Genomic DNA, 113,819 nt, shown 5'->3' with positions numbered 1-113,819 from the left:
ATCCCCTGATCAATTTTGGATATGGTGCCATCCGAGAAAATACCTCGTTGCCATGGAAACGAGGCATCATCCGTATTGCTATTTAAGTGAAATGAACATTACTTTATAAAAGGATATTTTCGAGACAAGTGAACTGATGTGTATATAAGAAGTGAAGAAAATGATCAGAAGTGCATTTTGACAATTTCCCTTGATAACAGAATACCTGGTTACCATGTAAACGAGGTATCATTATCGACCAAACGCGATTATTTGTCGCACAACCTGTATTTTCTGTTATTGTCATGAATCACAAATTAATTAAGCTACATTCACTTTCAAAATGTAATTCCGTTTGTGCTCAATCAACTGCCATCGCCAATGGTATACTTTTAAACTCATAGCCACGTAAAGCTGGTGAAAATATAAAATATATATATCGTAACTGACGGATCACTGTTATCTTGGAGCTATCATATCGTCATCATATATTTTAATAAAAATAAATTCATTCTCTTAACTCTGGCATTAGTATCTCAGTCAGATAAAAACGGAAAACTTGCATTACATTTCAGCTCAAACTCGACTGGAATCGTTGATTATTCTAATCTATATCTAACGTCGCCTTATGTAACTGCTACAAAAAGAAAGAAATAGAAAAACGATTGAAATAATTATAATTTCCAAAAATATATTGCACAAAGACTCCCCAATAACTAGTGGAGACAATTTTACTATTTAGATATATACTCCAGCACTTTTGGATGCAAGCATGAAACTTGGCACATATGTACAGTAGCATCTCCCGATCAATTTTGCAATGTCAGTCGTTATCTTTGCAATTCCCATCACGAAAACATAGTGGTGTACATGCTAAATCAGCACGGAAACATTTGCATCGAGCAGCACAACCTTTCTTGCAGCCACAATGAATCAGCTCTGTGCAAATTTTTGCTGCTTCGGGGATAGTCATCCATCTTGGTAAAAATTTGTCTCCTACTTTTTCCCATCCCCATCTCTGTGCATCAGGTAAATTTGTAAAACCTCTGTTGCTTTGCTCCAAATAAACACACCTTGGAAGATTGTCATGGCAATAAGAGGGCTTGGACAACGTGGGAAAATCTTCCAGACCTGACCAAGACGATGTTAAGCCTACTGAAGCTAGAGGGGACAAGCGAAGTGCCTGCACAATGCATTCGAATGATTGAAAGATTCATCGTTCTGCTCTACGATTGGACAAGTATGTTGTCAAAAGTATGTACAGTTGAACTTACCAATTACCCAGATGTTGGATAGATGTTGAAATACGGTTGAATCCTAATTGATGTCTAGAATCGGCAACATTTCGGCGTCTATCTATCGACATGTGCCAGCTAGGTAAGCCAAAAAATAATTCAGACTCTTTGGATATTGAACAAACTTCAGAAGCAGAAGCTTTCCTCCCAAATATTTATTTTATTTCCCTTCAGGTTATTGAGCTACGACATCGTCTGTTTACAAAGAAAGAGAAAATTGCCAGAGGACATCCCCCCTACATCAAATTCTCTGCTACAACACATACGTAGAGCAATCTTCCAAGGTGTGTTTATTTGGAGCAAAGCAACAGAGGTTTCACAAAATTTACCTGATGCACAGAGATGGGGATGGGAAAAAGTAGGAGACAAATTTTTACCAAGATGGATGACTATACCCGAAGCAGCAAAAATTTGCACAGAGCTGATTCATTGTGGCTGCAAGAGAGGTTGTGCTGCTCGATGCAAATGTTTCCGTGCTGATTTAGCATGTACACCATTATGTTTCTGTGATGGGGATTGCGGAAATAACGACTGACATTGCAAAATAATTGGGGGATGCTACTGTACATGTATGCCAAGTTTCATGCTTGCATCCAAAAGTGCAAGAGTATATATCTAAATAGTAAAATTGCCCCCACTAGTTATTGGGGAGTCTTTGTGGAATATATTTTTGAAAAACATAATTATTCCGATCGTTTTTTTATTTATTTCGTTTTGTAGCACTTACATAAGGCAAAGTTGGATATAGATTAGAATATTCAACGAGTCCAGCCGAGTTTGAGCTGAAATGTAATGCAAGTTTTCCGTTTTTATCTGACTGCGATACTAATGCCAGAGTTAAGAGAAAGAGAATGAATTTATCTTTATTAAAATATATGATGACGACATGATAGCTCCAAGATAACAATAATCCGTCAGCTATGAGATATATATTTTATATTTTCACCAGCTTTACGTGGCTATGAGTTTAAAAGTATACAATTGGCGATGTCAGTTGATTGAGCACAAAAGGAATTACATTTTGAAAGTGAATGTAGCTTAATTAATTTGGGATTCATGACAATAACAGAAAATACAGGTTGTGCGACAAATAATCGCGTTTGGTCGATAATGATACCTCGTTTACATGGTAACCAGGTATTCTGTTATCAAGGGAAATTGTCAAAATGCACTTCTGATCATTTTCTTCACTTCTTATATACACATCAGTTCACTTGTCTTGCTTTATTTGTGATCCATGACAATAACAGAAATACAGGTTGTGCGACTTATGATTGTGTTTGGTCGATAACGATACCTCGTTTCCATGGTAACAGATATTCTGTAATCAAGGGAAATTGTCAAAATGAACTTCTGATCATATTCTTCACTTCTTATATACACATCGGTTTACTTATCTTGAAAATATCCTTTCCTAAAGTAATGTTCATTTCCCTTTAATAGCAATACGGATGATACCTCGTTTCCATGTCAACGAGGTATTTTCATGGATGGCACCATACCCAAAATTAATCAGAATATGCTACTGTACATGTGTGCCAAATTTTCATGCTTGCTTCCAACAGTGCACAATTCCATCATTTTTGAGGTCTTATCCGTTGGACTAAACAGGTTTCCTTTTGCAAGTACATAAGCCTAGGAGGGCCGTATAATGTTTTGGATGTACACGAGAACTAGATTCTAATTTGCTGTTTATTTTTTACCGCATACATTGCTGATTGGGAAACAAAATTTTGTTGACCCAAATTAACGACCTTAGAAATCTGAAATAACAATGGCACAGACTTTTATGTGTTTGAAAGACGATAAATTAATATGATTCTCTAAGATTGGGTTTCCCCCAAACTCGGAAAATATTTTCTAGCCTTATAAACGTTCTCAGTAGTTCGTATGCATGCAAATCCGTGTTTATTGGTCGAGTCGAGGACCAGAACTCGCCTCAATACAAGCGCTGTGTGCTTAACGATCAAAACTACATTATACGAACCAAGGATTATAGAACTTGAAAAAAATTGTAGCAAAAAGTTTTCATTGATGCAAACTAATGTTAAATATCTATGACCCACAGTCTTCTTTTTCACGGTAATAAAAATTTTGATCCATTCACTAGAAAAGGTTCGCCATCCCTGGCCTAGAGAATATATTCAAACTTACCCACTGTATAGCTGAACTGGCACATTTAGGGATTGGGATTTGTAACGAATTTGATGAGGCATAAGCCGGCTCATTGTCTGGTGCCAATGCTACAATCCGACTGTGTGGTTGAAGCGAAGTTTTGCTGCAAGTTTAGTAATATCAAATAAAAACGTGAATTGCTTTCTAGCTACGATTACCCTTACAAATGCATATTATAAACTTTTTATTAGTGGCATGTGTAATAATTTATTAGCTTATCAGTTTTTAATATACAGTCCGAATCTGCGTCTTTCCGACCATGATATGTAATCGATGGATATTTGGTAATTACTGTCTCGTCGGCGCCATGGCCTTGTCAGTGTGACCTTTCCATATATGTCACGATATATTTCGTCATTTTTGCCCCGCAGAGATGATTAGTCGTTATTCCAACCGATGTGACCTCAAATTGCTTTGCGGGTGTGTTGTTTATTTATATCCCTTCGTTGTTCAGAAGCTATTCAACTTTGTTTGAAACATAAAGATAATGAGAATTATTTAATTACCCATTGTTTTGGCATATTACCCGCAAGCGAGTTACCATCACGCTGTGCCTTTGTTATGGAAGGTTAATTTGACCAAAAAGTCGTCTCTATGGCTACGAGCTTGCCTTGATATGGGCACTTGCATTTTTGCGAGTGTGCAACAAATCGTAGTATTCATTTACGACATGTGTTATCTAATGTTAGGTTTGTTCGAAATGCACTAACTGTAGAATATTTTACTATGCATTAGCAGCTTTGCTTAGAGTACATTACAAATTGCCGTTTATAGGGATTTTCAGTAGCGGATCTTATGAGTGCATTCCGTGGATTTTTGTACCGGCAAACTGTCTCGACGATAGATTTGTAGTGCGGTCGTTAACTAGTGGTTGAGAAGCGAAGCAATAATAATAACGAGTAACATCGAGTATTCAATATAAGCAAACGTTACTTATTCGAGGATATCAAGGAGATGCTCTCCCGATCGCAATCTTGTTTAAACAAGATGTCTGAAGTAAACATTTTACACGCGTATTCCCACAATCAAATAGTAATATGTGTTAGTTGATCGCCAAGATTTGAGAGTCGAGATGTATTTATCATGGTAACATGTTCGGCTAAGCTTATAAAAGGACCTGTACGATTATGTTCAATGATAAATGATTACAGGCAGATAATAGACTGAGTTCTCTCACGGAGGGAACGCGCCAAAACTCGAGAGCTTCCATTCATTCAACTTCTATGCTCACGGGAGCGTAAAGCGTTGGTGAATGAATGCGGCGTTTTGCTCAATGGCGTTTCATATTGGGTTGTCAGGGACGTAGCGTCGGGTTCTTGGTGACTCCAATGCCTCGCAAGGATAATATCAGGGGTAGAGATTTATTACCTATCCGAGGCGTATTATGATATCGAGCATTGTGGTTAGTATAGTATATTTCATGCGCGGTATAGTAATATGAATATTTGCTCTAGCTGTATAGTATACCGGTTTGCGCCTTGTCTTGTATTGCAGAACCAGAAAGACGTATGCTCGATTAGGATGGTCTACAAATTTGGCAGGGTGAGGGATTATAATACACATAAAAATAAATTCATTACTTTCTTTCAAGAGGTCCCGCGGCAGGTTAGGTTGACTTGGGTTGCATGACATACAAAACAATTTTTTTCGTTAAATTCTCTGTTTGAATATTCAATTTTACACATTCCAGTTTGAATTGATTTGGCCGTTGGTGTTTTGAGAAGTTTTACAGAGGAAAAGTTAGTAACTGCTATAGTTAAAGGTAAATAAATAGTTGGCATATTAAAACCATATGTTTATTCAATGCCTCAAACCATTTGTCGTTTTCAGGTTTAGATTTTGTAAGATATATTTTCATGTTAATTTGAATGCACCAGTTGCCTGTTGGCTCACGTGATCGCATTGAGTGCAATAATATTGTGGAAATTTTCATGAGGAATTGTTACTTATGAGCAAGGAAGGAAGGGATAAGAAAGATTTGAAAGAAAAAGATATACCGCTGGAACAAGTCATACAGGTAACTAACGGTTGGATCGGAAAACTGGATGTTGAAGTTCAAATAAGAGATACTGCGCTGTCACAGTTTAAGTTCTGCTACGATAAAACTGTAGATTTTGATGTTTTGTATTGTTGGTTGTCAATTTCGTCGTACCTATTTATAATTGTTTTAATATGTTAGTCGGTATGTATATTATTAGAATCATCAATATTCACCTTGTTAAATCACTCGTAACTCCGCCTTTTCAATAGGAACAATAAACCCCAAACATAAATTACAATGCTTCAAATTTGAAACAATTACTTGCAAAGTATTAGGTTACTGTCAAGGGTTGTGATGCCTTCCTTGAGTTGGGAGGGTTTATCTGCAAGTAAGTAAAAAAGTAAACCAAAATGTCTTCACCATCCAAAATGTTGAAATATATTTCGTATAACCTTGGGACCCGGTTTCTGCTTATTATGGGTATTTTTTACAGCTGTTCGACAAAGACGAATTTTAATTGGCATCGTTTTGCCGCTGTTGCCGGCAACGCGTCTCTTTTGTCTTTTGTTTCCTTTCATTGTTAGTCGCTTCTCCCACTCTGGAATCGTTTGACTAATCGTACCGGTTGTTTCTCTGCTTTTTAAAAAATTCAAATCTCAACAGTCGGTGCCCAAGTCAACATCGCCGTTACTCTAAGTCAACATACGAGCAAGTAATTTCTTGCCCGGAATTTGCCAATTTCCAATCCGCCATGTTCTTACTGTCGGTCTCGTGTTTGTTTTTATATCAAACGGCAGCGCGTTGGTGGCATTTTGTGTCCGATTTGCGCTTGGTGAATACTCGATAAATATATATTTGGAATATAGAAATGCTTCCCCGTTGCCAAGCCCGATTTCTTCGGTACTGGGTATTTTCATATTACTACCAAAATATTGGTCATGTTTATTCAGCGGCATTATTCGAAAATATAAATACTTTGGCAACAAACACGTCCCATAAGTTTTGTTTATCTTATGTTGTGTCCTTAGTTTTGGTGCCTATAGCTAAGCAAACAAACTTGAAGTACAATGAGGATATATCGCAATTTAAATCATAACAAATGTCAGAGTATAATAAATAGGAATGCCAAGGACTTTTTGAAGCTCAGACATAACCTTGCTTACGTTACAATATGTTGCAATGGCAATTTCCGACTATCTGTGCCAAGCATAATATTCATAATATATGGATTCATGTATATTTATTACATTCGATTACCACTTTAGACACTTATCATCATCGTCAAAATCGTCGTAATAACACTTGACTTGACGCGTTATCAGTTTATCACATTACCAAATATATAAGAAATTTATCCCGATTCCGAGCCGTAATTATAATTACACAATAAACGTATGGCGTGGAAACTTTTTAAATTTCATGTTTAGATTGCGAAATCGTAATTTTCATTTATGCAAACCACATATTAAGTATTATTTTCTTTTACTTATAGCCTACTTTTGGGACACAGTATTATACATAAACGATACTTCAACCATTATGAGCAAAATTTTTTTATAAAAAGCATACCGAGGCTGTTGAGATATCTGATTCACAAACTGTAACAAATCCCTTTTGCCGACTAGTCTTTTTTCACGTTGAGTCATAAGTTTTTACCTTTCTCTATTTAGTGTGTTTATTACGAAATAACAATAATCTACGTTATGCGTTCAATGTGGGTCTTCATTGGAGTTATCATTGATCAAATACAATTTATTAGTAAATTAGGTTTTAAACATTAAAGTAATTGGCAAAGATAAGTTTGGTTTATCATGTCATAAATCTATCGACGTACATACGCTATTGTGTTTGTTTTCGGACAATAAATTTCAATGACCATTTAACTTATTTTTTATGACTAATGAATAATAGATGGGCGTCACTTTTAAATATAAAAATGTATTTACACGAGCAACGGCCTGCTTTTCACTGTTTCAAATTGACGTGTCACAACTGGACGATGCTTTATTGACTTTATTTTTCATTGCATCGAGTATTTTTTTTAAAAGTTAACTGACTTTTGGAGCAGTGGAGTGCAACAGTGTACTTCATTGTGCTCTCATGTTCGGCCGTGGGCATGATGTATCTTGATATTTGACGTCATGTGCAAGCTTGCTGAATCCTAATAAAAAGCTTACGAATTTTTGAAATGAATTTTTGTAATTCCGAAGCCAAATTTTTTTTACCAAGATGAAAAACTTCATTCAACCGACTTTGATGCATTTCAATGGTCTTCATCTTATTTATTCCTAATGAGATATTCCGCTTGTTTTTTAACGATCCAGTTAAAAACTCCATACAGTTTGTGAGATAATCATTCTCTTTTTGCGTTATCATTTTCGTACTTGTATTTCTTGTATATGTAAGAAATTCGTGACATGATTCATAGGCATAAATAGTTCCCCAAAATCGTATCCCACCCCTATATTTTTGTTGACAAAGCAAAAACTTGACCTGTTGTCACTTAAAACACAACTGCTTACGACTTGCAGTTTGAATCTGTGCATACTTGACTTACAAGGCTACCTAAATGTTCTGATCATTTAATTCTATTTTTAAAATTAAATACTTTCATGTGCTTCATAGACGCTTGAAGAAAAAGTACTCACTGGTGACCGAGAGGGAGGACTACCATCTGTGGGGGCGCGAGTGCGCGAGATTATAACTGAAAATTTACAAGAACCAGATCGAAGTGATCGACAACGATCAGAAGAAGACGCCATGGCGAAATCTTTACAGGTAAACGTAACAAATAAGTAACTCATCTTAGTTGTGCCATCGCCGATATATTCATGGATTCGTAAAATGATCTAATGTTGTGTCATTTAACACAGTTATTTTGTTGGTATTGTGAACACGTTACAACTTATTATATCGAAATATGCTAGGTTAGGTCAAATAAGGAACGTTTACTGGAACTATACACATATTTACACTTCATACGCTGTTCAGTCGGAAACCAATAATTGAATTTCCCGCTCCAGCTTGGCTTCTCGCTAGGCGGTGCTAGAAGTACATTTCAGAGTTCGACGTCGAAAACCACGTAGAGCCTTTGAATGACAAACCGATGTCACCAAGTTTATTCATAATTGTTTGCTTTTCCCCAAATAAGTTGAACCACGTAGTGATATGGAGTGTCTTGATTATTGTAAATATATCAATCTGATTCAACTATATAAACTCGTATATTTGATTAATCATAATGAAAAGACGTGCGTTATGCGTTATGGGGTATTCATTTCAATAAATGTTATTTTGATTACTTTTACATTGCTGGCTGTTGTTAAATATACTTAATATTCTCATCAAATAATTAGACATCTGTAAATATTCCCAATCGAATGATATTTCGTTGAATATTAGAAAGTATTAAAAATTAGATATAAGAAATAGTAGCTCGCAAACACTTCATCGCATGTGACACGCGGCAATACGATAGTTATACGGTACCAAACGGAAAAGGTTCTGATCTCCCTAGAACGTAAATCCCACTTACATACGAGTCAAAAACACAGGTAGCCTATGTATTTCACTCGGAAATGTATTTGTGAAAACCCTTGCCTGAATACTTATAATTATATGATAATGATAATTATATATGACTGAAGTATATCTTGCTACTATTTTGGATCAAGAATAAATCACAGACCATATGTAAGCCAAGGAATGATAAAAAGATTACCAAGGCTATATCATTTATGGATACCTCACCCCCAACAGCGCACCATACCTACACATACGGCTTAAAACCAATGAAAAATAATTTACAGCTTGTGCTATATGGATATTCAGAAATACAATATTTAACATTTTAGGAGGAGAATCGGATGTTGCAATCTGAATTAAACAGAGTAGAAGATTCATTGTCCCAAGCAAGAGCAGAAAGAGATGAAATTGCTATAAAATACAATGCAGTCAGTGAACGTGTAAGTTCTTTTTGGCCATTTTTAGCGTCAAATTGCCAGATATTTCGGCGCTCCAAAAGTATGTGTACCAATATGGAGGTAACTAATTTTGTTCACCTACTTTACATCAAGTTGTGTAAATGGACGAAGCCTATGGGCAAGGAGTATATTCACTTGGATAACATAAACAGTCCCCGAACTCGTAATAGAACTATTATGGCCCAAAAATTATTAAAAAGAAATATGGCCCAACCCTAACCTGGTACACATACCAGAGTACCGATATTTCTTTATTTCCAATAAAGGTGATGGTGCTTAATGAAACTTCAAATTGAAATTTTCTGTGAAATTGTCTACTTCTACACAGAAAATACCTATATTTAATTTGGTCACTAAGATTTTAATCCAAGGAGAAATGCATAACATGATTGGATAATTCCTAATAGAACACCACCTATTTATCATAAGGTTCTGAAGCTACTTATATTATCTGTTTATGAAATTGATTTAGAATCATGGTTTTGTTAGCTTATTTCAAACTGAAATCCAATCCGAGTTCGACCTAAAATATTCTGTTCAACTTACACATGTGCCCTATATTATTGAACTTTTTTAAGTATGGATATCTCTGTTTGGTGTTCAATAGTAACTTAGTACTTGATTCATCTAATTGACTGGTTACATTATCTTGTTTAGGTGTCGCTATATTGCTAAACCTATAATATTCGGACTTGATTAAAGCGACAATCAGAGTTACCGGCATATTACACGTTCGAAAGTCTTAATAATATACCTTATAATAGGTTTCTATAAAGACGAGTGAAACCGCAAATTTACTCAGAAAACATTATCGGGATATTCGTGCTATAGAACAATATTGAATACATTGTATTATTGTTGCTAGAATATCATAAGGAATTGTCTCCACTGTAAACGCTTCAGCGATTATTGTAGTTGAGATATAGGTAGGTGAACAGTGTTTACAGTAGCTCGTTAAAGGTGATTTCTACCAACGGCAAAGTCAAATAAATATGTTGAGCTTGCCAGAACGCCATCTGTTATCTGAAAGGATATGTCTGTTGTCTTATTAGTTAGCTATGGTAAATTCCGGTTTCGACCAGTCTCTATGACCCTATGATGTATGGAGTGATAAATTTGCTTCAGACGTTATGAAAACTAAAAGTATTCTACTCCGTATAGCGCTTTACGAATATTTGAGAATAAGGTATTGAAAATCCAAGGAGTCATCTTTGGAACCTATGATTGACCTCTAAATTTATTTTCCCAAATTTCTAGGCATCTTTGCGACTGACATGTCACGACATGAGTATGCAAAAATCATCGCCTTGACTCTTTTGTGTGACATCTACTAAAAACATGACTCTGCCGAGAAAACCGCACGGTATAATAAACCACAGGGATTGTAATGAATGTGCGTTATCCTTGTCAAATTTATTGCTTAACATCTGGAAATAATTCCCGCAATTGATCTGATATGATCATAATATATATATATCGTATATATATGATCGTAATATATATCATTTGGCAACTATCTCTCCAACTAAAGATGCTATAACATAGCCAGGCCACGGCGAGTACATTGTTAAATTGGAATGATATAGTTTTAAAATCATTATTTCGAAAATGGCTGTGAAGTTTTTCCTCTAGATTTTAGGCTAAAGATGCTATAACATAGCCAGGCCACAGCGAGTACATTGTTAAATAGGAATGATATAGTTTTAAAATCATTATTTCGAAAATGGCTGTGAAGTTTTTCCTCTAGATTTTAGGCAAAATTTCAGTTTTATTCTTATCATGATTTCCATTGTTAGACCTTCCTTTGTGTATTGTGAAAACATCTATTGAGGCAGGAAAATCCATATCTTAGCACAATGCGAGTAACGGACGTTGCCGCAAATATTGACACTAGATAACATACGTCGTCGCCTTGTTTCGTGTGATTTATACCTTTAAACCATCAGTAGAATCACAGTGAAGGTTCTTTTGAAACATTCATTATGACACGTATTCTGCGTTTTTTCCTGAATCTGCAGGGTTGACTTCCTAATTTGAAAAAAAAAGAATACTTGTAATTCAATCGACAAGGCAACAACAAATACTACATAAATTAATAATAAATTAAGTAATAAACTTAACGATTGCTAAATATTTGAACAAATAAATTAGGCCTGTGAAATCGATATTGTCGATATCAAGTTTGAATTTAGCATCTTCGGTTAGTTTTAGGTCAAAATACCGAAATCATAGCGCATGGGCCATACCGTTTCAATAATAAAGTATATTTGCCTCTTCGAATGGTCAATAAATCTTTGACTGAAACCAAGTAGAAAACTATTCTATTTGAGTAGTTATCGTTTAGGCTTCATGTGTTAATTTGATCCTTAGTGCAATAAAAAAATTGTAGAATAGGTATGAGAACTGCATAGGTGCTAGGGCTACCTTTGCCGATGATTTGGTTGTGGCAGTATAAAACGGAAAAAGTAAAATTGGAACTTATATTTCGAATCTTTGCAAAATTTAACAGAGAAAAGGTTTTTCAAGTTTACCAAATGTTAATATTGCCTGAGAGTTGGCTTCAAACCCGTTCGTATTTAACAAAAACAACAACATATAAATCGTCTATTAAATATTTCTATATGATAATCCGCAGAAGATGTTGTACCCAGACATACACACCTTGTCTTACACCACATGCTGCCATAATGTTGCCAATGTTTGGGGCCTATCTAATGCACTCACAGTGATTAGATACTGACATTGACATATCTATTTAACTCATTTCGTGCTATTCAACAGTATTCTTCACGTTTACTAGGGTAGGTGAGATTATTTTATTTTTTAATTAAAAAAGAATGTGAAGTTTACTGGATATGTTCGTTGTCGGCTTACTTCTCATTTCAAAAATTATGACAAAGACACCCGTGTGGAAAGAGGTTAGAATATTAAATATGATATTAATATGCAAAAAACGTAGAAAAAAATTATATGAAACGACATTGCCGTACACCAAATCATATGAAAGCCTTCCAGCATTACACATGTCAAATGTGTGGGAGGTTTCCATGTGATATGTGATATTTTCAATTTAACTATGATATCATTCTAAACCTATTATTTTGCACATACTTGCTACTTTGATACAATTGCTTTTTAAAATTCTCGTGATAAATTTTTAAAACGTTATAGTACAAGATGTCTGATTCTGATAATAATTAATTATGTGAATTAATGCCGTCATCATTATAGTCATAATTACTGACCATTTTCAAAAGTGTGCGATAGTAGCTAATATCATAGAATGTGAAGTAGTGACGCGCAAACAGCCACTTGACCACCGACCCGGACCAAATCAGCTGGATGTTACCGCGTCAGTGCCGACGTTACTTCTCGATATTTTTGTTAGAGTAGTTTAATTCAGGACTTGGTGGTGACAAGAGCTGTGTAATAGTGTAGCGATTGAAATTTTATCCGGTTTCATGGTTGCCATTATCGCATTTGCGGAATCGCAAAAATAGCGCAATCGCTAAATTTGAGTGTTCACACAAATTGAATAGTTGGGTTTTTTAACAAATATTGAATTTAAGGATTGAAGCTTTTTCGGCCCTCCAGAAGTGTGTGTACCAATATGGAGATAACTAATTTTGTTCGCCTACGGTACATCAAGTTGTGTGTAGGGACTAAAACCTATGGGCGGCGGGTATATTCACTTGGCTTACACAAAAAGTCCTGGAACTGATAGAACTAAAATGACAAAAATCGGAATGAAATTATGGCCTCTCCCTAAACGGGAGTGCCGTTGTTTTAACCTCTTTTTATTACCTGGTGCTATCGATTGGGTTTCTGTGGGACTAATTATTTTTTCTTCCTCTATGCTTCATGTATGTATGAGAAAGTCAAACGAAGCGTTACAGAAATATATCTGTGCTATGCTAGTGTGCAACAAGACTCTTGCCAAATTTGGCCATCAAAATCTATCGTATACTGTAAAGTTTTGGACAAAAATGCAAACTTGGAAAAATTACGAGGAATATGTAAAAAATTTTGGTAATTCTTATGCTAATAGCTCGTCGGTGCCACTGATATCACTTATATTAAAGAATATGATCAAAGGTTTTCGTTTCCTTTAACTTAAATGTAACAAAAACATACTCACGCGTACGTGTGGCATTGTTAAGCCCACATAATTCATTTTATATTAATTATTTCTTCTTAATTTCAAAGAAGCGAGCGTGGTCGAGTTTTGATACCTTACTTGGCATAAGTATTTTGTTAAGGTGCGTATTACCAACTCAAGCCTCAAATTGGTATTTTTCCAAATTCAATTGAAAACTCAACAATAATATATAAGGAGTAAGGTACCGTGAATAAATATCAGTTAGCACTTTTAAAAAATAAGAAAACGTCCTTTTGAATTGAATGTAATTACTAGATTCCTTGTTGGGCTCTAATGTATTATAGGCGTTAAATTACTTACTTCATAATGTCTTTCATGTTGTTGCTTTTTAACAGCATTTTAAGATGTAGTTTTCTTTTTCGCATATCCATTGTGTAAAATTGTTTGGTACGAATTCGTCGACAATACATTCCGACGGACGCAGTTTAGTTATCGTCTTTTGTTAAAAAGCCTTTGTATTATATATTGCTAAAGTTAATTTGTGTTTTGCTTTTTGTGTTTTTTTTTCGTCGGTGGTTAGTTCAATAGGCATCCAGGTAGGATCGTAGCTTTCAAAATAAGCATCGGTCTTTCGTCGTCAAATATCTGTCGACAAATCTTGTGTAGGTGTCATGGTGTAGAATGATACAAAGATAACATAGAAGAAGTCGGTTAGTGGGACCGTTTGTAGCTTTATTATCCACTTCGAACTAGGCTGGTCTGAAGGTTTGGCAAGGTCAAGACGCACTGCTATAATAATTCGTTTGTGGAATTTACAGCCTGGTGCAAAAATATCATAAATGAAATGACTGCATTTTTAGTACATTCTGGAAACGGAACATTCATATGACGGTCATAAATGTGAAAAGTACAGTTGAAGGCTAGTTAGGTTGTACGTATGCAAGTTATGTCTATTTAAGAAAGCTATTTGTTGGTTATGCTAATAAAGTATAAACGAGCGTAGGCATAGCCTGTTTAGTGGTATTTTGCTCCATACAAATATTGATTGATTTGGAAGTCATTGGAAGCTTCAGTAATGCCTTACCACGAAATATTGGAGTCCTGTGATGCCTGAGTCTAAATTACCTCTCATAAATCCATCATTGGAGCAAATCCACGCTCAATATGAGTTTGAAGGCGACTAATTACTCAGTTTATTGCTCAGCAACTGAAACAACACATTATAATTCATCGAAACTAGGAATACTTTGTACAAAAAATTCACATTAAAGTTAGAATCAATGAACGAAAAATACTTTGAAGTACGTTTTTTTTATTTAATATTAATACATACTATTCTCCTAATTCACCGTGTTAAATTATTTTGGTATAAAAGTTGTTTGGAATAAGTCTGACAATATAGAACGTAGTTTGGATAGGAATATACTGGCGAGTGATGGATTCGGATGACGAAACGCCTCAGAGGGAGCCGGTACGAGTTAGGGTGGAAAAAGTGAGTAACAGGCTGTTGCTATACCATGTGACAAATTTCTTAACATGGAGAATTTTTAAAATTGAATCTTGAAAACAATCGGGTGGATAAGATCGATATAATATTTGTCGTTAACGAGAGATATTTCACGAGATTAGTGACCCATGGACGTTTAATTGCATGCCCGGATGTAAAAATTTGATTATTTTCCTCTCTTTAAATATATGAGTAGCCATTGCATTTAGACTTTTTATTAGAAGAAAGAACTATCAAATTCCTGAGTTTTTCAAGGTTACAATTATAGCTCACTGTAGTGAGTATTTAACTACAAAATGCCACGGCATAGTATTCAGATTATTTGGAAACGCGTAAACTTTGGTGGGAGATTAAATAACAACCAAACATATTACACAAATATTTACTTCCTCGTTAGTTACTAGTTGTTTCATGTAATATTCAGTACTGGTAAAATGTTTATTGCTTGTTTTACAGCACGCATCTTCGTGACATGTTAATTTGTTTGTCTTTTTTAGCCCTGTAAAAACTAATGAGGCTAAAAAATTTTTTTAACTTACTGTACGTATTTGTAAACTCACAACTGGCATTAATGAAGCAATCATTTAAAGACTATAAATGTAACATTTATTATTTCAATTTACGTACTAACAAAGGTGGAATTTCTGATTCTTGCCAATAAATATCAACATGTCTTTGTTTGCGTATAACGCTTGCAAACAAACTTTATTTGTTGATATGATATGTTCTCTTCTGTGATGAAATTGTTTCCGTCAACTAGAAATACTTCGAGAGATCGCAACAGCTCTATAAACTTCCATGACCACTCCAAGAGCCACGCAGTCCGACTCTTTACTTTTAATTATTACGTCTACCGGTTTTTAGATTATGATGATTTACAAAAATTCAACAATCAATTCTGATGTCCAGGGTTGTATCATACTACAGTCCAATTTGATTCGATCGTAATAAATGATATCAAAACCCGAAACATTATTTCATTGAATTATTCGAACACGAATCAATGTATAATCGTCATAGTCCTTGCCTAAATTATAGAATCTACGGGTGAGTCATTTAAATGGAGAATATATCCATCCCTCTTGGTGTTAGGTTATGTTTAATATTGACGATATTAAAAGCAACATCACAGTCTGCGTTTGACCATCTTATATAAGATTTTCACGTATCGCCTTTTAGCTAGACAATGCAGTGAGAGGATGATGATAAAGTTGTAATGTAATACATTTTATTTACAGTTGGAGCAAGCTCTGAAATTGGAAAGTGGGGAGAGAGAAAGAGAAGCGGTGGAAAACAAATCTCTGGCACTTCAGGTACTTTATAAATCTAAGTTTATTTCGATATTTTTCAAAGTTCGGTATCAAATATTCAATCTCAATTAGTATGAACTACATAGAGCAACGCAAGATTGTTTTTCAATATGTGAACAAATACGTGCTAGGAAAATATCGTTAGTGAAAAATGAAATGTTACGCATATCAAATATATATTAGTAAATTACATTTACATCCCAAACCTCTTTCGCTCAATTTCTTTGAGTTAAAGTTAATTTATTGTTTGAATCCAAAAATTCACTACAAGTTTTGGTTGAAATTATCGCTCATTAGATAAAAGCAACCTAATAAATACGTATTAGACATCTAACCTGATCCGCAATCGCAATTAATCTCTCTTCATTTATGTAGAATGCTGAACTCCGTCGCAAGTTGGATGAAGAACAAGCCTCCTATAAAAGGAAACTGCAAGCTTATCAGGAAGGACAGCAACGGCAAGCTCAGCTCGTACAGAAACTACAGAGCAAGGTAACCTTTCAATACACATTTATCTTATTCTTCTCCATTCGAAATCTGGAATTGAATAAATCGGCCATCTGCAGTCATAGTGACTACATTTACAATGGATAAAATGTGGCAAAATTATTTTGAAACATACATGTGTAAGAGGATTATGAAAATGAAATTGAAATTTCAAAACGAAAAGTGATCAAGTATGAGTGTATGAATCCATACGTCGTAACTAATTTATTGGATAATTCTTCAGATTGAAGGCTACAGTTTAAACGTAGAATATTTTTCTATTTCTTTTCATTCGAATGGTCTAATATTGGCGTTTTCTGCATTAAATACGTAAGTCATTTGCAATGTGCAAAAAAAAATTCACTCTTAGCCGTCGGAAATGGTTTTTCTTTCAAATCTATTCATATAGGTATGACAATAGATAGTCAGATATAGCAAAAACTTGTTATTATTTTCTTTGAAATATATTATTTTGTATACACTTTTATGGCATTTAAACCTCCACAAGTTGAATGCACTCTGTACAAGGTAACCATGATAAACATATAGTATATCGACCCTCCTCAACTGGAATCTTGCATGACCCAATCATGGCCAATTATCACAAATCAAACACCAAACTATTTCTTCATCATTATCTGATCCGTGACGCAATCGAAGATTAACTAGTAACCCATAGCAACCACAAGACACTTTGTTTTTCTCTATAGCGATACATTTCTCGCTATTGTTTACTGCCACCGAGTTAGCGTCTGTTCAACAATAGAAGTTTTTGTATTATGTGTAAATCAATTTTGTTCGAAGTTTTGTTTGAATGACCTTCCTAGCTTATAGTATCTGACTGATATGGTCGCTTGTAATAGCATAACTAGAGTAGACAACGACGCGATAAAATTAAAAAAGTAATATTAATATTGGATACAACATTTCTTAACATTATTATTTATGACATTATGTTAATTTAATATAGATCATTTTATTGTGATAGGCACGTCTACGTGTTCCGAAAATTGATTATAGAAACGAATTCGTTATCGTTATTGGATTATATTGAAAAACAAGGAACTTGCAAATAATTCTGAAGCTTTCAACAAATCACATATTTTCCCTCCTCAAAAGCAAATAGATGGTTACGCAAAGACATGGTTATAGCTGAAGTGTAACTCACGCAAAATACAATTAAGTTAATTAAAATGCGTTACGAAAGCAATATGTTACGTTAAAAATCATGATACGCTGGTACTACTCAGTTATTCTAATTCAATGCGCACCGAATGAATTATAACTTTTGCAAACAAGTAAACTGGCTGTGGCTGGTGTACTATACAGTCCGCTAATTGTATTAAAGCAACTGGAGTGAAAATGGACTATAAAGAAATAAGTACCAAGTAATGCCGAGATCATGAAATTTTGCTATCGTACAGCTTTCACCTTCCATATAATTCTCAAAATAAAAATCGAAGATTTCCTTTTTTCTGATCACCCGAGCGGTGTTTCGAATCGGAATAAAATTTGTTCTGACACTTTTTCATTTTGTTAGAATTGAACTTTTTGAAAAACTATGAGCATTGATTTTATTTAACATTTAAGAATCAGTACATTAAAGTATGTTCATTAAAAGTTTGACTTGAGATTAAAAAATGTTAGAACTATATAAAATATCAAAAACGATTAGAGATTCGTGCTAAACTATCATCCTACTGGTATTTAATTGTTCCGATATTTATTTAGGATTTTCAAGAATTTCATTTCGAAAGTAACAATGTACATTATATTAACGGGGTTTAACGGGGGCTTAAATCAACGTGAAATACGTGACACCGGCATGTTTACTTACTTTAGTCTTGCTCACAATACACAACATTTACAATGAATAGGCTACCTCTTGATTCGCTAAATAATAATGCGGTTATCTTCGGCCATTCACGAATCTTTAGTAACCGAGATCAAATAGTAACAATATAAAAAGCAAGGACGCGCAAAGGCAAAATTTGTTCGAGCGGGGTCGCCGCAATTCAATGGCAATACGAAGAACAATAGCGCGGCGTTATTCCAAAGATTTCGATAGAGGGATATAAATAATAAGCCGATTGCTCGACAATGAGTTTTCAATACTCTTTGGTCAGGAATACGATACGACAAATTGATTTGTTCTTTTTAGAGAGGCATTTATTATAGTATCAGACAAGCGTAGGGGGCGCATCGATGCGGTTTAGTATATACCAAAAGAGTCTTCTGCACCGGTACGAGTGTCGGCGCTATGCCTTTCATAGGATGTGTATTTATGTGCAAAATAAATTAACTCAAATCTGGTATTCAATACGCGTTATTTAAAATCGTGACGCCAATTTGAATTTTTTCGTTTAATAATGGTGAAGGATACAGAGAATTGAATTGAGCAAACATTTAGAAAGTAGTCTATTGGGTTACCCATTTAGATTCATGACTCATTGTAATGTGAGATGTAGCGAAACAATAGGTGAAAAAGTGTGCAGTCTTAAGGTGAATTTAGCACTTGGTATGACCTTGCTATCAAGGATAGTTTCCAAATAGAGGTTTTTTGAAAATGAATATATAAATTTGTATATATAAATCAAATGAATATATGAATAAAAATAAAACTAACATAACATGAATTTTGAGTAATAATCTAACATTTTATAGTGTTAATTTCGATATTCCTTGAAAGTTCGTTTTCTAAATGGAATTTTACTGGTTATGAAAAACAATAAGTGGTCGGATTGTCTCGTCATAGCAAACTTTATAATAGGGGATTCGAAGTTAGTGTTCATAGCGATCTCGTCAATAGATTTTTATCATGAAGAATGTGCTCAAATGTGATTTTTGAAGTTGAAGCAAGTCCTTGAATTTCAGTCTTAGCTTGTGATATTACTTTCAAATGCCTTTGACCTGATTTGAAAAATGGCTATCATTATTAGATAATGTTCAATAAAAGTAGTTATGCTGTAATGATCAACAAAAAAGACGAAAAACTGAATACAACTTTGTTTTATAAATTGTGGCAGCGTTTGTTTTAGATCTAAATGTAGGTATACAAATTTGTTTTCTGGGGCTGTGGCTGTTAATTTATTCAAAATGGATATACAGGACGAAGTATTGTATCTACAAGAGCAGGTAACCAAGTTGTAAAGACATTAATAACGCTCGTGGTAAACAGGTCAGGGTTTTCATTGAAATCTTGAACAAATCATTGAAATTTTCTCTTAGGTCAGAATAAAAGATGGGAGAATTATTATTACTAGTAGTTTAGAAATCAATGTAATAATATTACGTTTCATCAGCTCCAAATAGATATGTTACGGTAAAAATAGCTTTCATAAAGCATGTTAAGAATTGCACGTGGGCAATCAAGTCTAGAGTATTTATATATATTGATTTCAATACACTAATAAAACGATGCAATAGTGAAACGGCGGGTGGGATCGGTACTTGAAAACAATTATATCAGTAGCAATTGATATATAAAAATTTTTGCTGGATACCTATGTATCATGTGTTATTGATTGTGTCGATAAATAAGAGATTGAGAACAATGATCGTTTGGGATTACCTACTTTTGGGGATTTCTGTGCTGATAGTTATTAATTTGTGACGATAAGACAATTAAAAAAATCGATATTAATAAACGTTGCATTGGTTGAATTTCGGCTACAAATTAGCGATACCTTGTCATTAACCTAATATATCATGACCGTGGAAAAATTTAAGGGTTAAGCCAAGGATGCTGATTTAGTGCCTTACTGTTCGCATTTTTTGTCATCATAATACAAACAATGGAAATAGTCTAATTCAACATTTTTTAGTCTTTTTCTTTTTTTTGACCTTGACCAAATCTTTCAGTAAGTTCGACATCAAATCACATTTTATATATTTTGAAACATATTTGTGCATCTTTGTCATGTAAAACTGTGCCATTGCAAAAATCATTTTCACGTTTAAAACCACGACATGAAACAACGGCACCAAGTAAAGTATTTATTAAGTTTCGTGTGAAAAGATATATAAAGAGAACAAAGCCTATATGATGATAATTTCGATTAAATTTCAGATATACTTTTTCATATTCTCCATATGTAGTCTCATTGCATCTCTCACTTTTGCTTGGAATTATAAATCAACTCTGACTAAAGCGTATTGAATTGATTATTTGAATTTGATCGCAAAGTCTTATAAAAATGCAACTCATTTTCTTATTATTCGCTTACAGGTGTTGCAATACAAAAAGAAATGTGGAGAATTGGAAACCGAACTTCGAACTATGAAGGAGGATGCGAACGAGTCAAGATTGGTGGTCAGTATTTTCTCATAAAAAACTGTGAATATTTTAGATTTCAAAAAGTATGAATTGTAACATGCCGATTTATAAGTTATAATTATCGTATTGGTAATATATCGCAAGAATTCATTTTCTGAAAGTTGCTAAAAATTGCTCCATCCATTTTTTTGAAATTGAATAATCTTTATAAAAGATGTCTGATACTGCTGATCAGTTACATTCGAGACTAGAATCGACTGAAGCAAGGTTGAGAAGAACTGAAGAAGATCACAGCACCACGCTAGAAGATGCTCTCATGGAACTTGAAAAAGAAAAACAGAGGTGTGTGTTGATGTCCAATAAAATTTTAGTTGAATTTACTAACTTTATTTTTAGGTGTATAATTTCACGATAAAATCGTAATTATGGCTCTTAAGGTTTTTGGCACACAGCATACGAAGATACATCAACATAATACGCATTGAATTTTATTACGGCTTATTTGATATTAACTTTTCTAACTAGTTTCAATTATGACGTCATACTATGTTCATCATTTATGACAACCAGTATTCCATACCCTGTTTTCCAAAGTCCCTTTCCAAATGAAAAATTTATATTCTTATGGATATAATTTGCCATTTACCGCACAGCATTGTATTCACTCGGTATTAAAGTCTAATATATAATCCAGGCTGATGTATTGTCAGGTGTATCGAGATATAATAATCATATATAGCAAATCGTCAATTTTGTTGAGTAATAAAAGTATGCGTGGCGCCTCGTCACCAAGCGCAACCAAGCGCAATTGCAATCGACCAATCAGAAACGCTCGTTTAGCGTCCCCAGTTATATATTACATTCGATATATTATTTATATTATACTTATTCTCTGCTAATACCGGCTATTCACAAATTCGTGTTATCTTAACGCTTTTCATAAAAGGGGGTTTTTGTTGTGAAATATTCTATACCAGACTTGGCCCAAAGATAGATGATTCACAGTGACATGAATTATCTTCGTTCCATGGGTGTTGGGACCCTGGATTGTAAAATGCGGTCGAACGTTATAAATCAATATATCAATTGCTTGAATACATACAAGTGTCATGGTAAATACTTAAACTGAAATTGTATATCTCGTTCGTTATTACTTGTTATATAGTTTTCGCACTTGACGACGATTAAAGTACTACTGCTATTGTGGTTGACCGCAAATGTCATCAAGTAGCCAAATGCATTCTATTCGTTACCAGCGATAATTTGATATTCAGATATTTCCAAGAATTTTGATTCAAGTGAAATAATATGATTAATCCATTAACATATGATTTTTAAGATATATGACAACCTGAATTAATGCTTTATTTTATATAATAATTAGTCGACTTGGCAGAGAAACTTAGCGATTTAAAATTTTCAGATTTGAAGAATGAAAATTACGAATAAAATCAGAATCAAAATTTTCGGGGTGCAGATTATCCAAATTTGCAGTATTGGACAAAAATCTGATTTTTTACAACGAAATAAAATTTTTGTTATAATTTAATAACTACCCATAATTGCAATTCCCGCCCTCAATTCCCAATACTGTATTGGGTATCGAAATAAATCGTTACAGCCTTTGGAATACTTAAACTATCTCTTCGCTCTCAGCAAGTCCACTGCATTGTTACATTTAGCGTTTCCCACACGTATTATAGAGATCCTGTTAAGTTAGATCAATATTATTGAATACAAACTAGATAATATGAACATTAATCCACGGCTTGTCGTGATTGTCATCGGTAAATATATCGGATTTGTAGAAACGAAACTATGAATAAAGAGTACAGCATTACTTATGAAATAGACCATTACCAGAGTGTAAAATGCGAGTAGTACTGTTGCAGTTTTTATTTAATAATAACTGCTAAAGTAGGATCGAAATTTTAATTCAAACCCATATATTGCCATGAATAAATGAATATAGTCAAAATACATTGAGATTTAGTTTTTTGGGCGCAAAGATTTTCCTATAGAATGAAAGATTTGAAATTAAAAAATACGTTAACTTCTCTCTCTTGCTGTCTTTCAAATAAATTGATTATATCAACTATAATATTATAGTTAACAAACACTTGATGGTGAATTTTTCCAAGTTAGCAAAATAATAACATTTTATTTAGCATAATAATGAAATTTTGATATTTTCATGTTATTAAAAAAATGATAATTTTATTACACCCGACTACAGTGAGGTGACAAATCCAATATCAGGTTCAAGTTCTGACCATCTGCTTATAATTGGAAGATTATTTTTTTCAATTAAGTTCTATTTTATTTACTATTTTCAAAAACAGATGCCAGAGTTTAGCTGAAGTCAATTCAATGCTCCGTGAACAACTGGAACAGGCGAACGAAGCTAATGCAACTCTGAGTGAAGACGTCAAGAAAGTAACGGAAGATTGGGAGAAGTCACGTGATGAATTCTCAAAGAGGGAATCCGACTGGAAAGAAGAACAGGAGGTTGTCACTCGATTTTTGCTTGTGTTCCTTTTTAGTGAACGACCTATTTGAATTATGCTATGGATATAGGTTTTGGGTTAAAATCTGTGATGAGATTTAATATTTTAGGAGCGGGTTCTCTTTCACGTCAAATTCACTATCAACAGGTTCCCTCACTCCTAAAAACCCTGTCAAACTAAAAAAAAACTAGAACAGGTTCGCTAATTATCACCGCATTACAAGAACGATTCGCGCAAACCCCTGAATGCTACCCATACCACATAGCCTACTGATTACGGTGAAAAGAATGGTTGGCACAATGAATTTTTCCAAAAATGACCTATCTGAATTGATTTGATTTTATTCCAGCAATTCAGCACTTACTTCGGAGATGAGCACAGCCGCTTGTTGGCGCTGTGGCGCGCAGTTGTTTCTATCCGTCGCGGCTTCACGGAATTGAAAACGACAACCCAACGTGACCTAACCAATGCTATGACCGATGTGCAGGTATTTCATTAGGAATAATTTTTGGATTACATATTTAATATTATTAGCAATAGGAATGTGTATCTACTATCTATAGAACTAAACTAAATTTTGTCAACGACATTTTCCAAACTTTTTCCCAATCTTTCATGAAATTGATCACTCGAGCTAATGACATCTATGTCGCAAGGATAAACCTATATGCAATTCTTGGCACGTAAATAGTCTTTTACTAGCACTACCCTTTTGTGGTAACTTGCACCAAACAATTTACAACCGTATACTATAGATATTGAAGTAATAATGAATGCTATATTGATATTTATTTGCATAACCTATAAAATATTATACTCGAATAATTCGCAGCGCGGAGCTCGTCAGTTACATGCAGCCTGTTTGAACTTGAATGCAAATCAACGAGTACAAGACACTTCGGCAAAAGTATCATTGGAAAAAGAAAAAGGAGAACGCGGAGATTTGGAAGATCAACTTCGTTCCAAGGTTTGGCGAATAATAAATTAAATTTAGATTTTGTACAGAAATTCGTCATATAAGAACAAATACGTTACATTATATTATGTGCACCAAGACGGCGCACAATCTGAACCCTCATCTGGTACACATACTATGTTCAGGTTGTGCGCCATCTTGGTGCACATACTTCGGGAGCACCAAATCATCTTGTTTGAATTCAGGTGTTTTCAACCACTGGTCGTTTTTGAATCGCATAATTTATTTTGTGTTTAGACAACAGACATTATTGCGTGATTTTGAAGGTCCCCCGGTCAGCAATTTTATTTTAATATCCACGCGCATGCAAACTGAATAGGATAAAAACCTCCATATCTAAACGGCAATTATTTCAATTGTTATCATAGGTGAAAGAAATGCTTCAAATGCAATCCGATTTCGAAGACGAAAAAGCGAGATTGAACTCGAGAATCAACGAATTGGCGGTTGGACTTGATAGATCGAAATTGAAGGTAGCAGACAGAGATCGCGCAATAGAGGAATTGGAGTCACCAAGAAAACAAATGGTAGGTTTTTAAAAACAATGACGCCATACTCGATAGCGTCATATTCGATGACGTCACGAAGGATTTGGGTAATTATCCTGTATTCGATCAAATTATATGTATGGTTTTTTCATATACGTAGTTTATTTATTTTGTCTTATTTGTAGGAAAGCACTCGCTTAGATGGAGCACCGTCAGCCGAAGAGGAGATTGCCCGACTCCACGCAGAGAAATTGGCAGTTGAGCAGAGTTTGAGAGATATTGCTCAAACTGTAATTGCTGATGCTGATTTAGCTGTGGCATTGAGTGACAGTCCTCGTGTTGGAGCGGCATTGGATGAATTGTCCGAATCAATGATGGACCTTGGACTTCAGTCTCCAAGGTAATAAGACGCTGTTAGAAAGAAAGTTCGGTTGTTTTATTTTAAAATTTGATGCATTTTAGTGTTTAATTGACTAATTGTTGCTCGAATATATTACCCAAATCAGGTTAATTTATCTAATTAAAGAATTTTAAAGTCTCTTTATAACACCCTCTATATCAAAGTTCTACCGCTATTTGACTCGTCTCCCTTGTCCAGCTTTAATCCGGGCAGAGTACTTCTGTTCTTTGAACCACTTGGCATACTTGATCTCATCAAATACTGCTTTGTCCTATTACCGCTCAGTGTTAGTGGCTCCTTTAAAAATGAATGAATATTATCAAACGGAATTTCCAGCAATCATACACTAATACCAATGGAATTTTTTCCGATTGGGTTTGTCTATTGTTATCCTAACTAGTTAGTCTCCACCTCAGTATCCTTTCCATGAATTTTTCAGTCAGCAGCGCCCCCGGCTTCACTTTGAGTAGGAAAATCTGCCAAAATGAAACCGAGTGTAATAAAAAGCGTTGTCCCGATTCCAAAAAAGTTTTAACACCAACTTGATCAATTTAGTCTTTCGCAAAAATGACGTTTTGCATATTGACCGTAGCCGTGAAAAACTTCTCTTTGGCGCAGGACTAACATTTGAATTGAATTTTTATTTTGAAGTAGTAAATACTATCAAATAAGCCGATTAGTAGTAATATCGTGAAATTGTCGTTATTTACATGAGAGTTTATCCCTCTACACTTTGGAATATACAGTATAGTAATTCTATCTATTCATTTTGCAATGAGCAATACAAGCTATATTTTCCATTATTTCACAAAATTCTGACCGCAATGCGCATATTTTTTAGTCGAGTACGAACTGTTGATGTATCACACTTAACATTCCATGTTCAAGTCACTGTTTGACAATACCATTGACGTCACTGGAATTCGCGTTCGCGCTTTTATCTTTATCCATTTTACACTCGCGGGCCACGAAAACCGCTTCGGATTTTTTCCAACACTTCATCGTCGTGTCAACAACCCTTACAAAGGTTAGTTTTAGATACTTGTGGACAATCGATAACGTTAAATACCAATGTCACAAAGATTGTTAGATTCAGAGCAATAGACGATCACAAAGTATACTTTTGCGCTAGAAGTATTGCAAGGTGTCAGCAGAAGAATATGATTTTTTTATGAAGACAGCATGTATCTTTTTCTAATTACGAATGCTTATGCGAAGCAAATGAATTTTGTGCAGCAACAGATGTTATATAAGTTATTATTAAGACAGTAAGCAATTTGCTATGAGAATCTTACGAAGTTTACAGTTATACACGTTTAGCAAATGTAGAATGGTTCAATGAAAGATGCCATTTCTCATTGAAAGTGACTTGAAATAATTAATCACCTCTGAATATTAGAGATATTTGCATTTCACTCTCGTTTTCATCAGATTATGACGTAACATAGTATTCTTTATAAAAAAAAATGGCGGAAAGATCTACCTCATCAAATATAATAGTCGGGAGATGTACAACTTCAAGCCCTCATTATATTAACTTAAATGGGAATCAACATAATCACACAACTCCTACACGTAATGGGCATAGGATACGATTAACTTCATATGAAAATGAAGAATCTGTTCTCAGCAGTCCTGAAAATTCTCCAGAGACAGGAGAATCGAAAATACGGTTCGATAGAGAAGGAAGAAAGTGTAAAAAAATTTTGTCGGATATCATAGAACATGACGAAGATAAAAATAATGAAAATTTGTTGTTCGGAGACGATTGTTTTAAAATTGATCCAACGTCAACTTTTTTGACAACATTTGTAAGGGTTAGCCCGCTGTCAGCTAAAGGGTGGGTTTCCCCGAACACGATTTTTGAGTTATTTTTACTGTGTTTTTTATCTTCGGAGTTGGCCATCATGCTAACTTATCAAAAATGTTGGTTTAGTGGGGGTGCTGAATTCCAGTAATTGAACTTTAAAAGTAGTTGAGCTTTTTATATACATGGTTAGTCGGAGTAGCATGTACCCAACTACTGCTTCAATCCCCCTGTATTTGTGTTATTAGAACCCTTTGGATTTACTGTAGTAAGAAACTTGGTCAAGCGTTTATTTTGAGTTGTGGACGAAAGTCTTGCATCAAACTTTCACAAATTTAATTCTTTAGCATTTGGAATGATCATTGTTGTAAACTACTCATCTGAGGAAGTCCGACTTAAAGTCAGACGGAACTTTATTAAATGGAATTAAGTTTTAATCAATACTTTTATATTAGCAATATAATAGTATGTCTATTTCTATCACTGATATTTGTATATATATTTAGTAAAACACCCTAGTTTCTTTAATATTATTAAACAAAATTCATTTTTCTGTTATTTTACAGTCGTGGACTTTCTCCTCACCGTTCCCCATCTCCCGGTCGAAGATCCCCACGTCGTAACAGATCTCCTGCAGTGCGTGGTGTGTCTCCTTCATTTGCCGATTCCACTTACAACGCTGTACAGGCAGCATTACAGAAACGTCAACTTCAAGTACAGGTTTGTATTTTAAGCGAAATAATGAATGAAGTTCTTTACAACGGGCCCAATACAATGACAAAAAAGTGCTCCATGATTACAGATTGTCTGATTTTATCTGCATAACCGTGAACCTGTATCAAAGCTATTCCAGTTATTCGAATAGAAGCAAACCACAAATTATGCGAATTATTTAAATAAAAGTGAAACACAAACTATTTGCAAAAACCGGGGCAAAAATTCATTCTGGATACCATACAAGAAATTGGTTTAGCCTTTTAGTATTGTGTATTTTTCTCGGTATCCTCGGGAAAGTCAGAGGTATTCAAATATTTGAAATAGAAGCGAATAATGAATCCCTTTACGCAGAAAATCAACCAATATCGATTACACATTCGATTACATTCTCCAGTCCAGGTAGCTCCATCCAAAATCTTAGGTATGATGTCAAAATATTTTAATTTAAAAGCTTCAATTCAAAGAATTTAAAGAAGAGTATGCAGTGTCCTATTGAATCCCCAATAAAATGATTTTACTTATTTATTTCAAAATTTTATCATCTTCAATCACAGGAACTTCGTGCCAAACTCGATGCCGCTCGTGATGCAGCATCGTCAGTCAAAAAACAACTTTCTGACAGTGAAGTCAGCAGACGATCCATTGAAAACGAACTGTTGGCATTGAAGGAAGATCTGGATTCCACTAAACGAGCTAAGGATGATGCCCAGAGGGATGCTTACAGATACAAGTCCAGTGCTGAAGTTGTTGGAAGGTTTGTGAACGATTTTTTCCAAATTGATAGAAAAAGAAGAATACTGTAATTTTCTAGTATTTATTCATGGAGCATCGTAATTCATTTATAGAGCAGCTTTTAACAGGAGTAATTGAAGTAGCCAGACAATAGGGTGGGCATCTCAGAATATTGAACCCAAAAGATCAAATCCCAAAGTATCCCAGAATAGAATATGGTTCGGTATTCTGGCTTGAATTCAACTATTCTATCATAGTAATTTATTCTGATTGCTCGTTCCTACCGCTATTTCTAATAAGAAAACAGAATTTGTAAGGAAGCATTTTTCCATTCAATCTCAAGAAGGTTTTATACAAGCCACTAGATTGTATATATATAAAGACCGTGGAATGAAGTTTGTAAGGGTGAATGTTCAACCCCGAGATATTCAAGCTGAGATGCCAATACATTTACGCTTTTTATGATTATGCCACCGTGCCCATATACGGTATTATAACATTATTTCAAAATTTATGTCATGTCTTCTTTCAAACTCAGCGAAAAACAAGAACTTCGTCGAGTACGTCAAGAACTTCAAGCAAGGATCGATGCATTACAAAGCGAAAAGGAAAAGCTACAAGCTGCTAATGCAGAATTGCAAAGACAGAGAGATAACATCGAAGACGAAAAAGACGATTTAGTGAAGGATTTGATGAGAAGAGAAAAAGATTTGTCAAGAGGGTGAGTCATTATATTCCTCATTTGAAAATATTTTAAAGCCGAAGCAAGATGACCTATAGATAATTTTCTAGAATAGTTTTCCTAGCAATGGTCGAAATAAGGTCCCATAAAAACTTTTTTGAGGATTTCAATACTCATAATTTAGTTTATTGTGTATGGCTACTTTGAGACACCCTTATGGGCACCACTTTCTTTATACCTTTATACCCTCATCCAGGAATATATTTAAAGTTTTTTTTTTCAGTATTACTTTGCGCTATATTTAAAAAAAAAAAATTTTAGCGACAAATTAAAGCTTATTGTCTTTATTTTTTCCAGTCATAAGATGGTTGAAGCAATGGACGGAAAACAATCTTCACTTCGTGAGGAACTAGTTTCTGTTAAAGAGAAGTTAAACAGAGCTTTACTCGACAAAGAAGTTATGGAAGCAGAAAAGACTGAAGTATCAGAAGCATTAACAAAGGTAAGAATATTGCTTTTTCAATAGTTTTTAACTATTTAATATGATAACAGTTTTTTCCAATTGAAATATTCAGCTGGAAATTCATATAAATAAATTTTTTTTGTTTTCTGAATAAGGCAATTTTTAGTAATTTGGTAAATTGTAATTCACTTTTTCGAGACGCGAAAAAAATCCGACAAATATGACAACGGTAATTCTTAGCAATCTGCTTGTGTTGCTCCACGAAAGGTATAAGTTGGAATCATAATATAAGTAATATAAATTCAATATTATTTTGAGAACGTTCTAAACCCGAACAACTTGAAACGACCTGAATATATATAAGAATATCATTTGTGGTTGGAGTTAGGCGATGATAATGCCAAATTGATTATTCGTATGCAAGTACTGTTTGTGCAATGCAATGCAATGTATTTTCATTGTTTCATAAATAACTATATGAGCCTGTCGTAAAGGGTATATTATCATTTTAACATGTTTTTAGAGAACCTTGAACACTTTTATTTTCCATTCACAGGTTGAATCGGCTAACGCTGAAATCGAACTTGCTTTGAATAAACTGAAAGCAGAAGAAGCATCTTTACGTGATCAATTGGCAAAAATGCAAGCTTTGAATGAAGGTTTAGCTCAAGATAAAGTTGATTTGCATAAAGTTATCGCACAGGTAATGTATTATAATCAGGGATGGTCAAATAAAATTATTTCCTGTAGTTATTTTTGCTTTCAAAGGACGAAAAATGATTGAACATTCCCCACAATAAAAACATTGCAGAAGTTAAGATGTGCTTTGTGAATATTCACATATCGGAGTACTTATGTCATGAAAGATTCGCATTAAAATACCGACAAAACATAGACAAAATTTATCCCCGGCTTACGTGTAACAAAGAATAGCATATCTATGGTCCTCTATACTCTATAATATCACTGTAAAAAATTATAAAAAAAATTAACTGAACTTTTGTAGTAGTGGTATTATTTATATATTCGTCATACTCGACCAATTTGAGCTATTTATGAAATTGCTTCAGGAATAGTGATCGATATATATTCTGAATTGGAATTACCTCTCCCGTAGAAAAATAATGAACTGTTTACAGTTACACCCACTCTAATATTGTTCTAATTATCATACTGTAATCTATGTTGACCCACGAGCCACGACTTCTTATGCCATTTAGCTTGTCCTACAAATTGCAATACTACAAGGCTACAAAATTCTCTTATAAAATTTTAGATGGAAGAGAAGCATGCAGCTCTTGGTGCTGAAAAGAATGATTTGGCACAAGAGAAAGACTGCATTCGTGCTGAACTTATCAAGACCGAGCAAGAGAAAATGGATCTTCATAACGAGAAACAAGGATTGGATCAGAGTTTACATCTGACACAACAAAGCAGGGAACAATTGGAACAAGATTTGATGATGTTGCATAGAGAAAAAGCTGAACTGACAGATAGCTTGGCCCAGGTAGAGTTGATAGAATTGTCCATTTTTGTATTTGAGAAAAAACTAAGATCAGAAACATATGCCATTTTGTTAATATCGATAATTGTATCGATATCGATATTGGCGACTGAACTTTATTTTGCCGCGGAAGAATTGACAAAAAATGATTACAGTATATCTATACTCTGAAGTTGAAAATTTAAAATCGAGTCAATTTTGTCTGATCACACGTTCAAAAAATTTATTCAAACTAACGAGACTACTCTCTGTTTATCCAACACAGACTTCTAGACAACGTAAAGCACTTGACGAAGAATTGCAGAGAGCAAATGAAGATTTATTACGTCAAAGTGATTCTATCAACAAATTATCTCGCGAAAAAGAAGAATTAACAAAAGAAAAGGCGAACTTGGTTGTTCAACTCACAGCTTGTGAAAGAGAAAACAGAACGCAGTCAGAAGAAATTGCAGCATTGAGGTATTTTAAAAATTATTTTGCTATTTTGTGCTCTGTAATAAAATTGCAATGCTACCGGCATATCTCAGCAATATGATTTTATTTGAAAGTGTCCTTCCATAGATTTCGAATTTGTATTTTTCTGACTTATCTATAACCAGAATATTTATAAATAGTCCCAGCTGTTTACGGGAATCAATTGACTTTTTGTGGACGACTCAATTTTTTTCTCTCACAATGACGTCACAATGTCTATAAGTTGGTACGACTATGAATTTTGAACATTGGTGCGCGCGTAAGCCTATTTTTCTGTCCCATTGTGAATCATATTTTTAATTGCACTAGTTACATTTCTAAACTTTGGAACAAAATATAATATTATTTTTTTGCACACCAGAATTTAACTCGCTAATATACCAATTCGGCAGTAATCTTAATTTAACAAAAGGGACTTTTTTCGAACCAATTTATGTAATTGTAATAACCTTCATCGACTTTTCAGATCCGACAAGGAGGCTCTTGAGACCAATTTATTCGACTGTCAATCGACCGGAGGAGCACTCGATGCTAAGAAAGAACAGCTCGAAACAGAAGTCCAAAATATTCAGTTGAAGAACGAGGGACTCCAAAGTAAATAAATGACTAAGATAATTCCCAGTGTGAGAAACAATGTTTACTGTTAACAAATCACAATAATTCCAGTGACTATTTGAGGTGTTCAAATAACTTATCTGAAATGTTTATATTCTCTTTTTTTCTTGTTATACTATCCCTTGCTATACTATGTTCTATATCTTATTCTCTACATATTTCTGGTGAATTTATTTATTTTTATGACATAAAGTTTCCATTTTTAGTTGAAATCGGGCGTCTTCGTCAAGAAATGGAAGCTGAAGTCTCCAAATTGGAGAGAGACAAGCAATTACTTAACCAGAAAATGATTCAGCATGAGAGAGAATCTCAAGTTGCACTCAAAACTGAGCAACAATCTCACGAAGAGGATATTGAAAAGAGTACTCGTGAGAGGGTAATATAATTTTCTGACGGAGCTTTTATCAGAGATATTTACCAGACACCATACCATATTTTGACCGATACCGATTATCCGATACTTGAGATTTGAGATTGACCAAAATCGATGATTTAATCTTCATTCTAGATTAATTATGACGTATAAATATTAACGACGTCTTTTTATATCAGTCAAATATCAAAGACAACAACACTTCACCAATATTTAAAATTAAAATATAATTCGAGATCATATTGACATTGGAAGTTCAATCAGTTGCTCTTATTACGTTCCTGAATATTTGTATATTACTTCCAAAAATTCCCGGTATGAACAGGTATCTAACAAGCACTAATCAAATTTTTAGTACCGAGAGCTGTGTAGTTTATTATAGCATAGCAACTTACAGTACTTTGGAGCGGCATAGGTTCCGGTACGTAGTCTTCAATGAAAGATTTCAACGATTTGGAATTAACATACAAACTGAATTGCGCTTGCTTATTTTTCATTTTTTCTTAGTTTATTTAAAATAATATATTTTATGTAGGATACTCTGCGTTTGGAATTACAAGCCGAGAAAGAAGAAGCTCTTCATCAATCTAACCTTGAGAAAGAAGAAATGATCGCTAAATACGAAGCAGAAAAGCAAGAATTAAACGAAGATATTGAAGCTATCAACCAGGTAAATTTTTCTAATCTTTCCGCTTTCAGTTGTAACAAGACTCATGACAAGGACCTTTCGATGCGCAGTAAGGTGATAAGATTATAGAATCGCCCTAACTTTTAACAATAGTTTGCAATAACCTTCTTTCAATTCAGTTGAGGTAATGGTACAAAGATTTATATTGCAATATTTTTGTCAACACTATTAAAAATATGGCATGGTATGCAAAAGTATGGTCAAAACCTACCACAATCTTACTAAAACGTGCCAAAACAAAATTTCGAGGAAAATCGAAAAACTTTATTTGATATTTATTCACTATATCTGGAATATTAGATAAACGCAAACAAACGACTCGCCGTACAACCTGACTCATTTTAAATTTTTTTTAGCGATTTTTGGTTTTAGCGATTTCAGAAATTTTTTAAAAGTAAATGCATGGTTACGACAACTAACTTAAGTGAAATGTTTTAATGTTTTCATTTAGCAATATCGAATTTGACATAAAATCCCAATAAATTCGAAACGACAATACATTTTTGAACTCTTTAAATAAAAAATTTGAAGATGGTCCCTTAGCAAAAAACTTCACAAAATTTCAAAATGAATATTTGTGGTCCTTCTTTGTATATTTAAGTTCAAACGGGGTTTTTCCCACACGGTATATTCTATTATTATAAACATATTCGCGACGGCTGCCTTTATTTTTGTTATGTGTAACCTGATCCACACAGACGATGTCGATATTGTTATCATTATGAAAAATATTTTTATTGGTGGCTGGCGCTCTATTGTTATCATGTACCCAGTGTCCTTGAGATATACGTCAGTTTGTCAGTAAGTACGCCGACCAGATGTTGCCGTTATCTAGCTTAGCAAGCTGTATTAGAGTTATGGAAACAGCAGTGTCGACTTCTCAGCAAAAATAGTGACGTCGTCGAAGTTGTAGTACAACAAAGGGTAGACTTAGATTCGAACACTCAGGCTTTACTCGTATTATATATTTATCTATATAGCGATTATTGCAGTGCCTACATAAGTACAGCTTCTTTTCCCATTGCCTTATTGTTAATGGATCCGTATATATAGATTGTAGAAAACTGTAGCAAAAATCTTTAAAATATTGGGTCTTTAAAACGGATAGCGTTACACTTCCACTAAATTATATTTTTCAAATTATTTTCAAAACTTCCAAATTTTTTTTGGCATATAACGATTAGTACAGCGATTAATTGAGTTGGAGTGACTTTATACAGGATAGGTATCGTCTGTCCTTGTAATATCACTTGTGGCGAATTGTCATATTTTATATTTAGCTTGCAACGGCACATTAGCTGTATGTATTGAGATAGAATAGGGACCCAATCTAGATAGATAATCATGGATACGCAAGTTATGTTTCGTGCATCACGTTATAACAACTGGATGAAAGATAGGTTTAGTTTGGCGAGGTTAGCTGAAGTAAGTATAACATAATAGTTGAGGATGGGGAATATTTAGACTTAATTAACACTTTTTTACGTTTTCACTCCGAATAAGGCTCTGCTTAGGTATCTAGTGATATGTGCGTAGCTATTCAATTCCAAAGCTGTAATTATTGAGCCATTGAACGCCTAAACCTATATATATCAAGGCTTGTTCATAACATAATGTTGTTGTATAACATAATAGTTGAGGATGGGGAATATTTAGACTTAATTAACACTTTGTTACGTTTTCACTCCGAATAAGGCTCTGCTTAGGTATCTAGTGATATGTGCGTAGCTATTCAATTCCAAAGCTGTAATTATTGAGCCATTGAACGCCTAAACCTATATATATCAAGGCTTGTTCAAATATATATGAATATTTAGATATTCGCGAAATCAGGACAAAATTGTTATTTCAGACCAAAAACAAATTTTTTAAAAAGTGAAATTACAAAATTCTAAATTCCTTTTTTTTTAAATACAGTTTTCTGTATAAAACACTAAATTCGAATTTCTTTTCAAATTCGAAGTTGATGTCGTTCTACGGACTCGGTTCCTGAAGAACCTATGTTATCCTCGCAATAGAATTCAAGTTTATAATATCCCCGATTGGGGACAATATTGCAATATTAATCAGCAATATTAAATATCACCATATTTACTTCGATCTTTTCACAAAACAGGAACACAATGAAGCACTCATCATGGCCGAAGCCGAAAAACAACAAGTTCTCTGCATGAAAGAAACAGAAAAGAATGCTTTACAAGAAAAATTGAATCAAACTCTGAGAGATTTGAGAGAACAAGAATCGGAATCAGAAAAACTGAGGAGAGATGCTTTGTCAAAACAGGAACAAGATCGGGTAAGTCCATCATTATAATTTTGTACCTGCCGTTTCCCATTTTGTATGTTAAACCACGTTACCTATAATTAGGGCTAGGCATTTTCGAATACCTTGTGATTTCAGAATCGAATCGAATAATTTTTTCGAATCGAATCGCGAATACTTGAAAATATATAATTGTAAGCGACTTTATTACAGTAATTGGTCCTCTCAACAAATGAATTACTGAAGACAGAATAAATCACTCAGATAGATTACTGAGCGTTCACACAGAATAACTCACTACAGGAAATAGTCATATGTTAGAATTTCGTTGAAAAAATACGACTCCAATGAAAAAAAAACTTGGGGAATTCACCTCGACCATTAGCGGAAAGATAAAAACAAGATTCGAATATTCGATTCGAAATGCCCAGCCCTACCTATAATTTATAAATGAGTTGTTCGCTATATACATGATTTCAGAGGCGAAGATTCTTTTCCATGTTTGTAACATTTTGTCAAATCTATAATTTCTCGAGTCGAAATTTTCAAATGTAAAAAATAAATTTCAATGTTCTGTTTCGGGATCCGGAGTTTTCGTAAACCCGGAGTCGTTGGTTGAAACCGGGTACGGTTTTATGAATCGCTCGGAGTCGGAGTCAGATTGGACTCCATAGCCTTCTCACCAATAAACGCCATCTGCTAAACCTCCTAAAGTATCATCCATCACTTGAGTGCAAATGCAATATTACGTTAAATAAAAGATATTTTTAAAATGAGTTGTTGAGTAAACTCGAATTTTGATGTACTTTTTGCTAGAATACTGGTATATTATTTATTTTCATTTCATTTAATAAACGTATAATTTCCAGGCCACACTCAACCACAAATCTCAAGAATTGAAAGATTTCCGAACTCAATTTGAACTGAAGACAGAAGCTCATGAACGTGAAGTCAAACAACTCAACGAAAACATCAAACAACTGCAGAAAATGAGAGAATCCGCTCTCAAAGAGGTTTGTGGAAGTTAGAAGAACTATTTCAATACTAGTTGATATTAATATAAGATATTTTATGATAATATTTACTATGCCTCTATAATAAAAATATAGATAATACTATATTGCTAAAATTTTCTCGATGCGCTCAAAATCTGTTCCAAGTTGTCGTCTACACGTTTAGAGGTAAACTACATATAATTACCACTCAATTTCTTTCTTTCTCACACAGGTTGAGGAGTTGAAACTTCAATTACGAATGGTTGAAGATGCAAGGGATGGAGTGAGAAGAGATTTGATTGAAGCACAAAGAAAGGTTAAATATATTATTGATTACCTTACGCCTGTCATTCGTCTGTAAAAAAATACAAATTTGTAAAACTCCACATATTTCTACTCAAGGTGAGGGAGACAGAGGAAGCACGTGATTCTCAAAGAAAAGAAAACTTGGAGTTGAAGAGAAATGTGAATGACGAAGTACATGAGAAGGATGCGGTGCAAAAAACTAACATGGAATTGAGAAATAAGGTCAAGAAAGCTGAGCAAGAGAGAATTGCACTCAAGGTGAGTAGATGTTATATCTATCGTCTACTCAAACAATAAGAATACATATTTATGTGTTCCAGCAACCAACTTCTCAAATCTTAATTTTGTACTATGATATTATAGAGAGCCAACGAAGAGAAAGACCAGAAGATTTCAGTAATGGAAGAAAGCAGATCTGGAGTACAAAAAGAAAATGGCGATTTGAGAGCCAGTCTTCGTGAAGTCGAGAGAAGTCGCTTGGAAGCAAGGAGAGAATTACAAGAACTTCGCAGACAAGTAAGTCCAAACATAGCAGATTAAACATCCACAAATCGTACGACATTTGGGCTGTGCCGTGGTAACATCAAATATTTTACTACTAAAGGTTAAAATGCTTGACGGTGAAAACAACAAGAAATCGAAAGAACTTGAAGACTTGCAAGCCCGCGTATCACGTGACGAGGAAAGAGAAGAAGAATCGAGGAAGGAATCGTTTGGATTGAAACAGAAGATTGTCGCTACCGAGGCGAGCAAAGAACAAGCTCTCAAAGAGGTAACATAATCCAGACATTTTTATGAATATTTTGGAGTTCGGTCATCGGAAATCTCATTGGCTTAGGATTTGATTAACTGATTAACTTTATGCTTATAACTATGTTATACCTTAGTCACATTCTCCCTCTTATGCAGTTAATGGGGAATACCGTTACTCGTTTAGAATAAACTGTAATATGTTTTTGTCATAGTCCTGTCAATACGCCGAAGGAAATATGTAATATTTTGTTAAAAGTAACAAATTTACCACAAGCAGAAACATTTTAGCTGCGAAATTCAATCCAAATTTACTATTTTAGAATTCGCTTCTCACTCGCAAATTGGCTGAAATGGATGAAGAATGTAGACTCCGTGAACGCGATTACCTTGCACAACTTGCTGAAGGTCATCAACTAGAGAAGAGATTGAAAGACGATGCCAGAAATCTTGTGATCAAGTTGGACGGTACCGAGGAAGAGTTGGCTGAAAACAAACTAAAATTGTCAGCCGCGGAAGGCAGGATAACTGGGCTCGAAAACGAAATCGTCAAATTAGAAGGTAAATTTGGATCTTAATTATTACGTCATCATAACGATGTCAAATCTGATACGTGACGTTATCATTTTTTTTTCAGGTGCCAAACGAGACGTTGAATTTAAACTTGGAAGCCTACACAGTGCACTGAGAAGAACTTTAGGAATTTCTAGGTTGGGCAGAACCATGAGCCCGATGAGAGGAAGCCGATCCATCAGTCCTTCACCTAGAAGGTAGATATAGTAAAACAAAATAGATAAATCAATCCTTTTTTGTTTTACACGTTTTTTGTACTACTAATAGTTTTGCTAACTTCACGTATTTAGGATTACTTTTAAAAAGAAGAAGATTGAAATGGATTGTATGCGTTTAAATTCAGTGTTCCCACCTTGCGAATAAATATAATTTCCACGCGTTTTGTACAAAATTATTTTGTCGTCGTTTGCAGACGCTCAAGATCACCAGGCAAAGGATATGATAATACATATACCACAACAACTGACGGAAGAGGAACACCGATACCAGATACTGGATCACCTGACCGTAGCAGAAGCATGTCACCAGGATTGGCTAGATCCGGATCTCCATTGTAAGTCACATAGTATAATCTTTTTTCTTATATTGCAGGGGAATTTGCATATCCTATACTTTTTAATCAGGAGTTGGGGTTACGCGAGACTAACTGCGATATTCAAACTCCATGGTATTGGGATGGGGGATCCGTATGCGTATAATGCAACGACGTTGTAGCGAAGACGACTATATGACTATATATATTTTGTATTTTGTGGCAGTAAATTTTACCAAAATAAAACTAATATTTATAGACGAACGGAACAACTTGTCCAAGATATCGACCCAGAAGTAGTCCGAGCATCTTTGAGAGATTTCTTGCAAGAATTGAAAGACACTCAACGCGAGAAAGATGACGCGAAGATAGAAGGATCAAACCTGACCAGACAAGTAAGAATTTTTATCTTCCAATTTGTGCTGTTTTATTATATATATATGTATAGTTTATGCTCAACAAAACGACAATGTCAATGGTAGGGTCGTTTTCTGTTAAACATGGTCAAACACAATGCGTCACGTCTCATTCAGAGTGTAATAAATTTGAGAAGCCATGCCACAGAGTGATTCATATCTTTTCATAAAACAAACTATAGCGTTCGAATGAAATTTGACTGCGACTCCGAGTAAAGTCCTGATAACGTAAGCTATAATCAACTTGGTTCTAATTCAATTCTTCATTTATCATATTTGTACTTTGCAGTTGATGGAAATGGAAGCTGACAGGGATCGGGCAAACCAACGTCTACAACAACTCCAGAAATCTCTCGGAGAGGCGGAAGAAGGAAAGAGGGGTTCAGATGGAAGACTTGCTTCTGCTCAGACCGCTCTTATGCTCCAAGAAGAAACGATCAGACGACATGAACGAGAGAGGAAAACAACAACCGAAAAGCTCGCAAATATTGAACGAGCACTGCAAAATGCTGACAATGACAGACGAACATTGCAAGTAAGTGAATGCTTCACATGTCAGGTATTTCCACCATTAACAGTGTACTACTGAGACATTAATTGAGCAAAGTCTAGCTGATTTCCATTTTTTGAGCTTCACAGCTCCAAATGAAATACTGAGACAAGCTCACACTTAAACAGTAATCTAGCTTACTTGATTATGAAAGTCTATCTACGTTTAGGAGTTTGAATTTTTTACCTTTATGAATGACAATTTTATTGATTGTCAAATCAACACTTAATTTTTTTTTATCTTTAGGACAAACTCAATAAAATGAAAGCAACTGAAGCACGATGTGAATCCGATAAGAAAAAACTGAAAGATTCATTGGAAATGAGTGAACAGAGAGCGACTAAACTTGAGCTTGCACGTAGAGCACTGGAAGGAGATTTGCAAAGAAATAAACTGAATACAAATGATAAAGAAACTGAACTACAGGTATGGAAATATATTCTAATATATGAAAAGTTGAATTGTTTTTCAGAAGGCTCAGAATATGGACGCACTTATGAAAATTAAGGCAGGTTATGCTACCCTCAAAGCTTATTCAACTCATTTTTGTGTACTAAGTTTAATATTCATCGCTTCGTCCTTTGTATTTAAATGTATTACATTTGAACCGTGCCTTATAAATTTATTGGTATGACGTCACTTTTGGCAATATGGTGTCACATTTTCACACATTCACAAGGGACAGCTCCTATACGATATCCCAATACGTTACCTCTAAGCTGTGTTCGTTTTATCTAACCTACCTATTACGCACATCAGTTATATGTAATGTTTTTGCTGTTTTAATATCGAAGGTTCTCCAAGAAAGAAACAACAACCTAGCTAGACAAATTCAAGATTTGGAAGGAAAATGTACTTCGCTTCAACTTACCATTGATAGACTCAGTAATGCATTAGCTAAAACAGAGGAAGGAGAAAGTCAACTGAAAGACAGGGTATGTGTTTTGTAATGTGTGTGTATGTGTAAATTGTATGTGCGTGCTACGAACCCGTTGTTAAATGCGATGTGAAAATAATATTTAGGTTATGTGTGAAACGTCCGAACATGTGTCTGTGTGTGTGTTTGTGGTTTTCATGCACTTGTCGTGTCTATGTGACTTTGCGATAAACTAAATAAGCAATGTATACACTGGATAAAGTTTTTGGGCATAAAGACCACACAGAAGGCTGTGAAAGCTCGTTTATGGTATTAATTCCAGTAATTTAGTCCGAAATTTAAAAAGTTCAATCCTCTCTCTTAATGATACCAATTATGAACATGTTTTCGTCTTTACCTAGGTCCAGTCTCTCTCGTTGTCCATGTCAGAGAGAGACAGCACTACCAGTAACTTACAAGAAAAAATATCTCAACTGCAAAAACTGCTTACCGTCAGCGAACACGATCGCCGAGTACTCCAGGTATGTTTAATCTTAATTTATTATCTTACTAATGGGTAAAGTGGCCAACCCTAACTATCTTTAGACAAACCCAATGGTGCCAAGTGCGAGTAATGCTTTTATGTTGAGTCGGGCTAAGGTACCGACTGAAAGATGGTTATTTTTTATAGAAACGTAAAGGTACCTAAACCTTTTTTCGTCGCTATTTTATAGAATCATGTCATGTTGTCGCTTCTCGTCTTTAACACTGCTCCAGAAAGATATGATATATAATAATTTTAGAGCTATTGTAACTGTGACTCAATTTTTTTTTTTATATTGTCGTTTTATAGGAAAGACTGGAGGCCGCACGGCAAGCAGTTGCTGATGTGAAAAAGCAAAACAATTCACTACAAGAGAGAATCCAAGCAGTCACTCATGATAACGAAGATTCTGAAGTAAGAAGATCTGAACTTGAAAATCAATTGAAGGGTCATCAGAAAGTAAGACTTCGATTCAATATTCTCTCTCTTGAAACTTCTTTGTTTTTATTATATTCTCTCACATATTATTGTTTCCTTCATTTCTCTTACCACTTTGCAATAACATTAAACTTTTCCTTATTGCTTCCAAGCTACTCTCACAACATCAAGATACCGAGACAAACTCAAACGAGAGAATTCAGAAGTTACAAGACGAAAAAAGAGTCTTACAAGAGAGAATCACAGGCTTACAGAGAGCAATTGCCCAACTCGACGCTGAGAAACGAGAGACCGAACGCAGTGCAGTGAGACTGGAAAAAGACAGAACTGCATTGAAGAAAACCCTGGACAAGGTATTCAGTTTTTCAATAGACTCGAAATTCAATAAAAACCTATATTTGGTGTGCAATTTATTGAAGAGATTATAACTGATATGATTTCTATTCAAAATTTGTTAGTTTGTGCTATCGACTATATGTACCAATAACTATTTCTTTATTTTCACTAAGGTTGAGAGAGATCGACTCAAAACAGAAGAGGAGGCAATGAGATTATCTGAAAATAGAGGACAATTAGACCGATCTATCAGGGATTTAGAATCAGAGATAGAAGAAGCACATAAAACAATACAGGTTGGTAAATTCTGTACTTTAATATGCTCAATGCATTCAATCCCGCTCCGACATTGTCCACTCAATTTCTTACGTCGTTATTAATAAGTTACTGGCGGTTAAGGAAGCATGACTATTGGCCATTAAATAAGTCAATGGAGATTAAAGTGATAGGTTTGGGTTGTTTGCTGTATTAACACATAGAAATTTGGTGACGAGTATCGAAATAACCCATCATTTTTCAACAGGCATTGCAAGCTCAATTAGCTGATACAGAACAAGCTCATGCTGGTAGATTGATAGAAATTACAACAAGGCATCGGCAAGAATCTGAAATGGAAATCGACAGACTACGAACTGCACAAGTACAAGCCGAACGCACATTAGAAGCAAGAGAGAGAGCTCATAGACAGAGAGTAAAAGGACTCGAAGAACAGGTAAAGACAAATGAACACTTATTTATCTAATTGTGCAGTATATAGGATGTAAATAATTCTTCTGTCTGGAAAGTCGGGAGCGGCAGAAATGTGCCACAATTTTATGAGACTTTTGACATCGTCTCTCCGAAGTGAAAAGCACCACTGATTTTTTTGTTCAACATTGCCTACCCATTGTTACACATAGGCGAGGTGGTGAGAGTGGGTCTCGAACTCGAGATTTTTAACATGCAGCACCAACATAGTTAGATCCAACGCTTAACCATGGCCATACTTTAACGCATGATTACAAGTATATATAAATATCCTATTTCATCTTTAATTGTTAAATATATTCTATTTCTAAAATGACAATATTCATTGCTAAATATGGTAAATAGACAAAACTAAAGTATTCATGAACGATACTTTAGTATACTTTACATCTAATATCTTCAGAATAAATTTTCTCACGAATATCCCCAAATATCAAACAACATAAATTTGAATGCGTGTTTAAATATATGTGACAAATCTTTATATCACCTTTCAAAAATATTCCATTATCTTTACCAGGTTTCAACATTAAAAGATCAGCTTTCTCAAGAAATCAGACGTCGTCAACCATACAGTCGAAAATAAAGAATAGCATACCATACCATACAGACATAACTAGAGAACATATGTTTATTTATATACCCTGATGGGACAATAGAGTGCAGATCGTATTCGCGGCAATAAAGCATAAAACTATGATAAAATTAAACGGGAAATTCAAGAAAAAAAAAAAAAAAATTTGAAAATAAAAATTTCAGTTACTGCCTTGATACCGTCCTTTAAAATAATTTACCAAGCTGGAATGGATGTGCTGAAAAAAATTTGATTTTTCAAAAATGACAAATTACAAAGTTAAAATTTTTTTTCCCATTCACTATTTTTTAAAAAATGAATTAAATTATTATGGTATACTTTATTTAATTTTTTTGATGCCTTTAATATTTAACAAAGAGCCCTGATATTTTCAACATGGTATTTATATATTCTTGTTAAAAACGCAGTTATGGCTCTGGTATGATCACCACTCAAAAGATGTAAATTAGTACGTGGTACGTGTACAGACTTGCTCAAAAAAAAATTAATTCATTTAATTGGTCTTTTTCAATAATGCTTTGTATAATTACGATTCCATATCGTTTTTTTTTAATTTGGTTATTATAAATAATTAGACGCTATTCTCTATAAGATTATATACTGAAACTACATATAAAATTTTTGTATATTGTATTTTTTTCGATATGAATTTCTTACAAAAAGTATTTTAGCCGATCAAGCGTGATATGTACATAACAAAGTTATTGGTCGAAATTAGTCCCTATAACAAATTTTTTTTTACGCTTGGTATACGCATGATCCACCCTGGATCCAGATATATTTGCACGATAAAACTAGCATACTGCTATTTAGCACGCTTTATTTCCGTATGTAGGCACGTTATTGAGATAAAAGAAATGTAAATTTATATTATTTTCTAATTCCACCGTAATTTAGAATATTGATTGTGAAAATCAAGAAGATTTTCCGAATATTTTTATTAGTACTAACAAATACACTATTCCCATTAAACTTTTTTTCTTATACATTTATACTACCCATTTTCTTCAAATTAATTTATGTTATGAATCGGCCGAACATGGTTTGCCGTTTTTGGGAGGGATATGTATGGCCAATTGATGACTGGAAAATTCACAGAAAAATTATTTTGATTCATATCCGGTTGTTCTTTGGCCATACATACCCATACTTTAGTCATAAAATCAAGAGAATATATTTTGAAGCCTATTTCAACCCATTTCGTCATCCACACTTGTTTTATGGATTTTGATATACATATCAAGTGTGGCCGATTGATATGAAGTTGATTTGTACATAGCCAATAGAAAATTAGAAAATCAATTTTTGTTTTATGTTGTAACGAACACAACTGTGATACGACAACATCCTTTTTTATATATGATCATGCATGACCAGTTCATTTTGAGCACAATTTACGATCGTTTTGAACAGAAATTTCAAAATTTTATACCTTCTGAAAATCAGTAATTCACTGTACTATTTTTTCTCAAAATTCGTAGTTTTCGTAAGATTTAGTGGATTAATACATTTTATATTGAAGCATTGTGACGTCATGATGTCGATTTACTTTGCTGACGACAAATTGTAGATAAATATAAAAACAAAATTGTTGTTCTTCTTTCCGCTGTTGTTGTTATTATTGTTATAACTATTATAAAAAATGTTCTTGTATCGTATTTTCTACCCCCATTATTATTTTGTGTACCGTATATTTTGTAGAAATGAAATAAATCACTATTTTCGATTATTCGTTTTTATTTCTTTGATGAGAGAGATTTTGTTCAGTGATATTCGTTCTTGTAACCTCGTTGATCGCATTTTGGGTTATTAGTTAGTTCTATGGTTCAAAGTTTCATACCCGCCGCTTTTCTCATTCTTATCTTGATATGATATCGAATTAACAGTGCTTTCAAAAACTCAGGTGTCTGATTGGGAGATCGTTGATCTAAAATCCATCAAGTTGAAGCAAAAGAACAATTGCAATAAAGTCAACGAGGTAAACAAATCACAATCAATTTCCTTTAAATTAATGTAGTCATCGCGAATGGTACCTAGTTTAAGCGTTCCCCAGAGAAACGCAACGAAGGGACAGAGGATCCAGTTTAAGAATCCCTGATCTAAACTAGGTAGAAAACAAGAGAGCAATGCTCAAATATATTGACACAAAGGCCAAAACAAATCTTTTACATTAATGGTAGCCTAACCTCAAATTAACAAAAAACTCCTGTCTTCGAGTACTTTACCTTCCACAGAAACCCACTTACCCAGTCTAGGTGAGCTACCGGTATTAAATAACTTCCGACTTTCGTGTAGCACAAATTCGCAAAATCGAAACCCACGAATAGAAATAAACCAGTAACAAATAAAGCAATCGCCTTCTAGCGACAACAACAATATTTAACCACTGAAAAATTCAAAGCAATTAGTCCAGTAATTAAATCGATAATAATAACAAATCGATCCATATCTACGCTTCGGGTCCAATAACATTCTATCTTTCAATCGTTTCAATTGAAATGCTATTTGTTTGTTAAAATTGAATTCTTCAGTTGCGATTCAGTTTCTTGACGTTGTCAAGAGATTAAAGCTATTAGCGATACCGGTGTTACACATTGGGAGATGAAGTTGGTAAATTTTCACAAAAATAATTTAGTTTAAAGTAAGAATTGTGACGTCATAGGTGAAAAAAGAAAAATGTGTTGGATTCGAGAAAATAATGAAATAAAATGGTCGAATCAACATATTTTTAATTCCACATACATTTTTGGTATAAATTTTATTTATGAATCTTTCATAAAATCTTGAAATGTGAACAAAATATATCTTCTCAAGGAGTTTAGAATCATTGATTAATTGCGACGACGTAAGGTAAAGATTTTGAATCCAGTCGAAATTTTTGGAAAAATACATTTTGCTAAAAATCGTTTAATTTTTTTTCAATTGTGACGTCACAAATTTTTTGAATAGCTTCGTTTAGGTCTGAAATTGTGCTATATAAAGGGCAAAATTTGTCAGTTCCGGCTTAATAGCTAGTTTTTTTCCATTTTTTATAAATAGTAATGGCATATGCCAAAGATTCAGAAGCTGATATGACTCCTGCTACATCTGAGGAAAGCGTTGCCGTGCCCGATCCTTCGGGAAGACGGGCAAAAGGTCGCCACCCATCATACAATGTGATGGTGAAGCGCGCCATTGCCAGTCTGAAGAACAAGAATGGTGCTTCTTCCAAATCCATTGCGAGATACGTTGTCGCTCACTTCAACGTAAAGAAGAACCCATGCAAGAAGGCGGTCAACAGGTGCCTTAAACGTATGATCAGTGGGGGATTCATTTACAAAAACAAGCGAAATCTTTATAAACTGACTGGAAAGGGCAGAAAATTGAAGGGAAAGAAGCGAAGGCGTGGTCGCCGGGGAGTCAAAAAGGCGGGCCGCAGACGAAGACGCAGACGTGGCAGGAAGGGTAGAAAGGGAAAGAAAGCAAGAAAGGGAAGGAGACGAAGAAGGCGACGTGGCCGCAAAGCACGCAAGGGACGCAAAGCACGCAGACGAAGAAGAAGACGACGCACGACCAAGAAATCTAGGCGTGCGGGAAGGCGAAGGAGGCGTGGAGGAAAGCGCAGCAGGCGAGGACGCAGGCGAAGAAGACGCTAAACTCTTCTAACTTTTTTACATTGGTCTCCGACTTCATCAATTTGGCTCCATAAATGAAACAATATTAACGAATTTGGCTCCAATAAAACATTCCGACAACATATATATATGTGCTTGCTATAGATAAAGGGGTATTGGGTAGGAAAGGAGTAGGGAGGGGATAAAAGGTTTGATAGGGTTCAAGGATTATGCAGTCGCAGATAGGACACTTAGTCACAGAAGAGCTTAGCGAGAAACATAGTGATAGTAGGTTTCATTGGATTTATAGTTCAGGGTATTAAGGTGTACCATAGCAACAGAGGAGGTTAGCGAGAAACATATAAGACACGTCAGACTTATCCCCCCTCCCCGAGAAAATTGATGCTCTCATATTCACGAGCTTAGGGCATTGGGCCATCTTGACATTAGAAAATAGTAGCGTTATTTCGTGAGTCTGACGTAAACGAAGGTTATTTATCATACTAAATATCAATATAAAAATCAGCGTGTTTGCCGTCGTCAGATTTTGGTACTCCCGAAGTATGTGAACCACGATGGCACACACCGGAACGTAGTATGTGTACCAGGTTAGGGTTAGGACATAATTTCAGGTACAAATATTACGGGAGTCACTTGACTAGTCCCCGAACTTGTAATAGAACTAAAATGAGGAAAATTGGAATAAAATTATGGCCTAACCCTAACCTAGTACACATACTACTATCCGGTGTTCGCCATCTTGGTTCACATACTTCGGGAGTACCAAAATCTGACGACGGCAAACAAAAAGTACATGGATATCAAATAGATGTTTTGAACTTATCACTAAATCAACTCATTTATCGCAGAATGGCGGATAAGATTTGATGACTTTCTTTGTGACGCATTCAGTTTGAAAATTTTGTTGAAGTAAATTCCAGTAGCATATCAAAACACGTCAAAGTAGAAAGAACAACTCTTTCATTATATTAATTTAGCGGTAAATTCTGACAAACACTGAGTTACAAATAGGCAATTTTATTTTTCAACTAGTTATACTTCCCACGAACCAAACATATAGCTTTACTTTTAAATAGTTCGTAGTTTAATTTTGCCGTAAATTCGAGGTATCGACATTTATTCAGCATGAACACACATTTTATAGGTTGAAGCCTGCCCACGATATCATTAAACCATATACTTTATACACGTTTCGATATAGCTAAAATCTCACCCCAACATATAAGTCAGTAAGGAAATGAAAATAAGAGAAAAATACTAAATATATTATATGGAGACGAAAGTCAATTGACTAACCGTTGCACGGAAATCCGCTATTTGATTATTCAAAAGTAATATTCATGGAAATAGTAAAATTCGAGCTTTATAGGACACAGGAGATATTTAAAAAAAGAGTAAAAGTACTTAAGTAAATATACCAATAATTTGAGAACGAATGGTCCGTTAATTTCGAAGTAATGCAATTTTTTACAACGACAAATATCACCTCACAACAACACTTAGGCATATTTAGAAAAACGATCGCTATATATTTACATTTGGTGTCCAATACACAAAGTGAAATACACTAGAAGTGGAAGAACAGACTCGTATTGTAGAAATATCCACCGTTACCAGGGAGAAGCAGTAACTTGGCGTCCCAAGCAGTGGTGTGATTCGAATTTTTTGTCAGCTGGTTCCATCACAAAAGTCATATTTTTCAGCCGGTTCTGTTACAAAAAGTCATTTTTTTTTTCATAAAATTCCGTGAGACGGTTCTATAGAACCGGTGCGAACCGGCTGAATCCCACCACTGGTCCCAAGTGTCCGCTATTAGGAAATTCACGTCAAATAGTCGAGTGCTGATTAGAAATTAGAAAGATCGGTTGATCAATTAGACTGCTAGGAGCAATCGGGTTATTTCTTAGACCTGTGCGCATGCACTCTTTTGTAGTCTAGTCTAGGTCAGTGATTCCCAAAGTGAGCAATATCGCCCCCCGGTGGGATAGGGGGCGATTGCTAGAAACCTGTTTTTGTTTGGCGCATCTTGCACTTGATTACTGTACTCTGCGTGCTTTCGTCTGTTTGAATCACGTAGGCGATTATCACACGCGAAAGGATTGCTGGACTCGTCTTCGCAGTAAGATACGGTCGTTTCCGTATCCCAGTGGTCGGCAAAATAAGGCGGCCGAAGTAAAATAATCAGGCCCGGGGCGCTCCACCGAATGGACCGTTCCCCGACCTTTGACCCCGGGAAATTTTTCCTATATATACTTTACCATTTTAAAATTTTCGATGCGTATTTTAAGAGTGGTTTTGCGAGTTGTTGCCCGTAAAACGGGGTATTTGTTTCAAACTATCATTCTAATTCATACCATTCAACAATCTGTTTTTTAAAAGTACCAGTAAAGAATTTTAGCCTAGTCTATCAAAGATATTTCTACACCAAATTTTTGCCTACTTTAAATAAACTGAAACTTCTGGGGAGACAAAGTGATCATTGACTTCCGATAAATTTCCAAAAAACAACTAAAAACTAACGAATATAATTCATAAACTCCAAAATGAGGTAATTTTCACGACCACGCCTGAAAATCTGTCTGAGTGAGAAATGTGTCTGAGCGGATGCAAAAGGGGGCATTGTTACGTTTATTTTTGCATCTTGCTGAATGGCCAATGTCACGAAGTAAACAAGGAAGTCTATATGCCCGGGAAAACATCCAAACGGCGGTTTTAGCGATGAATTAATTTTATTTACAATCTACGCTCGAAAGGTAAATTACATTTTTTTATGTAACAGAATTTATCGTGAGGCACGTTTAGACAAAATTTTATCATATCCTCAAAATTATATTAAACAGCTTCTCGTTTAACGAGCCTACAATTCAATTATAATTAGACAATAGGAAACACGCAGAAAAGTTGATGCTGAGTGCAGGGGTTCAAATAGCGCAGTAAATATCAGAATATATTGCAATGCAATAAGGAAATAAAAATTCATTTTCTATTCGAGGGATTCATCACTGCTTAATTTTTGTAAGAGTGTATCTTCTTAAAGAAAATCTTTATCAAAATTTGACAAACCATGCGATAACATACATTTCGATGTTTGGAAGAACACATGTGTGCGAACAATTATTTTCGAAAATGAACATTACAATGGCGTCAGATTAAACCAGTCGAGCAGTACTATCCCAGAGGTGTAAGCACTATGGTGTCCGAAGATCCCCCTCGAATGCAAGGGCATACACTGATGGCCATGCTATAAAAAATTTCGGATTGGGCCTGACCCATGATCGTCACGCACCCGGGTTGATATAAACTGCATAAACTAGCAGCTCCATATGTGGGTCCAACGTAAAATTAAACAGTCAGGTGCCAAGAGTCGATTCTTCCGTCATTCAATAAAAAAATCACCACTTGCTCAACCCATAGCCAAGCTTAGAGTGGGCGACTAATTAAGTTAGTATCCGGTAGAGGCCTGAACTGTTTTTTTTGTATAGATTTGATTTGTTGCGACTTTGGAAGTATCAAGCTATAAGTAACACCTGGCCGAGCGTACAGGCTGTACCATCAACATAGTTGAAAATGTGACTCCGAAACACACGGGACATTCGTCTAGCGCTTTAGCGAACAAACTTTGCATTTGACAAAATCCTACAGAAGGGCGGAGTTCCATAGGCGTTGGACGAGACAAATCCTGCCACTATCAGCTTTCCAGCTAACCCCGGATGAAGAAATCGGAGCTGCCGACAAGGTGCGTATACTCACCAAGTTATCATTCGCAAAAACATAAGCTGCTGGGAATAAAACAAGGCACAGGCACATTACAGAATTCTCTGAAGCGTCCTTGAGGACAAGACCGGCGTTCAACAAGGAACCAACCCTGCCATTAACCCCATTTGACAAGACCGAAGATGTTGATGCAAAATAACCTGGCATCCTCCAGACAGCGATTTAGCAGGAGGAATTGGACAAACAAAAAACCTTTTCACTTTTAAAGATTTAATATCATTCTAAATCATTTATAAACTGAAGAGACTCCTGCCCATCATATTAAACAAGTTTACAAATATAATCCCCGTAAATGTGGATCACTCAAAACCATCAGACTCCGACTGCGCTATTGCAAAACACAAAACAGACATCAAAACTTCCGGCGAACTGACTTTAGAGAAGTCCGTGTTTTGTACAGAAAACTCTTAGATATCCTATGACAAAAAATGATTACACCTCGCGTATAAAGTAAAATTTTTGTATATTTTTCATGTTCATCTTTTTTTCTCTTCTGATAACTATACGAGAATCGAAAAAAACAAGACAAAATGATATTGTTTCACAAATATAATTGTATCAGATTGCGGTATAGAAATTGTCAGATTTGCTGTTATTTCTAAGTAATTGAAATCATCATTTCGCGCACAGAACGATGCATAAGAGGTGAGCCACTATCAAGAATCAAAAATGATAAAGATTGCCAATACTATGTTCGTGGCAATCACAGAGAAATACCAGTAAACGTTACAATTTGTTACAAGTATAACGATAAATCACAAATAAACTAGTTGGTGTCAGAATAAGAAGTTGATTTCGCGATGGAAGTTGAATTTTGATAAAACAGCGGAGTGGGAAAAGGAAAAGTTTTTAATAAACGATGTAATTTAATATCATATAATTTTCTGCAGAAATAAACTAAAGATTTATCTGTATCGATAGGAACGTCCAAGTGCGATTTTCTACTCTGAAGTGAAGTAGATTTTGCAGGAACAAGATTTCGTCCATCGACGATGCATGCTTGGTCCGATTTCTCTGACAAAGCTTGAAACCTGAAAATATAGTAGAAGAAATGACTCAAAATATCCGTAAAATACATTGTTTTTCGAATAACTACAATATCACATAATCCGATCATGTTATGTCATTCAACGAAGGCGTTGTTACCTGGCTGCAACCAGAGGAGACATACAGCCCATACAGTTTTGTTCAAAGAATATATCTTACTCCGTTTCAAGACCATCATCGAAATTACTGTTTTTATGCAAAATCGGCCTTTTAGCAGTGGAAACCTTAATTCCATAATCTTTAACTGAAATATATCCAAACTTTAACTATTGCCGGTAAATACAGGGACTATGTTTCAACGATCAATTTCAAATCTTAAGGTCAAATTTTCAGTACGAGACGGTAAGGGTTACTGGGAGGCCATTACTTTTTTTTTCAATTTTCTTCCGAGTCCTCATATTAATTTCACCCCAGATTTTATCGTTTTGTATGATTCACGGGCACGGTTTCAAATGAGATTCGATACAATTCTTGACAATCGGTTCTTTTATTTTGACGTTTGGATGGAATTTTGCCGGCCTTGATGCGACCATATTATTCAGTTGACCTTGGGAGTCCTTTTATTTGAGCATTGCTTTTTTGTTATTCTATAGCAGTGATTCCCAAAGTGGGCGATATCGCCCCCCAGTGGGCGAAAACGATACAGAGGGGGGCGAAAAAGTCTAAGGGGGCGATAGGGGGGAGATTTTGCGAAACCAGTTTTATGTTCGGCGCACTTAATTCTGTACTCTGTGTGCATTGGCAGGCTTGAATCATGTGGGCGATATTCACACGCGAATGGATTTCTGGTCTCGTCTTCGCAGTAAGGTAAGGTAGTTTGCGTATCCCAGTGGTCGGCAAAATACGGCCGGAGTAAAATAATCTGGCCCTGGACGATTCACTGAATGGACCTTTCCCCGACCTTTGACTGCGGAAAATTCTTCCCATACTTTACCATTTTAAAAGTTTCGGGGCTTATTTTAAGAGTGGTTTCGCGAGTTGTTGCCTTTAAAATGGGGTATTTGTTTCAAACTATCATTCTAATACACACCATTCAACAATCTGTTTTTTAAAAGTACCGATAAAGAATTTTAGCCTAGTCTATCACAGCTATTTCTACACTAATTTTTGATTGCTGTATTTAAACTGAAACTCATGGAAAGGCAAAGTAATCATTGACTTATTTGATTTATATTTAAATTTCCGAAAAACAACTAAAAACTAACGAATATAATTCAAAAATGCGAAAATGAGGTAGTGTTTACGACCACGCCTGAAAATCTGTCTGAGTGAGAGTGTCTGAGCGCCTGAGCGGATGCGAAAGGGGGCATTGTTCCCTTTTTTTGCATCTTGCTGATTGGCCAATGTCACGAAGTAAACAAGGAAGTCTATGCCCGGGGAAATATCCAAACGGCGGTTTTGACGATGAAAATTTTTTATTTATAATCTACGCTCGAGGAGTAAATTACATTTTTTTACGTAACAGAATATATCGTGAGACACGTTTAGACTAAATTATACTATATCCTAACAATCTAGTGAACAGCCACTCGTTTAACGGGCCTACAATGTAATTATAATTAGACAAATGAAAACACGCAGAAAAGTTGATGCTGAGTGCAGGGGTTCAATAGCGCAGTAAATATTCGAATATATTGCGAAGCAATAAGAAAATAAAATTCATATTCTAATCGAGAGATTCATCACTGCTTAATTTTTGTAAGAATGTATCTTCTTAGAGAGAAAATATTTATCAAAATTTCACAAATCATGCGAAAATATTCACTTCGATGTTTGGAAGTACATATTTGTGCAAATCATTATTTTCGAAAATGAACATTACAAAAAACAAGCAAAGAAGTGGGTTTGGTGGTGCCCATTTAGAAAATGTTTCAATCTTGGCGTCGTAAAGCTATCCAGCGTGATGCAGTAACGAGACAGTGTCACATTAAATATCATTGTAATATTTTTTCAATAAGACGACTGAGTTGAGTTCACGAATTGTCACAGTTTTTGCGTGCTGTTCCGTTTTTAACTTCCAAAAAATATATGCGACCCGCAAAAGACTAGCAACCCTGAATTTTGTCCTGCGAGCGACATAAAACTTGCCGACCCCTGGGCCGTAGCCGATAGTCAGTCACGGCTTCTTCCACATCCGAGTCAATGAATCAAAAACAAATGGCTGGTTAATTGTGGAATGGTGATCGGACTGGAGGCCGTGATAGGATGAGGAATCAGGGATGAATTTTTCCGAAATATTTTGGTGCAGGTCATCAGGCTGTACGAATGAATGAGATGTACGAAAATAATTATTATAAGTTTGGGAAAATTAACTTTGTTTTTATTATTTTAATGTGAAATGGGGTGAATTTAGAAAGTGAAATGCTATAAGGCAAGAGTACACGGCGGTTTTTGAGGTGGTAGAACCCTGGATTCTTTCATTTTCAATCTATTATATGGTGAAAAAGGGGTTTTCCGCCGTGCTACTATTGCTATTAAAACAACGAAATCACCTTTCCATCAGTAAACGGGGTAATTTTAGATATAATAAATAACTCGCTGAAGAACACCAAGCTCATCTATTTCATTAAAAAACACCATAAACTATTATTTGTCTTCTTATTTGGTCTGTAATATATTCGTTTCTGACTGTATATTTTTTTGTAGTGCAGGGGGGCGATGAAGTTGCATAAACTACTTTAGGGGGGCGATGGTCAAAAAAGTTTGGGAACCACTGTTCTATAGCATTGATTTTTAGCGCCACGTCAAACAGAATTATAAGGGTTCTCCACGTTGGCGTGCGTTTTTTTATAAATTGCCCAACGTCAGCGTAAGACGTGTACGATTGCCAAATGTACGTCGTTCGCAAATGGAAAGTATCTTCATTTTCTGCTTCAATGCCACTTAATTTATAAAAATATAAGTACCTTTTGCGTAACTACGTGAGCCGCGTGTCACCACGAAGGCAGACGACTACGCCCTCGATTTCACAGATGTATGACGATGGTCAGATACTATATATAGCTTGCAATTATGTTGGAAACGCGTAATATTAGATTTTTGAATTCTGCGTGAATCATTCTTAAAGGCGTGGTTAATTCAGGCGCACCAAAAATAATACACTTTAAAGGTAAACCACATATTACGGTTGGGTCGGGCTTGTGTGTGTTTAAAACAACATTATCATATGGGTATGTGAACAAACAATTCGTCGCAATGTCATTTACTACAGATAACAAAGAGTAGATTAGAATCAAAGCTTACTAAAAGTTTTTTTGACGCTTTCGTAGTGTGTGCACCAAGATAGCCTAACCTGGTACACATACTACATTCCGGTGTCCGCCATCTTGGTCACATACTACGGAAGTACCGTTTTTTTTAGTTCGCATCTTTCGCAATAACACATTTGTTATTTTATCGTAACACAAGTTATTTTATCGTAAACGAATTTTCTCGTTTTGGGGGAGAGAAATTTCACATTTTATTTGCGTGTAGTATTACTAATATCGTTCAGTTATTAGTACTATCGTAATACACACTCTAAGAAATGTTCGGTAAATTTTACCGTCATTTTAGGGGTAGAAAATTAAAAAATGAGGTCGGTAAAATGATTCACCGACAAATGTCGGTAATAATCACCGACATGGGAGGCGTGGCATTAGTCAATGTTGCGCGCGCACACTGGTTAAGGAGAGCAGCCAATCAGACGCTATATTTCAAACGCGTAATTGATCACGCGCGTTTTTTTTGTTGCTTTACTCCTTAATTTGTCCGTTTGATTTGACGAATTCCAGACTTTTGGATTTTGATATTTGGTCGGCCGACAGTCATATCTTGGTCGCTTTTGTAATTACTGCAGTATTGCGTTGGCAGTATTTCTGTAAGCCATCTTGGATTCAATAATGCCAGTGTAGGTGTTGTGTTGTTTAGTGCTGGGTATTAATGTATTGTTCAGTGGGATTATGGCAGTATGGGGCAGTCGGGAAGTAGAGTAAGATCTATCGTTTCAATTACTGAATTAATATATATATATGATAATATGAATACATACTGGCTATAACAGTACAGCAGTATACGGTACTGGTATAAGGTTGATTGGACTAGCTTACATCAGTACATCCGCAAATCCATGTTACGCCTGTCGATACTTAACACAGCCAGAGCTTGATTCGTATTTCCAAATCTGAATTTTTTTGTCAGTAGACTGGCAAATGTTAAAATGCCGAAACGGCAATACAATATCTGAATATGCCCATTTTACAGCTCTAGACTATGAAATGTTAGCATCTAATTACTGAATCAAGATAAACCGTCAAAGTTATCAACAGCTTTATGATGATCGCAAACTCAGACTACTGGCAGGCTGGACTACAGGAAACACATGAACAGGCAGACAGGGGAGGGGGTGACGTTGCTCTACACCCAGAAACCGTGACTTGAAGAATGTGGCATTAAAAGAAACAGGTATCAATTAATTATATAGGCCTACTCATATAATTATATACTGATTCAGTGATTGAAAATCATCTACAGACAGACAGATTTGCATTTGATTTTGATATTTTAAGTTATTGATTCTAGGACTAATTCAGAACAGTTTCATTTGAAAAAGAGCAATTTTAGGCAATTCACATTTAACTGTCATAAAAACACTAGATTTTCTTTTAACTTATTACACTATAAATAGAAAATTAATCAAAACAACATTTATCCACCTTATTCTGCATATTTACCAAAACCAATTCTATAAATTTTGTTTAATTTCTCTTCTGAATAAGACCGAATTTTATATAACATATAATGATGAGGGGGGAAATAAATACAATCCTTTTCAACAGTGTTTTCTTTTTAGAAACTGAAGAATCTGATTATGCAGGCATGAACAAATTGTTTGCCCCAACTCTGAACTATGAAAATGTCAATGTCTAAGGCTTCATAATATTTGAGATTCTTACTAACATGTTATTTCAAGGAAGAAGAATTTGAGGTTAGTTATAATGTTAATTTTAAATTGTTAAAAGAGAAACTTTGTCATCTGCTCTGAAAATAAAGTATTAGGAGTGTAATTTTTATTATTTAGGGACTTCTGAATAATTTATTCCATTTCAATACTATTTCAGGTAGCCTACCTCTTCCATCTCATCTACAAAGTTTGGTATTACTGGAAAAGTCTGTATCGATTGATTGCCCACAGATTTTTGTCCATGAACTCCCAAGAGGAAAAGAAAATATGAAAATTTATAGAAAGGTGGGATATTGTAATGAATGCTAGTATATGCAATTGAATAATTTCAGATATTTCCAACTTGCAAAAGAATTAGATTGATTGATTGAATACTACAAAATGTTAAATCTTATTCGAAAATTAGGTAATATTTTTAAATTTTGGAGTTGTTTGGGTAAAACTCTTTGTACATTCCATTTCAGATAACTTGAAGTTATGGAGAAGAAAATACCATGAGTTCCTCAAAGCAAATGGATAATGCAATACAATCAGCATGGGCAACACTAACCCGGAAAGACTCCCCCTCTGCCATAGACTATTCTCTCTTAGAGGCTGTCTATAGAGACTTGTTTAAAGTGACTATGTGAACGGATACCCTGCGAGCATAAACTTATTCAACGAGAAGTTTCTGTTTACCTCGCATTTCTAACTTTTCACTATACAATTTCTCATTTTTCCAAGTTTTCAATCATTCATTTCACGTTCACTTTTATTTTTTGAATAAACCTTGTTTCATAGAATAGTCTGTGATTTTTACTGATCATGTCCTGTAAAATGTAATGCCAGGAGATTTACGGTACTTTTTACCGGGTTCTGAATGTAAATTCACCGAATTTGTAATGTAAATTCACAGGCTAGCGTCGGTAAATATTACTACGCATTGCCGGTGAAAATTACTAGAAAATAATTGTAAGGATTACTAGGAAAATCCTGTAAAATTCACAGGTGTTCAACAGCGATTTTACCGAAAATTCTTGTGATATTTACCTTAAAATCGCATTAAAATTTCACAACTACATTCCAGTAATATGTAATGCCAGGCGATTTCCGGTAAATATTTCTTAGAGTGGCATACATATATATAGACAAATCATAAACTATTCAAACAATAGAAAAAAACAGAGTACAAGTTGAGTGTATCACTGGCCAATACCTGATTAAAGACGGCATATAACAAATGGCAACAGTCTATACGTTACGCGGAAATAATGAGTTTCAAATCAGGCACAGAAAGGAATGTTTTGAAAAAGGTTGGGGACCACTGTTCTAATCATTTGAAGCTATTTTCCAACAGTTGTATATTCTAACCCTTCAGTATGCAGGTTGGATACAATTTAGAAAAACATAAATCAAGATTTAACTCGATGAAATTGGACATGTATCTGCTTTGATTTTTCGAAATCTAATTCTTGAATACCGAATAAATATAATCATCCTAGGATGGATTTAACTGTGTGTAAACAAATAACAGTGTCAATTTTAAAAGCCATAAGATATAATTACCTGCAATATTGATTATATGTTAGAACAAAGCATTTATCTTCCACGCATGCCACGCTTATTTCATCTAAATGACGAGATGCAAACAGTTCGCTATCATTGTATCGAGATGATAATACGCGAGAATCTTCTGTATGTTCTGGTCTAAAATAAAAAAAAAAAATTAACGATTCTGTAATTATTGGGAAATGAAAAACTGCAGGGTAATATAAGAAGTGTGAGGTGTTTGAGTTTAAACCCAATTCTATAAACTTTTCCTATTTATATTGTATAGCATTGTATTACGACAATATTACAGAAATTAACACATAGAAAAAGCTTTGTTCATGAAAATATAATTTTAACCGTTCCATTTCAAATACCGTATATATTTCAATAATATTAATAATGGGAGGACATACGTGGCTTACCAAGAGAGTGATAAATACTATATGAAGTTGGCACCTATGACGTTGATACGCACTAATCACATTGGGTACTTAGGGAATTCTTGTCGTTTTTTGAGGGAGAGCGTAATAACAGTCCATGACCAACATAATAGACATATTTGAATGACGATTGCGTCCTTCCACACTTTTCGTTCATAACGTAATTTGTGACCTATAACTTACGTCAAACTATATTTCCGTCTCTAACTAAATAGTATGACAACAAAACACTACTAGGCCTAAAAAAACCCATCGCCCTGAGTTTATAAAATTAGTTGGCAATGCTGAATAGGAAATATTACTGTGATTCAAAATCTTATAAGTGGCTTTATATCTCGAAATGCCCGCTTGGTAGAGCCTTTCTCCGAGCAATATTAAAAAAATAGTCTTATTTTAATTTCTCAAGAAAACCCAATTCAATGGAATCGTTTGGGACAATCCAGCAAGTCAAATTCTTAGTCCTTACGCACTAATGGAAATGGGGAACCAAAACCCGGTTACATAACATGTATCATCTACGAATCGAAGATAAATCGGGTATAAAAATAAAACCCCCATCACGGTCCATAACCGACCTAAGTGAAACTACGAGATACCATGAAATAAAATTTTGATCGTCAGTAACAACGAAACGTGGGAAGAGGAATTGCGTCATCGTGGTGTTGGTCATACAAACAATACCAATTCAGGGAATTCTGTTTGCTAGAACTAGTAAATTTAACATGATGTAAATTGTGTATTACAAATTGTGTTTTACACTATTTACAGTAGCCTAACGCAATACTAATTTTGGTATAATATATTTGAGGGTTGTGGAATTCAATTTATATGTGGTAATGGAAAAAATATAAAATAGAGTTGTGGTTGATAGTGAATTTATGTAATGAGCAACATGAAACAACATTTCCAGCTTTCGATGATTTATTCAAATCATTGGCATTACGGTATATGGATCCCCACTAGCGCCCGAGGGAGTAATTTCTCAATCACAGTTTATGGAAATGATTAACATTTTTTGCGCATTTTCTCATATTATGACGTAATAAAGTGCAACAGGATAGAAAATCAGAACATACCATGAGGAAAAAATACTTCTATTTCAAATGGATTGGTGAATAAAGATACAGGCATTTCACAATAGTAGGCCACTGTTTTTTTTTCAACACAAAATGACATGAACGGAAGATGGCCTTAAAATGGGTGTTGTTGATCTATTGCAATAAGAATAACCTACCATACACGAATGAATTGCTTGCTATTCACCAATTCGAAGAACCGATTATGCAATATATTACGAAAGCTTTTCACGATTCCATCGCGAATATAGATAATTGTAACTAAAAGGGGGAAATTTGGACTACTTGAACGATTTTCTAGAATCGGATAAACGTGAACTTGGTTTTGACAAATTTTTTGGACATCCCTCCAGAAAAAATATTCTATTTTTAAATTCTAAAAAAGAAATTCCACCATGCATGACATTTTTAAAAACTGAGAAAATCCGTACCATCAGCGTTGCGAGCAACCTAAAATAGGCTAAAAAACGGCATCTTAAAGCGGTCACACATTGGGTACATCAGCAGATGCATGCCCAGGGCTAGAGTGAGTCACATCAGTACAATTTTAAATATTTCTTTTGATGCGCTGAACGCTAAAAATAATTGCCTCGGTGAATTTCAGTATTTGAACTATTTCGTTGTTCGTAATTTTTACACCACAGCTATATTATTTACCGTATATTGTGTATTATCAATTAAATGAAAAAGCTTCAATATACCAACTAATATTGACAGACTATAAATTTAGACTGAGAAACAGAGCTGTGGCTTGATATGCTTACGACAATAGAGTAAAGGTCATTAACATTAAATGACGTGATAGTTCATGAAGCTATTTCGAGTACATTATTTCTGATTTTAGCAAAATGGTTTGCAGCAATATTGTCTATATGATTCAATATTTTTGATTTGCATATTACCGTTTTTCTTGGCCAAAGAATATGAATATGCCTGTGGTTATGTTCGTTGAGCCATCATATGAATCGAATACTTGCTTTGATAAAATATTACATCTTACCGCACAATCTGTTATCGACTGTTTGTATAATACGGTGGGTAATATGCAAATGTACTTGGTTTTGTATTTTTGATTCGTGTCACATCATTTAGGCAATAGAATCACAGAGTTGCCATTTTGCCATACGCAACAAAGCTATTTGTGCTCATTTCTCTTATTTCGTTTGGTGATATAACAATCTCGGGCTTGTGATTATGACTCGTAACACAAAGTGTCACGTGACAATTTCGAGAATTAGTCGCAATAGGTTCTATAAAAAATGACTAAGCGTCACGTGGTTCTATATGTGGATATATGTCACGAATTCAAAACAATGTATACATTGATTACCCTTACTGAGCAACTTCTATAAAACGCTCAATTGCATTAAATATTGCGAAATATTGACCCAGGCCAGGACAAGCAAAGCAAAGAAGTAGATATAACAAATAATAATACAGCCGCGCTCCCGCTTCCTCTACCAAAAGGCTCGTGAGAAGTATAAATAAAAACAAATAGTACGCATTGGTATGTTTCATTACAGAGGTCACATTATATTAATGTCTGCCTTAATTACAGATATGTAACCCATGACAGCGCCGGAATTAAACACTGTAAAAAGAAAATATGTTGAAATTGAACATTTCAATAAATTTAAATTTCCCTATTTCTGATAAGAATATTTCAGTCTTCAAAATTCTATAATTCGATTCTTATATCAAGTTACAAACGTAAAATAATATTTTCGATGTGAAATCGCAGTTCAAATATATTCAACACGGTGTTGTCGACCGCGTTAGAGACTAAAGCGTCGAAATATTCAAGTTCACATAATGCAACTCTTATTCGGATGTTTTGTAAAAACGTTAAGTAAAGGAATTAAAAGAAACGTTGAGTACTAACTTAAAGGAATATATATATTTTCATCAGGTGAGATCACGGGCAATACTCAAACTTTCCCAGCTTTCCCTTTTTAATACACACTAAGCTCATTATTAGCATACCAATAACCGTAAAATTACATCTAATGCAAAGAAATCACAGAATTCCATTTATTAAATGAATATAATGTCACAGCATAGGTATTTTGAGACAACCCCCTCAAAGTAATAAATCTATATATATATCGACTTAGGTAAATCTTCTAAAAGGGCCCAATACCACCAAATTCCAGTTAAATTATCGATTTTTTATCGAGTACAATTTGCCACGAACCACTCGACATTAACGTTAAAATCGTACTTCAACCACAAATCATTGCGTACAGAAACACGATAATGACGAGATACATTATCGATATTGACGTACAGCGACTGGCGCAAACGTAAATATTGACGCAAAATGTTAGACTTTCATGTTCTGTAATATACTAATAAGACTGTCTCGCTATTACGTCTCTATTTATAATGGCAATCGGTGGATTTAGTATTGATAAATAATGCACGTTTTCACGCACCATGTAGCCAGGTTTAATTTTAAGTTTGGTATATTTTTCTATGCACCAGTCTTTCATCGCTTCTTTTTGATGTATTTCAATTAAAATGCGTTTCACGTACTAATATTCAGAGCTTGATTTTCGAAATTTCAGCACCTTGGCCAAGGATCAATTAACACGGCAACCAAAGTTATGACAAAACTAATGAATCAAGGACTTTTTCTAAACCGAGAGAGAAAGAGCCAGCTCGATGCTCGGGTTATAATATAAGACTGTTTCGTTCGCACGTTCATGTACTTAAATAATTTATGTTCTAAAATCGCACCGATGGAGGAAATCAATGCATAAAGTAAATCGAACAAGCACGGTCGATCGAGTGCTGACCACAAATAGCGTGCGATTTGAAGTTTCGGCCACTCAAAATCCATGCTTGGAAAAAGGGCCAAACAAAGGATAATAAAGTAGAGACCCTGATTAATGATGAGTCATGCTAGGCAGCCAAAACATGAATCATTAATAAATTGTGGTAAATTATACACTTTGGCAATCGAATGTTCCAGTAAATTGCGACTTCCGGTGAAATACTTGAATTAAATCTCAATTAGATTAATATATGTGCAAAAGGCCAAAACAAGGACAATGAGCATTTATAAAAAAAACTGTTTATGATTCAAGATCTTCGCTTGAAAGGTTCGAACAGATTCCCCAAATCTGTTTTCAAACGGAACGATACTGTTACAAAGAGAATTCCCAATCCGGTTTAATTAAATCCAGATAGAAAGAGACTCCATAACATACAATGCAAAATCTGGCGCTTTAAGTAATTTTGACTGTCGAACACCTTACATAAGCCAAAAGATCATTGCTCAAATATGTGGACACGAAAGTGCAATTGTCACATGATAGTTATATAAAAAAAAATTAAGACGTGAGAAAATTTTGTGTAAATAGAAGTAATATTCTTCTTGGAAGGATTTCTATTTTGTAATGTAATTTTGAAGGTATTATCTCAGAATTTACAGTTGTGTTATCACAAACACAAACGACCCATAGGTTCACTTCGTGTCCCATATTGTGGTTGGAAGAAGACGAAAGTGTTAGAACAAATGGACAACAGGATTCAATTGCATGCCTATTTCTACAATTAGTATATTATATTATTATCTGCAAAATCTTGGGTCATCGAACTTACAGCACGAATCCTTCTTTCGTCAGATGGCATAAGCTAAAATTGGGATTCGCTCAACACATATTTAGTCAAATGAAGCGGCTTTGTATATGTGAGAATTGAGTAATTGGCGAAGGGTTGTTGCACCTGTTTACTGGTCAAAATAGATTTATATTTCAGCGAATTGAGGCCGTGAAAGTGAAGCGTCAAATAATAAGTACTTTGATGAAAAATTAATAATAATTTGTGCGTTCCAGAGTTCGAATTGCGTTTGAGTTCTCTGCACATGTTTGTGAGTAATATTTTATTTGGGGTGATCGAAGTTTTTTTAATTACTGAAAAACGACACGAGGAAACTTCCATAGGCTTAAAGAATATTGCCTTTATTTCAATATACAAGACGTCAACAGGTCTCTAATGACTCGAATAATGACGTTTATGACGTAAGAAAACCAATGAAGCGTTCATTGAATAGTTGTAATCGGATGAGACTTTCTGCTTGGGAATTTACATGTGGTAAATGCAACCGAAAACGTACACAAATTTCTTATGACATCAATCAACCTATTATCGCAAACCGCTCTCAGGAGAAAAATTCAACCCTGGTATACCGCGAGAAAGTTACCATCCTATGATTTTGAGAGGAGTCTGCATTACATCTTGCACATTTCTTTTTTATTGTTTCACAGGTTACAAAATGATTGGAAGGAATACCCTTAACTGACATCACAAAATCAGAATATTAAATTCCCTATATTGAGCGTATTGGAGCACTGGCTATATTCTATATTTTTTTAGTTATTTAATGATTTATCATCTTCTCGCAATACATGGCCAATGATAAGAATTTAATACAAAGATGTAACTAACAATATATTAATCCCATTAACATATGGCAAGACAGGTACGTATAACGTTTTAAAAGCCGGATTTTCGCGTGACGAATCTTCTGTCAATTGACTTCCTGATATAGTACAGAGCTTGAATTGAAACTAAATTTATTTCGGGCGGTATTCGGACGTTTTTATTCTGGTAAAACACCTAAAAAACCACGAATTGAATATGTCATATTTGGGTTTTTCGAAATAAAGCTATTCTGGGGAAATATTCTAAGTCTACTATCTTCGAACAACGAAGAAATAGCAAAATGTTGCCCAAAATGTTGTCTGTGGTAGTATAATATTGGCCATGTATAACGTTACACAGGAAAATTTTGTGAAGCAAACTTTTATAGTCGGTCGATGGAAATACTAATCCATGCCCTGCTACGTTATTGAATACATATCGTTTTTATCTCTTTTGAAATTAATCTCAGACAGTCCGTACATTGGATACAATCGAAATATTCTCAAGATCAATATTCTGTGTAATACAAATGAACTTATTTGATCCGATATTGCTATTCCAAACCTCTCGTGTTCTCATCAAGTATAGACATTATAATTTAGCATTTAGGTCCGCATTTCATCGATCGACTTCGTCGGCGATGTCCATAATTAATAACTAAGACTGCGGTGAAATGCCAGCGATTCACGAAGACAATCACGTTCACTTACTGTAAAACGAAATTTGCTGCACGTTCGAACCAAGGGGCAAATGCAGAAACTTTCATAACGTCGTGTTTAGGGTCTCGGTAATTACTGAATATCATGTGCGCAAATTAGACATATCCCGGGTGCTTTTAGAGTAAAAAACTAAAGACATCGGAAAAGGCGAAAAACTATACTACGATCGTAAATCCATATTATAGAGGGTTTCATAAATCCCCCTTGCAATTTCAATTTCGTTACGAAGTCGGTTCTCAATATTCCTTAACCAGGTTTATTTTACTTTTATCAGGTTATTTAGGCTTTTCAGTACACACCTAGGCCAACAAATATGTCGTCGATAAATTCCCTTTGCAATGAAAACAAGGTATATTTGTATATATAGCCTATAGTCAAGAATTTGCCTCAGAATCAGATGCATAAGATTTCTCATTTTTACACATTATCCGAGTATAACATACATATCATCATGGCTAGCATGAAAACGTTTGCGATGCATTAGAATTCGAAGTTGCGTCATATGTATGTCTTTGTCTTCGAGAAGATCTGCAACTTTGTATATTGTAATATAAAGTTCCTCGTTGAATTGAACCAAATTTTATTTGAGTGTAGTTCGGCAATAATTAAAAGTAAGTGGAAAGTGTAATGATCTGAATAATTATTATTATTCAGAACTCATTTTCACAAAAAGGATATTTCAGTTCGAGTAAACGAATGATCGGAAACAGTTTTCTGAATCCTGCTAGTCGCAACAGAAGTTGAATCCAGTACAAAGTGAATGAATGCATGATCGGTCAGTTTAGGGGTGTTATTGAGTAAGAATGTCTTTGTTTAACATGCAAAAGCAAATGTTTTTATTTATGGTATTTTCACTTCCTAAATACGGCTAATAAAAAATATATTTAATCACGTTGTTTAGGTCCAGTATTTTTATAATGCTAAATTCGTATGGTAGAAGTGGCATAAAGTAGTACGAATGTAACATAACATGCCAATTATTTCGCAGAATAATAGGAACTTCCACAAAAATTTTTTTTAGTGTCATTAATGTTTTCAGCCAATATTTTAGAAATTGCGGATATTCTACTGGTTTGTGACAAGAATCTGATGATTGTTGGATAAACAAAGCTTGCATACCTAAGTTAATACAAGAGATACAGGCTTAACAATTCGAAAGAAAGTACTATAATGTTCTTTTTGCCTTTTAAATAGCAGCACTTCAAATTAAATATTTTGGATTTATCATACGTGGCATAAACTTATGAGTAATTAGTATGCTATTGAAAGCGTAAGTATATTTAAATTTAGGTGTCGAAGACGTCATATCAAAACACTTTTGTCTAAGCAACTCAGACATCAAAACTATGTGAATTCATTGATGAATAGACGTTGGCGTAACCCGAGTAGTAAACGTCAATTAGCCTAAGCAAGGCGGCACATTTTACCGCGCACATGAACGATATTTTCGCAAAGAATCAAGCAACTGAAAACGATATCTTTGTTGCGGAAAATGCCTCCGGGTTAAGGTGGCCTGAACTCGAGTACGGCTAATCATAAAAAAATTGTTCATTTTGTAGCCTGCGTTATGCGCATAATGAATTGATATTTCTTTCGCCCACGGATCGTGCAAACAAAATTCTTTGTGCGCGTCAAAACGAGGGACGTTCAACCATCACTTTCGAATTTCGCATTGGGAAACTTATCAATGTTACAACCATGGACAAGCGTAAACAAAGCACAAACAACAAAGCTTCTTAGCACACTATGTAATTTTAACGATTGACAAATAAAAACCGGGTTAATTACAGTTCGAATCCGAAATTTGTGAGTTGTAAACTAACATGTGAGGTTCGATTATTTTGCAAGAAAACCGTAAGCGCAAAACGCAAATTTTGCCAGGACATACCAATTTATATGCTTATTTTGATTCTCTGAACTAGTTTTACATTATCATAACCAAAACCATCAGATTCTATTCTACGGGAAGAAAAATGCTTCGAAACAGCTGGTAGAACAAAAGTTTGCTCAGACGAACTGAACGCAATAAAAGAACGAGTCTTTATATAATAAATACCACATTATGGTCTTGTGTACCTGCTCCAAAGTCCCACCCAAAATAGCTTAGCGTTTGGTGATTGAAAATTTCGACATCCTTTATTGACGTAATTTTATCCCCCAAAATTGGCGCAGTGAAACAGAGGTTCTCCGATTCAAAGTAAGAGAGTTGGGGTATTCCGGCTCTCCCAAGCGTAGAACCTGGCGTACGTGTTTAAATACTTTCAATATGGAGTTTTGTTCTAAGCAAGTGCGCATAAAGGTGAATAGCATACGTAGAGCAAATTAATTACGCCATGTAGGAGTATTGCGTGCCAATTTAGCCAAAGCGATTCGGAAGTGCAGATTTAAATGAAGTATCCAAATTACCGTAGTTACAATTTATGGTCTAATTCCAATATTTTTTTCATTTTTCTGCAGTGACTTACACTTTCACAAAAGTCGGAGCGTGACAGACTTGCTATAGGCGACGATATTTTCATACCAACGTGATATGATTCGCCAACCAATACATTAGAATATTGAAATTCGCGCTCCAAACGAGTATTTTCGGACAACTGTGGATTATAGCGTGATTAGTTGAAGAAATCTAGTTTCGTAGTATTTGTAACAGGAATGGCATAAAATCATAATTTGCACATTAGTCTTTTAGTAGTTAGTAGAGCCACGCCTTGCTATAATAAAACATGAACACTGTACTTTCAAAAAACAACGCCAATAATTGGATTAATTTTGGTACAAATACTGAAATTGACGGCAAAATCAAATCGAATCGAAGCATAAACCCGATCGATTTTGTGATCAATAAATATATCGCATTTATTGTTGAGAGTAAAATGAAAATCGATTCCTGAGCAAAATGCCACACTAGGGGTTTTGAAAAACTAACTTTCAGGCCAAAGAAAATAGCAACTCCCAAGAGAGGTTTTGGAATAAATATTATTACCACACAGTGAAAAGTCAATTTAGCAATTTCAGGTCAACGGTTTCTAACATCATGATAATATCAACATCACGATAACAAGATCACATTCTCAAAGGATTACAACACATAAGAAGGTATAACAGTATTAATCATTTATACAACCCCGGACAAAATGAAATCATTGCATACATGCAGTCAATAACAATTATGTATATTGATCATATTGTTTGGTGGTTACGATAGTCGGTATAGGGCTATAGGCGGTTGAGTAATGTGCAAATATATTGATTGAAGAATCGCAATTAAATATATGAATATTTACGTAGTGAAGAATTTATAGGATTTTACAATTTTTCGTTCTCTCTGAGCCTTCTGTCATTCCCGTTGGTAATTTGAATAATGATTATAATCACTAATGTACAACCACTGATAAGCACTAACTAAAATTATATTAAATAATCATAAATTTATCACCAAATTATATTTCAATACAGGGGAATCGTACACGGGAATTTACTCAGTATTGCCCTTTCGCTTGTAAACGAAAGTGTGTGTAACACTGGAAGATTGGCACTGAAGAGGTATAGTCTCCATTTGTAGATAACAGACTTAATTTTCACAACGTTTTACCAGTTATTTCCAAATAAGAACGTTCCAACACGGGTTTTCGCGTGGGTTTGATACTGAAGAGTGAGCCAATTACCACATATAAAATTCAATGCATTTGTTAATAATAAGACGAACCATAAATACGAACTTATGCGCCAGTCTACCAAACAAGTAATTTTCTGATACGAGGCGCGTAACACGATATTACAACAGACATCGACGGGGGAAAGGAAACGTATTTGCAACATTAACCAATTTCCTGGTAACATATCATAACTAAAATTCGCTTCATTTATGTGAAGATAAATATTAAATAATATAACACGAACATTGATTGTAAAGTATGGGATGGCGACAATGGCGTAATGGTCATAGGATTCACAAGGCATCATCCACGAGAGCTGAATTGAATGCTCTTGAATGAACTGCACATTGATTGTGTTTGAATTTTGTCACTGTTATTTTTTTAAAATTTGAATCTTTTCGTCAATATGCTATTACCTCATAAAAAAGCAAAAGTAAAACATATGTTTTGTAGAGGAACTTTGAAAAATTTGGTCTTTTGTTTTATCTAAAGCCCCGCCACTAATTCAAAAATGTAAGATTTGAGAAAAACACCCCCGTCACGTTCTAAGCAGGACAGATTGCGTTCACCACGTTAGCGGTGCCGGGGGTGTTATTTTTGGCGGGGGCTGTCTACAAAAAATCCGGAAAATATTTTGTCACAAGTTGGAGAAGGTATTCTCCGTATTTACGAGTTCTAGGGCCTTTATCTCTGCGAGCGTGAGCAAAAGCTAGAATTAAAGTCATTTAAGAAGCCAAATACTTCCGAGTTTCCTGATCGAGGTTTTCTCTTAAAACCTAACGGGACAAGTTTCCAGGGTAGTTAACATTAACGTACATGAGGATGATTTAATAAACGGACAAAAAAATTTAATCCGTACAAATTCGACTCCGGCGTAATTGACTCGAAGTCAAACCACGTTCTCAATCATAAACCTTATTTTGAATCGAATGGACGTTTATGTGAATTATTGATAAGGAACTGCTGCGTAATACAAGTGATTCCCGTGCAAATGCTGAGGGTAACAAACTATGTATTAAAGAACGAGCTACATACAGTAAACACATTACCATCGAATCACAAAAGTATGACGCCACGATGACGTCAAAACCCTTTTTAACCTTTAGAATAAACAAACAGTGTGATGAAAAACAGTTGAAATAAATAAGCTCAAAATACAATATCAACGTGGATGAATTCCGTACTATATAGTGTAAATAAAACAATCCATCTAGTTGGGCGGTCGTGGACCCATTCCAAAGACTCTCAACACTTTTCCCCACTAGTTTTGCTTCTAATGCGTTCCCATCAATATTATATGCACCATGTTTAATAATTAAAAAGTCAACAAACGAAGGCAAATGCATAAATTAAACACAATTAATAGATTCAACAAATCATAGTCACATTTTCTTTAAATTAATGCGGTGATCACGAATTGTACCTAGCGAAGGCATTTGCTCGTGGTCCCACAGAATGAAAGCCCAGTTTGAAAAACCCTGTTTTTGACCAGGGCTACTCAACTATTTTCACCAAAGGTCCGTTGACGAAACTTCAAAATTACTGGGGTCCGAACATTCCAGAAAATTTTTTTCATCAAATAAACGAAACTTCAAATTCAATATTAAATTAGATACAAAAGCAATGAATGGCTCGCATATATGGACACAAATATCGACCAGTACGACAAACTGTACAGCTGTGTATTTAAATTGTATCAAAATCATTTAAAACTATAAAACGATGCTTATGCTGCTAAAATAGACAAGCAGACGCGGTCCAAATTTTATGGTAGAAAGGTCCGGATTCGGACCGCGGTCCGCCAGTTGAGTAGCCCTGTTCTAGATCTAGACCAGGGTGGACCAAACCCAGGCCCGCGGGCCACATGTGGCCCGCCACTTCATTATCTGTGGCCCGCGTCATATTCGAAGAGTAATCAATAAATTGCATTTCGTGCTGTTTTGTAATCAAATTAATCAGAAAAATCTTTTGACATATTGTTACATCCCTAATGTCACTGAATTGACTAGTGTTATGACTAGCTGAGGCAAATAGCGAAGTTGGATGATGTGCTTGGCACTCTAAATTATTATCTGGCTTTCTATCTTTTAGGTAATATATGCTAACAATATAGACATCATAGAAAACTAAAAATCGAATGCGGATTCTATTAGCCTGGGATGGCTATGTCTGATAACTATGTGTTTGCACAATAAAAGTGTTTGTTTTGTATTTCACTGTTTACCTATTCTTGGCACTATTGTGGCCCGCGAACAATAAAAAAAATAATTTGTGGCCCGCGGAGCCGACAACCTTTGACCACCCTGATCTAGACTATTACATTTCTCAACTGAATCATTGCGAAAAAAAATTATCTCAATTTTACTTGATAGTTCAGCAGTTTCGGACCTGGAAAGTCTAAAAAAAAGTTCTACTTAATACTATTAATAATGACCACAAGAGCTTTATTCTCGGCGTTTTATATTTAGTCGTCACTTGTCAGTACACGAAAACGCTACAAACTCGATGACCTTAATGTTTTTACATATTCGTTATATATATAAGAAATGACATTTCCATAAGCCATTTTTGGAAACGTCCCTGGAGTATTTCGCACCTTTGGTTTACCATCTCATTAAAGAGATATAAATGATATGACACTGGTTCCGGACATATTGCTTGGTAATAAGAAAATTAGATACCATTCTGTTCAACATTCATATCAATTTTTAGGTTAGGTTTGGATAAGCTAGGCTAGGCTAGGTTAGGCCTCCCTGCATTTCTATGTTTATATCACTGGCCATGGTTATCTATTTTTTTGAAAAAAAAATGATGCCAAAAATGTGAAACTAACATACGCTAGCCAAACGGAAAAATTAGTGGTGGGGCAATAGTTGTATACTATAAGTTGGCATCGAAGATTAAATTCAAAAAACAATGGAATTTTTAATATAGAAATAGAATCATCTTTTTCAACTTGGTATAAATCAAGTTTAAAGTCAGACACTTACCTGTAAAACCATAGCAGACTGATCATCATGGTACCGGTACCTGGTTGCGACCAAAGTGCAGCAACTTTTGCGACGTAAGGTTGCTCCCCTGCATCAGCACGCATTATGACGCAATCTCGAACCATAACAACGTCGTCTTCGTCAGATTTGCCGTCACATTTCCTCCTCATAGAAGGATAACAGAGACGTATCACTGGCTTTCCGGATTGCTAAACGAAAATAGGGAAGATTAACCCCGTACTTTGATAGATGAATGGAACATTTTGACGTTTGGAAACTATATGATGAAATATTTTTAAATTTCGACAGAATCGAATCGTTTGGGAAAAACAAATTCTAATATTGAAAAATTACATCTTGGTTAATAAGAGGTTGCAAGAGATATAGCAGTTGTTGAATGAATCGGGTCATTTCACGCCAGATAAACCTAAATTGCCCAAAACAGATGAGAAAATACAACGGGCCAAAAGCTGAAAGGTTATATATTAATATCCTCTTTGCTTATCACGTATATCGAGGTGCTAAATGTCACGTGATATAATGTTCGAATAATAATAACATGAGAACAGAGTGGTAAAAATAATATGATCTCATTTCACGAAATCACGAATAGTAACTTCATTGTTGGCTTTAAGATGGTAATGTTACCTCAGACAACAAGAAATTACTTATAAACGAAAAATGCCAGATTTTTTGGGAAAAATCACGATCTGGGTTAAAAATACGTGAAATGAAGGTATATTCTATTTATAAGATAAAATCAGTTTTTTAAAAACCAAAATGAAATTAAAAGAGTCAATGACAAGCTTTCGTAAGACTATATAAGCTAGGAATAAGCGGTTTTAGACACTCCGATATTGCACACACTACTTCCAATCTTTCTTGTCAGGGATGGCGAACCTTTTTCAATGAATGGGTCAAAAAATTATATTTTTATCACGAAACAGAAAAGGGTGGGTCACAGATATTTAATCGATGTTGGTATCTACGAGAAACTTGCTGCTGCATCCTGTCTTACAAATATTATAAGCTTCGGTTGGTGTTGTGTAGTTTTGGGATTTATTTATGTAGCACTTCTATCAGGGACTACTATAGACTCTTTATGGCACTCATGATTTTATGAAATTCTTGTACGAAAATACGCATATGAGTTATCCAAAAACGTTTGGGATGATGCGGGTATATGGTTATTACAAATGGCAAATTATTTTACGGTTTCAAAAAGTTTCCGGAGGGAATGAGATATATTTTTCGATCGGCTTTTACATTAATGCACATTATTTCAGATTCATAGGTCTTCATTTTACATCTAAAACGTTGTGTTTTCACAACGGCAGTGCAGGCGAGAAACTAATATAATGCAAAGTAGCATCTATTTCCCGTATACCCCCCAAAGTAGTGCCTTATGGTTCTTGGCACGTGCGAAAGGGAACGCTGTAACATGTTGCGAGAAATAAACAGATCAATTGTATTGTTATGTCATAAACGATGTCACAGCCAATAGCGTGCAGACGTGCGTACAAAATTGGGAGTTTTGAAAATTACCATACCGATCGGCTTTATCACTTATATATATGTTAGTATGTTTTTTATGTTTCGCGGGTCATTGGCTCGCCCTCCCTGTTGTAGGTATTCCCGTGGGTGTGATTTAGGCTGATGGACACATACATTAATACACAAGAAACCTATTGGTTTAATTTAAAAATAATGATTGTTGTAAAATACAATCTCTATATCTGATCTCTTTCTTACTCACTGATATTATATCATTACACTACGATAGCGATTACGCAATGAACGACATGCAACTCACAAGAAGCTTTTATGGATTATATCAAAGCGAATAACTATAACTTGACAAAATGTGCATGCTAGACGAATATAGCGTACATTGGAAAGTTAGCGCCTGACATACCTGTTATGTATGTCTGGTAGTAGCTTGCTAGAGTGCTGTTATAAAAAATTTTGTAACTCTAGGGGGAAGAGGTTGGAAAAAAAGATCAAAACATAATATATCGCTCGTAGTTATACGGTGGTAAAATTATTTAACCACAAACCATACACGCATAATTTCACCATATGACAGCAAATATGCCATTTTTGAACGGTATAATATATAATTAAACAAAAAACTTATGTGATATGTGACAAGGTAAGTTAATAAACCTTAAGCAAATCAACCTTTTTCGAAACAAGGTCGCGATTGGTCAACTGAAGATGGGAAGATGGCTGATGGATGAATCGCAAGTGTCTCAAATATTTAAATAAAGTTTTATTGTTGCGACCTAGATGCCAGCACATAGCGGTTAACGCGAGGGCTTTAAAAGTCACAACAATGCCAGGTAAACAGGCGGGTTGAATGAAGGGAAGTGGGACCTGAACGAGGGAAAATGGCTTATTAATTTGACCTCGGACTCGATTACAATAAAATAAAGAAATGGCAGAAAATTGTAAAGGTAAAGCCCCCGGTCATCGGAGAAGGTCATTCAAATGGCGAAAGTGACCATATATCCTGTCTATTCTCATCATCATCATTGCCGACAATTTGACATTTTTCTACAGTAAGTAAACAACAGTGAGTCTGTTTATAATTAGATTATAATAATACTTCGTGAAATCGAATCCATAAATAGCACCGAATTCTAAAATTAGAACAATGGGAGCGGGAGCTGCGCAATTCTAAGTGACGTGCTAATGGAAATTGAATACCAACTTGGCAGCATGTTTTTGGTCGTCCAAAGATTAGTCTCGCAAATATGTCACATAATGAAAATATGGAAAAAACCATCGTTGTATTTGTACAGCCACTATAGGGTATTTTATAGCCATTTGATATGGTAAAATATTACATGTATAATGGTGTGCAACGGACACTGCGAACTAATTGGCGTCCTAAAAATGGCGTGTTCCTGTTTAAGCACACTTTTAAGTCTCACTCTTTCAGTCTAAGATAGATATGTATTGTGGGGCAAATGGTTAAGTGGTATTCATGCTATTTTCTTGGTTAGAATCATCGATATATTGCTAGCAGATGGTTTAAGTTTTCAAATGAAGTGAGATTTATACAAATGCGACGCCACATTTTTGAGATAGCCTAGTCTGACCGTCGTTGAAAAGTTGTTCGCCCGTATTATGTATTAGAATGTCAATACAATAATCACACCTGGACATTGAATTCTTCAAATTTGCGTAGGACACTAGCATGTGGATCAATATGACATCGGTTGTGTTGCCTTGTCTTTATTCTTCGGCTTTATTAATGCCTTATGATTAAATTCAGATACGATATTTACAATGATTTCATTTACTATGTGAAGCCCATTCGGTAATCTGATTTTCATGTCCATTCGAAATTAGGTTTCGCGTGAATTATTGCAAGTATTATTTAAGGTTAACTAACTTTGGCATGTAATACAGGCTATAAGACGCGGCATAGAAATTGGAAATATTTTCACTAATGTTAGGGCCACTGCTGGAGGTAGCCATAACGCTTTCCATCGACTCAATATAGTTGTCTGGGAAATTAGTGATACGAGGCTACAACTTCTGAAAATAGGCACTGAAAGCCAGAAACTCAAAAAAAATTTCATCAGTTACTTTGTAAATTTCATGAAGCGCTGTTGAAAATTTGGGAATTCTATAAGAGTTATCCAATCCTGGTTTAAAGACTTAAACTGGGCGAAGACTTGAAACAAATAATATGCAGTAAAATAACGTTACGTAAAAATGAGTACGTAGACAGTCCACACATGATAATCATCAACTGTTATACAAGACCATTATTACGTGGCAATATATACAATTTGCTTTTTTACCAACAAATTGTTTCGTAGGTGCAATAAAACATCTATAATTGAGGATGTCCATATAAACGAGCTTAACGCAATGGACGTTCAAATTGAATTCTTAAATTATACGAAAAGGCGCGAACGACAACGACGGTTTATTTAAAAGTTGCCAAGCGATCACACCCAGACTCGCGACCACAATGAAGTGCTCCAGTCAAGCGTAATACCGCGTTCAAAGTGAACTATATATCGAAGTTACCAAAGCGACAGAATGATTTAAATGTAGAAATTTACAGTAAATATATTTAAAATCGGGATTGAGAATAAAACGTATTGTAACGTGTAGATCGCCCCATTTCTAATCGATTGCTCAAATTGACAAAAGTTACACGGCAATAGCCAATGGAACATTGTTATCTCTGGTGGGGCTTTTGGGGCAACTTTGGTATTCTTGAACATTGCTCAAGATAACGTCGTGATTCTCAGACTAAAGTACAAAAATCGCAAGGCCACTGATATTTATAGAGCTAAATAAATATATTCAGTGTTGCCGCCGAGTTATCTATCTCGTTACTCGAGATAAAAATACAACTTACGAAATATACGACGGCAAAGCTTCGAAAAGCCTACAAACATAGATGTCCGATTTTGTATCGTACAAAGAGGGATGTGATAATTTTACCTCAGATGCGATTATCATAAAAAGTGGAGTAGGTGATGGCGGGTTTCTCAAAAATTTCGTGTCCAATTGTCAAAATTGCTTCACTTCATATGGATACTCTAACCTTTTGCCTAACTATTATATCTACCCTACTAGCACAAAATATAACATGAAATATTAATTCCACTTCATATGCTTACTTTTAACCATTTCCTGAAAATAATTTCTATGCAAACTCAGAAGAGTTGGACAAGTGTCGCGGATTGAGGAAAGAGTCGTGGGACATTTTTTGCGAGATAAGGATATTTTTGAGACACCGGTAAATGGCAAAAATACTTCAAAGATAAAGAACACAATAGTCTCCATGTATCCATCCCTATTCCAAATGTAGTAGAATTAGTATGGATGTCTCATTAATGCCCCTGCATAGGGAAAACGAATTCTTATCTAAAAAAATAAAAGAAAAGAAAATAACCTATTTTGTACATTATCAGAAGAATCGAAACTAAATGGGATCCTATTTAGTAAGATATGCTTTGTAGACATAAAATTAAGGTAGATGGTTGTTTCGGTCTAAGATAACATCAGATGTCGGAATTTTTACTACGCTGTACCATTGACTAATTTCGAAATAAAAAGCAAAATGTGGATTTCCCCTTTAGGACATTTGAGAAAAATTGTCTGACGCAATAAGACAAAGACCGAGCCTGAAGAAATGAAAAATATAGCATCATAGAACGACACTGAAGATATATATATTAATAGTGGGTACATCAACTGACCAATGTCACGTGCGGCCAATGCTGAGTGCTGTATGTTATGATCATAATTCCAGATGCAGACAGTGTGATAACATTTATACCTTTCCTATATGGAACTTACCACGCTATATACAGGTGCTTCATATGGTTTCCCTTCCCATATCCAACCGTTGTTCTCGATGACGGTTTCGTTAGATTTCAGACGTGCTTTCGTTGACTTGTGCTGTTTCGGCGTTTCCCTTTCATAAGGTGAAAATTTCTGGATCGGGAAGTACAACATTACTAATTCAAGTACCTTGCAAATTACGTAAACCACTACAATAAATAACCATGTATGAAGGGGAATTTAAAAGCAACGAATGTAAAAAAAATGAAAAGAAAGAAGTTGCGATTTGAGCAAGCGGGAAACTTGCGTAATAACCACATGATGTTGGGCCAATGCTATCTTTTCAAAGGGAATTCCAAGCTTGAGAGGCTTTCTAATTTGTAGAATTTAAATATTCAAAATTGAAGTGTTTCATGAAAATTTTACTCTGCATACGACGTTTGATGTATTTGCTACTCATTTTGAATCCTGTATCAATTTGAATTTAAAACCAGGATTGAAGAAATACTAACATTACTATGGAGCTCAACAGATTCAAGTTGTAATATTAAATCAAAATGAACTATGTGGAATAACAAAATGAGTATCAAACTTTTTAACACTTTCGTTTCGGTGATTAGAACACAAGTGTGACAATTGTAATTAACACCTAGCAGCTGATTACGAGAAAAGCAACAATGCACGTGTCACGCCTCAAAATCAATACCTTTCACAAACAGTGACACAGACCCAATAATCAAATATTAGTCGTATATCGGGGATAGGAAACGCACATATATAACCAATCTATCACACAACTGACCGAAAAATATAGCTTTTTAATACGGCAAATAAATTGGAATCGAAGAGATGTCGAAATATTATCGAGGTGTTAGTAGACATCATCGACCGCGAAATTGTACAGAAATTGAATCGATTTTCATTTTCAAAACTTTCAGGTGCATTTAACATTTGCATGTGTCGTTTTTAGGTCTTATCGATTTTATGATTTTGACTTTGGCAATTTCAATTTAGTAATGTATTCGTCAAGAAGAAAATTAAAATGGGCACGTGCTAGCCCTCTAGCTTTGGTTTGGGAAACCACTATTGATTATTAACTTGGCATAAACGAAACTTGAAAAATCTGTCGTTTGTGGTTCGTTTTCATGTTGGTTTGGAAACAAATGTTTCAGTTCTAATTCAACAGAAAAAATACCTGATTGATGCTTATGCGTATCATAAGAAAAACATAACTCAAACTGACCTGTTGGCGATAATATTCATCCGTTCCTGGTGCAGGAGCGGCTTTGCACCGTAAATTAATCTGAGAAGATTTTTTTCTTCCTCGTGCAGGCGCAGACGCAGAACCTTCTTCTAGATCCGTTGAGCAAGATGATTCTGTGAAACCAAACATGTAAGAATTGAGTATCTGAATGTAACTGTTGTTGAATTTGTTGTCCTATAGAAGTGAGAATCGCCACTTCAGGCCTACACAGCATTACCTTGCACCGTCAGTCGATTCCATCCTCATTATCCTCAGAAATATAACCGGTAATTTATGTTACAAAACTGAAAAGCAATGAATTTACCTGATGAGGGAGAATAAGCATCATATCTGATGATATCTTTGCAAAGTATGGATGGAACAAGATTTCTGGAACTTGAGTTTAATTGGAACTTGCTTTTTGCAATATTACTGCTGAGCATATTCTTAGCCGAGACTGACAGTGAATTCGACATGATAGAAACCTGTTTTCTCCACAATTTTGGGGTATTTTTCTTTGCGTAATTTCGTCCAGTCGGATGTGCATTTTTATTTTTGATACCTCCACTTGGAATGCTACTCTCCCCTAATTTCAAGTTCAGAGGTTCGTCTTGATCGAAGGGTGGATAACTTGTTTGTCTTTTACATACATGATCTTCAATTTTGGGATTGACATAATACCTCGGATGGTGCAGGAGGCGTTCGCTCGTTGATAAACTGACTTGCGTACCCGATGATCCAGCTAGCATCGGCGCAACGTTTACCAGTTGTGAATTGTCCAGACATCGCATCAAATCTAACTTAACTGAAGTTGAATGAAGTGCAAAGATCGGAAGGGATGCGCTTCCGCCCGACATTGTACTGGGACTCGGGTTTAGAGATATTGGCAGCAATAGAACCTGCGAGCTGCCGGAAACTGCGTCCGAAGGATGCGTTTCTTTTGTTGTAATACTCTGGCGTTTAATGAGAGGAACTACGGATGCGGTAGGCTTGCCTTTGCTGATATATGAGTTGCCAGCTTTACCCGTGACGGACAACGCCGACTGCTGATGAACGCAAGGCTTCGGTAACATTTCAGCCTTCCGTTTCAACTGCTTTCGCTTTCCTCCTCTAGTCGTAGTTATGAATCTATTATTATCGATATCGTTTCTTTTTTCATCGACACAATTGTTATGTGGTCCCGGCAAGCAAGGGGCAATCTTGGCGCTTTCACGCAGGGTTATCTTTTTATTTGCATTGACACTGAATTGCGCCGATTTTCCTAAAACGTCATCTTCCAACTGTATGTTCCAGAGAGCTTCAGCAGTTAGGCTTGCTGCTCGTCGTTTTCTAGTTGCTGGCTTCATGATCTTAAATTAAGATCTGAAACAGTAATCATAATAATACATTAAACATTTATAACAACTTTCATTTGCTGCTCACTATCCAGTGTCGGTAGGCAAGGTTTTAGGGCTGAACCCACTTCAGTCCAAAGCTTGTGATATACTGCGAGGGCGACTAACTATACACAATAGTGATGGCAGTTCATAGTTTTGGAAATATTCGCCAATCTACCAACTACCGTGTTTGGAAACCGCCTCCACGATATTATACATAGAATGATATTCCAGCAATGCTGATAAATAAGAAATGTTTAGATATAAGACTATACATTTGTTTAAGTTTAGATCGGTTAGAAATTGTTTCCTGTTTAGTATATATGGGCGCAGGATGGGCTGCGTCTACTCGCAAGGTTTATTTTACGTTCTCGTAGATACAAATACACGAATAAATTTTTTTTTGTTGGAAATGTATCTACTGCATGAGTCAGGTAATGGAAACGGGGTATTCGTCATGTTTAATAATAATAAATGATCAGTGGAAATTCCATTCAGCTGCTTCGGTTAAAACATATAATAACATATTTTTGACGGAACTACATGGACATCACAAATATACAAAAATGCCTGTTTTAAATTTTATGACATTGGGGTATTTATCGAATGAATTGTATTGAAATATCGGACCTCAAAAAATATTATTGAACAAAATCCGACCTTCAATACCCCTTGATAAGCTGAACTAATGGCTACAACGCAGTATAAAATGTAAACAATTTCATCCTCCACTATGCAATAATGCGAAGGAAAATTTCGATCACGTACATTACTAATAAAGCATATTAAATATATACAGGACAGTTAATATATTCTAAAATGTCCACCTATTTAAACAAAAATTCAAACTCAAAGCAAAATACTTGAGTCAATATATATCTTTGACAGAAATAATATTACTGGTACACATTACAATGTTTTATTGTAATTCCCACTCAGTTATTCAAACTTCCAGTAATCAATTGGATTTATTCGGCAAATAAATTTCCGAACATTTTGCGCGATTAATCCTCATAGGCCTATCCTTTCTTGAAGATTATCGCAATGCAAAGCTATTTAAACCATCAAATCCAATCACAGGAATTGTGATAAACAATGTTGACGTGGCAGTTAATTGTTCATGCAAGCTCATCGTGGACGATGCTTAAAAACCTAAACCGCTTGGACGACGAATTTATCATTTTCAACTATTATAACTTGTGCTTAAAGCACAATCTATTCCAGCCCTTTTTTGGTTTTCTCGCGTTTCATGATTTAAAAAATACCAAATCTTGATTTACAAAAAAATAATAGTTATTGTTTTTGCCGCTTCGATCTTTAAATTTCCAATTTGATGCAATGTTAAGCCGTTAGGTTCGCGTATGCAAATATTATTACGATTATTATAAGTGGCGTTGATTTTTTATCATTACAGTACATATTTATAGTAAACAATTGCGAGCTTTCTTTGAACTAAAAACTTTCAGAAAGCTACGTCTAATCTACACCAGATATAGTTTGAAACTTACCCACTCGAGTGCAAAAATAGGATATATGTTGGTTAATATTATCACGTCGTACAATACAAAAAATACGTTTGAATTATTAATTTAAAGCTGATTCCTCATTGCCAACTTAAAAACTCGCAACCCGACATTTTCAAAAAACCCTAACATTGTCTCTGACACTATAGTGTAATATTGATTGTACATTAACATAAACTAAGAATGAAGGAGTAAAATGTACCGTCCATACACAACCGAGTACGTAACTAAAACAAAAGATAAATTCGCTACGATGATTGCTTTTCCTGTAAGCAGGTCGATATTATCAGTTTCAACGGGATTCTTTGAGACGGCGTATTAAAGGCATCAATCAACTAAGCGAAACAAATTGATTCGCTAAAATTGGCGCTTAGGCGCTCTAGCCAGAAACACAACAGCCCTTCGTAATCCCCGGTCAGGCTTTAACTTGTAGCGATGGTCGCGAGAGAGTCAGAGAGATCGATAAAAATGGGACGACACGCTTGGGCGATTGTCTACGTCACCGTTATGAGATCACAGTCGACCAACAAAAAAGACGAAAAGACTATGTTGGGTGCCTTGCAAATCCAAATACGCGCTGTAGTTCTGTATATTGTAATAACCTGTGTGTGTAGCCTATAATATTAAACACTTCATGGTTTCAGTCAATAACACAGTTACCAATGTGCTTAACCTTACTTACGATATTTATCTCTTTATCCAAAGTAGGCTTTGGTTGGAATTCTCCGATGTACGACAAGAAATCAAATATCAAAACCAAGCAAGCAAGAAGTAATTTGTATTAAGTTTTCTTTGAAGATATACAGGTAGTTTCTTACAATTGTAAATTATAAAAACCAGAGTGCAGTTTTGACGGAGCTGAGCCGCGGGTATGTTTGGTTTGCGTGCCACGAACAAATTGCCTGCACAGGGGACAGCACTTCACTACACAGGTACACAGCACTTCAGTATCCTCCTACATTAAGGTGCAATTTTGTACTTTATTTGTGGGAGGACATGTACGGATTTGTAATGTGGTGAATGCAATGAGAAGATGGAAAGGTGCAGAGAGTGTGCCACTGGAACTGTTCATTGGGGCTTCGGATTCAATTGAAATACTTTATTATTGGAATCGGCTACACAGTTTTTTCAATCACCAACATATTTTTCTTAATGACCGTCTGTCATCAGTCCTTATTTTTAACCTTGCTATCATCGTAAAGATTTAACGCAACTACTACATTTTGCATTATTTATAGTTCTATCGTCAGGAGTTCAATTCACATTTTTCTGCAAATTGTTAGTCGCGCGATCGCATTACGCGTTGGTTTGCTGCCAAATGCTATTTTTGTGCGGCTCAATCAATTTTGAAATATGTATTTTCGTGTGTAATCTACCATTAACCAATATACGCTAATCCTTATTTAATATTGAATGGGTTCAGTACTTTATATATGTTGAATGGTAGTTAGATATAATATTACTATCAGTTTCGTTTTTGAGGTGTATTCTGGAAAACAATTTAGAAAAAAATTTCCCATTACTTTGAAGCTTACGCTGATTGTGAGATACCAAATTCTAGACTAGAAATTTCTGACTGGAAAAGTCTTCTGCTCTGCAATACTCTTGACGTGTGAATTTTTCCACTGTGCTAGAATTGCTTCGGGGAATCGTGAGAGGCAGTATATGTATAGGCCTACAAACTAGAGCCATACTCAAATAACTGGTTAAAATCATTCTCGCTTGTTTAGCAACTCTCTCTATTATTTCTTAATCGGATATCAGCTAACAGAAGTACCTCAGAGAATCTTTTCTAGAAGTAATAGATGTTCTTCTATACGGCAGCTAAATAGTCCAATGTGAATTACGCAATTCAAATTCTGTTTCCAACTTCTATAGTATATATATATATAAAGGAACACAAGATTCACAACACTGCCTATACAAAGATTATTCATTCCCACCGTGTCCCGAAATACATTATCGAGATGAAATCGCGTTATCATATCCCAATTCAAATTATTGAACGGAAAATAGAAGGCATGACCATTATAAGATCTACGCTTGACACGTTTAACCAATAAATGCTCGATTTCTATTTATTTCCAGAGAATGCTCCAAAAAGCCAATCATACTATATACTGTTTGATACAACGCTAATGCTTTAAAGTTTAAATATTATAAGTGATATCGGTTATCAAAATTATTTTCGAACATTTTGCGAGCAAGCGTACGTGACTGAGTGTAAAAACGATTCCCGAAAATAGCGCTGTCGCGAAATTCTGTGGGAGCGTTTTTTAAATTGCATATTAACCAGACCAATGATTATCAATCACTTATTTTGCAAAATTTTGATTATACTGAAAATACAATATTATCACAAAGCAGCGGACTGGCTAAAAAGAACAACGGGACTAACATACAACATACTGCGGAACTCAAAATCGACAGCTTTCGAAATAGATGATGAACGGTCGAACGTACATCCGCGGTAACACTTCCCATGAGAATCCTGTCGCCGTTGACTGACAAATAACTTAGAATTACGGTTTTCAGTGAACATTTACCTAAGGAAATGGTCAGCTCAGCAATTTTACACGAACTTGACACATATCACGATGGTAAAGATAATAAGATAACACCACAACGAAATCAATAACCGATGTTTTATAGATGCTTCTACTTGTTTGGCTCTTCATATAATATCGCGGTGTTTAGCGTATTAAATCTTCCTGCAGTGATTCTAACCAATTTCTACCAATTCCCTTTTTCACACAATAAACTCTCAAAGACATAATTTGAGTACCTATATCTTTTCCTCCAAACTGCTGAACATAAAAACGTAGCAAAGAATTTGGCCGACATGTTTGCTGCGTTGGTTCATTTTTTACTCCATGTTCCGCGTATAACTAGACAAATACTAACAAGTACATACACACATGGTCACTTAAAGTAGACTAACAAGACTGGCCATCTATGCTTATCACAAGTTGTTTATCATAGCGTTTGCGAAATAAATTTTTAATGGCACTACAGACTAGTTTGCTTTCGAACCCGTACGCCACCATTGAGCAATCTACGGCGCTACCGACCTGGTTAAAGAGTTCTCTAACCGTGAGTAACTGCTAAAAATCAGGCGATTTTGAAATATACAAGCATTAAACCGTAGTCCGAATCAGACAATTGTTTAATACTACGACTACGATACGCAGAACAAAAATCTTCAGTCATGAAACAATGAATCGAAAAATCACACAACTAGGAATGCAAGTTGGAACGAGATAAGGGACATTTCAATGCTGAATTGCCTTTATATTTCGAGTTAGTTTTTGTAGAACTTACCCGACTTTTTACCAATAGTTACCTTCTCGTTATCAATTCGAACGCCGGTTTGTCGTGCACAGAACTTTAAATTGTATTCATTAATATAAAATCAATACATACATGTGTATTTTTATTCAATATTACGACCGAGCATATGCGATAAGTTTGGAATAAGGCACACATTTAAATGAATATACTGAATTTTGAAACTGTATATCCTTAACAATAGGAATATATTCCACACTCTCAGGTTTATCCATATGTTAGTGGCATTACAATAGATAGTAGGTTGGAAATCAGTAGAATATCACGAAACGAAGACATAATCTTTATTACAGATTTCCAATTTTAAATTATTCTGGATGTTTTAAACAAAGAAAACAAAAACACATCTTTGTGTTATATGACCGTTCGACCGAGAATAGTAAACACAGATGATTCGCAACTAAGCTAGTCCAATGATAATGTTGCTAACAATAGCACGATTGTTTGCAGCTATAGTTAATCGTTGCGAGACTGGCTGAGAGGGCTTTTATAACTATTCGATTTCCGAGTATTTTTATATTTAATTCCAACTTAACGAATGATGCAATTTTCACCTAACAAGCAGCTGATGTTGACTACCGCCAGCCGTAAATTCAGGACCAAATTGCAATTGTATGGCAGCAGAAAGAACGGCTTACACGAGAATGAACACGTGACATACATTACAGGCGACTAGACAATCCGGATATCACTGGAATGTTACTGAACATTTTTAATCAAGTACGCGAGTATCTGTCTTTAATCAATGTAAATAATGAATACGTATAGCTACGGGCCACGCGTAAACGATTATAATAACCTTTCAACAATATTGCCACAATATAGTATCTTATCCACAATTGGCGTACCGCATGCTGAGATACTTTGACTGAACATGGTTAAACACAATTTCTAACATCTTGCATGAAATACGACTGACACGTGACAGTACGGTAAACAAAGCAGATGTACTATGTTCCTGCGATAGCTATGTTCCTTCACTTAAACGGCAAATGCGAAACGAAGCCACCGAAGGGCGAATGAGCGACTCATCCACTCGTTACGCATCAACAGCTCGACTGCGAAACTTTTTCTCGCGGACCAATATTGTTACGGCTCTTTGTCACCGTCTGCCGAAAACAGAGCATATGAGAAGCGAAATAGGTCAGTGCGACATAGGGTACTCATAATTGCCATTCATTTGTACCAATAAGATCTGGTATGTTGTATATTTTAAAATTGTCTGAAGGATTTTACTATGTGCTCCACGATCATGACCAATAATGGTGTTATTATCACGACTAATACATAGTTATTATTAATTGTAATAAATCTACATTCACTTCAGTTTTTGCCGTTTGTTGACGATTATGTTGTTGATTATCTGGTGCTGCTAACAACGGCAGCAACGCTGCTGTCAGTACACGGAGTTAAAAAATAATATGGCTACGCCAGTCAGCACCTATACGCTATACACACAACGAATCAGTGTTTCAGAGGGGGCTGGGGCAAGCGAGACAAAGACTAGTGGCGTCAATTGGGATAATTGTGACACAACATTTTTGAGACGTCCGTTAGGCTACCCCTACAAAATACTAAATTTCTGAATATAAATAACATCGACAATGAATGATTTTCAAAGTTCACTTTGGAGGTCATGTAATTTTATTCTGTTATATAAGTAAGTGCAGTTGATAATAATGAAGTATAGGATTAAATATTTCATCTTCTGACTATCCATTTTCTTTTTTATGGAACTCGGCTGCAATAATAAGGTCATCCTGGGCTTGACTGCAGAAATAATAAAAGGTTTTTATTGTGCGCAGGTATACGACAAATGGTATTTTTGATGTGTAAAAGTGTATGGTTGCTGGTGAATACCATAACAGAGAATGGGAACAGCTCATCCAAAACAAAATAATTTGAAAGGTTATAACACGTTTCGTGTTTTATCTATCATAGGCTACTAACAAAATAGTCGTGTGGACAAAGCACTGATCGGAAGACAGCCTCTCGGTCCGTCTCAGTGCTAATTCTTGAAGAGTTCGCAACCGGGCCGCAACGGTTACTTTTCCAGGTGAAATGCTTTGAAACATGTTCGCAACCTTGCAGCAAATTTCCGCCAGGCGTTATATAAAAACAATATTTTTAGAACGAACAGCGAAGACCATTGAAAATATTTGAAGATGCCTGGGTTTATATATCTTCAATTCTCCAGCTGTATTGCTTGGCGTTAATCACGCAGTATAAATTAAGTTTAAGTTACGCTTTTGTCTATAGGTGCAACTAAAATCATTCAGAAAGTACAACTTTATCTGTGTACAAATCAATTTCGGTAGCTGAGATAACATCTTGACATTATTAAAAGATATCACAGTATGCAGCAAAGATTTCCACATTCAATTCATGCTTTTATCGTGGAATGATAATTATAAGTTGTTTGAGCTGAATATATAGTTTATTCATCATCTCTCATAAAGTACAGTGCTTTTTGAAACACGAGTTTTTAATTCGAACATCAACATATTTTTTTCAGTGAAAGAGAATCATAACGTCATCAATCGCTAATCTTTTTTGTGTCGTCTGCTTGTCTTGTTGTGACTATAGTAATTCGATTTCTTTTCACGAAAGCAGCAAATTTGTTTCGAATAACATTGATCATTCGTTTTTAAGACACACAAAAGCTTATTGATAAACTTGAAATCTAGAAGGATATGGCATGAAATACGTCTCTTCAAAGACGATTTTATTACTTCAGGTGTTCAAGTGACGAAGATTAAATTCTATTTGAATAATCAGGGGAAGCGGTCTAATTTACTATTACTCTACAGTTTACACTCTCTGTAATATTTTTTAATTAGCGCAATCTTGATATTTATGATGCCTTACCTTTATTGGAATAAAATTGGATATAATTCGAGAGATGTTGCCCCAAGTATGACAAGTCTCTCAATTTATACAAATTACCACAACAAAGAATTTATTTTGAAAGGGAAATTGAAGAAAACAGACCAAGATCTGGATCAAAAATTAGGCGCAAAGTTTATTGCCACGGCTTAGACTAAAAATTTTACCAACATAGGTAAAAGAATTATTGCCACGAACTAATGGACGCATCGGTGACAAAAGCTAGAAAACTTTCATCAAGGTTATGTTTCATACAGGCTAACTAACGTCAGCTTTACTCTAGAGAAGGGGTTCTCAACCTTTTTCCTGTTAAGTACCCCCGAGTTGTGAAATATTCAAACACGAAGCCCCAGTGATCAGACACCAAACAAAGTTGACTAGCAATTTTTAAATTGTGTTTTGAAGCAGTAGTTCCCAACCGCTGGCTCGTAGACCGTCACCGGAAGCTTTTTTCTCGGTCTGCAAGAAATTTTTTGCTTTTCAGCCGTCTTAATCACTTTACCCAACCCGAAAAAACGACGTTGCGTTTGTTTATTACGCAATTTCTCTTTCCCCGACATATTGCTGTTCGTGGTATTAATGGCTCGACGAAGTCTTAGCGCGGAGTAATCACACTTTTCGGTTCTGATTCATGGCAAAAGCGTCCGTCAAATCTCGCAAGGTTCAGAAACCTAAAGATCGGCACACATGTTGTTTCTGTTCTGCATGCTTTTTCTGCTTAATATGAACATCCAATTAAAAAGGTTATGAATATTCCTTTGTTCAAGCCAGAAAACAGTCATCGACAGTATAATATTCCAGGGCTTCGCCTTGACATCCAGTAAAATATGATTCTGTTGCAACCCTCCAAGTGGCCACAAGACGCGCAACAAAAGCATGGGCCGCGGAGATCTTTTCCAGATGATGCACAGCAGGGCTGTGTACTTGGTGCCAAGTTACCGATGCCTTTGTTATCTTAAAGTAAATTCAATTTGTTTGAGGCGTTGATTAACTGCAAAGGGATTAATATGAGATCAGTTAACCAACAAAGCATTTGATAAGAACGATGACAATAGGTCTTCTTCTGGACAAAGTTTGGTCCACTCATATCAATTTTTGGCCGGCGCATTATTTGTTTTGAATGTTTTCAAGTGTGCCTTTTTACATGGAAGCATAGAAAGTGACCGACAATGCATTACATTTCGCAAATATATATATATATATGTTATCATTTTTTATTCCACTCATTTAAATTTTTTACCCAATCGCGAGTACATTTATTTAATTTTACCGGTCCGCCCGAAAGGTTGGGAACCACAGTTTTAAATTTCATTAAACAACAAAAGTTTTCATTTCATTTATACAGAATTTTATTGTGAAGGCTGCTCCTGTGTATTGCGACTATCGGCACGCATTTTCCTCTGATAGTAACGGACATGAAAAATAGAAACACATGAAAACTCAACTGCCATTCAAGTACCCCTGGAAATCTTCTTGTGAACCCCTGGGGGTTCGCGAACCCCAGGTTGAGAACCCCTTCTCTAGAGTCTAGACCTTACGAGAGTCCATCGATATTTACATGAATATTGGATACAATTTAATCAATTCCACAACTTTGAAACGAATATTTATAAATTTTTCTTCTCGAATCAGTTATATAATTCAATGAGAATCAGTTATTTTTAATCTTTCTCTGTTCATCCGCATATGCTTGATGTAATTATGATATGAAATGCAGAGAGATATTATTGTGATGGCAACGAATACTAACATGAAAATGTATTCCCATGAAAGGAACATTCTGAAACGGAAAAACATGAAGTCACAAATTCTCAAACTTCACAACGGAATGAAACAAATTCACCTCACAGTGTAAAATAAATATCTAACAAGAGCATGGCAACTAAAACGAAATTTAAACTAAGATGGAAAATCACACCCTAGGCCTAGAGCTCTAACTAAAACATCGCTTGAAATAGATACCAAATTTTGCCATGCATAGCATAGTAGCAGGTCCAACCGAATTGCCATTCTGTATATTATAACATGGATTAAAGTGGTCGGCAACCACCGGGCCGCGGCCCATCGCGGGTCCGCAGAGAGGTGACACAACGACAAGGCCGTAATAAAACCTCTACAATCTAACCACAAACCCCACGACAAAAAAAAACAGCACCCAACAGTAAACCAGACAAACACAACACCGGGGGTCGGCAAACTGCGACCCGCGAGCTAATTTGTTGAGGCCCTCGAACGACCCGACATTTAATACATAAAACAAAAAATTGATCCCAATTTATTATCGTCTCTGACAAGTGCTGCTGTACGGCGCTTGTTATGTAGCAAGTATAGCGTCAGTTGTATGTCGTTCGAGTTAATTTTAATTTTTAAAATTTAAAAATGAGGGTCGAGCACTCCAAAGTGCTTGAACGGATAAATATTTTTCTTTCTTGCGCATTCCAAAACCGGTTTGCTCGATATGCCCAGTCAGCATCGCAGTTGTTAAGGGTTTCAATGTTAAACTCGTTACGAAACGAGTCGTCGAAAACCCGGGACTGCGCCACAGCTCATCTGTGCGACAGTGCAAAACGTGTAATGTGCACGCTCGGAAGAACATATGGCCTTGAGCAGCCTTATCTAAAATGCATTACACTTAGATTAAATATCGTACTTGCTTGTCAGATCATCATTTGGACGACAAGTTGCCATAAAAACATCATCTTTCACATTGATATTAAGTAAATAAAAACAATATATTGTTGGATAATATATTAAAAAAACGCCACATACACATCTCATTGGGCCAGGCTTTCAACAGAGCGAGGGCAGTAATGCGAATGCGCCATAATTTGAAGTTTAATTAATGTAGCGATTGTTCGAAGGCGGAAATATTGCGGCCCGCGCGTTACCGGAAATGTATATATTTGGCCCGCAAGTACATGAAGTTTGCCGACCAATGCACAACACTATTTTAAGCAGCATGTCTGACACTCTGACTTCATAAACAATTGCCATGTATGTGGCAATATTGCTGGGTCACTTGTTTTCTCTACGCCCGTATAAGAATGTCTCTCATCAGTATGAATAAGATCTCCCCAACAAAATGATACAGGCATTGTTAACTTTCCCGAACTCTTATTAATGTGAGGCCTGGTCAATATCGATTACTACAAAAAAGAAATATCGAAGTAGGCTGGATGTAAGAAACACGTTAGTGTGTCAATGTCAACCATATCTCGAATATGGGAACAGTTAATAGTCATCAAACAAATACAGATATCGCATTAGCATCACCGTCGTTTTTAGTATATTGTCAACATAAATTTCCTAATGCGTATAATTCATTGCATAGGCTTAGTTCGTTTGTATAAGGGTGGTCCGCCAAAAGTTTGGTCAGACATTACCGGTCCGTCACTTGAAAAAGGTTGCCGACCACTGGATTAAGTCATTATCCTCGTTAATGGTTAACAATGATGTATCAGAAATTGGATGATCTTTAAATAGAAAAAGTCTTACGAAAAACAATTCACTTACAATGATGGTTTTTGCATAATTTCGATTGCAAATTCCATTCTTAGATCACAAAAGCTGTAAAGAAAAATGTAGTAAATTTTAGAGATATATATTAAGCAGAGTGAATTCTTATGAAAAATGAAATCAAAGCATACAAATTTAGTTCAACTTCATTTCTATGTGTTTACCGCTTTTTGCATAAACAACCATTATAAAAACCATTTGGATAACTTTTAAGACCCTTAAAAAAAGAAGTAAAAAATAATGCCTTTTTAAAAATGCCGAAATTTAACGATTTTTAAACGTCGTATAGCTGTACCGTAAAGTTTGAAACGGAGCTCATGCATTCATTATGCGGGTCGTAAATCTATATATCTTTTTGTCTTATATTTTATTTAAAGTTGGTTCTCTTATTATCAATACTTCAGAGTCAAACTCCGGCTACCCACCTCTCACTCAGAACCTGTGCTGAAAATACAAATATATTTTGTCCGTTGGGTGGCGTAATAGCGTGTGCAAATGATATATTTGCAACCCATCTGTTTTCATTTTCGCTATCAGCGTTGCACGGGCATGCACTAAAATATAATATAGGATAGATCAGCAATATTACAAAGTCACAAAATCGACTGAGAGTTGTGAATAGTGGATATTTCTACGAGCATCGACTGCATTGTTCATTTCCGTACCAATGACCAATTAGCAAGAAGTCAACAGTGGATGCCGATAAACTTTAACTTGTTTCCGTAGTATTTATTAATATTATTATGTTACTATTTATGTTTCTAAAATTTAGGTATAAGTAAGATATCTCTGTCATTTTGTCATCGGAAGTGTATTCGTTTAGTTGCAGTAATCAAAAACGGGATGGACTGAACTTTTGAGTTTTGCTGCCAGTACTTTTTGACGGTAGCTGTTTCAACATTTTGTGACAAAATGATGATGTTATTGAAGATACCGAGGTAGTAGAATTTTAAGCACTATGGCTTTGGCAGTAAAAGCCGTAAATAAGCTGCTATCTAACCTTTTCATGGTTTGCAACATCAGATGTGATGGTGAACTTACTTCGAAGAAATGAGAGCAATGGTAGCAATTCTAAACAACAGGGTATTTTATTCAATAGTCACTTACAATAAGTGAAGCGCTAAACTCATATGATACAAAATACCCTTACGGGGTGGACAGGTCAAATCAAGTTGTCTGGACGTACAAAAAGCATTATTAGTATATGTTCATTTGATATATTTAGCCAAATTTAGATTATTGATGAGGCACAGTATCAATTAAGTTCTTAACCATACGCGCCATAGTTTTGAGCTGGCAATTTATCTTCGAATTTGGTAGGTACTTTTTGTTATGGATATATACTGTATATTGTGGATACTTGCACCAACCTCAAGTGCTTCTTCTAAAGTGAGTTACCCAGAATTATTTACGACCATGTGCTGAGAACCATTACCATATGCCATTCCATAGTCGGAACGATATTTCTAATTGTGAAATAAATATCGTACTACAGATAAGTTGATTGAGGCTGATTTTTCAAATGCACGTACACATTTGTACAAGACCTTCACCTTTTTCAGTAAGTTCAAATTGTGCAATTCGAATCCAGTTCTGTTATTGAGTTCTATCAGCAATAAATCGTCGACTATTCCGAATAAATATTCATTGTTTTTATAAACTTCAAATTCAAGGTAGACTAGATTTTCTTCATCAATTTTAAGATGACACATACCTGTTATTTTATGATAAAGCATAATAAAAACGGGACAAACTAACAATATCAGTAGGAAGACGACTAAAATCAAATGGAGTTCACGTTCTAGAATCTAAGATATGACTTAGAGCTATTGACTACGATTCAGGAAAACATCTCAACAGGACTTTATATAACAGGACATGGAGCTGATGGATTTTCAAATTAACAGCAATTAACATATATTAATATAGTACATTTCGTTACATGCCACTTTTTAAAGGCTCACTTAAGTAGCGAAGAGTATTTCTTTTGCCGAATTGAAGGTTAAAGATAAAGGTGAACGTTAGATACAATTTTTTATCATTGCCCTGGATGTCAGATTCCAGCGCTATGGATAATTTAAATAAATATTGTACATAGGAAAGAAATAAGTCTTACCATCTCCAAGTGTGCAATTGTTGTCATCTCTTTTGTTTACAAAAATTAAAATAAAAAAGTTAAATACCATTATTTGATAATCCGTATTAGTTGGAGGAAAACAACAACAGTACAGACAACTAACTAAAAGGCATATATATTAATATATGAACTTATTCGCATTGATTAGTAAGTTTTTAGATGATCATCCTCTTTCTCATTGCATCTAATTTTTCATTGAAAAAAGTTAATTTACTAAAACTAAAGTGGCAAACAATATAGATAGATATCTTACCCCGTATTGGCAATTCGTAATTTCAGTCCTCCTGGGCATGCCATGTTCACCAAGTAAACCTAATTTTAAAGTAAGATCTGTGTTACCAATAGCACAAAAATTTATTTTATTTCAATTCAATTTTAAAAAAACATGGTATATTTACAAGAATGTGTAAATGCACCTGTCACCTTACCGAAGTTAATTTACCGCGATCCGGAAGTGTTAAATAACAGTGATCAAATTTTCGCTATTTTCAACAGTGAGAAATATAAATATTAAAAAAGAAGACGTATGAAGTTACCTGAGAATTTGAGTTCATTAATGCAGATGCTGTAGTTCTGTCATCAGTTGGTAAATATACCAATTCTATCAATCCAAATCCAGTTTTACAATACTGTGGACTGATATTGCAGTCCGCTATGAGTGTGATCGTTAATTCCTAAGAGGAATAAAAATACTGCAAAACCCTTTGGCCTATATGCTGTATTATTTAAAAGAATTCCCGATTAGAAAATATCAATGAAATTGTAACATCCGAATGTAATGTAGTCTTTATGTGACGAGGAAAATGAAATTACAATACCGCCCTTTTATTTTATCATATTGAAAATACCTGTCATCAACTTTGTAGTGTATAAGAACACTAGTGATAGCTTGGCAGATAGTTAAGCTAGAAATAGTAGCACAGTTTTTCGCAGAGAGGCGGATTATAGGAATCTTGGTCAAAAATATTCTTTGTAACAACGATGTACTGACTACCTTAAAATAGCGACATGAAGGCATGAGCAAATCTGCCAATTACAAGAGCTCGGCCTAATGAAGTGAACTTTTGTTATTATGGAGCCCGTGAAGAGGTTGACTATTACTTACGGAGTTACGGAGCCCCACAATTTATTTAAAAAAAAAAACATTGTTACTTACCTATTAATGTTTCTGAATAAATTGAAATTACCTCATTTAATGACTAGGATGTATTTGCTGCTTTGTATTTAAAAAAATATTCAAGTTGCGGTTGTCAAAATTTCATTAATGCGGTTGCTTCTTTGGGTAGTTACAAAATTAGCCAAGTCTGTATTTTAAAAAGCAAACGAAAAGCCTGCTGTTTGAAGCGTCAGACTTAAATATGATAAGCACATCTGGTTAAAATCTCGGACCCAAATCCCATGCCCACCACCGCATTCATATCTAATGCACGGTATCATAAATTGATTGGGCAATGCCGAGCCGGAAAGAATCCGGTCTTCACAAGCTACAGTAACCCTTTCCTAAGCAGAGTCTGCTTGTGTAGGGTATTGTTCGGAGCAAAATGAGTAATATATACGTCGTTTAAAAAAATAAGAAAAACTGAAGATTGTCGGTGAAGAAATGTGTTTACCCTTGCATAAAGTAGAATATTTGCTGATATATATCTGGTCGAAATTTCTTCAGTAATTTCTTGTTTTAAACTCAGATTTTGAAAATCATGATGAACCTCAAACGTGTATCCATCATATCGAGTGGTGAGAATTGTAAGTGACAACTGCATGTAACAATAAAAAGAAATAGTTAAACAAAAAAGCAATGCTCAAATACAAGGACAGTATGACACTCGCAATATGCTATCAATATTTTAGCCAAATGATAACAGAATTGTTACGGATGTCATATGAAATGTTAAAAAAATTGTACCATATTTCATATTGCGATGAAATATGAAAACCAGAAAAATTTGTGACGAAATATCTATCCGATCTCTTAGGACGGATACGTATAAAACACGAAAAAAAAATATAGTTAGAGATAAAGTTTTGACAAAGACAGTTCAAACCATAATCATATTTAAACCGAAAAGCTTAGCTATGGTATTTATATTTGCGGCAGTGATTAAGGTAAGGTGAATACCTCAGACAAAGAAAAATTGCGCCTGTAAATGCTACTATTTTAAAAACGCTATACTCATTTGCATTTCTGAGTTGAATAACACTTTTTAGGAAGCCTATGAAGTGGGATTGATGGTAACTGGACCCCCGAAAGTTTGCATGGAAATGAAAACTGTCTATCTACAAGGCTAACATAATCCGACATGAATGTACAACACCGCGAACTGAATCATAGTCAGGACAATCATATTATGCATATACTGCGCACCGAAAAACTGTCTTGAACACTTTCTAAACGCATAACGTTCCTCGGTGATGAATATGGGTTGAAATTGATTTGATTTACGCCATCTTCAACGTTTTCTATTGCTTTTTGCACTTCAGATAATACAGGGTAAACCTGAAATAAGTCAGAAAAAAGTGATTCTGATGAAAAATGAAGTAACATTTGCAGTGAAAAAACGATCAATTCGGAAAATATAAAACATCACAGAAACACGAATTTAAATAAAAATTGACGGAATATAGCTCATGGCAAATTAAAGCAACGTTATGAAGCGTAATACGTTTTGGGTAAGGTAGTAGGCTTGCACGTAATTGACAAAAATCAATTCCGTAATTACGGCAAAATCAATTACGTAATGACCCCGTAATTGCGATATTTCTCCACGCATTTAAACCTATCGTAACAACCCATTGAATCCACTTTTTTCCGAATGGGACATTGAAGTTGGGTTTTCCTATTCTTGGCAGTACTACACGCCGGCGGCAGATTTTAAAGACAACTATCAAGGAATGAATTCAAATTAATTTTATTCTGATTTTTATCTTTTGTGTTAGCTTTGGTTTTTCTTTATCACCTTCGCAAATTAACCGTCCCATTTTTATGCGATCAATTTTATTTTATCATTACCGACACTGGTATACGGATATTTATGGAAACGATAGTTTTTTAAAACCACCTTAGTACTGAATAAAAATTACGGGTTTCTAATTTATTAACCAACGACGAGCGTATTCTCTCATTTGATTATACTTGCGATTTCCTCGCGACGAAGACTTGTTTTTGCAGCGTTTTCTGCATTATCCGACATTACTGCCTTGTTAGCATTTTTATAATAATAATCTAATCATTGATGTCGACTTATTGACGATATTCCGATTACCATGCTTCATTTTACATTCAATCATTTCGCGGACTGAATGTTTATAACATTATTTGCGATAAATTTAGATCAAATATTATTTATTTGCGTATAATTTAAATACCGAACTTATATGACATGCCTTCTCCGAAATTACAAAGTTATATCGCAAAACAATGCATTTCGTGACATTTATTTTACACTCACAACATTTATTTGCTAACTCAAGTCGGCGATCCTATCGGCCAAGATTGACAAAAGTTTGGTCGAGTGCCGGTGGTATTCAAGTCGACGATAAATCAAAATAAGTTGCCGCATTTGGTAAGACAGTTAATCATATATGGCCGAAATATTGAGAGGAATTGTGAAAAACATCATGAGCAAGGCCAAGTCCGGACTGATATATAACGATAAAACCGTAAACAGAACATCAAGATTTTGTAATAGAAAATGGATCTCGCACAGAATAAACACACAGGCTCATATTTAATTATATACGATAGCAGTTAAAATTTCAACGGTCCGCGAGGAATCCGTCGTTTTGGTTCATTACGCAATCTCTCTTTTGTCGTCATATTGCTATTTGATAAGCGTGACATTAATTATCACGGCGAGGTATTGGCGCGAGTGATCAATCGCTCTTTTCGCTTATTTGGTTCCAATTCGTCGCGAAAGCTCTTCGTTAACTTTCACAAGATCGTCGTGTTGAAAGGTTATGGATATTTTCCTGTTTATACCCCAAGTCTGAAATGAAACAGCCAAAAACAATATGATATTCCATGTTCATATATCAAGTGTTGATATTAACAATAAAGAATGGTTAAGCATTGCTAATCCACACTTGGTGGGGAATTCCCACTATTCAAACGCGTGACTATAAAATAGAATAAAATAGAAACGGAACATATATACCATAAGTAACGGAAAACTGGAACAAGTAAATAATAAATAAAAGTAAAATGGATACAAATGTTTAATAGACCATGTTTGATAGATTGATCTCCTGCGTTCATTAGTCATTTCACCCGAAGAAGTTGAAACCGGGCGTGTTAGCGTCCATCGGTCTTAACACAATTCTTCCCCCTATCTACGGTTATTATGTACATTGGCCATGGTCATGCTAGATAAGATGCGAGAGAAATTGAAACCAGGTGTGTTGGCGTCAAACGGCCCTACTCAGTTCTTCCCCCATTAACTACGGTAATAATTTACATTGGCCACGCCAGACAAGTTGATAATAGGTTAGTAAATGGCAACGCGTCATGCGTTCACCTACGTAACAAGAGAGAGAAAAACGGCTGCGAATACCGGAACTCTAACTTCTTCTACTTGTTGAGCTTTCATTTTTCGCAATCGACGAAATTGACTGCTTTGAAGAAAGCTCGTTTCAATGCAATAATTACGACTTTACGTAATTCGTAACTTCCCTTCCGTAACTCCAAATAATTACGTAATTCCGTAAATCCGTAAATTACGTGCAAGCCTATAAGGTAGTATGGGTTAACAGTGTTATTATAAACCGTAGCTACAAAGCTCAATTTACATCTTATGAGTATAAATATGGGATACCAAAAAGCCCTTCGTGAAGGATAGATTTCTCGTGAAAGATCTCCTCCAATCGGTAATTACCTCGGAAGTAATTTCAACATCACCCGATTCTGATTCTGTCCACGTTACGTATCTTACGTCTCCATAGGATAGAAAATGATAGACGTAGTTATTACTATTTCCCAACGAACGTAACTTTACAACTGCGGGTATGTGCAAACGCCCATAAAAAACTTTGCCGTCTTTGGTGTTTATTATCCAAGCATTTTTATCTGTTTTGAAAAAAAAAATTATGCCATTTTCAAGAATGATGTTGAGCGTTAATATTCACCAAGAATTAACACTCATTCAAGTTTAGAATGAAATTAAAAATAACTAATCAAGTAGACATAAACATGCGTGGAAGGACTGATCTTCTATTTGATATTAATTTATGATTGACCCAGTACTGGTTAAAGAATCTGGTAAAAAAAATGTGATTAAATGCAAAAAAATCACAAAATTACCCAGCAGCCAGCATTCCATTTTTTTAATTCTACGACGTTGCTAAATACCTATATCGTGAGGTGTTGCTATATCAAAGCTATAATCAAAGTTAACAAAAATAAACATATAGGCATGCGTTAATTGAATGTTAATGAAATGTAGGGAAGTAGCAGTTGCATACCTACCTGTGTTGAAATATATATCATTGATATTCGATTCAAAAGTCACAGAAAACTCTTTGCCCGAACTTGACTGAGTAACACGCCGTGCGTTCCACATAAGAAAAGTTGTATTTGCAGAATTCAATATTTTTTCTACAAACGGACAAAAACTATATTTCACATGATATTGCTATAGATGTAAGCAAACATTACTTACTCTACGGATTACAATTTCAGAATATACATGAGCGCGAAAAACCTGTACCATAAGCATTTATATTTTCAGTTTACCGATTTTTAGTCAGTATTATTGAATTGTTACAATAAAAATTTGTAATAATACAAAAAAAGGACAAAGATGACTTAAAATATTACTTGTGAAGTCGAAGAAAAATTGCATCCAACTCTGAGGCATTCGAAATTTTATATTGACAAAACTTTAAAACCGACTCTGTGACAAGTTTTATTTATACATAAATGGGGCGGTGATGACAAATTTTTTTAAATATTTAAGAATACGAGACATACGCCAACCATAACTCAACGGAGGAGCAGATCACGAATTGAACGAATAGGTCAAAGTTTAATATATGCTTTGGCATTCAACATTATACCATGTAATGTGAAACTAATACAACTGATCATTTACGCCTTACGGTATTATAAAAAGGAAAAATACCTCCTGCCATTGAAGCGTCTGATTGCATATTGACTTGACTACACAAATTTCTATGGCAACGGAAATATTCATCTCGAGACGAAGGTCTTCCTACACTTACAAGCATATTTTCAGGATTTATTGTTTGGTGTACATTGACAAATCTCGATCCCGTATCTTTCCATAATGAATGGAAAATTTTATTTTCAATAAATATATTCCTAAATTTATTTCAATGTTGGAAATTCCAAAAAATACCAGTATCCTAGTGTAGAAGGGTCGATTATTCCGAAACAATAAGATTTCGGTTCTTTCCAAAAATGTATGTCCTTTTAGAGACTCAAGATGGAATGAAATGTAAGCTCTTTGTAAACCTGAGCCTATTAACAGTGTATATTTTAACCAAAAGAATTGTTGCGACTAGATAAAATATGTGTCATACTTGAATACTAAACGGAATGAATTTTATTGGATATATATTCGAAAATTTAATTGATGTGATAGAAACAAAATTGGACACAGAAAAATATAAACCTGGTGAGAGCATTTCTCCAACATCCAGTTGGACTACAGTCAGGTTATCGTTATCCTTGCTCAACGTTATTAAAAATATAGCTTCACTACTCCATGCATAGATCATAGAATTTTCTAACAACAACACAGACCCTCGATAGCAAACTGGAGACGCAGAAATTCCGATAATACTTTCTTCGGTTTGAGTTTTTTTGTTTATCAGATGAATTAGCTGTTAATATTTGCTATACTGATAAATTATACTGATTTGATGAAATATAGATAATTTGAGAGAAAACCATAGTATATTTCCACGTGTCTAATAGAAGCGTTGGAGGAAAACAAGTGAGCAATGCTCAAATATATTGTCACGAAGACCAAAACGAAGTAGTACGAGTATGTGATCTTTCAGTTACTGTTATTATTATAAGTTATTGCGCTTTTAATTACCAGGATTATGTGCGCCAAACTGAAAATAATTTTCTAGACAAAAACAGGTCCACATAAGCCGAACACAATAATGCAACACGCTACTTTTATTAATTGCAGTTTGAAAAAGCCTAAGATACGGAATTAATGTAAAATATAAGCCACGCGGAAATATAAAAAATTACATATGTATATCAGCTATGTCTATATTAACCTGTGGGTCGAATGAACAAACCTAATTACAAAGGGAATAACTTTTGAATCAGATACAGTAGTAGGTATTTCATTCGAAATGGAATATTTAAACTATGTGCATGATTTATCATAGTATTTCTCTCGTTAATATACTTTGAACAAAATAGTAAAAAATGGGCTACAGTTTCATGTACGGAGCAAGTATCGCATTCACCATCTGGATGACAGCCAATTTTACAAAAATGCGGAGATACCGGTACGGTACCGTAGTTTTCCCGATCTCGACTGATCACCACATCGCAAAGATCGCGGATCCGCCACGAGATGCACAATTTTTAATTTTAATGACGTCATCGCGAACAAAAAAAACTAATCTCATTGAGCTCACAGAATATTTTGGAATAAAAGAAAGGAATAGTCTTCTAGCGACAACAACAATCTTCAATCACCAAGAAAATCGATTTTTTTCTAACAACAACAACAACCTATTACCAAAACGATCTATTGGTACACTTCGTGTTCAACAAATCCAACACCATTTACCATATACTTCCGTGACGTCCAAGAAACAAAAAATGAAATAAGTAATAACTACTAAATGAAACGCAAAATATTATTATTTTGGACTACATGAAGTCAAGCATGCATACTTACAATAAAATTGAATTCGCCAATCGTCGTACTAGATGAATATATCTTTCCCTGAACAAGGATGAATATTCTATCTGGTGTTAATTTGACCATGGATACTATATGATCTGAAAAATACGTACATCAGATACATAAGTGTATCTAACATTATATGTACAATACAATTAAAATCGCACTTATTATGTAATATGTCGTTTTGCATAACCTGTTATTTCACAGGATGTAACATTAGAAAATTTTGATCCCTAGAATAAGGCGGATATCCCTTTTGCAGTTACCGGTACCCAAAAGATTGTACATTGTTCTCAAGACATGGAATACTGCGAGTTTGTTCGAGATATAAATATTGTTAAAATTCGAATTCCTGATTGTTTCACATGTACCGGTATATATTGTTTGATATTGGAAAATATCTCAAATTATGACAAAAATAATTCAAAAACGTTTCCAGCCATATTATAAAAACTGGTCTGAAATAAAATACACTCGCACATCTCGCGGAATTGACCGCAAACAAACTTTAAAGATTAACATTAAAATAAAATAAAATGTCAACCTTTTTCCTCTAAACTTGGCGAGAGAGAATTTGGAATTTTTATTTTGTGAAACGTTTTGAAAGCATCCCTGGTAAAAATCAGGAAGGATTTTGCAGCCAGAACGCTGTAATGTGGCGAACAAATACTGGTGAATATCTTTCCTTTTATATCATCTGACGGTCGCAATGAAACATTGCCTGCAGACAAAATAATATTGCATCATGAGAAAAAGTAAAAAATACTATGAACGTTTCACCAAATTACAATTATTGGGTAAACATGTATAAATTTCAGATATTGAATTTTAAATGTTAAACTTCGTGGAACTTGTTCTTACCAATGGTTCGAAAGTTTGCTTCCGGCGAAAGAACCAATGATCTTGCTGTTAACGATCCCGTTAAAAAAATTCCATTTTTCAGTTCAATAACAACGTACTTCAAATATTTTACAGAATCTTCGTCGATATTGACATCCCAGCAATGACAACTTTCGTTGTAAGCGATGTATTCTGAAAGAGATAGCCTCCTAACACTAACGGTTTTCAACTCAAACTGAATTGAATGCTTATACGAGCAGAATAAATTAACTTATCAATATGTTAACAAATAGATATCCCTATCTGAGGTGTTACAATTATAGCGTGGAATTGCAATTCTTCACAGAATAGGACGCGCAAATATTTTCCCCATAGAAGACTCAATACAATTGATTTTTATCTTGAAAAATGCATTCCAATTATTCCAAATCCATGACATTTGATAAAACAAGGATTGTTACGTGAAAAGTAATAATAACTCTCATAATCAAATTTGTTGGTCAAAATAATATGTGTTACTATCAAAATTATTGCACTTATTCGAATTATGTAAGTAACCGTCATGTCAAAGTGTACCTGAATATTATACAACGTGTCCTACTAAGTTTAATCAATCACATACCAGCTTCCAAACTTTCTCCCACAACTGTCGACAATACGGGATTTTGATTTCTACTCGCAAGCAGGTCCGATATTTGGTTGATATTCGACACGTCATTTGTTATGTCGAGAAGATGAGCTTGAAGCTAAAAGTCAAAACCGTAAGATAAAATAGTTCATGTTGATACGAAACGACAACGTTGTGACAGTTTCCCGAATTTATAACAATTTCATATCCTCAGAAGAACTTATATTGGGAATATCTATTCAACTATCTCAAGCTTTACGTATAGATATTGTTCCCGCTCATCGAATAATACTGAGGGACTCCATGAAGTTCAACCTAACTAAAGAACTTGATTTGTTTTCCAGGATGTTTCTATACAGGCGATCTCTATTTAGTAAAAACTCACTTTTTTGGAATGGATATGAGATAGGATACTCATTTCAAATTCAAAAAAATTAATACGAGTGAATAGAGAGATTTATTATTTTGACAACCAAAAAATACAGTCATCAATGCAGTAAAAAAGCAACAACAATAACTTTTTTTGATATGTACAGGAGGGAGCGATACGACCATGTACGGTCATCGAGATCAACTACCACAATTGTCGGATGAAAATTGCCATATGCGCAAGACAGTATATCCTACTTACATTTATCATTCTTGAAGAAGTATTATATTGTGAACTTCGAAGACTCCAGTAATATTTTTCTACAATACAGCCAACTAATATTGATTTGAATTCTAAAAAAAAATTTCATTGATTTATTATTCTTTGGAAATGCGTTTCCCTTAATAATCATTGAGATGATGTCGTTAGAAGTTCTGCCAGAAGATACCAACCTGAGCAAGCTGATCGATTATCAAGATTGGTAATTATTCGCCCCAAGTTCAACGCAACTGACTCCACAGAAAGTCCGTTCGTATCAGTGAATGAAAAATTTCCACGAAGGCAACTATGCCCGTTCTCGAGAGTTTGCAAAACTGACACGTCACACCTGAATTTACAAATCAGAGCCGAAAATAAGTTTATCATTTCCCAAATAGACAAGAGATTGTCAGTCGTAATTTCTAAGCAAATATAAAGCCTCGTGAAAAGAAAGCAGTTACAGACATAAATGATCCACTATTCCGTGTGTTGCAGTGCACTCTTTATCCACATATACAGCATTGACTTGTACGTGTGTAAGTGTAAACAGAAACAAATCCCTCGCATTAGAATAGTGATGCAGTTACAAAAAAGTGGTACAGTCTACTAAATTTAATTTTTACAACACCATTAAATGTCCAAATTCCGATTGTTGCAGAAAATACGAATGTATTTTAACGTTAAGTCTTAACCACCGCCCACCATTACCCTAATCAATAAACCTCATGAACTGCTACTCCTGGGTACCATAAAATACAAATTAACCTATTCCCAACCGTACAAGAATTAGTCGTCATTCAACATTTCAGGAGGATCATAACTAACTTATATCCCTCATCTAGTCAGCCTGCTGCATATCCTTCTGAATTTCGTGGTAAATATACTACACCTTGAATTGACATGTGCAATGGAAGCTATTACAATTGTAACGAAAATCAAAGAGTCCATCTCATCAAATCCAATAGAAGCTGCTATATTCGTATCAACGGATCTGGGTGCAAGAACAATAAACGAAATACAGGCGACGAATATCTCTGAAAGTCCTTAACGAAATCGCAAGGTGATTAAATGTAGCGTGTGACGTCACACAGTTGGCAGCAAGGAAATCAGCTGGGAGAGGAAAGCCAATACGATCTTAAAATCCTTGGTTGGGATTGTGTAGTTTTGAGCTTTACACATGTAGCACTTATATATTTTTGATTCTCGGTTGTAATTTATATGTAATTCATGCTCCAAAACACGGATTTGCATACACATGAATTGCCTTGTCATTGTCAAAGGAGTCCAAAAGAGAATTTCACACCCAGATCATTATAATTTTTGTTCGATTAAACCGCATTAAAGTTACAACCATCCAGCTTATCTGTTATTTCAGTTGTCGGCATGTAATACAATAGCAGTTCACTTGTTGTTAGATTGAATTAGGGACGGTTTTATTATCAAATTTTATCACTGAAATGTAGTAAGTAACTTGCAAAAATTCGCGATTTGGCGGGTCACCGGTTTTACTATCAAATTTTGTCACTGAAATGTAGTATGTATTCTGCATTAATTCCTGATTTGGCGGGTCACCGAGAAAACATGGTAGATTTGTGCCATAAGCATTGTCTCTGATTTATGGGTCACTTCATGACCCGCGGTTTGCCACCATTGTCCTAAAACAATACCCACGAAGAAGCCCCACAAATGGCATTTTTATGCAAAGATTTCGTATTAGCCCATTTTCAAGAGCTCCGATCAAACGTAAATTGGAGTGATGCGTTTTATAGCGGTAAACCGATCAACTTTGTCTCGTTAATTAATTGCCAAAGTATTTTGAATGGAATTCCCAGTCGTAACCATGGGTACGAAATAAACGGCGAATGATTTGTATTTAAATTAACGTCCAGTTGCTTAACGCTCTTCAAAATCAAAAATTCAGCACAGAATAGAAATCCTCTAGACCTCCTGCTATGATTACATTAAATTACAGCCAGAGATGTCAAAACGAAATATTTCAATACATTCAAAATTTGTTTCAATACAAATAGTCAAATTTTGATTTTAGTTTGTTAGATATAGTTTATTCGATCCTATTTACTCACATTTATTCTTAAAAATACAAAATTAAATAAAAGAATGCATAAATAATTATTTTTTTATATTTTTCGATCAATTTGGATTTGGAAAATATTTGATATTACATATTCAAAATTATTTTTCTACAATGTATTATAAATAATTAACCACTCAGTTTTGCCCATCCATGATAATGGCTATGATATTCATAAAGTGTCCACTGTTCAGTATTCAAAAATTAGGGTAGAGATCTACAAAATTTATAAAAATAGCATAAAATCAATTACGTGAAAGTTCATATTTCATACTTTTTAAAAATAACCTCATATTTATTAAAAACTCATCATTGTATTTTCTCTTTGAAATTGGCCTGCTGTGATTTGTGTAACTAGTAATATCATCCAGAATGAAATCTCTAGAATTTTTAAACCCAGAATTTTCCCATGCATTTTCTACAAATAAAAATTCTTCATGTTGGTGCTGTGTGTAACTTTGACAACTATGGATAAGAAAAGCTGTATCGCAGGGATGGGGCACATGTTTATCTTTACAGCTACTTAAAACTGACTCAAGAAACATAAGTCTTGTTTTCTTTAGAACATTGGCAGCATATTGCCAACGAAAGTTCCAGCTGCATGGAAGCATATGGATTTTATGGGGATTGAAATGGGATATAATTGCAAATATGTCTCTATCAGGCACAGTGATATCAGATTTGAAAAGTTCATATACAGTATGAAGCATGTTAGGATGATAAGTCATATTACGGATTTCAAACTCAAACAAATTTGAGTCTTGCATAGTTTTGATACTAACTGGAATTTGAAACACTGAATGCCTCAATCTAAACATGTCATACAGAATGATTCCAGTGTCAATCGAACGAATCCCATATCGTGATAATGGATAGCTATAATGAGAATTAGTGGGATCTGATGGAGCTGTCAGAGATATTGCATTGTCAGACTTGAATCTTATTAATTCAGACCATAAATTGTCCAAAGAGTTCAAAAACACTGAGTGACTGTCAATATATAAAACATGATCTATCTCTTTTAAAACATGTGGAAGAAAAAGTTTAAATGCAGAACATGGCTGATGCAGGTTTCGCCACCCTAACAGTGATTCAGGGTAAGTAACATGACTGAATTTAAAAGACACACGATGTCGAATATAGGAGGGCCATTTGTCAAGTTCTCGCATAAGCGTTGCATACAGTTGATCCTCCGTAAATATATGAAAATGAATAACAGATTTTGACATCATTGTGGCACTTTTCATCATGGTGACTGCGTCAATTGCACTTTCTTCATCTTTATCAAAATCTCTTTTACATGCAACAACTGCAATTTCGATCTCCCGAATTGCAAATGCACGTGCATCTTCTTCACTGGTAAATCCATGAGCTGGCATCTTTTTCCGCAGCTCAAGTGGAAGTAAAGCTGCTGGGAAATGTCCAGTTGGGTCATCCTCAGCTACTAACCAATCCCATAGATATAGAATACTGATAAAAGCAAAAATGACCATGATAAGCCATCTTTGCATCCATGCGATATCTATCACCCTTTGTTGATCTAGCACCCATAATCTGTACCTTAATGTTCTTAAAGATTCCATCTGTGAAAAAAAATTAACTTTACACAGTTATATATATTTCACTACATCTGAAATAAGATCCCCCAAACTTCCAATAAATTTACTGTCTAATGAATGTCTCTTTAGCAACATGAACTCAACCCAAGTAAAGCTAATGACATCACATCGAAATTTTTTTCCAATAAGCATGCTACCAAGTTCATTTAATTCATTGAGAAAGTCTGTCCTAAACATCCATTGCACATCATTTATAATTCCATTGGATACTGAAAGTTGGACTACCATATTACCGAATTCAGGGGTATCATATGACCATTTTGTAGTAAATTTTGAAGACTTGCCAAATACCCACTCCCAACTTTTAAGCTTTGAGACAATAACTGTAGAGTTTGGAAACATGGCCTGATTCGTTGGGTCAACATGTGCAACAATATTCTGGTCAGAGTCGGAGCTGTACGTAAAATATTCCGATGTCACAGCATCACATATGTCTTCATAAGATATTCCAGGTACATAGTTTGACAAGTTTTTAGTTTCTGAGGGAACACTTCGAGTGGCCTTGGTGCTTACATCTGGTATGGATGATTTTAAAAATTCTTCCATGTTGCTGAGATTCGCGTCAAATAACAAAGTACAATGATGATAGGCATTATTCCGACCCAATTTAGCTGCAGACCCAGAGATCTTATATTTTTTATCCAATATAATGTCATCTCTACAATTAACACTCAAGTCCAAATTTTTCCATTTCCTGTTCAATGCACTAACAATAATATTCAGATTGGCTCTTCTGTCATATAAGCTGCGTGCGGTAAAAAATGTAATGTTTATGTTGCCCAAGTCATGATAAACTGTTCCACCTCCACTTTGTCTCCTCACAATACATACATCTTTCTCCATAAGTGACCGAACATTGCATTCTGCCCAAGGATTTTGATGTCGCCCAATTACAACTGAAGGCAAGCTCCTCCAAATAAACAGGCAGGAAGTTGAAGATAAATCAACATTTTCATACATCCATTCTTCGAATGCCAAATTGTGATATGGATTGTTTGTTTCAGTTCGATAGACAATATGCTTGGAATAGTGTCTCACTAAATTTTGTAAATTTCTAAAATGAAACCTCATGACTGCATGGTGAACTACAGAGACACCAAAAAAAAAAATATAGCCTAAATCTATGATATCATCTGTGAATTATAAAAAATCATGATTATCATAAAACCTTATTAAAATAATCTGATTCTCATAAGCCTGTAGGTAAATTCAGGCAAGACTAGTGCAATAGTGTACCGTACATACAATCACTCAAGAGCTATGGCGCGGCGGTGTGGCTCAACGGGCTAAGCGTTAGGAAAACGCTTGCCACCGCACCTCTGATTACTCTGCGTGGGTTCGCAGGTTCGAATCCCATGCAGGGATGGTTATGTGCGAGAGGATTGCTGCACTCCTCGCCGTCATTGGGTGGTTCACTTAACCGCTGGTCGGTTACGGCTTCCTCCACCACCAAGTCCATGCTTCCGAAAACAAACAATATATCTAATGTTAGTCGTTGGGTTCCACAATGTGGATTGTTCAATAAGTGAAAGACATATTGTGTACCAATCGTGAACAAACGTATACATTCTGACATTAGTAACATCAGGATAATTCAGTCAGATGTAATATTTCCATTTCATATAATCCATGGAGTTCCAATAATTCATTCGTTGATTTCGTAATACAAATTACGTAGTTGATTTTAAATTATTTAGCATGAAAAAACAAAATTTTATAATTAATCACAAGTTATTACATATCATGACAAGTTCTTTTATATAACATAATTCCTTTCTCACTTTTTCTATATTTTTTCACGTTATAAGTGAAGTTTCTAATTTTCATAATAACATTTCAGTAATTACACTTGGTTTATGATTTCGAAATAGCACAGCACCCGACCTTTGACCCCCAGAAAATTCTTTACCACTGCAAAACTTTTGGTGCTTATTTTAGGAAAGGTTTCGCGAGTTGGCGCATGTAGAATGAGGTATTTGGTTCAAACCATGATTCTGATTCATAGCATTCAACAATCTGTTTTTTGAAAGTACCGGTAAAGAATTTTAGCCTGGTCTATTACAGCTATTTCCACACTAATTTTTGATTACTGCAATTAAACTAAAAATCCTAAGAAGAAAAAGGGACTACTGTATATAATTATTTGATTTATATTTAAATTTCCGAAACACAACTGAAAACTAACGAATTGAATTCACAAAACGCGAAAACGAGGTGAAAATATGTTTACGACCATTAAGGTGTATACCCATACAAGGCCTTCCTGCAATAGAATCTCGTGGAATGTATATTATTATTTAAATTTTAATAAGATGGAAAACGGATTGACCATGGACCTTTCCCCGAGCATCGACTTCCTTGTTTACTTCGTGACATTGGCCAATCAGCAAGATGCAACAGTGACGTAACAATGCTTCCCTTTTCGTATCCGCTCAGAAACTTTTCTCACTCAGACAGATTTTCAAACGTGATCGTAAACATTACCTGTATGTATGTATGTTTATTAGTCTCGTAGTAGTAAGCAGTATAAAAAATTGACAATATTGATATTGGAGACGGGACGCATGCACAAGACCGTACTGGCCTAAAACACAAATGTGAGACATGCACCCCTTTTGACAAGTACAGAACAAAAAATACAGAACTGTTCATACAAGGGAGTTTATAAGACAAGACAATATATATAAATAGGGACAACACAATACACCAAATACATATATACATAATGATAAAATAAAAATTTAGGCGTAGATACAGCACCCTTGAGTGGTGGGACCATATACCGGTAATATGAATGGGCGAAATATAGGAGGTACATGTGCAGTGCCTATACGGTCGCGCCACTCAAGGGTGATAAATATAGTCTTTGATAGAGTATAGATATTTCGGAAAAAATGCGAGCCATGCAGATTTGGTGAAATGCTCTAGTGTTGCTATCAAATTCCTAGGTATTATTGTTCTATTTGAAGGTTAAAGCCAAACGTGGTGAGAATTACAGAAAAAAAATAAACTTGATGAAAAGCATTTCAACAAAACCCAACATGATTGCATTTTTTCCAGAAAAAGAGCAATGTATAAAAGTACAATTAAATTAAGGCTGATGCTTTAAAAAAAGAATCATTATTTCTCTGTCATGGAGTGCCCAAGTTGAATTAAAATCACAATAGAATAGTATAGTTTCCTGGGGTGAGGGAAGGGGAAAACATATTTGATTTTGGGCGATGACCTATAAGAGGAAGAGAAGTCCCAGCATGGTACTTTAACAAAAAGCATTCACTTTTTTGATGGCTGTATTTAAATTTGATGTAAATGCAATGTAATATGCTATCCTAGACCTAATTTGCTGTTCTTTTGTCTTTGTCTAATTCCGCATGACAATAGAATTAGAACGGTGATCTAAATATTAATTTAGTCCATTGTTTCATATTGTATCCTGCTGAGGTGGCCTGTGGACTTGAAATCGCACTCTGATGGGTTGTGGTTTGGTAGCCTTCGAAGTTCCACGATGGTGGTTTTAATCCAAATGGTCTATAATCGTCCCTTCATTTTCAATTCACCTTAAAAAAATAAGCTCCGAAACAGTAATATGTTCAAAACAGAGAGTTCGGCTAATATGATGATAACAAATATTGCATAAGTTTGGAACGAAATTCTGAGCTTGATTTAGATTTTTTGATGCTATTAGGTAAGGAATTCCAAGCTTTTGGTCCACATACTGCAATGGATTCTTGTGAGATACTTTTAGCAACATATGGAATAAAAAAATTTTCTTTATTTCTGCTGTTTGAATTTGGGTTCGCTCTGAACAATCTGTTCAGGCTGGATGGAAGTTGCCCATTGTAGCAAGAGAACATTATGCTGCATAGTTCAAATTTGGCTAAATCCTCAACTCGTAGTAGCTTATATTCTTTGAATAAGTCATCAACTTTTTCTCGATTTCCCCTATGGAAAACTCTTCTAATAAAACGGTTGCATACACTTTTTTTACAATTTTTTTCATAATGGATGTTTGGCGATGAACATAAATTGAGGCACAATATCGAATATGGCTTTCTATCAGAGAGTGGTATAGAGATATTAAACAAGATGTATTCAAATTGTTGGCTATTTTCGTAATAGCACCAAGAGACGACCTTGTTTTCGATAGGACCAGGTTTGTGTACTTTTCCAACACAATTTATCATCAATTATTACGCCCAAAAATCGCGTCTGGTTAACCCTTTCTATATTTATTCCATTTAATTCCAGGTTTTGTTGTGATGTTGGACACTTTTGCTTTGGCGCGATAAATACTATATATTTAGTTTTCTCTATATTAATTGTGAGTTTGTTCACAGACAGCCAAGCTTGAATATTTTTCAAATCCGCTTTTGCTTTGGTCAAAAGTTCAGGCAAGTTTTTGCCTTGACGATATGGAGTTGAGTCATCAGCAAACAGTATGATATCAGAGTGAAGAAAATAATTTGGAAAATCGTTAATAATGATTGAAAAACATAATGGAGCTAAAATAGAACCTTGTAATGTGCCTACAGTCAAATTACAGTATGTGCTGGATGCTACATCATTGTATATTACTACTTGTTTCCTTTCTGATAAGTAGCTTTTAAACCAATTGTAGCTCTGACCTCTAACCCCAATATGGTGCAATTTGGCTAGTAATATGTCATGGTCAATACTATCAAATGCCTTGGATAGGTCCAAGAACATACTACGAGTATACTCATTCTTATTAAATCCTTCTAAAATTTTACTGACAAGCAGAGATGTTGCATGACATGTCGAGTGATTTTGGCGAAAACCAAATTGCTGGGAATAAAAGAAATTTTTTTGATCTAGGAAATTGTTGAGTCTTTTGTACATGATTTTTTCCAGTACTTTGGAGAATGCGGGAAGTAAGCTGATTGGTCGGTAGTTCTCTACATTTTTTGCATTTCCTTTTTGAAACAATGGCATAACTTTGGATAATTTGAACTGGTCTATGTATTTACCAGATTGTAAGGAGCAGTTAAAAATATGTGTAAGGGCACAAATACAATTCCAGGGCATAATTCGAATTACTTTAAAGGGAATTCCATCTATTCCACAACTGGTTTTAGGCCGAAAAGATTTCATGATATTTTGGACTTCGAAAGCCGATGTCGGGGCAAGAAACATGGAAGTTTTACTGGGCTGCCACATATATTGCTTAAAGTCATCCCTTGTGGTATGAGGAAACCGTTCAATCATTTTATTCCCAATTGTAGAAAAGTGTGAGTTAAAATGATCTGCTATTTTGACAGGATCAGAGGTTTCCTGTCCATTAAGAGAAAATACTTTTGTTAAATTTGGTTTAGAGCGTCCAAGCAGATCGTTCATAGTACGCCGTGTCTTCTTAAGATCATTACGATGTCTACCTAGTGATGACTTATAGTAATTTTGTATTTTCACAGTTATCAATTTCTCATATTTTTTCTTGCATTCTGAATATTTGTATTTAGACTGTTCTGATTTTACAGTAAGATAGTTTTTGTATAGTTTATGCTTTTTTTTCTGCATTTTCAAGAGTTCCTTGTCAAACCATTTATTAATATTTTTAGTATTTCTTTTCTTTAGAGGGAAACAAGTGTTGAAAGATTAACTAAAATACTCAGTGAAAATACTGAAGGCTACATCGGGATCTGTTTTGCTGAACACAACAGAAAAGTCACTTTGTTCTAGCAGGAGTTCAAAATTATCTAAATTTGAGATATTATAATGTCTAAAGTATCCGTTTTCTGTCTTGCAATGTTTTTTCCTCGGTGGAATGCAAACTAGGACTGGCAGATGGTCTGAAATAGGATCGACTATTATTGCACTAGGGGGTTTACAATCAAAGATATTATTCCAAATATGGTCAATGATTGTAGAGCTGCTTTGAGTGATTCGAGTTGGCTTTGATACCACCGGATAAAAAGAAGCCGAGTTCATCAGTTCACAAACTTCATCTACAGTCTTGTTATTTGTTTCAAGAAGATTATAATTGAGGTCTCCCATGATAATACTATTGTTCGATAAGGATTGGAGTGTTGATTCGAGAATACTAATGAATTGATTATTGCTTTGACTATCTGATAAGGGGGATCTGTAAATTGTTCCACAGGTCACAATTCTATTTTTCAAATAAATGTTTACAAAAATGGATTCAAAAATGCGCTCATTCATAAGTGAAATGTCAGGTCTAGCCTTGAAAGTAATATTGTTTTTGATGTATAGACCAACACCTCCACCCTTCAAAGTAACACGCGAATTTGATAAAAAAAGTATAACCACCCAGGTTCATATGAGATCCTAGCTGGTTTGGTTTCAGCCATGTTTCATTGACTGCTATTAAATCTGGGCAGATTGTCATTGAGACTATAAGAGCTTCAAGTTTGGAAAAGTTTCTTGGGTTGGCCAAGGAACGCATATTGATACACATTGTGATAAGGGGGTTCATGTCATCCTTGTATAGGGTATCTAAATTAGTGGCAGAAAGGTATTGGCAATCAGACATACAAATTTTTGTGGAATCGCTTATTTCATCATTATCAATATTCGACGGTGAAGCCTCAGTAAAAAATTCATTGAGAATTTCTGGGGTCAGATGCGAGGGGGAGTCATCATTCAGGCATAGGTCATTTACTTCTGTATTAGATAACGAGCTAAATGGCAAGCTATTTTGTAGGCAAACAAGTCTACAGTACCAAGGTATATCATTTGGTTCGTTACATAATTTACGAAACTCTTGTAATTTTAGCCCACTACATTTTAGATGAATCCAACGATTACATTTATCACAGTAGATTCCCTTTTCCCTATTGTTTACAGTTTTTTTGACATCCATGACATGGTAAATTTCTCTCATTAAGATTCATATGGGCAAAATAAAAATGAATAAATTCGAAAGTATTCTTGCGTTTTGTGCTGTTGTTCAGTCAGGATTAGGGCCGTTCTAGCGTATCATAATTTTTCAATCTGTAATTATATCATAATATCTGATACTGTTCTAATAATTATTTTCTTACCGTTATGAAACCCATAAATGTCTCCATTCATAGTCCAAGAACTCTTCTAGCTTCGGTGAGAAGTTCGACTCGTCGTTTTGTTAGCGATTCAGTAATTGAAAGCCCAGTCTTTTTCAGTC

The 113,819-nt window shown here is 35.0% G+C and overlaps 6 protein-coding genes and 1 long non-coding RNA gene across 10 annotated transcripts; 3 read left to right on the top strand and 4 right to left on the bottom strand.

Annotated features, from left to right (window-relative positions):
• Positions 1-5,273: 5,273 nt before the first annotated feature.
• Positions 5,274-45,147, top strand: LOC120326499 (uncharacterized). Of its 4 annotated transcripts, XM_039392808.2 has the most exons (41): positions 5,274-5,466; positions 8,056-8,208; positions 9,285-9,395; positions 16,258-16,332; positions 16,705-16,821; positions 21,044-21,127; positions 21,306-21,433; positions 23,434-23,599; positions 23,948-24,085; positions 24,431-24,565; positions 24,943-25,101; positions 25,248-25,462; positions 27,836-27,989; positions 28,541-28,740; positions 29,257-29,439; positions 29,758-29,902; positions 30,420-30,566; positions 31,140-31,370; positions 31,633-31,826; positions 32,308-32,435; positions 32,663-32,832; positions 33,365-33,499; positions 35,634-35,813; positions 36,650-36,793; positions 37,008-37,091; positions 37,178-37,339; positions 37,445-37,597; positions 37,686-37,853; positions 38,155-38,392; positions 38,469-38,601; positions 38,817-38,957; positions 39,196-39,331; positions 39,642-39,887; positions 40,149-40,328; positions 40,697-40,837; positions 41,181-41,300; positions 41,612-41,761; positions 41,893-42,093; positions 42,250-42,372; positions 42,600-42,788; positions 43,344-45,147. In XM_039392808.2, exons 1-41 carry the CDS (start codon positions 5,398-5,400, stop codon positions 43,407-43,409), a joined length of 6,192 nt encoding a protein of 2,063 aa, XP_039248742.2. In that variant the 5' UTR covers positions 5,274-5,397; the 3' UTR covers positions 43,410-45,147. The 4 variants fall into 4 exon arrangements, with proteins under 4 accessions (XP_039248742.2, XP_077967793.1, XP_039248743.2 ...); XM_078111667.1 differs by lacking the exons at positions 5,274-5,466; positions 8,056-8,208; positions 9,285-9,395 and adding an exon at positions 12,290-12,331; XM_039392809.2 differs by lacking the exons at positions 5,274-5,466; positions 8,056-8,208; positions 9,285-9,395 and adding an exon at positions 14,885-15,004.
• A 1,268-nt stretch (positions 45,148-46,415) lies between these two features.
• On the top strand, positions 46,416-47,156 carry LOC120327108 (uncharacterized). Its single transcript, XM_039393505.2, has one exon. It carries the CDS (start codon positions 46,460-46,462, stop codon positions 47,051-47,053), a length of 594 nt encoding a protein of 197 aa, XP_039249439.2. The 5' UTR covers positions 46,416-46,459; the 3' UTR covers positions 47,054-47,156.
• Positions 47,157-51,252: 4,096 nt separating this feature from the next.
• On the bottom strand, positions 51,253-79,673 carry LOC120325988 (uncharacterized). Its single transcript, XM_039392179.2, has 6 exons — positions 78,519-79,673; positions 78,194-78,327; positions 76,966-77,103; positions 71,635-71,843; positions 58,341-58,481; positions 51,253-51,837 (listed from the first exon to the last, which is right to left on the bottom strand). Exons 1-6 carry the CDS (start codon positions 79,537-79,539, stop codon positions 51,573-51,575), a joined length of 1,908 nt encoding a protein of 635 aa, XP_039248113.2. The 5' UTR covers positions 79,540-79,673; the 3' UTR covers positions 51,253-51,572.
• On the top strand, positions 56,156-57,431 carry LOC120334560 (uncharacterized). The gene is made up of 4 exons (XR_013475075.1): positions 56,156-56,296; positions 56,685-56,819; positions 56,953-57,080; positions 57,260-57,431. It is a non-coding gene; the product is annotated as an uncharacterized LOC120334560 (long non-coding RNA).
• A 7,825-nt stretch (positions 79,674-87,498) lies between the features above and the next one.
• On the bottom strand, positions 87,499-104,868 carry LOC120326300 (uncharacterized). Its single transcript, XM_039392562.2, has 21 exons — positions 103,857-104,868; positions 103,162-103,316; positions 102,971-103,062; positions 102,334-102,457; positions 101,733-101,903; positions 101,416-101,592; positions 100,863-100,966; positions 99,606-99,816; positions 99,093-99,248; positions 98,438-98,566; positions 97,848-98,038; positions 95,342-95,473; positions 94,590-94,733; positions 93,516-93,653; positions 93,233-93,291; positions 92,959-92,987; positions 92,396-92,556; positions 91,843-91,913; positions 91,268-91,396; positions 90,840-90,893; positions 87,499-89,106 (listed from the first exon to the last, which is right to left on the bottom strand). Exons 1-21 carry the CDS (start codon positions 103,913-103,915, stop codon positions 88,968-88,970), a joined length of 2,625 nt encoding a protein of 874 aa, XP_039248496.2. The 5' UTR covers positions 103,916-104,868; the 3' UTR covers positions 87,499-88,967.
• A 224-nt stretch (positions 104,869-105,092) lies between these two features.
• Positions 105,093-106,642, bottom strand: LOC120326302 (glucoside xylosyltransferase 1-like). The gene has a single exon (XM_039392563.2). The coding sequence runs from the start codon at positions 106,640-106,642 to the stop codon at positions 105,305-105,307; it is 1,338 nt and encodes a 445-aa protein (XP_039248497.1). The 3' UTR covers positions 105,093-105,304.
• On the bottom strand, positions 106,642-107,804 carry LOC120326303 (lipoyl amidotransferase LIPT1, mitochondrial-like). The gene has a single exon (XM_039392564.2). The coding sequence runs from the start codon at positions 107,747-107,749 to the stop codon at positions 106,670-106,672; it is 1,080 nt and encodes a 359-aa protein (XP_039248498.1). The 5' UTR covers positions 107,750-107,804; the 3' UTR covers positions 106,642-106,669.
• Between the last annotated feature and the right edge of the window lie 6,015 nt (positions 107,805-113,819).

This window comes from Styela clava, chromosome 4 (assembly GCF_964204865.1).
Source record: "Styela clava chromosome 4, kaStyClav1.hap1.2, whole genome shotgun sequence".
Classification (NCBI taxonomy): Eukaryota; Metazoa; Chordata; class Ascidiacea; order Stolidobranchia; family Styelidae; genus Styela; species Styela clava.
Note: the sequence above shows the minus strand (reverse complement) of the source record. Positions and strands in the feature narration are given on the sequence as shown.

Bases quoted from the DNA above. Each gene is read 5' to 3' on its own strand.
- LOC120326499 (XM_039392808.2), top strand. From the start codon at position 5,398: ATGAGCAAGGAAGGAAGGGATAAGAAAGATTTGAAAGAAAAAGATATA. The intron at 32,833-33,364 runs GTAATATAATTT...TATTTTATGTAG, and splicing joins AAAAGAGTACTCGTGAGAGG to GATACTCTGCGTTTGGAATT. The intron at 38,393-38,468 runs GTAAATTTGGAT...TTTTTTTTTCAG, and splicing joins CGAAATCGTCAAATTAGAAG to GTGCCAAACGAGACGTTGAA.
- LOC120327108 (XM_039393505.2), top strand. From the start codon at position 46,460: ATGGCATATGCCAAAGATTCAGAAGCTGATATGACTCCTGCTACATCT.
- LOC120325988 (XM_039392179.2), bottom strand. From the start codon at position 79,539: ATGAAGCCAGCAACTAGAAAACGACGAGCAGCAAGCCTAACTGCTGAA. The intron at 77,104-78,193 runs GTCAGTTTGAGT...TTCCCGATCCAG, and splicing joins ATGAATATTATCGCCAACAG to AAATTTTCACCTTATGAAAG. The intron at 51,838-58,340 runs GTAATTATATCT...CTATATTTTCAG, and splicing joins ACATATAATCAATATTGCAG to GTTTCAAGCTTTGTCAGAGA.
- LOC120326300 (XM_039392562.2), bottom strand. From the start codon at position 103,915: ATGGACTCTTTGATTTTCGTTACAATTGTAATAGCTTCCATTGCACAT. The intron at 92,988-93,232 runs GTAAGATATCTA...TGTAAACAAAAG, and splicing joins TTACGAATTGCCAATACGGG to AGATGACAACAATTGCACAC. The intron at 91,914-92,395 runs GTGAAGGTCTTG...CCTGTTGTTTAG, and splicing joins ATTTGAACTTACTGAAAAAG to AATTGCTACCATTGCTCTCA.
- LOC120326302 (XM_039392563.2), bottom strand. From the start codon at position 106,642: ATGGAATCTTTAAGAACATTAAGGTACAGATTATGGGTGCTAGATCAA.
- LOC120326303 (XM_039392564.2), bottom strand. From the start codon at position 107,749: ATGAGGTTTCATTTTAGAAATTTACAAAATTTAGTGAGACACTATTCC.